The 111885-nt window shown below is 42.3% G+C and overlaps 5 protein-coding genes and 1 pseudogene across 7 annotated transcripts; 4 read left to right on the forward strand and 2 right to left on the reverse strand.

Annotated features, from left to right (window-relative positions):
- Positions 1-13236: 13236 nt before the first annotated feature.
- Positions 13237-20194, reverse strand: TRIM15 (tripartite motif containing 15). The gene is made up of 7 exons (XM_079148857.1): positions 19792-20194; positions 19342-19437; positions 17771-18001; positions 17016-17038; positions 15408-15523; positions 15023-15055; positions 13237-14020 (listed from the first exon to the last, which is right to left on the reverse strand). The coding sequence occupies exons 1-7, from the start codon at positions 20173-20175 to the stop codon at positions 13503-13505; spliced, it is 1401 nt and encodes a 466-aa protein (XP_079004983.1). The 5' UTR covers positions 20176-20194; the 3' UTR covers positions 13237-13502.
- Positions 20195-22489: 2295 nt separating this feature from the next.
- TRIM10 (tripartite motif containing 10) lies at positions 22490-30587 on the forward strand. Its single transcript, XM_079148236.1, has 7 exons — positions 22490-23342; positions 24781-24876; positions 25480-25710; positions 26503-26525; positions 27067-27182; positions 28344-28376; positions 29740-30587. The coding sequence occupies exons 1-7, from the start codon at positions 22914-22916 to the stop codon at positions 30255-30257; spliced, it is 1446 nt and encodes a 481-aa protein (XP_079004362.1). The 5' UTR covers positions 22490-22913; the 3' UTR covers positions 30258-30587.
- A 3883-nt stretch (positions 30588-34470) lies between these two features.
- On the reverse strand, positions 34471-48933 carry TRIM40 (tripartite motif containing 40). 2 transcript variants are annotated; one of them, XM_079149098.1, is made up of 5 exons: positions 48874-48933; positions 47704-48236; positions 36667-36762; positions 35897-36121; positions 34471-35587 (listed from the first exon to the last, which is right to left on the reverse strand). In XM_079149098.1, exons 2-5 carry the CDS (start codon positions 48046-48048, stop codon positions 35519-35521), a joined length of 735 nt encoding a protein of 244 aa, XP_079005224.1. In that variant the 5' UTR covers positions 48049-48236; positions 48874-48933; the 3' UTR covers positions 34471-35518. The 2 variants fall into 2 exon arrangements, with proteins under 2 accessions (XP_079005224.1, XP_079005225.1); XM_079149099.1 differs by having other exon boundaries at positions 47704-48115; positions 48874-48909.
- A 3405-nt stretch (positions 48934-52338) lies between these two features.
- LOC306666326 (histone-lysine N-methyltransferase SETD5-like) lies at positions 52339-58782 on the forward strand (annotated as a pseudogene). Its single transcript has 2 exons — positions 52339-52377; positions 54405-58782. The product of its transcript is annotated as a histone-lysine N-methyltransferase SETD5-like (transcript).
- A 6111-nt stretch (positions 58783-64893) lies between these two features.
- On the forward strand, positions 64894-83404 carry TRIM31 (tripartite motif containing 31; the record flags this gene model as incomplete). The annotated part of the gene is made up of 9 exons (XM_079147389.1): positions 64894-65031; positions 65503-65689; positions 73064-73182; positions 76566-77039; positions 77653-77748; positions 78506-78736; positions 80162-80184; positions 80685-80800; positions 82927-83404. The coding sequence occupies 9 exons, from the start codon at positions 64894-64896 to the stop codon at positions 83007-83009; spliced, it is 1467 nt and encodes a 488-aa protein (XP_079003515.1). The 3' UTR covers positions 83010-83404.
- Positions 83353-87736, forward strand: LOC306665773 (E3 ubiquitin-protein ligase TRIM31-like; the record flags this gene model as incomplete). The annotated part of the gene is made up of 3 exons (XM_079147390.1): positions 83353-83448; positions 84824-85121; positions 86126-87736. 3 exons carry the CDS (start codon positions 83353-83355, stop codon positions 86650-86652), a joined length of 921 nt encoding a protein of 306 aa, XP_079003516.1. The 3' UTR covers positions 86653-87736.
- Between the last annotated feature and the right edge of the window lie 24149 nt (positions 87737-111885).

A 111885-nucleotide genomic window follows, 5' to 3' on the forward strand; every position in this document is an offset into this window, starting at 1 on the left:
AAAGAGGCCAATAGTAAGGGAGTGACACCCAACAGAAGATGTTTAAAGGAGGGTGTGGTCAACTGTGTCTAGTGCTGCTGAGAAGTCATGGAGGTGACAGCAGGGAAGTGATGGCTTTGGAGAAGATGGAAGATGAAAGAACAATTATAACATTCAAAAAGTTTAGCAGAAAAGGAATGCTAATAATTGGAACCCTAGGTGGAGGGCCTGTGGCCTGTGTCAGATATGGTGCATTTGCCACACCAGGTGCCCTGTCCACCCTGCCCTGTCCCCTGCAAGGATGATCTCTGTGGAATGTATTAACAGGGTCTGTTGCCCTCTGTCTTCTACTTGGGCTTAGCTAATGCATGGTACCTGCAGGAGATCCAAGGGTAGGAGCAGAGAAGCTGGTGTTTGTTCCCCTCCCTGTCCTTTGCCAGGAATTGGCTAATGCCACTCTCCCCTACCGTAGGCCACAGCTCCTGTTGGAACCACAGGTCTCTCCAAGTTCCAGTGCTGTTCCTACTTCACCCATTCAGAGCTGGGATCAGTAAATGCACCTGCCCACCCAGGAATGCTTCACTGTTCCTTGGCTTGGAACATGCATTTTTTAAAATTGTTCCTCCATTAAACTCTCCTTAGTAACTCCTTTTGAGTAGTGGCCATGACAACAAATTAACTTTTGTATTGAGTGATTGTGGAACTAAGGAAACTGCTTGTGCAATACATTTTTTTTTTTTTTTTTTTTTTAGGAGAGTGGGCAAAGAAGGTCTCTTAAAGCCTGGCTTGTGTTTACATTATATTTAAAGGGTATGAGAATAAACATAAGATGTGATTATTCAGGTGATCGTCTCTGGGGTGTGATGAAGAGAATGGAGTGGAAAGCCAGTCTGGAGAGCATGCTTGGTTTGTAGAAGTGTTGGGCTGGTCCCCAATCTAGCTCATGGACTTCAGAGGACAGACAGTTCTTGAAGAATCTTCCTGATGGAGTCAGGAACACTTTTGAATAAAAGAAGATTGAATGATGAAATGATGACAAAAGTTGTGATAGACTTGTTCCTTCATCTCAACATTTATGCCTCTTATTTTTCTTTCTTTTGGTTTAATTACCTAGGACCTCCAGTGCAAGGTTGAACAGAAGTCATGATGTCATCCTCATCTTGGTTTTTAAGGGGATGCTTCTATTTTTAGTTGGAATTATTAAGTATGTTCAATTTGATGTTTGATATATAATTTTATAATATATTCTTTATAGTGTAAGAAAGTTTAATTCCTAATTTAAACATTTTCATTAAGAATGAATATTGAGTTATATCAAATGCCTTTCTGTTCAAATGATCATTTTTTCCCTTTATTAATGAATGGCATTAATGAATATGTTAAATCAATTTTCATTCCTGGGACAACAATCATTTAATTATTTTCTGATTCTATTTATTAATTTTATTTAGAATTTTTATATTCATAACTAAAATAAGCCTAAAGGTTTCTTTTCTCTACATAATTTTAGCATCACTTATATTAGGTTCATAAAACGATTTGGTAAGTATTTCCTGAGCTTTCTGTAATACTTCATTTCAGGCAGAAGTTATCTTCTTTTTTTCCCCAAAGTTTTCATAAAACTTGCTTACAAATGGACGTACATGGACCTGGTGTTTATTTTTGTTGGGGGTTGGGTTCAGGGAAGGAGGTCTTAAATGGTTTGTTTCTAATTTTACTTAATGAATGATTATAGATCTATTCGGGTTTTCAATGTCATCAGGAGTGAGTTTGGATAAGTTATATTTTATATGAAGTTGTCTGTTAAGTCCTTAGGTTCAAAGTCATTAATATAAATTTCTTAACAGTGTAGTTTGATCCTTTTTTTTTTTTTTAATTTCTAATACTGGTTTTTTGTATCTTTTTACTTCATCTTGGTCAGTTTTGCTAAAGATTTGCTATGTTAGTAATCTTTTCAAAAAATAAGCTTTCATTGTTGAATGTTTGGATCATTTCCTTTATTTCTATTTCTCTTATTTTTGTTCATCTCACCTTTTTTTAGGCTTATTCTATTCTTTTTAACTTAATGAGCTAGACATAGTTTAATTTCACGATTCCTTTTTTCTCCAACATGTGCATCTAAGACTGAATTCCTATCTAAGTAATGCTGTGGTGGACTTAAAGCTATGTCCACAAAATTCTTTGATTCTCTTTCTTCCTCCTTTGATATTCCTTCCACCTGTACTCAAGAGGGAGAGGGGCTGGAGGATAAGAATTTTATATTCTTTCTTTTCTCCCTCATACTTCACTCCTACCACTTTTACTTCTTCACTAATATGTTTTCCAATTTCCCATTCTACCAATGTAGCTGTATTTTAATTTTTGTTTATATCAATATTAGATGAATACTGTGTAAATTGAGAGATCCATGTACCAAATTTTCCTTTTCTGAATAATTTTCCCTTTTCCTCTGCCCCTTAAATAATTTTTGTCATTTTGTTCATCTGTGTACTCAGTTAATTGAAATAAATGTGTAAAAGTTGTGCAAAACAACAACAAACAAAAAACACAGAGATAGAGGGGCTGAGGACGTAGGCGAGTGGAAGAGCCTGCACTTAGCATGTGCAAGGCCCTGGGTTCAAGCCTCAGCACCAAAACAAACAAACAACAAAGTATAGAGCTTAGTTCTGCCTTCCTTGAGTTTTAGTTGGAGTTAGTGACTTACTCCTGACACATGGAATACCAATAGCAGTGATAGCATGTGAACTTGAAATTGGAAGGTCTAGCTTCAGATCACTTCAGATCCCACTGGTATGTTGACTGCAGCCTTCTGGCAGAACCAGAACCAAGACCACCTACCTAAGTTGCTTTCTGATTCCTGACCCACAGAAACTGTGAGATAATACTTAAGTTTTTCTTGACATAGATGCTAAAATTGGGGATAATTTGTTACTATGTAGTAATAAGTAAATAATGCAACTATTTTATCTACATTAAACTTGGTAAAGTTTCATTGTCTTTCAATTGTAATATTTTGAAATTTTTATTATGATTCTTTGGTCCATGAATAATACAGAAATTTTTAAAGTTTTATAAGTATGTAAGCTTTTAAACCATCTTTGATTTTTAATTTTATTACATTATGGTCAGAGAATTATCTACATTATTGACAAGATGAAAATCATATAGACATTGTTTTATTTTAAAAAAGAGACCTGTCAGTCATGACTTTATATGATAGGTACTTTCCAAAGTTCTAAGCAAGAAGTTTTGCAAGCATTTACATTGTTAGAAAATATGTTTATTCAAATATTATGACAAGAGCAATTATTATCAGACAAGAAAGTTGTTTAATGAAGCAGACATTTTAGATGAAAAATTTTACCTGATTCTATAGACCAAAATTGGTGTGTGGAATTGAGGACTCTGTAAATAATCTTTTGTTACAAATTAACATTTGCAAGAACAGTTTTAAGATAATGGGAAATAGAATTGGGTGGATTATAAGTTGACAAATTGCCACACAGCTCTCTACCCAGAGCTGTGATGCTCTGTTAATGCCTTTGGCTGGATACCTTATCAGAACATGAAGGAGGAAAGAACATCACTCCTCATTTCCTTCTGATACTCCTTTCAGCAGCAGCTGCTATTTAGGAGAGTCAACATTCCCAACACTAAGGATAGAAATTCTACTGGTTAATGGCTGGAGAAAAAGACAGGCTAGAAGCTTAAAAATGTAACACATGATAGAAAAAAAAATGGGGGAAAATTAGACAATATGGAGCATGTAATGTTTTACTTTGACTGTTTTGCTTCTACATCTAGGCATTGATCATTTTCTTCCCTAAATGTTCCATGAGACTCAAAAAGACTGTATTTACACTATTAAGTTCAGGGTTCTATATATGCCCATTAGATACATCTTTTTATGCAAATATGCCACATCATTATAGAATTATATTCAAATATTTTAGATCTTTAGTGATTTTTTTGTCTTTAAGTATCAGTTGTCAAGAAAGATTTGTTCAAAATCTGCTACTGTGATTGTTGATGTATCCAGTTCCCTTTGTGGAATTCTCTCAATCATTACATTCATTAGAGCTTAGAAGTGGTAGTTTCCAGATAAGTTGCTTCTTTTATCAGAATGTTGTATCCTCCTTTCTCTAACCTAATAATACTTCTTTCATTTTTTTTCTCTGATACCAATTTTATTACATCAGCTTTCCTTCGATTATTATAGGCTCATGTATCATTTTTAATCTTTCAGTGTCATTTTTTTGTTTTCTTAAAAATAACATAACTGGTTTTTGTTTGTTCATTTTTTTGTTTTGTCTCTGAAGCTTGGAGTCAGTCTTCTGGCAGATGTGAGTTTATTCTGTTTACATTTACTATGATTACTGATAGAGCAATTGTTTTATGATTTCACATTGTTTTTGATTTCTCTTTATTTTCCTCTCCCCACCTCTTTCTCCTACTTGTTGGATTGATTGAGGCTTCTTTATCCCACTATTTCTCTCCTACTGGTCTGGAATTTATATATTCTCTTTCCATTTACCCATAAAATTTTACATGCATACTTGAATTTAAAAAATAAAGTTTATCTGTGTTCCTTCCTCTGAAGCAATACACAACCTTGGAATGCTTTAACTTGGACCACCTCCTCATCTGATATGACATTATTACCACAGCAACTTAGTTCTACACTTGCGTTGCTTCCATTTTCTGTGACAACAATGCTGCTAAGACAGGTTTGTCATTCCTCTGAGTATGCCTGTGCCAGAGTTCCTCTAGGATGAAACTATGGGTCACAGGGTGACAACTTTACCAGGTAACACCAAGTAATTTTTTAAAGTAGTCACACCAATTCACACTTCCCCTGTGGGTCGAACCATCTTGTTCTTCATTTTTGGTAATGTCTGTCATGTGAACATCTGCCTGTCTGGTAGATAAGTATTAGAACACTGTTTAAAATTTTCATTGCCTGGGTTGGGGTTGTAGCAGCTCAGTGGTAGAGCGCTTGTCTAGTGCATGTGAGGTGCTGGGTTTGATCCTCAGTACCCCATAAAAAATAAATAAATAAAGGTAATGTGTTCATCTACACCTAAATTTTTTTTTTTAAATTTGCATTTTTTGCTAAGGAGAGTTATGTAGGTTCACTTTTGGGTTGTCTCTCATGGTACTGCCTGTGCAAATTTTTTATCCTTTTTCTCTCAGACTATCTTTTACATACTCATCTGCAGTCCTTGTACTCTTGATTCAACCCTTTTGTCAGTTGTGTTTATTACCAGTATCTTCCCCCGTTTGTGACTTATCTTTTCACTCTCCTTACTGTCTTGGTCATCAGAATTTCTTAACTTTAATGCTGGAGACTTTATCAATCTATACCTTTGTGGGAAGTGCTTTTTTATCTTACTTAAGAGATCCTTCTCTACTCCAAGATATCCTCCTGTGTTATCTGTTGGAAGAGAATATTTTACAGATTTATGGTTTATGTTACAGCATAAAATTTAAACAAAGTTACAGTTAAAGTTACAGTTGCACAGATAAAATTTTACTGGTTTTCCTTCAAATGTTGATTTAACCTTTCTTAAGGTGACCCTGAGCACACCAGGTTTTAGTGTTCCAAGACTCCAGTTAGCCACTGCTGCCACTGTTGTTCCATACAGTTAATGCTTCTTCATATTGACTCACATATTTACCAGCTTTTTTGTTCAATAATTAAGGTTCTTGGGGTTGTATTCTCCAGTTTTTGTCTCCTGATGGGAAAAGGGGCCATTTCTTCACGTGTGCATGTGTGTGTGTGTGTGCATGTGTGTTGTATATGTGTTCTATTGTTTGGTTGCATTTTGAAGGGAGGAAGCTAAGCAAGTGCTCTGCCACAGAGCTACAACCCCAGGCCCACTTGGTTTAAATTAAATTGTGAGCTCATCTTTAGGGGGGGGTGTCCTGAGGACATTCCATGTGCTGCTTCTGCCAATCAACCCACATGCAGTACTAGTTAGTACCAATTTTATGTTTATTTTTTGGCTTAGGGGGATCCTGTATCACAAACCAAAAATCTGTCTGTGTACCAGGCCAGGGTTTCTGTTTCTCAGAAGTCTTAGGAAAAACTCCCCTGCTTCTCTCTTCTCTGCCACAGGGTGGTCTTCCTTCAACCTGGCCTTTCTCTGAATGTGTGGTCCACACAGGGTCTAGGCCCAATGCCAGCCTCAGTTGTGACCCCGTGCTAGTTACTGAACCAACATTTCATATGCTGGATTGTCCAGGATGAGGCAGAGAGTCTGGTGCAAGGGAAGCATCACACCCCTGCCACTTATGCCATCTGGATTTTCACAGCTACTCAGGACTTTAAGGCTGAAATTCCTTCAGCAAGGCAGTGGTGCTCCCCCTATGTTCTTGTAAAACTGAAAAATAATCAACCACTTAACTCTGCCACTGGCAGAAACACTTTTTTTAACATTGGCTTCTAATGTGGTGAAGCTCAGGGTAAGTTATGTTCTTCAACTGTAAAGTTGGTTCAAGATACAAGTTTCAAAATCTCCCAAAGCAAATCCAAAGTGACTCTGAACTTGACCAAGAAGAGCTTAACAAGGAAGATCATGTGATCCTGGCACATGCTATGGTATGAAAGAGTGAGGCCTATGTGGAACAGTAGCTCCTTAAAAAATGAGATTGCCATTTCTCCCTAGGTCTCATTTACTGGAAGAAATAACCCATTTTCCTCATTACTTAAACTTTTTTATGTTGGTTGCCTTGTCCCTAAAACAGTCATTAGATGTCTACTTAAAGGGAGAAACCCGAATCTAAGCATTTTGGGGGAGATTAAGTAAATATCCTAAGGCTACATGACTAAAACATGAATTAGGATTAGAGTCAGGGTCTTCCTGCTTCCAAAGCCCATGCTTTTCACCACTGACACTAAGGTATGAGACCATTGCTTTTCCAAGAGGCCCAGAAGAAAATATATGAAATTGTCTCCCAGTCCTATGAGAAACAAAAAGAGGCTTAGAGGGTATAGCGTACAAGCAGCACTCTCCCTCCTTTGAATGAACCTCTCCTTCAGGGAAGAAGCCAAGTCACAGGTTCCCAGAGTTAGAAGGGATCCTAGATGCTCTTTAGGCCCTAGACAGTTTGATTTTTTTCCTAAAGTCAAAATCATTGGCAGAGCCAAGACTAGAAGAGGCCTACACTTCTCCAAGTGAGGCATCTTTGCATTTACTGCTAATTCTGCACAGTTCTTAGGGCTACTTGCCCTGTCTCGAAATCTCTTTATTATAAAGAGACCCCTGTAAAGGGATGATACTGGTGGCAATGGTTTATTGTCATCATGAGAATAAATAGCTATTGTATCTTCTTTCTAATGAGTGTAGGAGGGAGGAATTTACAGATAAGACTCACTATTCAAAGCCCCATACTCCTAGGTTACAGATAATTTGTTGAGCAATCCATTAGTTTCAATTTTTCTTTTTCTATGTATTGGAATACTGAACTTCTCTTTGAATTCAGATGACACCAACTAGAGGTGCAGAAAAAGCTGATGACCAGAGGACTTCCCTGTCTCCATTCCTTCCTTCCTCTGTATAAGTTCTCCTCAGTTATTATTGTTTTAGAGTGCTGGACTGGGCTTAATTCCAGATTTAGACTTTGACCATACACTTTTTGATCACACATGAAAAATAATGGATGAGTAAAGATTGTCTTACTCCTAAATAATTTCTATGGATACACATTCATGTAGTTCACACCACTTTCCTTCTGTGTCTGCAAACCAGTCATGGGAGACATCAATCACTGAGCCTCCTGCCATGATCTCAAGGAAATTTGCCCCAACTCCATCACCATGGCCAAACACCAACATTAACCTAAAGATCAAGCACAAGCACAGTGGCAAGCCCATTACATGTATTAATCAATTTAAGTCTCACAATAATGCCATAGGAAAGGTACTTTTATCTCTTTTTCACACAAGAAGACCAAGATTCAGAGGCATTAAGCAACTTGCGTAGGACTAGAGGTCAGAGTCAGTTACTAAGGAAGTTAAAGGACTACCACCTTTGTGCCAAGTACCACTGGCCTCACTGATTGACCCTGAGGTAGATCTTATCAAAGGTCATCCAGGTATAGGCCACACTTGCCCAAGATTTGCAGTCTGGCACACACACACACACACACAAAGGAACTGAGCCAATAAAAAGCCTTTCCCAGGAAATTGGACTTTGGAGATCTAGAGTAGAAGCAGAGTGTGAGAGCTGTGATACAGAGTCTTACTCAAAATGTGGTCCAGTCTCAACAGCACCAACATCATCCAAGAGCTTTTTAGAAAAGTAAAATCTCAGGTTCCTCTTTATAGCTTCTCAATCAGAAACTGTATTTTAATAACACTCCCAGATGACTTTTAAACACTGAAATTTGAGAAGGACTGATACAATGAAAGCATGGCCAAGAAGGTCCTAGGTAAGTGGAAGGATCTATGTATATTTACACAATACTTCAACAGTGAATTACTAAGAAATACTACCTTATCGTGTATAGCTTATCTCAGGAAGTAATAGTTTAATATCAGAAGATCTGCTAATGGATGACCACATCCATGGACAAATAGAGAAAAATTGTATAACTACCTTGAAACATTAAAAGAAGGGGGAGGTTATTAAAGTCCAAAACCTAGGGGTTATTTGAAATACTCTAAGAAAATTAGGAATAGAAAAACACTACTAGAGACTGATGTTTGTGTCCCTGAAATTCATGTTGAAACCCGATCCCCAGAGTGATGGTATTTGTAGGTGGAGCTTTTGAGAGGTGATTAGGTCATGAGTGCAGAGCCTTTGTGGCTAGATTAGTGCCTTTAGAGAGAACCCCTTCCACCATATAAGGTTATAGTGAAAAGACAGTTATGAACCAAGAAGTGGGTCCTTGCCAGGCACAGGATCTGCTTTAATCTTGGACTTCCCTGCCTCCAGAAGTGAAAGAACGTTTTGTTGTTTATAAGCCACCCAGTCTATGGTATTCTATTATAGCAGCTCAAAAAGACTTAAGATTCACTTTTTTGCCAGATAAAGGCTTACAAAAATCCACAATTATCAACCCTAATGAACTTACTTTCATGTTCATAAGAGACAGGGTGCCCTCTATCACAGCTACTGCTCAATACAATGTTGGAGGTCTTGGCCCACACAAAAGGATGAGAAAAATTAATTGACTCCAGGTTATAATTTTAAAAGATAATTTTGCATAATGGTACTTGTGCTTTTGAAATCCTTGTAGATACATGTAGCTGTGATTCATTCAAGTGTTGCAAAGTAGTGCATTTTATGAATATACTATTATTTATTCTGTAATTGAAACTGCTGTTTTTTTTTTTTTGGTACTGGAGATTGAACCCAGGGATGCTTTACTACTGAGTCATGTGCCACATCTCCAGCCCTTTTTATTTTTATTTTCAGCCAGGGTCTTACTCAGTTGCTGAGGGCCTCACTAAATTGCTGAGGCTGGCCTTAAACTTGCCATCCTCCTGCCTCAGCCTCCTTAGTCACTGGGATTTCAGGTATGCACCACCACACCAAGCCCAAACTATTTTAAATGCACCTCATTGTACACATGTGTGACTATTTCTCCAGAGGGAGAATTACTAGGTCAAAGGATATGCATATTATCAAATATTGCTAAATTGGTTCATAAAGCAAATTTCAAATTGCCATATTTTCAAAATTTTAAGTTCTTCATAATCAAGTTTCAAAATTAGAAGATACAAAGCATATCTAAACATCCAGAGAAAACATTTTTATGAATAGGATAACAATGTCAAAATTTTCCAAACTAATTTCCTCCAATTCTTCTCAAATTCAACAAAATTTCTATTAATGTCAATGTAACTTCAGTTAAAAGAGCAATATGATTTCTAAAAAAGAAACTGACAAATTGCTTATAAATTTACATGGAAGGATGAAGGCCTATAAATAGCCAAGATAAATTAAAAAAAAAAAGTAAAAAGAGCATTCTATTAGATATTAAGGTGGACTACAAAGTCACAGCAATACAAAACAAGACATCCTCATTCAGTAACAAAAAATAGATCAATGGAATAGAAAGCTTAGAAATAAATGTATTCATGGGAAATTGTTATATCAGAAGTGATCCCACCTGTCAATAGGAATAAGTTCTATTGTTTAAGGAGATGGAGTTGGAAGAACTGGCTTAATAAAGTTTTCTTCATATCAGATATAGACATTAATGTGGGCAATTGATTTATAAAACTAGTGGGAACACATAAACATGTATGTGAATATATAATCTTATGGTGAACAGACCTTAAAAACCAAACTACAAAGTGAAAAACTATGAAATTACTTCCCAAAATTTGTGATTTCGGTCTAATGAATAACATCATAGTCAATGTTAAAACTGGGAGGTATTTTCAAGTCTAAAACAATGAAGAGATTAACATCTATAATATGCAAGAAATTCTTGGAAATCAATGAAAGAAAGGAAACTGAAAATGGGTAAAAGATATAAATAGAAAATTCCAAAAGAGATGCTTAACCCCACAGGTAATCTGAAAAAAAAAGCAAAAATAAAATAACAGCATGATATCACTTGGTTATCAGATTGTTTGAAATCAAGTTTGATAGTATCAATTGGTATGTGTAGGGAAGCACGACTCTCCATGCCCCTCTGGTGGAAGAGTAATGGATAGATAGCCATTCTGGGGAGCAAACTGGTAGAACCTTCGAAAATTCCTGTACAAGTACAGTTACATATTCATGGGATTTATCTTAGGCTTTTACATAAGGGAAAGGTATGAGGTTGTTCATCACAGCATTGCTTACAGTCATTGGCAGATGGTGGCAACCTAAATGTTCTTTACCAAAAGAAGACAATAACTGTGGTGGATATGTACAATAGACTCTGTTAAACAACTGGAAGCTATAAACTAACTGTATTTATGGCAATATGACTAGATCTTAAAATCATGGTACAGGGTTTTAAAAAAGCACAAGATACAAAACTAGTACTGTTATATATTCAAGGATCTGTAGATATCCAAGGACATATGAAATGCTTTAAAGAAGTAGCTGTCTATGGGGGTGAGAATAGGAATGAAAAATGGGAAAAATATAACTAAAACAAGACCTCACAGGGACTAATGATGGCTATATACCAAGAAGTGCATGTAATTGAGTCCACTCTCTACACTGGAAGTCCAAGAAAAGAAAAGAACTGAAAAAGAGATGGAAAACGAAGGACATGAGTAAAGCCAGTGAGCCTGTTTCTAAACAGAAGACTGGTCCCACATGCAGAGCAAAGCAAGCGGAGCTGAGAGACAACCCATCTGCTGCAGCTCTAGTCCTCATTACATCCAGCTCATGGTAATTGCTGTTCTTGGGCTCTGGAGAGGTTCCTTTATGGATCCACCTTACATTAACCTTTCTGGTTCTCTGACACAACTCAAATGTGTGACTGCTCCTCACATAATCTATCATCCTGGCAGTTCTTTTGTGGGATTTATTTTTGCCTCCTTCCTAGTAGCAGATAAAACTCAGAGTTCTCTTGTCCTTCAGAAATTAGCTGCTCTTGTAAAAGCACTGGGAGTACCTTATATTGTGCTGAGGATTTAATGGGGAAAAAGAGGATGGTTTTATATCACAAATAGCAACACAGATATCCTGAGATTCTCCAGCTTAGGGGTAGGAAGGTGGGATATTTGTGCTCATTTGAGAAATAGCTAGAACCAGGAAGCAGGGGTGGTGAGGGACTTACACCCTTACCAGGGCTCTTATCTTGCTATTATGGTTTAGAAATGAGATGTCCCCCAAAAGCTCATGTATGAGAAAATGCAAGAATTTTCAGAAGCAAATGACTGGATTGTGAGGGCATTAACCTAATCAGTGAATTAATCCACTGATATGGATTAACTCGGCGTAACAATGGGCAGGTAGTTTGTGGCTAGAGGAGGTAGATCATTGGGGGTGTGACTTTGGGGTTTATATTTTGTCCCTAGTGCGCAGAGCTTTCATTCTGTTTCCTGTTGACATGTCCTGCGTGTTTTCCTCCACCATGACTTTCTGCCATGATGTTCTGCCTCATCTTGGACCCAGAGCTATGGAGTCAGCCATCTGTAGTCTGAGTCCTCTGAAACCATGAGCCCCAAATTGACTTTTCTTCTAAGGTTTTCTTGTGGGTTTTTTAGTCATAGCAACACACAACACTGACTAAAATGCTTGATTTACAAAGTTGTTTTAATGTGTGGTCTGTTTCAATGTCCAAATAATTGTAACAGGAATAATAATAAATATTTAGACGGTTGGTAAGATCTGAACAAAAGCCTCATTTTATTAGGGTCTGGTGATTGTCCCATTGTCAACAGTAAGATTTTGAGTAAAAGAAGAGACAGGATACTGTCTTGATCACAAGAAGGATCAGGCCCTCTGCACCTTCCCTTCCTCCCTTTATTTGTCAGCTTTTTTGAGATAATTAACTTAGAGAAAAAGTTCATTCAATTCATGATTCTGAAGGTTCAGTCCATGATTTAGTGACTCCATTTTGACTTCTGGCAAGGCAATACATCACGTGGAAGCATTTGGTAGAGCAAAACCATTCACCTCATGAGCCAAGAAACAAAATGAAAGAGGAAGAGACCAGAGTCCTAAAGTCCCCTTCCAGAGTACAGTCCAAATGACCTAAAGGCATTCCACTAGACCCACCTCCTAAAGGCTCTATCACCTCCCAACAGTGCCATGCTGAGGATCAAGTCTTTAAAACATAGATCTTTGGGGAACACTCACTATCCAAACTATGGCACCCCCCCCCCAGCCCCAAGTCACCATACACAGATTAGACACATGAAATACAAAAGTCTGTGGGTCACATACTTTATTAGAATCTTCTCTACAAGTCTAAAGAAATGACCCTGTTTCCATATAGATGGAGGCATCTCCTAGTGTGTATCAAAATAAAGTCAATGGTAAATGCAAGTCCAATGAAATCCTGCCCATGATGATTATTTTGAGCCTTTTAAACGTTTACTTAAGTCTGGCCAGATGCAGGGGTGCACACCTGTAATCCCAGTGACTGGGAAGGCTGAATCAGGAGGATCCAAGTTTGAGGCCAGCCTCAGCAACTTAGAAAGGCCCTAAGAAACTTAGTGAGACCCTGTCTCAAAATAAAAACACAAAAATGGGGGCTGGGAATGTGGCTCAGTCCTTAAGCATCCCTGGATTCAGTCACTGGAAAAGAAAAAAAAAAAAAAAAAAAAAAAAAAAGCCCATTTCTCTCCTCCCCAAAAATTCACTAGGCTCCCAGCTTCCCCTGGCATGTGCCTCTGGTTCTCTACTCCAAGGAGTACTGTGGGAGTAGGGGCCAGGAGTATCAGGTTAGGACGGGAGGGAGCTGAAAGCCATATAAATAAAATAAAAACAATCACTGTTCTAGACTCCAAGATCTCATGTTCACCTGCCTCACTTGAGTACTGGCCAGCCAGGGTCAGGGACAGAGCTGGGTCCTAGGGCATTCCTGTCTCTGCTACATGGTACTTTCTACGCTCCACCTCATCCTTTCAAAGTCAGGCAAGAACCTTTCTTCCAGACGGCAAAGAAAGGAAAGACTCTGCCAGAGAAAGAGGCAGTGAAGGTGAAGATGGGCACCTGGGTGTCTGCGTCTAGGAGGGTCACGCGCCCCGCCTCATAGTCCAGGGTGACGTCCACGCAGTGAGGGATGTCGCTCAGCGGCAGGTCGGTCCCCGGGGAAGTGCTGGCCCAGCACTGCTGGTGCGAGATGATCACGGCCCAGACGCCCTCCTGGGCGCTCAGACCCATCTCCCCTTTTCTTTTCACTTCTTCGGCGGCCACCCCCACTGTGCAGCCGCCTCCGTCGCCCAGCTGCACTTCCACCTGCCAGCGGTGGAGTCCCGAGCAGAAGCCCGGAGAGCCCAGCACCACCGGCAAACCATCGAAGCGCAGGGGGCTATCCGGCAGGTTCCGCTTCTTCCGCGTATACCTCACTGACTTTCTGTCCTCTGAGAGGACCAGGCTTGCACTGGCGGTCTGAGGGTCCAGAGTGACGTCCACTAGAGGAAGGAGAGCGCAGACATCAACAGAAATGGCAGCAACCAGAAAGGTCCCAAGAGCAGGAAACTGGCCTTGTGCAACCTGACATGGGTCTGCTTCTCTGAATCTCAGTTTCTGCTTCTGTTCCCTAAGGACAGACGATTGCAACTTCTTGATCTAAATGGCAAGCAGTGCTGGCTTCTCCAAGAGCAGTGACTTGGCCGGCAACAGCAGCATAGCCTGGGATTTGTCAGACACAGAATCTTGGGCCTAATCCCAGGCCAACTAAGCCAGAATCTGTTTTAACAAGATCCTTACCTGATTTTTCTACACATTAGAAAAACCACTGACATATTTCAGAATGACACAATGTTTGTGGAAATAATTTTTAAATTAAGCACCAACTTAAAAGTAAATGCTATAGCCAGGCATGGCAGTGCATGCCTGTAATCCCAGCAATATGGGAAGCTGGGGCAGAAGGATCACAAATTGGAGGCCAGCCTCAGCAACTTCGTGAGACCCTGTCTCAATAAATAAAACTAGGGGGCTGGGTATGTGACTCAGTAGAAGAGCACCCCGGATTCAATTCTATTGCTCCCCCCACCCACACCCACACAAAAGGAAGTGTTATCTTGTGAAAATTTGTACAATATTGTTCAAACCTATGGAGAATCTAGCACAATGCCAGGCAAAAATCAAGGACTTGTTAGGAATTTTGAATAAATAATATCCAAACAAGTAATTAACATTAACTGAACACTTATTATGTACCACGGATTATGTTTAGCTCTTTGAATGTATTAATTCATTTAATCCTCACAGCTCTTTATGGGGTAGACATTTTATAGAAGAACTGTAGGGTGAGGAGGCTTGATAATCTGCCCAGCACCTTACAGCTTGCAAGAGTCAGAATAGAAAACCCAAGCAATCAGGCTCCAGAATGCACGCATTTAATTGTTCTCTTTGCTGCCCAGGATGAAAGGATAAAAGAAGAATGGCTTCCCAACCCCTTAGCTGTTTACCTGAATCTGTCTCCAGATGATGCACCAAGTTTTCTGAGGGAAGCAGAAATAAAAGATCTGTGACTTAATGTTTCTTAAAGGCACTCCCAGAGCAGGCTGTCCTGGCCACAATGTCAGCATGGGGACCAGAGAAGGCTCTGCTTCTGCTGTGGTCTAATGAAAGAGAAGCAGCCTCACCTTCCTGGACTCCCAGCCCAGTGCCTGTCCTCAAGGAGAGGAGGAGATACTCTGGGGGATGACTCCTATGAATAGAGTGGGGTCACTATGGGAAGCTTTGGGAGGGAAAACACTTAAGACAGATTTTAAAGGTAGGAAAAAATAGAGATGGGTGGAAGGCAGAAGGGTAACTAATAGGAGTGGGGGAAGCTTCCCAACTTCCCTTTACCTGAAAATTTCTTCATCATCTCTGGGAGGGCAAGTATTTTCCTGTGAATGTCACGAATCTTCTTGACAAGATCAGAAGAAATGGCCTCTGGACTCACAAAAGTCTTCATCTCACACCTGCAGACAACTTGGTAACTGATTAGGTCCACATTCCAAAAATTGGATGACACTAACCAAATGGGACTACAATTGGACTAAAAAATGGTCTTAGTGACTGTAGTGGATAATTAGATTGAGTATAATTTCCTCTACCTTTGTTAGAGAAAAGTACAGTTACTAATGCAACAGGCCCTTCAGGTAGACTTTAAAGAAACTAATGGTTACTATGCTTTAAGAATTGGAGAGTTGGTCCTCTAGGAGACTGTTTGAAACAATCGGCCTCTAGAGGGCAGTGCAGTGCCTCTTGAAAACCAGCCTTAAATTATTCTTTCTTTTTTTTTAGTACCTGGGATTGAATCCAGGCACACTTAACCACTGAGCGACATCCCCAGCCCTTTTTATTTTTTTACAATGAGACAGAGTCTCATTAGGTTGTTTAGGGCCTTGCAAAGTTGCTGAGTCTGGCTTCAAATGTGATCCTCCTACTTCAGCCTCCCAAGCCACTGGGATTATAGTCATGCACCACCATGCCTGGTGTAAATTATTCTTTCTAGTTTGTGTGCTGATCTTTAAAACAGTGAAAGGGACTAGGAAGGAAAAATAAAGGAGATGAGGGCTGGGACTGTAGCTCAGCGGTAGAGCACTATACCTAGTATGCACTGAGGCCCTGGGATCAATTCCTAGTACCTAAAAAAAATAAAAAAGAAAAGAAATAAAGGAAATGAAAGAAAGTACATATTGCAGTAGAAAACCCCTGATTCTGGTCGTAGTGAAGCCCTTATTAGTCACTGGCTGTGTGACCTTGCACAAACATTTTAACTGCCGTGAGCCTCAGCTTCTGTATCAGACCAGAAGATCAATAGTGACCTTCGAGATCTCAGACTCTGACACTCTTTGAAAGCATGTTTAGAGACACTTCCAGATTCATGGACATGTGGATTTATCCCTGTCCCCCTGCCTGCCAAAGAATGGGTGCACATCATATGACAAGTGTTCCCTAGTCTTTGAGTCTTAGTGAGGATTGTTGATGTAGCAGCAGAGCGGAAAGGAAGGAACAAGCATTTACAATGACTTTCAGCACCTGGTGGCCGTCCCGTTTTGGTAGCACTGAAACACTGAAGGAAGCAGGAGACATGGATCTGGGAAAATTAAGGAATGAACAGGCTAGTCTCCCCAGCTTCCATGCTTATCGTAGCCTACAGAAAATACCTTCTCTTTGAGTACTACTAATAGTGTGGATTAAAGATGTTCCTAGATCAACCTAAAAACATGATTAGTATTTATAACTCCACTGCAAGGAGAAAAAATAGATTCCCAATACCAGCCCATCAGTTCAAAAGTGAACCTTTAGAAAACAAAACTTCGGGGAGTTTGAACTTGGTGTGTGAGTGAGTGGCCCTTTTGTCTGTCAGTGCTTTTGCCTTTCTGGGTGGTTATCCAGAGGGAGGACGTGGGTGGCAGTGTCTCAGGGATGCATATGAAGGAGCTGGGACTGGGGAGTCTACCCTACCTGCTCTGGTTGACTCTGACATCCTACAAAAAAAAAAAAAAAAAAAAAGACAAGAACATGCATTTAGTTATCACATATCATTCCCATCAAGGACTCTACCTCCTTTCTTCCTTAAAATATCAGCTCAAACACATTTCCCCCCATGAGTTGTGTCTACTTATTACCTACTCATTAAACTGTCCTGTTACCTCATTTTCCCTTGCTAATGTGGACTCTGCAGCCAGTATTTTGTTCTAATTTCTCTGTTTCAGTCTTACAGGGTAAGTTCTGCCTCCAAAGATAAGAGCTGGTGGAGAGCAGGGACCAGCCTTGAGTTCTCATCTGGACCTGATAGGAGACAGGATCATGATAATCACAATAGGCCCCATTTTTGGAATTCTCCCTGTGTATCAGGGCCCATGTAGAGTGTTTTACATGAAATTTTTCTTATAATGTTTGCAACAGTCCTACAAAGGAGGTGCTATTATTATTCCCATGCATAGAGGTTAAGAGACTCCTCTAGTGATACAACTAGAAGAGCCAACATTCAAACTCAGGGCTGTCTGAACCCATAGCTCTTGACAAGACTACAGTGTAGCCTTGGGCAAGTTGCTAGACTCTCTGGGCTAGAGGAACTAGATAAGCGTGTGTCCCTCCCATTAGAGATAATTTCCACTTCCCTTTTTGCCTCTCTCCACATGTTCCAGCTTACAACATGGTGCCCCCTTCCTGTGGAATCCCTCTGATCTCCCAAGAGGTGGTGGGGTGTCTCTCACTTGTAGAAGCTCACTTGCTGGCTGCTGACACTTCTCCTCCAGCTCCTTGACCTGGACTCCAAGCCGGGTAACCTCCTCAGAGACCTTTGTGACGTACTCATCTCTCTCCTTCCAGATCTGCTGCTCTAGCTCCCTCAGCCTGGCCAGCAGGAGATGCCGCTGGTCCTCCAGCTCCTGCTGTAGTCTCTTGAAAGTTGTTTCTACTTGTTGTTTCTTGTTTTCAATCTGAGTCTGTCAGGGAGAGAAAGATGGGCATGGTTAGGGAGGGGTTCACAGAGCCAGCTCCTGGAAGGATTATTGATGTACTTATTACTGAGAGGAAAAGGGAGTAAGGAGCTCTAAGATTCAGTACTCCAAATAAAACTAAGGTAAGTTCATAGGTGTCAGGATAAACTTACCAATGATGACAGCTATGCTGTTGTCGTAGCTAGAGATTCTAATAATGATGCCACATTGTGCTCTCAGAGCCACATGGAGCTTTTCAAAGGGCCTTCCACATCCACAATGCCATCTTAACTCTACTGCACTTTTTTTTAGAGTTAGGTGAAGATGATTATGGTAATTTCTTAGAGAATAATTGAGGCAAAAGGAAGTTGTGATTAGAGTCAACACAGGTTGGTGGAGGAGTATGTGACCCTGGTTTTAGCCACTGAATTCACCATCTACAGGGCATGCTTTGATGGGAGTCAAGATCTAGAGACATCTTTATTGGTCCATCTCCTTGGTCAAGGGACTAGCAATTCCCACACTGGATTTTCTCCTTGCTAACTTTGTAGCATGGATGAAGAGGTGTGAGGAAGCCAGATAGAGCCCCACCATTAGCTGACTGTCATCAGGGTCATTCTTGTGTCAGAACTAGAATCCAGACATACATCTTTGGATCCCAAGTCTCCCATCTGACGTTAGTGTTTTCAACCAGACACACTTCAGTCAAAGAGTAAAGGACTAAGAGTTAAGAGACTCAGGTTTTTGTCATTTCATCATGAACCTGGGCTTTGCCATGTAGCCTTGTGAGCATCACTTTTCTGGAACTTAGTTTTTCACTCTGTAAGAAATGGATAAAAATGGATCTTGGAGCTGGGTGCTGGCACATGCCTGGAATTCCAGCAATTCATGAGGCTGAGGCAGGAGGATTGCAAGTTCAAGATCAGCCTTGGCAACTTAGTTCTGACTAAGTCAAAATAAAAAAATATTCATATTTTTAAAAATATTTTTATATGTATATATTATGTGTATTCTATATACATATTATATTTATATATATTCACCTGTTTCAAAATAAAATGGTCTGGGGATGTAGCTTAGTGGTCGAGCACCTCTGGGTTCAATTCCAGTACCACACATATACATATAAAAAGGATTGCAGAGTTAGAGGATATCGGAACCACATCTAGCTCTGATGTTCTGAGATGTTCTGAGATTCCAAGTGCCTTTGTGTGTAGCAGCAGAAATGTAAATAAGAACAGTTTACCAGGTTCTTTCTGGCCAGGCAACAGATACCAGACAACAAACTTCCCAAGTCAGTTAAGAAAAGTCCCAGATGAAAAGGTGGCAAGTGGCTTAGGCTTTACCAGAAGCATGTGGAGCTTCTGATCTTCTCTACACTTTATGTCTTCAATCTTGTCCCTTTCTGTGCTCAGAGATTCCAGACGACTTTTGAGACGATCCTGTGGGAAGAAGAAAGGGCAGAGAGAGGTGGCTGCATTAATAATTCAACTCACAAATATTAATTGTCTATCACATTCTGGGCACAATGCAGAGTGCTGAGGGATATGAAGGTGATAAAGGTCCAGTTTTGTCTCTGAAAGGATCACCACCTAAGGCAGGATTTGGTTGCAAGTAATATGTAGACAGACAAATGTAGTAGTCAGGCATGCACATGGGGGGATGGGCACACAGAGGACAAGCTCTGCCTGTAGGTCTAAGGGAAGGCTTTAGAAAGCAGACCCCACCCCATTCCCTTCACCCAAAACAGGACACCCTCCTACCCAAACTGGCCAAGGTGAAGCCAGGCTTCTTACCCTGTAGGGCTGAATGGCCTCCTCCAGTACCCCCACAGTGTGGGCTTGGTGGGAGGGACCCTCCCGGCAGAACACACAGAGGAACTCTGAATCGTTCTTGCAGAAGAAGTAGATCTTCTCACCGTGCTCCTGGCAGTATGTCTCCCCCACAGGGCCCAGAGGCACAGGGTCCATGAAGGTCTCTGTCTGCTCCTCCTCCTCCTGGCACAGCGGGCAGAGCAGGACTCTGCCGGAGGGCTGGGCCCCCATTTGGGCACGCGCAGAGAGGCAGAGGCTGCAGAAGGTGTGTCCACAGGCGGCGGTCACTGCATCCTGAAGGGGCCCCGCACAGGCGGGACAGGTAGCCCCCTCATGGACCACCTGCAGGGAGGGGGTGGAAGGCATCACGGTGCCTTCCCCAGCCCGTCCACACTGGCCTCTGCCTCGAGTCACACAAATTTCCTTTACCTGAAATTGAGTCACTTTTAAATGCGTCACCAAAGGAAAGGAACACAAAGCTGACCGAGAAAGGCAGGAATGTCAGCACCGAGAAGCCACCTGACCCCGCCTCTGTGCTCCTCAAAACCCTTGGCCACCACCCATCAGCTAAATGGGTCCAAACTCCAGGGCATCTTGAACTATCGAGAGGTGGCCAGGTGAGCTGGAGAGTTCTCCACACCTCTGTCATGTTCTAGTTCCTGGACTGGGGAGAAGAGCTCCTCATGGTGTCACATCTGGGGTTTCCTGGAATCCCTTGATCACAGTGGGGTGGAACCCACAGTGGGGTGGAGAGAACTGGGGAGGAGCCACTTCCTGTCTGATTGGCAGGTGGGAGCCATAAACTTCTGACTGTGAGGTGTGTCTGCAGCATCAAAGTCCAGGTTGGAGTGGGAGGTGATTGACTTCTAGAGACTCTGGGGGACTCTGTTTAGAGGTTCTCCTCCTCTGCTCTTCTTTCTTTACCTCACCTCATTTGCCATGCTGATTTTTCCTATACTTATAAATCCCCCACTGCCGTGGACCACCATCTCCATTGGAGTTTGGTTAACCCTGGATTTTATTTTATGTTTTAACTGCAGGTAGAAAAAGACAAGAAACCATAAAGCAAATGATTTGTTGATAAAAAAAAAAAAAAAATAGAGGGCTGGGGAGATAGCTCAGTCGGTAGAGTGCTTGCCTTGCATGCACAAGGCCCTGGGTTTGATCCCCAGTACCCAAAAAAAAAAAAAAAAAAAAAAGAAAAAAAACGTAGAAAACTCAATTAGTCAAAGAGATAAACAGATTCCACTCTATTTATCTAGGGTTTACTATTTTCACATTATTAGACCCAATTCTAATAACCACCCTTTGGGGCAGATGTCATTACTTTCATTTTCAGAGAAGATGTAAACAGAAAGGTAAACTCACCTCTGAAGCTCACAGAACTTGACAGCCACTGGCTGGGGACAATCTAAGTCTCCAGGCCTCTTCTGTGCTTTTCCTGCACTTTAAGCCAAGACAAAGATCAAGAAGCCTGGAGTCTTTCTCTGCTCACCTGCATCTACAGATTAACCAGGCCCCCTTCCATTCTCGCCTGAATGATCAGCCCAGCACCTTGTTTCCCCCTTCTCCCTCCAGCTATTTTGTATATCACCCCCACCCTCCACCCCTATCAAGAGTGCAGTCCTGGAGCTACATTGTCAAATATGTGAGCTACAGGCCACACGTGGCCACTGAGCATTGAAATGTGTGCATAAAATGCATGCTGAATTTAAAAGACTTAGCATAAATAAAAGGAAATTAAAATATCTCATTAATAATGTTTTATGTAGCTGGGCATGGTGGTGCACACCTGTAATCAATTAGCTCAGGGAGCTGAGGTAGGAAGATCAAAGCCAGCTTCAGCAACTTGATGACACCCTAAGCAATTTAGAGAGACCCTGTCTCTAAATAAAACATTTAAAAAAGGGTTAGGGATGTGGCTCAGTGGTTAAGTGCCTTGGGTTCAATCCCTGGAACTACTATTACTACTGCTACTATTACTAATCATCATCATCATCATCATGTTTCATACAGATTACATGTTGAAGTCATAATATTTTGGAAATAGTGGGTCAAATAAAATATATCATTAAAATTACTTTTTTTTGTTTACCCTTTAAAAGGCTACTAGAACATTTTAAGTTGCATACGTGAACAAATAAAAAAATCATCTTTCATTATAGTAAATAAATAAATTGCATATGTGGCTTGTACTGTATTTTTATTGGACAATATTGCTCAGAAGACACACAGCTCTGCCTTCAAATCTTGGTCACTTCCTACTTGTTGACCTATGGCAAGCTGAGGGAACCTGGCTAAGCCTTGGTTTTCTAATTTACACAAAGGAAAGCCTAATAGTACCAGCGTTATAGAGCAGATAGGTGAACTAAATAAATGATGGGTTTAAAGTGCTTTTATCAGTGTAAGGTGTGTAGTCATGGTACAGAAAGGCTGGTCATGACTATTTTTCTTTCTCCTCCCCCATGCAGGATGCATTTTGAACTCATTTGAAACCTCTGGAAACCAGTTGGGACACCACCAAGTATACCCCAGCACAGGCCCTTATCTGAGTCCCCACACTCCCCTCCCTGCTGACTGTCAAGCCCTGGGATGGCCGATACCGCCAATCTCCCTGGAGGCAGTTGGTCATATTGCAGGGAGGCAGGGGTGGCATCATCACTCTGGTACCCAGTCTCCCTCTTGTCCCCAAAAGAAGACTGATTTCTTTCCGTAACTGACAGCTGAGATGCCAACATGCTCCTACTGCGAGGGTCTCTGGATTGACAGAAAGCAACGGCAAACCCCAGGTCATGATCATTGGTCCAGACAGTAACTGAGGCCATCTCTGGAATGCTGTGAGCCCTCTTCCTCCCCTCCTCTGCCATTTCTCCATTTCTTCTATTGGCAGGTGTGTGTCTGTTCCCAAGCAGGAAAAGGAACCCTGGCACCAGAGATGCAAGTGGGTGCCTTGTCTGAGTGTGCATGACTATGTCTGTGTCTGTTGTGTGCACATGTGAGTGTGTGAGTGTGCACCCTGTGACCTTGCTGCTCTCCCAGTCCCTCCAACCTAAACCAAGCAGAGAGAGTGACCTTGAGGAGTGCACAGGGCCAGCAGCACCAGCATGGCCTCAGCTGCCTCTGTGACCAGCCTGGTAGATGAGGTCAACTGCCCCATCTGCCAAGGCACTCTGAGGGAGCCTGTCACCATCGACTGTGGCCACAACTTCTGCCGGGGCTGCCTCACTCGCTACTGTGAGATCCCAGGCTCAGAATCCGAGGAGTCCCTCACCTGCCCACTCTGCAAAGAGCCTTTCCGTCCAGGGAGCTTCCGGCCTAACTGGCAGCTGGCCAATGTGGTGGAGAACATCGAGCGCCTCAAGCTGGTGGCCACGCTGGGTCCAGAGGAGGAGGATGTCTGCCAGGAGCATGGAGAGAAGGTCTACTTCTTCTGCGAGGATGATGAGGCGCAGTTGTGTGTGGTGTGCCGTGAAGCCGGGGAGCATGGGGCCCACACTGTACGCTTCTTGGAGGACGCTGCTGGTCCTTATCGGGTAGGAAAGGGGACCCAGAGTGGGCTCAAGTTGGACTGGATCATGAGAAGCAGAGCAGAGTTGTAGATTATTTGGACCACCCTGAATCCAAATTCTTTCTCCCTTCTTATATGGTCACCCAGGCAGTAAAACCAGGCACAGAACATCACAGGTTTATCATTTAGAGAGTATATTATATTGTTTATTTGTAGTCCACAGACCATAGGACCTCAGTAAGTTCTTATTGAATGAATGAGTGACCAAAATGTGAGTGTATGTGTCTCATGCTTGTATTTGAGGAAATGATCACACAGTGTGTGTGTGTGTACTAATGTTCACAAGGGGGAATAGTGTGTTTAGGTGTGGGTCTGAGTATGTATTCAAGTATGTAAGTGTAATTTTTTGTGTTTGTGAATAAATTAGTTTGTATATGTAGTTTGGATAGATATATGTGGTATATGATTTTATCTCTTAAACGAGTGTGTGCTGGTTTTCGTTGTTTATATAGTGTTTTAGTACAACTGAGTGTATGTGTGGCTACCTTAATTAGTTAATTAGCACTTGATGGTGAGAAATCTGTATGTATTTGTGAACATACATATATGGGCATTTATGTGTGTGTACCTGTTCTTAAGTCCATCCTAGAATAAGCAGTTTTAAAACAATTCATCAGTTACTTCTGCATTTACACGTTTCTTCTCCCTTCTGTAATCATACCTAGATAATTGATTCTAGTAAAAGAGAGCATTGTTATTTGCACATGTTCCCTTTGGGATATGTCAGAAAGTTGGGACAATTTCAGTGAATATCAGCTTCAAGTATATCAGAACAGATCCTAGAAAGCACTTACCAAGCTAAGCATGGTGGCACATGTCTGTAATCCCAGTGACTGGGGTGACTGAAGCAGGAAAATTACAAGTTTGAGGCCAGTGTGGGCAACTTAGCAAGACCCTATCTTAAGTAAAAAATAAAAAGGGCTTGGAGTGGCTGGGAGTATAGCTCAGTGGTAGACTGCCCCAGGGTTCAATCTTCAGTACAGAGGAAGCGGGAGAAAGAAGGAAAGAAAGAAAGAAAGAAAGAAAGGGAGGGAGGGAGGGAGGGAGAGAGAGAGAGAGAAAGAGAGAGAGAGAGAGAGAGAGAGAGAGAGAGAGAGAGACCACTTACCAGATGCAAAAGAAAGTGGATGTTTAACCAGAAGAAAAGGGAAAACCAACTCATAGCCTTTAATAGCACAGGAGGAAGGGGGAAAGTCCAAATCAAAATTCTTGGAACACAAAGCAAGAGGAACAAAACCCAAAGAGTGTAAGCCGTCAAGGTGATGATGACTCAGGCATTGTCAACCAAGAGACAGACTCCTTTCTTGGGGCACTTCATTCCCAGAGGCAGAGGATTGGATGAGATGACACCCTTTAATAAATCATTTTTTCCATATTAGCATTTTGTGCTCCTTCTCCCCCAGGAACAAATACAAAAGTGTCTTATGAATCTAAGAAAAGAGAGAGAGGAGATTCAAGAAATACAATCAAGAGAAAATAAAAGGATACAAGTCCTCCTGGTAAGTGATCACCCTTTCCCAGTTCCCTCCCCTTCCTCAGTGTCCAGAGTTTCCCTGAAATCAAGTATAGGGCTTTAAGGTCATTCTGAGTCTGAATCCTGGCACTGACAATTAACTGTATGAGTTCAAGCAACTCTCTACCTTCAGTTCACTTACCTGTAAAATAGAGATTTAAAATACCACCTCATTGAATTACTGCAAGGATAAGTGAGATCATGACTGTAAAATAGCTTAGTGTGTGCTTCCTACAAGACAAGAGGTCAGGTGTCCCCTCCACCTCCTCTGAGCCCCATCCCTTTTAGAAGCTCCTACAGATGGTGCTGAGGCAGTGCTGGACTGTCCAGCTCCCAGAAATGGAATGGCAGGTGGAAAGGAAACCATGCTGCAGTTCCCTCCAGATCTGTCTAGGGACCAGGGAGATGGCAGGGATGCTGAGGGCTATGATTTTACCACCAAACCTTGGAGGGCATGGATCTGGGCCAAGAGGGAGGTAGGACCAAGTAAGAAAAAGAAGAAAACAGATGAGGAGGAAAGGGAGGAGATGATGGAAGAGGTGATGTGAAGAAGAAAATGTCCAACTTGGCTCTTGTCCTGCCTCCTCAGACTCAGGTGGCCACCAAGAGACAACAGGTGATTTCTGAGTTTGCACATCTGAGCCAGTTCCTGGAGGAACAGCGGAGCATCCTCTTAGAGCAACTGGAGAGGCTAGATGGGGACATCTTGAAGCAACAGGAAGAGTTTGATTCTCTGGTTGCTGGAGAGATCTGCCGGTTTAGTGCCCTGATTGAAGAGCTGGAGGAGAAGAGCGAGAGACCGGCAAGGGAGCTCCTGACGGTGAGGCCTGGGCCCCACCCACCATGCTCTCTGTGACCCTGGTTTGCCTTGTCTCAGCCAGACTTCCTTCACTCAGGCATCTCTGCATCCCAGATGGAAAATGAGTCACAGGACTAGAGATCCTAATTATAGACTGTGCTTCACCAAGTGCTCCCTGGTCACTGTGCTCTCTGGTCTCTATCTCTCCATCCCATCATTCCTCAAAGAGCAAAGATACTACCTTTACCATATCACAGGGCTTCTGTGAGGATCCAACAGTAAAATGGAAGTGGAAATGGCACTCCAAAAAGTTCCAAATACTATGCAAACAAATGTCTGTTGTTATTTCTTTAAAACTTGAATTCCCCTTCCACCTGCCAGAAAATTCTTACTGGTCTATTTCACCATCTCAAACTGGAGGAGAGATATTGGGGACCCAACAAGGAATCATAAAGGTAGCATGATTTAGGGGGTTGCACTAGGGACTGAGAAACAGAAGGCCTGGGAATGGAATTTATTCACCTTTGCCTCTAAATATCAGGGACAGGTCCCCTCACCTGTATCGAGTATGTAAGTGTAATTTTTTGTGTTTGTGAATAAATTAGGTTGTATATGTCTATATAATACAGGGGTTGGGCTCTGAGCCTCAAAGCCTGGTGAATCCTAAAGCTCTGGAACTCTTTGGATCTGGTGTTCTTTTTCCTAATAGGTCTAGAAAAGGGTATTTTGTCTTTTGTGTTCATCAGAAAAGTAGTAAAGAAAAGCTGGAAACTAAATCCTTCTCCCCAACCCCCGCCTTTCTCTTTCCCCTAGGATATCAGAAGTACTCTAATAAGGTAAGCAATAGTTTCTCTTTCCTTTTTCCACATAAATACATACATATAGCTGGGTGTAGTGGTGCACACCTGTAATCCCAGCAACTCAGGAGCCTGAGGCAAGAGGATGGAAAATTCGAGGTCAGCCTGGGCAACTTTGCAACACCTTGTCTCAAAATAATAGAGCACTTGCCTGGCAGGTATGTGGCCCTCTGTTCAACACCCAGCACTGCAAATTAATTAATTAATTAAAGGACTGGAAATGTAACTCAGCGGTCAGGCACCCCTGGGTTAAATCCTCAGTGCCATAAATAAATAAATACACACACATACACCACACACCTAGTTGTCGCCATACAAAGATACAAAATTCTCACAGTAAGGGTGTACATTCACATGTAGGCTTCCACATGTCAAAATACATTCACATTTACAGCTGTAGAGGCACACCCTTGGATAGCAGTGCTGTCTGTCCTAGAGGATGTCTGTGGGAACTGGTGTCTCCAAGCCATGTTAGAAGATGCCCATCTGACTCCCAGACCCTGTCATTTCTGTGTCCTAGATGTGAAACCAGAAAGTGCCGGAAACCAGAGGCTGTGTCTCCTGAGCTGGGCCAGAGGATTCGGGACTTCCCTCAGCAGGCCCTCCCACTGCAGAAGGAGATGAAGAAGTTCCTGGGTAAGAGGGCCCCAGGCCGCCATACAGGTGGGCATGAAGCCTGGGTTCGGAATTGGTCTTCATGTTCCAGTGCCAAATGGTTGTGAATTTTGGTGAGGTTTATTCCCTTTCAGTGCCTTTATTTCCTTATTTGCAGATTTTTGATAAAATCTGCCTCTTGGGATGATGTAACAAGAAAGAGAGATAATAAAGGTGAAGATCTCTGGGAAAAAGTTTCAACTGATTTGAAAAATACTTTAACGAAACTAATCAGTTGGCATTAAGTAACATAAAAGAGAATGACAATCATCTATCATTCCCAATCATTTAAAAATTCACAGCAGCATTTGTAATAACATAAGTGTTGGATGATAAACATTGTTAATTTTTCATAACCTGTGACAGTGGTTATCTTTATTCTGTAGTTGCTGACTCACCCCTCCCTCCCTTTCACTTTCCTTCTGTTAATATAGTTCTCAGAGCTGGGCTGCCCCTAGGGCAACTGTGCCCCACCCTTTTCTGGAACAGGGAGTAGTGGTAGGAAAGGGTGAGGAGAGTTTGAGAGTCCGGAAGGAAATGTAGCTATCTGCACCACCCCCCATTATGACATCATAAATGATGACCCATCCACAAAAATGTCATCCTGGAAGAACTTTCCCTATAAATCTACTTCCTACAAGCATTCCTAGTGACCTGGCAGTAAAGGAAATTTTACTCTAACCAAGGTTGACCTTTCACTATTCCCAAATTTATTTCTAATCAGGACAGAAAATAAATCTACCTACTTATCTAGCAGATGTTTTTGAGCATTTTTTATGTGCTAGGCTCTGTGGATACAAAGTGAGCAAAGCAGATATAGCCCTTGCCCACTCAGACATAGGGCAGTGAGTCTCAAAGTCGGGCTCCTGGTCAACAGCAACAGTATCTTTATCCCCTTGGGAACTTGTTAGAAATACAATTTTGTAGCCTACACCAGAGCATGGGAATCTGAATCAGGTGTGTGTTAGCAAGTGCTCCAGGTAATTCCAATGCAAGCTCAAATTTAGAACCACTGGCCTCAAGGATTCTAAATTCTATTCTTCTCTTTGTCCCTTCCCTCTTTTGGACCTGTTTCCTCATCACTGGGTGTTCTGTGGTTTCAAAAATAATAAAATCTCATCTTGTTTTATTTCTTCTTTACAGAAAAACTCTGCTTTGAGTTGGATTATGAGCCAGGTAAGCAGTCTGCATCAGGTTGGAGATCCTGAAAAGGATGAATAATCTTGCAGGGTTCTATACTGAGCACTACAATAATCATATATGTAATCACATACATCATATATATATATATATATATATATATATATATATATATATATGCTTATGTATTCCTTATACATATTTGTGTGTATACACACACAGGGTCAGCCCTGCATATCTATGGGTTCTATATCCATTGATTCAACCAACCTCAGATGGAAATATTCAGAAAAAAATTACATTTGTACTAAATTTGGCCAGACTTTTCTTGTCATTATTCCCTAAAAATACAGTATAACATATTTACATAGCATTTACATCTTTTTGTGTATTATAAGTAATCTAGAAATGATTTAAAGCATATAGGAAGATATGTGTATGTAAACACTATACCATTCTATATAAGGAACTTAAGCATCTGAAGATTGGGGTCCCCATGGGGAGTTCTAGAACCAATATGTATATATATAATGGAAAGGATAGGGGCACATGTATTATTCATGAAGCTCACATTCCGATCTGCACATGTTGAGTGGATATAAAGATTAAATTGGAATAGGATAGGCCTATTAGGGAAGCCTTTTTGCATGAGGGGGACTTTGGTCTGGATTTATAATCACGTTCTCAGAGAGCTGCTCCCTCTCAGGTGTCATTTCATTGATGACAGTTTGAAAGAGGGCAGGGTTGTCCCCATCTATCAGCTAAAGACACTGTAGAGGAGGAGTCATGGAGTTGTTGGGATAGCTCCCTAACCCGTGGATAGATCTGAATTTATGGGGTTTCCTCAATGTATGGATACTAAAAATAAAAATTTGAAGGATTCTGCCAAAGTTTTTGATGTTAAAAAGTGGCCATCAGAGTCTGGCAGTTTGGAACAACTGAGGCAGGTGAATAACCCAAGGCTGACTCAGAGAGCCTGCTGGCAGCAAAAGCATGCAAAGGAGTCACCATGCCCTGGAGAGAGAGCAGGGGAGAAATCATGAAGCTGGGACCCAGGGGAGAAAAGTCTCTGCCTCTGAGATGGAGACAGGAGGAGGGGCAGCTGTGTGTATCAGCAGCAAAAAGTCCAGCAGGCAGGCCCTTCTTGCAGCCCAGCAGGACAGGAACCAAACAAGGCCTATAGCACCCTCTGAGGCTCCTCAGAGTAATCCCCTGGGCATGGTGTTAAGATGCAGACTCCCAGAGTCTATTTTTAACAAGTTCCCAGGTGATATGCAGGCTGCTGGTCCCTAGAGGTGTTATAACACTATAAAGTGGGTGCAAAGAGGAGTTTTCAGGCTGTCCTTGAAGGTCATAGCATGTTTTCTGATACCTTTTTCTTTTTTGGTTTTTCCCATAGCTCATATCTCTCTAGACCCCCAGACTTCCCACCCTAAGCTCCTCTTGTCTGAAGACTACAAACGGGCTCGGTTCTCCTACAAATGGCAGAATTCACCAGAAAGCCCCCAGCGTTTTGACCGGGCCACTTGTGTCCTGGCCCACAGTGGCTTCACAGGTGGGAGACACACGTGGGTGGTAAACGTGGACTTGGCCCATGGGGGCAGCTGCACCGTGGGTGTGGTGAGTGAGGACGTTCGGCGAAAGGGGGAGCTGCGGCTGCGTCCAGAAGAAGGTGTGTGGGCTCTGAGGCTGGCCTGGGGCTTTGTCTCTGCTCTGGCCTCCTTCCCCACAAGACTGGCCCTGGAGGAGCAGCTCCGGCAGGTGCGGGTATCTCTTGACTACGAGGTGGGCTGGGTGACCTTCGCCAATGCTGTCACCCATGAGCATATCTACACATTCACTGCCTCCTTCACTGGGAAGGTCTTTCCCTTCTTTGGGCTCTGGGGCCGAGGGTCCAGTTTCTCTCTGAGCTACTGAGAGAGTGAAGTTACCTTCCTCCAAAGACAAGACTCAAATCAAGCACATGTGAACTTGATCCCTGACTGGGTCATCTGAAAGAATTGGAATAGAAATGGCTTCTTTAGATGTGATGGAAAGAGACAATGGTAAGATGAACTTTAATACAGTGATCAAGGTTTTCCCCAAATGCCCAGCAGACGGTCTGGGTGTCTGGGAACTCCATTGCTACCAGCTCTCCTCACCACCATCAATCACAGAAATAGAGAAAGAGCACTGGATTTGGAGTCAGAAGACCTCGGTTCATGACCAAGCCTAGTAACCAACCAATTGTATAATTTCAAGCAGGACCCTCACCTCTCTCCATCTTGTCTTCTTAACAAAAAAAGTTAGAGTTCATTTATTCATATTTTCAAGGAACATTTATTGTGTGCCAACTATGAACTGAACAGTGTAGGTAGCCCTGGCTATTCAAAAATAAAAATTAAAAAAAAAACAAAAACAAACAAACAAACAAACAAAACCTCATCTTGGATCTGAAGGATCTCTGGGAAGACACAGAGACATAAAGAGTATATTTTGGCATAGTTTAGTGGCTTCTGTGACAGGGGTCCAACTTGGGCATCATGGAAGCTCAAAGGAGAATCAGGGATAGCTTTCTGAAAGGAGTGGGTGTAAAGGAGGCATGTGTTGAGTGAGGAACAAAGGGGAAGAAGCACCTTAGGAAATGGGGACAGCAAAGAACTGGGCGGATGGGCTGTGACCCAGGGGGTGCTGGTCATCTCCATGTCCTCATGAGCAGACATGCACCACCCCGACCCAACACCGTTCACCACCCACTCCTCCTGGTGGTGTCACTTTGAGTGAGACGAAGATACAGGGCCTTAGGGAAAAGATGACAGGGAGGCTTACCATAAGCCGTAACATGAAGACCACACTCATCCCCTGGGAGAAACCTTGTTCCTAATCAAGGTGAGGTCAAGAAATGAGATGATGGAAGAGAAAGAGTCACAAAGAGCTCAGCTGTGGGAGCAGAAATGGCACCATCTGCAAGCCTGTGTTAGATAAAAGAATCCCAGGCGAAGGTCAGAGGATGAACTGAGGGCCTAAGTCCCTCATCCAAGAGAGCTGAGGCTGCTCTAGGGATAGACAAAAAGTTACATATGAAGGATGGAGTGGAAGAGGGGAGATCAGGGATATGAAGATGAGCCGATTTGGAGTAGAGAGGTCTGTGGGAGACAGGAAGACAGGTGGAGGGGCTGTGATCATGCTGGGTCTGGTAAGCCCCTTTCTAGTACAGATATGGGCACCAACAAATGTCTGCCTAGAATTTGGAAAGTGATATCTGTCATCCCAAGGTGGGATTGATCCTATGCATCATGAAAATATTTTTTTAACTGCACTGAGTGATGATCATTTATTTTCTGATTCTTGGTGTGGCATTTTATTCTGCTCACACATGCCCTGTACTGACAGTCTCTTTAACATTATGTCTGTTTACCCTGCCCTTACATAAACTTTAGTTCCTTTCATCTTCTGATTTGGTCCTCCATGAGAAGGTGAACCACCAGGGTGCCACCGCAAAGGAAGAGGGCACCACAGTTAGGCCCAGTCTTAAAATTCCCCTGAGAAGTTCATCCTCTGAGGAGCAGGTAGAAAAGTCATGGTGATCAGGAGCCAGGGGTCTGAGGGGATCAAATGACTTTTTCTGAGAGCGTTCAGTATTTCACACCAAATGTTGTATATTCCCAAAATAACGACGTACCTATATAATGATAAAACATATCCACACCCCCAAGCCTGGCATTCCACTAGAAAGTGGATTGTATTTTTTTGTTTGTTTCTATTGGTTATTGCTGGACCTTTAAAAATGATAATGAAGCTGGGCGAAGTGGTACACGCCTGTAATCCCAGAGGCTTGGGAGGCTGAGGCAGGAGGATCACCTCAAAGCCAGCCTCAGCAACTCAGCAAGATCCTGTCTCTAAACAAAATATAAAAAAGGTCTGGGGATGTGACTCAATGGTTAAGAGTGCCCCTGGGTTCAATCCCTGTTATCAAAAATAAATAAATAAATAAAAATAAGATGAGTCTACTTTAGTATGTGTAAATGAAGATCCAAGCCTGCCAGAGGGCTTCACAACTATGTCACTTAATCTTGGTAACTCTGTGAGTTACCCCTTTTGAAGTTAAGAAACCAAGGTCTAGTGAGTTTTGGTTATTTGCTCGGCCAACATCATACAGCCAGGATTTTAACCTATATCTGATTCAAGAGCTCTTAACTACTAGGCTGCACTGCCTCATTCAAAAGTAGATGCCTGGGGATCCTGGTGAATATTTTAATGTTGGCTATGCTCCATACCTGGGTAACTTGGATTCGGGGGGGCGGGGAGGGGGGAAGGTTTTTATTTCTTAAACTGGGGAATAAAACTGCTGGTGAGTGAAAATACTCATGCTGACCTATCAGTACCTGCTCCTCCTATCAGTACTTGCTTTTGGAGGAAGTAGATAGATCCTAAAACACAATAACCTCACAATAAAGCAGTTCAATGAACTTCCATGCTCTTCTTGCTGGATTCAGACGCTGGGTTCCCTCCCCAGGACACCAGTGTCGACCACTTGACATTCACAGGTTTATCCCTGATTTTTTTTCACAGTTTGCAACACAGAAGCTCTTTCTATTGCAAAGAAAGAAGACCCACTCCAATTAGTTCAGATAACAGGAAAGTTTATTATAAGAACAGACATCAAAATAAGGAAAATGAGATTTTCCACCATTACTCAGGCCTCAAGAGAAACTACTGCAGGGGTCCGGGTATGGAGGACACTGCCAATTCTCATAGGAAGAAATAGAAATTTGAAAAATACTGATAAATAACAACAAACACAGCTCATTTTGGCCAGATGCCATAATAAATATTTTATATATTAACTCGTTTAATCCTCACATCGACTCTATGAGGTAGGTATTATTAGTAAGATCCTATTTTGTACAAGAGAGAACTGAGAGGTGGAGGCTGAGTATGGTCCCAAATCAACTGACAGTGAGCAGCAACCCAAGCATTGGAAATCAGGGGGTTTGGCTCCCAGGCCTGTGCTCCTGGCCATCATGTGATTATGTGTTATATGCCCAAGAAATGTTAGGAAAGAGGGTTCAGGTCCAAGGAAGTATAGAGACAGGACCATCCTGTGATCACTCAGCAACATGGGTTGTGCTCTCAGTATCTGCTGTGTGGTAGCTCTGCTGCTGTCTGCAGTGGTCTCCCTGCCAACTAATAATACTGTTATCACAGATGCCTTTTGAATTCCCAGGAGAACCTGATGGTTTCAGTTAATCACCACGGTCCCTCTTTGACAAATTTTTTCTCAACAGGCCACCCCATAGACTCAATTGGTCAACCACCTGCTGGACAGATACCCTTTCCTGGCCCAATCATCTATGGTCCCATTGGAACAGGGCAGAGGTCCTGGCAGGCACCTGCGCCGCTGACCTCTCTCTCTAGTTTCAGTCTCCTCCCACTCCTGGTGGGGATACTTCTAGACAGATTCTCTCTGTGACACTAACCCAATGGAGGATTCAGGGGTTGTTAGCTATCCCTTCAGGGGTCTTCTTTCCTTGACTGACATCTTGTTCTTAGATGTGGGGTCTCATGCTTCTCGAGGTCTACACCTTCCTGCCAAGTAACTACAGTCTGGTTTTCCTAAACATCTACACTAGGCTCTTCCTCTCCACTCCCTGCAACCCCCAACTCGCTGCCCAATTTATCTTGCACAAAGGATCCAGACTAGTCACTGCAAACACCACTTTCCTTTTCACTCCGAACTCAAAAACCATTGATGGCCCACTATATCTTGCTCTCATCCATCTCACACCTGTTTGACTTCTGGCCTCCCCAATTCCTGAGCATTCCAGATGAACATTCAGTTTCCTCCTGTGTCTACAGTTGTGTTATGACTTTTTTCTACCTCCATACTTTCATTCAAGCAGTATCCTGACCTGGAATATTTTCACCTTTCTCTCCAACCTGTCCAGTCCCCACCTCCTCCATGAAACCTACCCTGACTTGCCCAGCCTCACTTGTTTCTCTCTTCCAATTCTCAAAGCATTTAACATCTGTGACACTTAACCCAGTTACACACTCTCTTGAAGCTTCTGGATGAGGAAGTAGAATTTTTAAAAAGAGGTGGAATTATGAACAAGTAATTAATATGCAATTATATTAGTTATCCATTTTCCATTAATATTACCATAAGTTTACTGCCTTTAACAACCCATACTTATTGTCTTAGTTTTTTGTGAGTCAAAAATTTGGGCATAACTTAACAGGATGTTCTGTTTAGGGTCTCACAAGGCTGTCATCAAGGTGTCAACTGAATCAGGTTCTTATCTGGGGGCTCAACTGGAAAAGAATCTACTTCCGATCTTACTCAGGTATTGGCAGAATTCACATTCTTATAACCGGGAGACTAAGGGTCCTTGATTCCTATTGGCTAGAAGGTGGAGGCTGCTCTCAGATCCTCCCACTTCACAAGCCAGCAAAGAGAGTCTCTAGAGTGAGTCTGCTAGGAAGGAGGAGTCCTATGCAAAGTAACACAGTCACTGGAGTGACACTCCATCTGCTTTGCCATTTTTCATTGTTAAGAAGTCACGATTCCCAATCATACTCAGGGGAAGGAAGTCACACAAGGGCATGAGCACCACAAGATGAGGATTATGGGGCCCAACCTGGAGTCTGTCTACCATGACAATAATGAATAAGTGCCAGCTGGAGAGAGCAGGTCCTACTGAAGTTCAGAAGAAATATTCTTCCCACAGACCTGCTGGGGTTCATGTACTGAAGTAGAATCATCAGTTGTAAGCTCGTGCCACCCAGATGCCTGGGTACTTATTTTAATACCACTGGTTTGCAGGCAAAATGGTGGTCATTCAAGTTGTCCTGGATCTGACCTCCACAGTGGGAGCCATAGCATAAGCCTAGTTCAGGAAGGAGTCAGTGTCAGAGATCCAGGCATCAGATCATGGCTTTAGGGATGACGGAATAGGACATGTTCAAGAGGTGGCAGACCTGACGAGGTACCAGGCAGATTAACCGGGCACTGGGCCAGCTGGAGCAAGAAGAGAGAGGAGTCTAGGAGTATTCTTCTTTGGAGTACTCCTAGAAACAAAGAAATTCTTGATAAATTCATATATTCTGTAGAATCTTCCACTGACCATGTAGCATGAAAGTAAAAATGTTAACAGAGCAGTGAGTCTCCTTGAACTTGATGAAGTCCATGTGCACTTCTATGTCATGGGTCTGCCCATGTGGGGAGAGAGAGATGGCTCATGCCTTTCCAGCAAGTCACTGGCATTCTAAGAGAGAGAGAAAGAGAGTGAGAATCTCAATCAGTTCTCAGGTTCCTGTCACCTTCAAATTCCCTTCCAAATTTGCTCTTGAAGGTCACTCTGGGGGCCACCTTGGGAGCCTGTAGGGGATCATACCCTCCTTCTACACCTCACTGTGCTGCAGCAGCATGGTGTGACCTTGGACAAGTACCACCACTACTTGTCCCTATGTATCACATGAGTACCTTGTTTACAGTTCCCAGAGGGGTGCTGCAGGTGGGTTGCATGCTATTCAAAGAGAATCCCAGTGTTGGGGAGGTGCCTCAGGGTACACACCACCAGTGTGTTGGCGTCCAGCTCCTTGGCTGTACTCTCCAGATCAGCAACCAGGAGGCTGATCTGTGTTATTGCCTTGGAGAGGTCAAGGATTCTGGCCTCCTCTGCTGATGTGTCCTCCAGCTGGTCCAGATGCTGCTGAGGGAGAACATCCAGGTGTCCCTTGTCTTGATGCTGACTCACCAGCTCAGCCTCCAACTTGTGGTTTCCACAGTTTACCTGAAACTACAGAAAAGGGACTCCCTGAGCCTCAATGTCAGATGGCTCCCTCCTGGCCCTCCACCATCTGAATACCTGACTAGGAATGCTGATTCCTCAGTCCTTTCCCCTGGTGGACTGCCTCCCTATGTCACAGGAATCACAGAGGCAGCTGTGTTTCTCATAAAGGAAGACTAAACTTCCCTTCCCACCTAACATTTTTGGGAACATCTATAGATGTCAAGTCACAGCCAAGAAGAGAGGTCACCAAAATGAGCAAGAGAAATAAAGAGGTGGACTGTCAGGGACAGAAATGCAGCCCTCTGGTTTGTGTAGTAATTTTCATTTGCTGTAACTTAGGTCTCCTTTGATTGTCACCATGAGCCAGAGAGAGTAGGGTTGGTTTTCAGTTAATATGTCACATGAAGGTCAGTGGGCTAACATGCCCCAGGTCACTCCACTAGCCAGCCCTGAAGTCAAGCCCAACACCCAAGCATTCAGCCTCAGCGACCTTCCCACCCCATCAGGCTGCTCTGGGAACAGACAGACATCCAGAACAGGAAGAAACCCACCTGCAGAGCCTGCAGCTTCTCCTCCTCCTGAGCTTTGAGCCGCTGGAGTTCTCCAATGTCCTTTCTGAGCCTCCTGCATCTGCGGTTGAGTCGTTCCTGAAGAGACAGGCACAGCTGCTGATCAGACCAGTGGTAAGGGCGGCACCCACTGGGGGAACCCCGCAGAGCAAGGTGAGGTCCTGATCCCAGCATGAGGCTAATGTAAAATTCTGCCCCCCAAAAGTAGATACCTTTAAAGTAAGGAACTTGAGAGTTTAATTAATAGAAAATAATGGGAGAAAAGTAATTAGTAATTTTTTTAGTCTTAGATCCACACAGAAAGATAGTTACAGAACCATTTCCACTTGACTTTAGGGTGCTCCTCTCTCCACATATAAAAGTAAAAAAAAAAAATATATATATATATATATACATATATATATACACACACACTATATATATGTATATAGTATATGTTTACATATATACATATATTCACATATATTAAATTGATGCCTAAAATTATACATATTTATGGGATGCCATGCAATATTTCAATAAATATATTCATTGTGTAATGTTTAAATCTGGATAAGTATATAAGTATATTATATACTTAGAGATTTATCATTTTTGTGTGATAATAACACTAAAAATCCTTTCTTCTAGCTTTTTTCTTTCTTTTTCTTCTCTTTCTTTCTTTTTTTTTTTTTTAGTACTGGGGATTGAACCCAGAGGCACTTAACCACTGAGCCATATCCCCCATCCTTTTTATTTTTTATTTGAGACAGGGTCTCACTAAGTTACTGAGGCTGGTCCTGAACTTGCAATCCTCCTGTTTAGTCTCCCCAGTTGCTGGGATTAGAGGCATGTGCCACCCCACCTGACTACTTCTAGCTTTTTTTGGAAGCATACTGTACATTATCACTATCTACAGTCACCCTGCAGTATAACAGAACACCAGAACTTCTTTCTCCTCCCTAACTCTAACTTAGTACTCATTGACCAACTTTTCCCATAGTGGGTCTTCCAGTGCTTCTTACCATTTCACAGTAACAAGGGAACCAGCCTGGAGAGAACTGCCTTAAAGAGAAGATGGAGAGCTCTGGTGCCACTTCTTATTCCTACCACATCCTGTCCCAGGATGGACAGTAGAAGTCCTTTATTAGGTGCAAACCCATACCCTAGGCAGGCATGTGCTTCCTCTCTCAATCTTAAATCAGAATCTAGATGGGTCACTGCATCCCTGAAACTATGGATATAATAAATGATTTGAATTTTCTTTCCCTTTACTTTCTTTCTTTTTTTTTTTCTTATTTTTTAATTTTTTTTTTTATTTTCAGTACTGGGGATTGAACCCAAGGGCACTCTACTGCTGAGCTACATCATCAGTCCTTTAATTTTTTATTTTGAGACAGTGTCCCTCTAAATTGCCCAGGCAAGCCTTGAACTTGAGATCCTCCAGCCTCAATCTCCTGAGTTGCCAGGATGTACCACCACACCCAGATATGATTTAGGTCTCTAAAAAAAAAAAAAAAAAAAAATGCTTTTAGGTTTCTCATAACCCATGGAAAAAAAAATAAACAAAACTGGTTCAGATATCAATAGAGGCTGGTATTGAATTAAACAGAAGAAAGCAGGGGATTGTCAACTGAAGATTCTGGAAACATTCTTCTTGTAATCCCTTGTTCAAGTAGTATAGAATGCATTTGCCCTACCAAATTAAAAAAAATATTCACAACCATAGTAATAAAAACAGTACTGGTGCAAAAAGAAATTTAAAAATGAAAGAGAAGAGAGAGCTCAGGGACAGCCTATTCTTAGAGAAATTTTAAAAGAAAAAGCAGTGCACATATCAGCAGGAGTAGGAACAGAAGCTATAGAAGATGGTCCAGGGAAAACTGGCTTATGATAATGGAGAAATAAAACCAAGTCCCTATTTAAAAGACCTCAGTATGAAAAGTGAAAGTATAAAGTTAATAGAAAATAATATTATATATAAAGTTGTGACCTGAGGGGTAGAGAAATAATGCCATCAACAAACACCCCAAAGCAGGAGCCATTTGGAAAATGCTTGATTTGATCACATCAAAATTAATTATTTCTCTTTAATAACAGCACATGGACAAAATTAATAGAGAAATGACAGATTAGAGCGAGGTTTGGTGGCACACACCTGTAATCACATTGACTCAGGAGGTTGCTGCAGGAGGATTGCAAGTTCAAGGCCAGCCTCAGCAATTTAGCAAGGCACTGTCTCAAAAAGGACTGGGCTGTAGTTTAGTGATAAAGCACCCTGGGTTCAATCCCTAGTACTGAGAAAATGAAATGAAATACGATACAATACAATATGACATGATATGATACAATACAAACTATTCTAGCAACATTTGCAAGTGCACACAGGGCCCACCATCATATTTGTTAACTTGACCTAGACTGGCCTAGTTTCTCTCTCTGCCATCCTTCAAGACTAAAAGACATTTATCAGCCTCCATGACTGGAAACTCCAAACAATCCAAAGAATGAAATGAAGTGGCACGGAGAACCAGGAAGAATCTCCACCTATCGCCAGAAAGACATGAATAGTCCTCTCGTTTACTAGCCTATCCCACTCCCTCATTATTCCTATCCTATATCTGTAACCCCTCAGCCTCCTGCAGTTGAGCAGCTGATTCAGCTAAGCTCCCTCTTGGCCATTCTTTGATCACTGAACAAAGCCTTCCTTTCTCCCCAACACCGTCTCTTAGACATTAGTTTTTCTGTGAGATAAGCCTCTGAACCTGGGTTCTGTAACCCAGGGACAGTTGCCTGGTGAGAGGTCAGCTAGGGCATTCAGGCAAACCTGTCACTGGGTACTTCCTGTAGGCATTTCCCAACAGAGACAAAATTTTAAAACTTAAAGTAATAAGTGAGTGGCACTGTCACTCACTGGCCTTGCAGGGGAAGGTGACAAGCTGAGAAGGACTGTGGAATTTTCAGTGTGAGCACAAACGTACAGGTCTTAAAATTCTCAAACAGGCTTTGCCCGTCAATCTGCTCACTTTTGCCCCACAGTCAAATGTCTATGAGCAGTCTATCCTCGCCATTGTCCATCCTGATGGCCCCACACTCCTTGGCCATCTGCTTTGGTTTCTCATCCCACTCTTGAAACTCCTCTCTGCAGGGTGACCTGTGGTTTCCAGTGATGAAGTGAGGGGCCTTCATCGCAGCCCTTCCCTTCCTGGATGCAGTTCTCCCCTCATGTCCCACCCTGTCCTTCCCAGCCTTGTCCTTCCAACGGCTGCTTCTCTGTTTCTACGTTTCAAAATCCTGTAAAAAGAACCCCGATGAGAGGTTGGTTCCTTAACCCTTCCCATCTTAGACTATGTCCTTAATTTTCCCTTCTGGAGGCTTCAGATATTATCATAACTCTGAAACTAAATCTTTTTCCTAAAAGTTCATCTCATGTTTCCAATTGAGGTAAGTATCTCCTTTCCTGCTAGTTACTCAAAAAATCATTTGGAGAAATCAAGACTCATCACCGGCTTCCCTGACCTCTTCCACAACCCATTCCTCTTCCCCTTCGTATTTCTGTCATTGTACCCACTGTTCTGGCTGCCATTCTGTCACATTTCACTTTTTATCTGTGCTTCTCTTTCCTTCAAACTGGCTTCTCTTTGACAAAAACAAGCCCAAACTCCATCTGTCACCTGAGGCTCTTCTTTCTGTGACTTGAGTCCAGTTTACATTTCCAGGGCTTTCCCTCAGCTCCCTGCACACACTCTGCACTGGCCAACAGGATTGCTTGGGGTTTCCTGTACACACCCGTGAAGCCACACCTTCTTAGGGCTTATCTTTTACTTCCTCTTGACAAAAATACTGTCTTTTTCTGTGGGTCAGAACCCATTTTTCAATTCCAGTTTAAAAATTCAGAGTCTTATCTTCTGGCAGTTTAAAATTTAATAAAGGGTTTAAAGTCGACTTACTGACACTGTGTAAATGAGAAAAGAAAGCAGAGATAACAGCAATAAAGATAAATGCATGAAATGATGTAAGATTGCAGGTTATACAGATGTATCATTTACAATATCCAAAATGGGCAAGGTAGAGTTCTCTAAAAAAATGTTTTCATCCACTTTTGCATTAAAATAATATCGTGTGGGAGTATATCATGTAAAAATTTAAAAAGCAAAATTCTACGAACATTTACCTACCAAAAATACTCTTTAGGGGGGAAAAAGACAAATTGGAATATAGTGAATAATTTAATGCCTGTCTTGTCTTGAATGACTACTTTTCAAAGTTGGTGATTCTATAAGCTATCAGATAAAATGATTTCACAGTTAAAATTGGCAAACAAGAGTGTTAAGCAGTGATGGAACATGAAAAACTAACAACACTGAAATTTGTTCTGAAATAATTCACTAATAACATGTATAAAAGAAAATGCAGTTAACAGACAAAAAGCACCTGTTATGCTAAAAAAAAAACTATCTTTCAAAATGCATGTTTATACAGAATGATATCATCCACATGATCATGCTTTAGAAAAGTTCAGGAGATTAACATGAAAGGTTTATGAGTAAATATAGGAGTTCAACAAAGACTCTCATTTGAATCTGCAAGTATCAATGCCAAAAAATAAACCAACAACCAACATTATAAAATATAGATATAGCTAACTTCAATAGAGTCAGGGTACCTCAAGTTAAAGACAATTTAACTTCCAATTCAGAAACAGATAAAAACACATGGTGATACTTCCTGCTACTTGTCAAGACAACTAAATACACCCTCAAAAGTCATGATTCTTGAAGTAATCAAGAAATTTAATGCAATGACCTTTAAAATTCCAGGGCACACTCTAAAAAGCTTAGACACTGCCAGATATGGTGGCAAGCACCTGTAGTCTCAGCTACTCAGGAGGTGAAGCAGAAGGAATACTTGAATGCCAAGTTCAAGATCAGCCTGGACAGCATAGTGAGACCCCCATCTCAAACAAAACAAAAGCAAAAACTGAGAAAAAACATTCTTCTGACAGGACAGTCAAGTCACAAAAAATTTTCAATAGCAAAGATACTGCTAGATTTAAAAGTATACCATGAGACCAAAAGTATCAAAACTATGTAATAACATTAGAATTGAAACAATAATCAATGGAAAAGAGTGAAAGAAAAATCCATTCCATCATTATAAGAACTTATGTCAAATCAGAAATAACACATAAATGTGGAAAGGATTCCCTATTATAGAAATGTTTGCAGATGACTGGATACCAGAATAAAAAAAATTAACATGGATTTATCCTTCACAGCACACAATATATTAAATAAGCCTGAAATTAATAAATCTTTAAAAAAAAGAGCAGCATAATCATATTAGACAAATTTCCCAGTATTTGAGACAAGCAGATTTTATTTCTACGAGGAATATAAATGGTTTTAAATATAAAATTTCTTAAGTTTTTGACCACAAAATACAGGAAAAAGGAAAGGCAACAACAAAATGAAAAATATAGGCTAAACATAACTAATATAGTTTACTTTCCAAAAGTACTGTGAGGTGATGATATAGATCTTAAGTTCTGATTCTGTGGATAGGCAGTGACTCTTCATAGACAAAATAATCTCACCACCTGTTACATGAAGAATCAAAGTAAAACAACTGAAGTGGCTGTGGCACACTTATTAAACCAACAAAATACATGAAAGTGCTGTACACCATCATTGGTCAGTAAGGAAACAGGTATACAAAGAAGACTTGGTGGCATTACAAACCCTTCAGTCTTTCTGGAATACTGCATGATTCTTTTTCAAAGGATATTTATTTATGTCAGGCATGGTGATACATACCTGTAGTTCCAAAGAGTCTGGAGGAGGATGAGGCAGGAGGATGGCAAGTTTAAGGCCATCCTTAAACTTAGTGAGACATTGTCTCAAAAATTAAAAATGGGCTGGGATGTAGCTTAGTGGTAAGCCGCTGCTGAGTTCAATCCCTAGTACTGACAAAACAAAACAAAACCTGTTCTTTCAACGTTAACAGGTGCACACAGGGCCCACCATCATAATCTTCTACAGAAATAGCCTTAACTCTCTTGCCTCTTTCTCTACTTTTCAAGAAACTCCTTATCCTTTGGTAAACAGTTGTTTGTCCTCAAGCAGCCTCTTGGAACATCTCAGATCCCTGGTTTCAATCCGCAGATGGGTGCTCCCTCCTGCCTGCCAACTCTGTACAGGTTCTCTCATAGTTCACTTGCCTGAATCGTATCACCCAAACTGTCTTCTCTTTCCACACCTTTAGGGGGCTGGGGAGATAGCTCAGTTGGTAGAGTGCTTGCCTTGCATGCACAAGGCCATGGGTTTGATCCCCAGCACCACCAAAAAAAAAAAAAAAAACAAACAAACAAAAAAAAACCTTATCAAATTTGTGACTCAGTGCTAAGTAGCAAGTTATTTGCATAATAATTCTAAAGAAATTGCTTTGTTTCTTTCCACACCTTTTGCATCCCCACCTCTGCTTCATGTTATTGAGGAAATAAAAACTAGAACACCCAAGCCATCTCTAAAACTGCAAACTGCTTATACTTATAGATGACTTCTTTTGTCCCCTCTGGTATCATGGAAGAAGTGCAACTTCCCCCAGTCCAGGTTTCACTTCTCCACCCCCATCTGAAGGGCCTCTAGGCCTCATTCAATGCAACTTACCATCATGTCTTAAAAGGCTCTTCTCTCAGCATTGGAACACCATTTTCTTTGTCTTTCTCTGCCCTTCCGTGATACATTCTGTCTCCTTTTCTGGGATCTTCTCTACCCTACACCCTAATGATCACCTTTCCCATGACCTTCCCTGAAACTGATTTTGTCTCAAGACTCCCTCCTAAGAATATTGCATCAATTCCCTCGGATGTAAATATCATCTTCAAGCCAGGTGCAGTGGTGCGCACCTGTAATCCCAGCAACTTGCAAGCCTGAGGCAAGTGAATTGCAAGTTCAAGGCCAGCCTCAGCAACTTAGTGAAACCCTGTCTCAAAATACAAAGTAAGAAGAACTGGGGATGTAGCTCAGTGATAGCATGTCCCTGGGTTCAAGTTCCAGTACCATAACAAATAAACATCATCTTCATTCCTACTCTAGATTCTGAGAATATGACCCCAGACCCTCTTTGGAGATACAGAGTTGATATCCAACTGCATATCTAAGATCCCTACCATGATGTGTCTCAACTTGGACTCAATTTGTCCCAAGTGAAACTCTTGATGTTTCATTCAAACCTGTTCTCCCCAGTCCTTATCTGTCACATCATCCCTTCAGTTTCTCAAACCAGAAACTCATGAGGTTATCTTTGATTCTTTGATTTCCCTCACCCCACTTCTAACCTATCAGTAAATCCTGATAATTCAAACTCTGATTATAAATTCTTCACATATAATGAAACCTTCCAGACTTGAGCCTCTGCATATGTTCTCTTTCCCTCAGACTTTTCACTGGACCTTTTTTCTTCCTGTAGGTCTTACCTTCAATGTCACCTCCTCTGTGAGGCCCTGGCTGACCACACTAACATGGTCACTCATTACTCTCCATCTCAGGGTCTTGTTTGTTTTCTTCCTAGTTTATGAAATCATGTAGTTTGTTGATTTCTTATTTGTCTGTTTTCCGAAGTGCATTCTCATACTTCATCATACATACATTCAGAAAGAACTCACTGTGTTTTCCTTAAGTGAACAAATATTGTTGGTCTTTGTTTGTTCTACATTTCCTATCACTGTTTAAACATGAATTTGAAGACAACGATCATGAATCATCTTTGTACTTCCTACAACAGCTAGCATGACATTCTATACAAAGTGCAGACCTGGGTAAATCATTTAGTAGGTGAGTAGATATCTTCCTCTCATGCCTGTGGCTCATCTGTCAGCGGGAATCTCCTCCCTGTGCTCCTGAGGACACCAAACCTGGAGGGTGCAGAGCTCAAGAGCACTCTGCCTTTTCAATTTTCTGAACTATTTCTCTACTTTTCTGTAGTCACCCCCAAGCTGGAATATCTTCCTTCTCATTCATAACAATTGTTTCCAAAAATCAAGTGTCTAAAAGAAGACTTTGAAAACAGCCTTCGTCATTTGGATAGAAAGACATTCATGGTATACAAATACTGCTTGGATTGGGGCAAGCGAAGAGGTTGGTGAAAATAATTCTAGAGTAATTGACAAAATCAACATATATGAATATCCACAAAAATTCTGAAAAATAAGAGTATTGTGAGGATTTGAAGACCTATCTGTCATTTAAACATACTACCTGGTGGAACTGGGGAGTGGAAGCTCTTGATGCCCATGATGGCCATCATGCAGTTTCAGTTGCTTAAAGTTTATACCTTGCCTATAATCCCAGTGACTTGGGAGGTGAGATAAAAGGATCTCAAAGTTCCAGGACAGTCACAGCAACATAGAGAGACCCTGTCTCAATAAAAAATAAAATGGGCTGGGGATGCGACTCAGTGGTTAAGCTCCCCAGATTCAATCCCTGGTACCAAAAATAAAAATAACGTTTGCATCGGACTAGCAATAGTATACTTAGTCTTAAAGATTAATTAATATGCAGATCTGGCAGAGGACAGAAATTAGAGACCAAATAACTTTGTCAAACATGGATGATTATTTATTGGTTCCTAAGTAGACAGGAGTTGAAGGGTGGACTTCCCGGATTGAAGATGCACCTTAAGTGTAAAGACTGAAGGAGAGAATGGGAATGTGGCAACAACACAATGCCTTGGAACAACAGAACCTGTTTTAAGGATGTGACACCAACTATAAGCAAAACTCAGAAAATCATTAAGAAGAGAGAATTGTTCAATTTTGGTATTCCAGATGGTGACACAGATTTCTCTAGTAAATTAGCATCTACACCAAATATGCTTTTGCTTCATCAATATTCTGAATTAGGTGACTTAAATACCTGGCAAGAAAATACCATTACATGGCTAGGGGGCATAATTCAGTGGTAGAATGCTTGCCTAGCATGCTTGAGGCCCTGGGTTCCATCCCTAGCACTGAAAAAAATGAGAGAAAGGAGAAAGGAAGGGAGGGAGGAAGAGACCAATGCATGGGAAGAAGATGGAGCCTGGAAAGAAGTTCTGAGGCAGCAGAGAAAAGAAAGGAGCCAGACAACGAAGGGAGAAAATGGAAAAGGAAGCACAGTGGCTAACAAAGAAGGAAGAAGACAAAATTGGCAGGAAACTTTTATAACACGTGTTCTTCAAATGTCATGATACCTGTAGAAGAAATCTGAGCTCCACAAGTCAAGCAGTGTTTTATGGATTTGAGAGCATTTTCAGAATGTAAACACATTGCTTGATTTTAATTCACTCATCAAGCCACCCAGGACACCAGCGTTCTCCTCAAATACCTTGAATTCTTAGTGATTAAGACTCAAAAGAACAACAAAAATAAAACTTAGGAGACAATATTTTTTTAATGTTCTCTAGAGGTAAGACAATTATTTGCTATAGAGAAATTATTATGAATGAAATGTACTAGCACCTTTCAAGCTAGTTTTTGAGCTGAATAAGTGGGCATACATAATTTTATGGTATAAAAGAACTCCACTGTTTATTATACTTTCTTTAATGACCTAAATATAAAGTAAATGATTTTAATATTCTTTTGTTTCTACAAATACCTGACCCGAATTGAATAAATAGTAGTTGTCAGAAACTGGTACTGGCATATACGTCTTTAATTTGAATTGGTATTGTTTATGTTTGGTATGATATTAGAGTTGTTAATTTTGATTTTCCAGAAAATGACTTTAAGCACAGTAATTTCATTTATCATGAAAATTTTCTATATCACTATTTATTTTGGATGATGTTGTAATGTTATACATATTTATAATTTATAATGCATGCATAAACATTGAAAAGTAAAGAACAAATTTACAATATGTAAAATGGTTTGACACACAAGCAGGAATACACATAATAAAACTATAGAATCAAGAACATATGTAAGTAAATATATATTTATGGCATATTACAAAGTTGGCATTCAAATCAGTGGGAGAACTATATGGAATATTCAATAAATGGTGATAAGACAAATTGTAACTTGGAAAAAATACTTAAGATTACTAACTTACACTTTCACCAAAATATACCTTGGAGATTCCAAGTTCTCCAAAATATATATTGAAAGGTATTCTCACAACATTGTGTATAATCTCAAAACAAAACAATAACTTGGAAATAACACAATGTCTATTTATGTTACCTTCATAAAACTGAATACCATACAATTGTTGAAAAGATTTCAGAAGACCTGGATGTACTGATGGAAAATGGGAAAATATCCAAAATATATTTTTGAATGATAAAGATGAGCCATAGGGAAGAAAAAAAAAAGAATTGTGTGTGTGTGTGTGCATGTGTGTTTTCAAGAGTGCATTTGCACACACAATTTTCTGGAAGTATACACAAAAACCTAACAACGGTTACCTCTAGCACTGAGAATGCGGAAGGCAGGAAAATGATTTTTAGTTTTGATGGTATACCTTTTGCTGTTGTCTGAATTTACTACCAAGAGGTCGAAATTTTTCTGATAAAAAATTAAGTAAGATAAAAATAATCATGATAGGAATGAGAAAGGAAGGGGGAAGAAAAAGAGAGAATCAAATACTAATATCCAGGTTTCAATATACTTGCAGGATAATTGCAGCGTAGGTAAAACCTGATTTCACTTCTAGCCAAGTCTCTAGTACTATCAACCAGGGAGGTGTATTATCTGAGTACTGAACAGGCAGGCTTTACATCATCTGGTCCAACTTCATTCTACAGATGAGCAAACTGAGAGACTCATGCTTCCAGGAAATCTGCCATCCCAGTGACAGCATCACCTTTAAGCAGCCTCATATTAAAATTTGAAAGTCCAACATCAGTAGCAAAATATACACAGAAAAGCAAAGACAAAAATCCAAAATAGAATGAAGCAGAGGAAACAAAGGTATCAGTAATTGACCCTCTCTGTGAGGTGCCAGGCACAAAAGAGAATAGCTCAGGGAGTCAGGTGGGGGTGGTCAGCCTTACCTTGTAGTGACTGATAGCATTTTCAATGGTCGGCTCAGAATGAGACTGGTGTTCAGGGGACTCCAGGCATTCCACGCACAGGAGACATTTGCTCTTCTCACAGAACCTCTGAAACCTCTTCTGGTGCTTGTGGCAGATGTAAGGGTCCCCCAGTACTCCCTCAGAATAGGGCTTCCGGCAGAGGGGACAGCATAGAGCCTCAGAGGCCAAGGCCTTGTCCATGTGCTGGGCCAGGCACACTTGACAGAAGAGGTGTTTGCAATCCGTGCGCACAGCCTCCTTTGGATGTTCTTGGCAGATGGGGCAGACATCTTCCTCCTGGCTGTCCTCTTGTAAGGAGACCATGGTCTCCACCCTGTCCCACCAGCCTCCTCAGTGGGTCTTCTGAAGAATCCCGTGACACTTGACAGCTCTAAATGAGAGGACTCAGCTGGAAAGAAGCAGCCCTGGACAGGCCTTGAGAAAATGCTCCAACTCAGGCTCCAACTTCAGGCAATAGCCCCCTCTCCATCAAGGGAGACCACACAGACCACCTAAACCATGATTCTGCATGAGTTTCAGAGATACCTCATCAGCCTTGCCATGCGCCCTCTGGGTTCCCTATATTTGCTAAACTTGAAATCAGTATTTTCCATACAACTATAAGAAGCAGGTGATTCAAAAACTATTTTTCCCTGCTTTTCTCTTGAGAGTTTTCTGTGAATATTTATGCAATTCTAAGTTAAATGGACTGGATGTTATTGTCATGGCCAGAAGCAAAACCATCATAATTTACAAGTTGAAAGTCCTCTCTGATTTGCTTTTGGTTGCCGGAGTTTGGCAGGAGTTTGGATTGTTCTCACCCACAGTAACGCAATACTATTGATGGTTACAGCCAACCATGTATAGCACCACCTTGTTGGGAAGTCATTTTCCTAACCAGCATCTTTTGCAGGGTTGTAGATGCCACAATGACAGAGAAAGAGAAAGAAAACAGAACAGAAAGCAAAACAGAGACTTGTGTAATGTTTGAAGCTACCTTTTTCTTTCCTTTCAAACCATCTCCAAAGATGACCCAAAGGAAGTCCCGGCTACACCACTTCCCTTAAATGCAGTGTGTTCACTCTCATTGCCTCATCCTGCATTTCTTGGTCAATCTCCTTCCCTCCAAAAGCTCTTTTATAATCCTACCTCAATTTCTCCTTTTCGATTTCAGGTCATTTTCTCAGGCTCCAGATCTGAGGAGAAGGCTGGCAGGCGAATGGTTCTTTCTTAAACGATGCCAATTATATATGTTCGTGTGTCAGTAAAACTGGGGGAGAGGTTGAGCAACTCACCCTATCTTAGAAACACTGAATTACCAGGAAAATGAAAGTCCCCATGACCTAAGGTAACTGGAAGAAGAAGTGGACTTTGGTTGTTGCAGGGTGTGGCTTGCTTGCTCATGGGAAAGAGAAAAGTCTTGGTGCTTTTAATGCAAATCTTACAGAAACTGACAGTCAGCCCAGAATGGAGCTGACCAGAAGACCAGCTTGTGGAACTGTAGGATCCAGTTATCATGAAGCCTTGACACCTGTTGCTGGATGATGCTGAAACAGCAGCTGCCTACCCCACTGTCCTCCAATAACCTTTCAGTCAGGCTGGTCTCAGCATTGACCGTGGGAGAGACCCCAGAGGGTACCAGTAACAAGGACTATCACTTAAGGCTTTTAAGGATCTGAGATTCTTATTTGAAAACCTCACTTCATAGTCTCCTCCCTCAATCCTACTTTGCCACTGATTGCTGTGGAGTTGTGTGATATTATATAAGTATACTTTTGGTCTTCATCCCTGGTGCTGGCAGAGAACTCCTAAAACAATTGTAGTTTCCTGAGTAATAGAGGTGACTGGTGTGTCTTTTGCTATTCAGAATAGGACTCTTTCAACCACACCTGAGTGTGTCAGTTTATGCTAACTAGGTGGCTCTTAAAAGATGGGGCCAGTTGCTGGAAGAGCCAATCATAATTAGAGAGTTGGAACTTACAGTCCCATTCCCTACCTCGAGAATGGAGAGAGGGGCCTGGGAACTGGCCAATGATTTGATCAATTATACCTATATATTGAAATATTCCAGGATGGTAAACGTATTCACATGCTGGGAGGGTAGTGTACCCTAAACTTGGTGGGGACAGAAGCTCCTGTGCTCACTTCCCTTCCAGAGCTTACCCTATGTACCTCTTCACCTGGTTGTTGTTTGTACCTTCTTTGCACCAAATCAGCAATAGTAATTAAGGTGTTTCTGAGTTCCGTGCAACATTATAGTAAATTGTTAAAGGAAGGCATGGGAAATTCCAACTAATAGCCAAATCAGCCACAATTGTGGGTAACCTGGGGACCCACCTCACAGGTGAGGTGGGAAACTTCCTCATTCCATACATCCACATCCTGACCATTATTTCCCAGACTCAAAGTAAGAATACCTGTCTGCTGGATCTCTGGTTGTCTACTCTGGCTCTACCCTTCACACACCTCTCTCCCTTCATTGAGGACTTGGGTACAAGGATCGCAGGCTTTTCCCTACCCCATCTGGTGCCATTATCCTAGGTGGGAGACTGTGTAAATGGTTGTCCAACACTGAAGTCCCTCAGTTCCCTGCTCACATCTAATGACCTTCCTTTTTGCCACCTACCCTGTGACCACTCTGTACTTCATCAGAGTTTATATTTCACTACCTGAAATCACAAATCTAGGCATCAACCTCATCCTACCATTTCTGTAAGCTGCTCACTGCACACCTGTTCTTTAACCCTTAGTCCTTGACCCTCCTGCTTTGGACATTTCTGCTCTATTTTGTGGGATAATGTAAAAAAACAAAATGTAGAAAAATTAAATAAACTGTCCAAGGTAATTAAATTAAATAAACTGTCCAAGGGTAAACCTAGATCTTGGATTCAGATTTGGATGTCTGTCATCCCAGACCCAGGACTTCCTTCCCACAAAATGCCATCTCTCTCCATGCCTTTTCTTGCCCTTGATAAGTAAGTGGGTGAATGGGCAGATGGATAGAAAGACTGATAAGAGGATAAGTGGTCAGACACATGAAGAAAAATAGCATTTTATGCCAATGTGGAATACTAATCATATAGTAACTTTTACTATAATTATTTAGGTACTTGTCATGATTTTCCTACAGGTCTATTGAACAACTTAAAAGCAGGAACCCACTATTTTAGTAGTACTAGCATGTGTGTGTGTTGGGGACTGAACCTATGGCTTTATGCATATGCTTTACCAACTGAGCTAAATCCCCAACTCCCTGAGTAATATTAGCTTAGGAAAAAATAGTAAATAAGGCTGGAAATTTATGAAGTAAGGGTTTTTATACACAATTGCCTGGTGATAACTCAAAATACTCTGCAGACAACAAACTTACACAAAAAGTACTTCTATAAGGACATCTATTAAGCAATTATCTGTTTAACCTTGGACTGATGTTACTCAAGTTATTTACCATTGTGGCCAAGAAATAACATTTCAAAATATCTGACGTAATCCTAGTCTTTGACAACTTAAAAAACTTCCCCTTGTCTCCACCCCCTGGAATACACCCACAGTTTGCTATGGCATGGGTAACAATCCCTTTGCAGTGCTAGCGCAAATAAATATCAGTATTCTTGGGAACACATGGTTTTTAAAGTTTAGATTGACAATCCTAAACTTGAATCTCAGTGATATTTCCTCAATGTACATACAAACTGATGACTCTGAAACCTTAGTTCAGCAGTCCCCTCCTTGAAATTCTCTTTCCCTTGGCTATTGGTTCCCTCTCGCCTCATCTCTGTAATCATCCATAAAAGGTGGTCTGCTCCATCCTGGTGCCATGAGGTGTAGCTGCATGAACTTCCAAGGCAGAGGGCCAGGTCCACACCACCACTCTGCCTTCCCACCTGAGTGTCAGTGCCACTCAAATTCTTTTCATCCTGGTCTTGATCTCCTTGAGTTTAAATTCTTACACATCCTTGGATGTCCCATCACCGCTTCAATGGGCCTTCTAAATCATTCCTACCTGGATTTTACCTGCCACTCTGGCCAGAAGAGGATTAGAGTGGGTGCTTCAGCTGAATCTTTTGGCAGCTGACTCTGGGTGGACAGTCAGTGGCACTGTCTCTCAAGACAGGATATGTCTTCTTCCTTTCACCTCTGGAAGGCAGACTGCTGCTGCCTTGACTCCAGAGCACTAGGATATTTCTTTTAAAGATGGTGGCTTAAAATTTAGCAGTATAAATTACTCAGAGCAAAAAATACTTAGCCGCACATCAAGAATACAAATAATGATAAATGCTGGAGATTCCCCACCAGGAAATGCCGTGGTGCCATGTTGGGCCTAACTCGAGTCTTGCTGCCTCCTGGGAGTGCCGTGTGCCGCAGACCGGGCCCAAGCCCCGGCAGAGCCTGGGACAAGGTCTCCAGAACTACTGGCAGATAATTTTGGAGGACTTCATATTCAGAGGTCTATATAAAGGATTCCTCCTGTCCGTAACCTGTTGGCTGAGGCTCTGCAGCTCACCCCTACTCTCAGTGTGGTCAGTCTCCATTAATTGGATCCTGTGATTCCCATTCTCTGCTGTGTTGGATGTCAGGAGCATTGCAATCCCTCTGGGAGTCACCACACCAGATACATCCTACTCAGATATGACTGCTGGATCAGCAAAGGAGGTGGAAGTTCCCTACCTTTCAAGATGAAGTGGCACTAGGGTGTGAGAGTCCGGTGAAAGAGACCCAGGGGGCCTAGGGGGCAGCACATCCCCAGAAGCCAAGTCTATTCCAGGTAGTACCAGGGGTTAGGTTCTGGGCTAGAAAAATCCTGGTGTTTTGAATATGTTCAGGTCCAGTTCAGACTCTTTTTATTATTATTATTATTATTATTATTATTATTAGATTCATTGTACACAAATGGGGTACAACTTTTCATTTCTCTGGATGTTCACAAAGAAGAGTCACACAGTTTGAGTAATCATACATGTGCATAGGGTGATGATGTCTGTCCCATTCTATTATCTTTCCTTCCCTGGCCCCCTCCCCACCCCTCATTTCCCTCTACACATCCATCCTTCCTCCATTCTTCCCTTTCCCCTTCCCCCACCCTATGTGTCATCATCCAATTATCAGAGAAGTCATTCAGTCTTTGGTTTTTTGGGATTGACTTATTTCACTTTACATGATATTCTCCAACTCCATTCATTTACCTGCAAATACCATAATTTTATTCTTCTTTATGAATGAATCAGTTCAGACTCTTGATCCCACAGCCACTTCTTTATTTATTTGAATTTTTATTTTTACAGACTGCATTTTGATTCATTATACACAAATGGGGTACAACTTTTCATTTCTATGGTTGTACATAATGTAGATTCACACCATTCATGTAATCATAAATATACATAGGGTAATACTGTCTGTCTCATTCTACTATCTTTCCTTCCCCCACCCCCTCCCACCCCATTTTCCTCTACACCATCCAAAGTTCCTTCATTCTTCTCTCCTCCTGCCCCCACCCCATTATGTATCATCATCCACTTATCAGAGAAAACATTCAGCCTTTGATTTTTTGGGGCTTGGCCTATTTCACTTAGCATGGTATTCTCCAACTTCATCCATTTACCAGCAAATGCCAAAGTTTTATTCTTCTTTATGGCTGAGTAATATTTCATTGTGTATATATACCACAGTTTCTTTATCCATTCATCAATTGAAGGGCATCAAGGTTGGTTCCACAATGTAGCTATTGTGAATTGAGCAGCTATGAACATTGATGTGGCTGTGTCGCTGTAGTATGCTGATTTAAAGTCCTTTGGGTATAAACCGAGGAGTGGGATAGCTGGGTCAAATGGTGGGCCCATTCCAAGCTTTCTGAGGAATCTCAAATTGGCTGCACCAATTTGCAACTCCACCAGCAATGCATGAGCATGCCTTTTTCCCCACATCCTCTCCAACACTTATTATTGCTTGTGTTCTTGATAATAGGCATTCTAATTGGAGTTAGATGAAATCTTAGGGTGCTCTTAATTTGCATTTCTCTAATTACTAGAGATGATGAGCACTTTTTCATATATTTGTTGGTCACCTGTATATCTTCTTTTGTGAAGTGTTTGTCCATTTCCTTAGCCCATTTATTGATTGGGTTCTTTGTATTTTGGGCATAAAGTTTTTTAAGTTCTTTATAAACTTTGGAGATGAGTGCTCTGTCTGAAGTGTGTGTGGAAAAGATTTTCTCCCACTCTGTAGGCTCTCTTTTCACATTATTGATTGTTTCCTGTGCTGAGAAAAAGACTTTTTAGTTTGAGTCTATCCCATTTATTGATTCTTGCTTTATTTCTTGTGCTATGAGGGTCTTGTTAAGGAAGTCTGGTCCTAAGCCAACATGATGGATATTCAGGCCTACTTTTTCTTCTATTTGGTGAAGGGTCTTGGGTCTAATTCCTAGATCCTCGATCCATTTTGGAGATGAGTGCTCTGTCTGAAGTGCCACAGCCACTTCTTGAGTGAGGGTACCCGTCTTGGTAGTGAACGGAAGAGGGCCTGGTCCCAGGGCCAGTGCAGAAGGCACTTTCATCATCTCACTCACTGCAAATGTCATGTGAGGCTTCATGGAAGTATTAAGAGATCCAATTAAGAAGAATAGTTCTGAGTCTAAACCAGCCCAGAGTGGTTTCTTCAGGGGGAACTTCCCGCTCAGCTGTCCTGAATCTGTGGAGGCTAGTCCAGCAGTTAATGAGAAGTACGTGTATTCCACTCATAATTATGGGACCACTCAGAGGCATGGGTGTCCAGGACTGCCTTATGCTATGATCATCCCTCGTTCTGGCCTGAGTGACCTGCCATTGCCCATAGAGGAACGCTGTGGAGACAGTGTGAGCTCTGAAGGAGAGTGTTCCTACCTGGTGTCCTGGTGGTCTTTCTCAGGATGGCTTCCTTCTCAACTGTGACAAGTTCAGGGGCATGAGCAGGGGGAAGGTTATTAGACTTCATCAGCGGAAGCAGGACGACATATCAGGTGAGGATAGCAGTGCAACACAGAGTTGGGATGAGGAGCTTTCTCCTTCCACTGTGTTGTGCACAGCAACACTGCACACACCTACAAGCATCACCTTAACTGTTAGAAGAAGCAAACCCAAGAAGCATGAAAAGAATCCAGAAAGGGTCGTGCAGCACCAAAGACAAAGAAAACCAAGAATTCTTCCTCTGAAGCACAGAATTTAGATGAGAATACAACGTAGGACTGGGAAAATCAAATAAGACTATGGACTGCTCAGTATGAAGAAGCTTTCACTAATCAGTACAGTGCAGATGTACAGAACGCTCTTGAACAGCATCTGCATTCTAGCAAGGAATTTGTGGGCAAACCTGCTATTTTAGACACTATTAATAAGACTGAATTGGCCTGTAATAATACACCTATTGGGTTCTCAAATGCAGTTACAGCTGGGAAGAGTTAGTTGGGTTCAAAAGCACCATAAAATCCTGAGGGCTGCAAGGGATTTGGCTTTGGATACTGTTAGAGTACCGCAGGAAAGTCATGTGTGGTCAGCAACAATTTGAGGTCAATGGGCATGTCTTCAAAAAATCATATCCCTTTGTGCTCTTCTACTCAGAATTCAACGGTGTAGAGATGTGCGTGGATGCCCATACTTTCGGTAAGGATGCTCACTTCATCAGAAGATCTTGTACATCAAATGCAGAGGTGCGACACATGATTGCAGATGGGATGATTCACCTGTGTATCTATGCTGTTTCTGACATCACCAAGGATGCTGAAGTCACCATTGCATTTGATTATGAGTAGAGTAACTGTAATTATAAAGGGGACTGTGCATGTCACAAGGGGAACCGGAATTGCCCTATACAGAAAAGGGATTCAAATGCTGCAGAACTGCCACTCCCACCTCCTCCAACCCTACCTACCCTCAGGGCAGAGACTAGACGTAGAAAAGCACAAAGGAAAAGCTAGAGAAGGAGCAGCCGAATGAGGCTCCAGAGGAGAATAATGACCAGCAACCACAAGAAGCTCCAGAAAAAATAACTTCATCCAGTGATCATGAGGAAGTAGATAATCCAGAAGGAAAAACAACAACAACAACAACAAAAAAAAAAAAAGGAGAAAGAAGATGTTATAGATGACCAGGAGAAGGCAGCTCAGAGCAGAAGGTCCCAGGAGGATAGGAAGGTTGAAGCCATTATGAATGCTTTCAACAACTTAGAGAAAAGAAAGAAATGGTGAGATCAGCCCTTAGAATACAGCCCTTATATAAAGATTACTATCACCACCTCAAAGACTCCTGTTGGAGAAGAGACAAAAATAGAAGCATCTGAATCTGAAGTTAGGAACCCTGCTTCAAATGTTTCCATCCCAAGCATCCCACAGAGTATTGGTGTGAACACCTGGAGGTCTTCCCAAACAGTGGATGTTGCTGCAGAAAAACCAGTCCCCAAACGACTTCCAGCAAAGCCTTCCAGACCCTGACCAAAGAGTAGAATTTCTCCGTACCAGACCAATTAAGCCCAAAGACTAAAATGTCAGAAGCAGGCCAGTGCACAACAGGCGGAGTTGTCACAAGTTGCCTTGGAAGAGGGAGGAAATAACAGCTTAGTAACTCCCACTGAAGCTGGAAGTACAGACAGTTCAGGAGAAAAAGGGCAGTTAACAGGACCCGACCCGACTGTGGTATCACCTACTGGATCTCATGTCAACCGTGATACATCTAAGCACCCCAAACCCAGAAAGTATCTGGTTATACAATGACTGAATGACAAGGCAGAGAACCAAGAGTGCCCTGTTGAGTGCCCTTTATGTATCACCATGGACCAAACTGTACTGGCAACACTGCTGAACATGTTACTGGGACTTATTCATTCCCTGTTAATTTGCACAGTCCCCAAACACTACATTCACTTTGGCTTACCCTTTGTGCCTGAGAGGTGTCCTCCAAGGTCCCTTCTGCCTGATGTCACATTTGGCTCCTATAAGAAGCGCTGGATAAAGCAAGCCTTGGAAGAAGGGATGACTCAAACATCTCTACCCCAAGAGACTATACCAAAGTAAGGCAAATAGTAATTCTAGTGTCTGCAAAGACAAGGCAGACTTGAGCCCATTAAAGAAACGGAAGTCTCACTATCTGATGGAGCAGAATGCACCAAGTAACTTTGGCCTCTGTCTCCAGTCACACCACCCGCTTCCAGTTCAGGCTCAAAGAGTCCCCAGCTGACCACACCTGGCCAGACTCACCCAGGAGAAAAGGAGTGTCAAAATGGATACAGCCTCATGTTCTTGCCAATCGTGTCTCTTACTACTGCTAGTTGCTGCAACACTCCTCTGCAGTTTGAACTTTGTCACCAAAAAGACCTGGATTTGACAAAAGTAGGGTACCTTGATTCCAACACTAACAACTGTACTGACAGACCTTTCCTGCTCAACTCAGGGCATTCTCACCTGGCTCCTCATCCCTCCATCGGGCCCACCTCAGAGACTGGCTTCCTAAACAGAAGTGGAGATGGACATGAGACCCTCCTGAGAAACTCAGACCAGGCACTTCAGATAGAGTTCAATCTGATCTATGCCTACTCTCCTTTGAACACTATGCCTCAAGCAGATGGATTATGTAGAAGATCTTCCCTAGTGGGGGATAGGAAGCCTCTACATTTGGGTGGGGGATATTGTTCCCCAGCCGAAGGGTTCCCCAGCAGATATGAACATGGCTTTATGAAAGACCTCTCTTGAGGATCCACATCACCTGGTGGTGAAAGGACCTGTGAAGGGGTCCCATCTGCTCCCAGAACCTACCAAAGTGGAAAAGGTATCCCTGCTGGAGTACTGTAAATGGAAAGAAGAAGCCAAGGAAAATTCTGCTGATGGGGGAAGAGATTTTGCACAGAGCAAAAGCAAGTCTGCAGGAACTGGGCAAAGCAACAGTAATTCTGTTTCTGACACTGGTGTTCATGGTGTGCAGGGAACCTCATCCCCAACCCCATCATCCCCTCACAAAAATTTCTCCCAATCTCATTCCTCGATGTCACATTTGGAGGCGGTAAGCCCATTCGATTCCAGAGGCACTTCATCTCACTGCAGACCTCAAGGGAATATCAGTAGTAGGTGGATGGTTCCCACATCAGTAGAAAGACTTGGAGGAGGAAGAATCCTTAAGGTCCTCCAAAGCAGTGTGAGTGTGGCCCAAAAGGGAGAGCCCTCTCCCCTGTGGGAGAGTTACATCGCAGAGAAAGATTCAGAGTCTGCAGATGGAGAAGGCTCAGAGACATTGAGCTCAGCACTCTCTAAAGGAGCAACTGTTTACAGCCCTTCCCGATACAGCTACCAGCTCCTGCAGTGTGATAGTCCACGGACAGAATCACAAAGTCTTCAACAGAGTTCCCCTCCCTTTGGAGGACATCCCTTCCAATCTCCAGGATACAGTTATCAAACTACTGCACTGAGACCTGGAACTCCCACTTCTCACAGTTCTTCTGAATCATCCCTCTCTTCTGGATCCTATTCCAGCCCCAGCCACCCTAGGTCCACAGAATCGTTGGTCCCATTCACAGGGACACCAGGGTATTATAGCAGCCAGCCACATTCTAGAAACAGCACTGGCAGCAATCTTCCCAGGAGGAGCTGTCCTTCTAATGCTGCTAGCCCTACCCTACAGGGCCTCTCAGACTCGCCAACCTCAGACTTGGCTTCTTAGTCCAGCACAGGAACTCTGAGTTCCACCTCCTTTCCTCAGAACTCTAGATCGTCACATAATCAGACTTACAGGCTATCAGTCTGCCCAGTGCTGGGCAGTCCACTGCCAACCAGGCCTCCAAGGCATCTGCAGTTTCCAATTCACAGCACCACCCACACTGTGGGAGTGGGAAAGTACCGACTCCAGGCACTGCAGGGGTCAGGAGTCAAGACTCAGACAGGACTTTCCTAGGGCTTCTGGACATGGGCAAACAGAACTGAACAAGCCCACAGCTGCTTCCTTCCAGCTGCCTCTGGGACCTGGGCCGAGCATATTGCTAGAGGAGGGGTTACCGGATGCCAGAGGATCGGGTTTGATCGACAAGAAACAAGACTTGTGGTTGCAACTGAACTTGGAAAAAGATGTAAGTCTTATCTGAAGCAGACATTATAAAGAAGTTTCTCCCTGCTGTAGAGTACATTATTGACAAGCAAATGGTGTTTTGGTTAGTAACGGTTCTAAGTGCTATGAGTTGTGTTGAAGCCACCGTCTCCCATCCTTGCCTGTAGCCTGTAGTCACTTGTGCAGTGAGGACATCTTTTTAAATTAAAAAAAAAAAAAAAAAAAAACAAAAAAAAAAAACAGAAAAAAAAAAGTTTTTGTTTCACAGGGAAAAAAGTGAAAAGAGCCCCAAACCATCTGAACAATGTTAGGGTTTTATGAACTTAAGAATAAAGGTAGGTACGTTACTATTCACCCTAAGACAATGATTCCAAAGCAGACATCTGATCAAGATGTGTCCACCAAGTGTACTCCCTACCTTTGTCTTAAAATCACCAGGAAATAGACAGGGATAGTAAAGCGTGGATCTTCCTCTGACTGAGGGATGCTTGGCTCTCTGGAGACAAGCTGTGGTCAGCTCTTGATTTTGGGAGCAGACAATCTCTTACTCCTCCTTCCCAAGCTGTTACACAGTTTAGGAACTCATGGAGTAACTAAACAGAAGCGGAATGAGAAGTGAGATGGGCCAATTACATTGCTACTTAACAGCTTTGGGCAAGAGATTTGATTAGGAAGGAATCCAAGTGGTCTGGAATTTCTTTGAGTTTTATTTTTTTCTACTCCTGACTAGTCAGGAGTTGATGATCCCATGAGCAGCACCACCTCCATGATTGGAGAGCTCGCACTTGTGACTTGCAGGGTAAGAATGGGAAGATGGGTTTGTGGAGTGGCACCGACAGGACTGTGGCTGTGTGTGGGCCTGCCCCACGTCTCCTTGGGGGATGCTTATGTGAGAGTGGGCCAGTGTGGGAGTTAGCAAGCCACCACACCCCTAACACTGTTCTGGATGAGAGAAGAGAACAGACTGGCTTCTCCCCGTCAGTGCACTGTGCCTATTGCACACCTCTGGAGGAGCCCTGGAGCCAGCCCAGGTGGGGTGCACAATCTTAAAATTCCACATGGTTGCCAGCTTATTTCTTTCACTGTTTACTCTAATATCCGGAGTGTTTTTATTTATCTAATTTTGGGTTCAGTTGTAACCATGGTAGGGGTAGGGCGTATACGACAGGTGTGATTCCTGGTGCTACAGTGGACCTTACTTCTTTTCTTTTGGACAAGGTAATACTGTGAGTCCCCCTCCTTCCCTCTAATTTGTTCTCTTTTTTAACCAGCCTCTTGCATCCCTTTCTTTTCTGTCCTGTCCTACAACTATCATATGCAGTCTTCTCTGTGTGTGACTGTTACAAAGTTTCACTTTTCAAAATTGAAATGAGGTGTTTGCTCAAATAAGGGAAGATCTTTATTTCAATGCTGAAACCTCAGCAGAGTGCTTTCCCTTCTGTTGTTTCCCCCACAAACCCATCAGTCTGGGAGAGCTTCACAGTGGGAATCATGTTGCCTGGGAGGCAGGTCTCTTTGTATTTGTGTAGTATATAAAAGTATGTATAGTCTCTCCATTTGGGCTGGGGTTTGCATTCTCTCCTTGGCTTTTTTTTTTTTTTTTTTTTTGTGGGGGGGGGTGCTGGGGATGGAACCCAGGGCCTTGTGCTTACAAGGAGCACTCTACCGACTGAGCTATCTCCCTAGCCCCTCCCCTTGGCTATTAACCAAGGGGAGAGACCAGCCAGCAGGCAGCCCTCACCCTGCTTGGTACGCTCAGAGACCCTGGCCACTCTGTGTGGGGTGTGGGCTGTGTGTAGTCAAGACCAGACCTCTGGGGGAGTGGGGGTGTGGGGTGGGGGGAACTCTTGGAAGGGAAGAAGTTTCACTTCTTTTTCAAGTGGAGTGTTTACACCTTGCTGTAACATTTGAACTTTCATAAGAGATGTAATAATTTTGATAATAAAATTCTTAACCATAAAAAAATAAAGAAAGAAATGCTGGAAATCAGTATGGAAGTTCCTCAAAAGACTAAGAAGAGGATTACCATATGACTCAGCTATATCACTCCTTGGTATTTACCCAAAATAATTAAAGTCAGCACATTATAGTGACACATGCCTACCCATGTTTGTAGCAGCACAATTAATGATAGCCAAATTATGGGACCAGTCCAGTTATCTATCAATAGATGATGGATAAAGGATAATGGAGTTTTACTCAGCCATAAAGAAGAATGAAATTATGGCATTTGCAGGAAAATGGACAGAACTTGAGAGCATTCTTAAGCAATATTAGCCAAACTCAGAAAGTCAAGAGTTTTATGTTTTCTCTTGTATGTGGAAGCTAGAGAAGAAAACATGGTGGGGGGAATCTCAGAGAGACCAGTAGAATAGAAAAAGGGGACCGGGGGAGGGAGAAGAAGAAGGTAATGGGAAGTATTGAGAAATGAAATTCACCAAATTATATTGTTATATTGTGTGCATATTCAGATATGTAACAACAGATTCCACTATTATGTATAATTGCAATGCACAAACAAAAAGAAAAAGAAAAAACATCTGGATGTGTAAAATTAGTCATGAAATATGTAGACTGAGGGTGGAATTAGGGGAGAAAAAATGAAAAATTGTATGAGAGGAAGAGGGAGCCCGGAGAGAGGCAGAGCCTGTAGGGCAGCAGAAGGCAAGGGGGACTGTGGATGGTTTGCCAATGAGAAATGTCATGTGGGAGAAATGTCCAAAGAATGGAAAAGAATCCAAATGCCTAATACAAAATCTTACGTTATCTGCTCTGCAATTTTGTCCTTTGATGAAAACCATCATCTAAGCTGGAACTCAACACCATCTATCCTTGAATCTCCAGAAAACTGTAAGTTGACATGTTATACACAACTATTTGAGCAAGAAGCAACTTACAGAAATCACAGAAAAGGTGAAATGCTCTGTTCGATGATGTGGTTTCCAGAAAAATGAAGTGAGGTTCAGGACACATGCAGAACTCAGCAGAGACCTTGGGAACTGCCAGTAAAATCCCCAATTCCACCCAATAGCATGGAGGAAACAGCCCAAAATACCCCCACGATCTCATTCACTTATGAAGTATAAAAAATTGAATTCACAGAAGCAGAGAGTAAAATGGTGGTTACCAGCTGTTGGGAGAGGAGCAGGTCAGGGAGGTATTGATCAAAGGATACAAAATTTCATACAAGAGGAAAAGTTGAAGAGATCTATCTTACATCATGTTAACCACAGTTAGCAAAATTATGGTTTCTTGGAAATTGCTGAACGAAGACTTCAAATATTTTTGCCAAGAAACAAAATTAAGTAAACAAACCCCAATTAGCCTGAAATGTATTGAGGCAGTTAATCAACCATAGGTTGAGAAAAAAATCTTACAAACATCTGCTCTTAAGACCAGTCTGATGAACCATTGTGGACATTTTGCTTACAGAAGTTGTAGAGAGGGATGACTCTACCCCGAGTGGAATGTATATAAGTGGTTGACTTACTGTACTCATTAAGTTAGACACACCTATTTCAACAAAAGGATAGGCCCACACAATTAGACACTTCCTTATAATATGGGAATTTATGAGCTTCAAATTCTAAACTTACTGAGGCATGGAGAAAAATCAAAAGGAGTAAGCAAATGCAGAATGTGATAGTCGGTAAGGTTGAGAGTGAGAGTCAGCCATAAGTGGGACCTCAGGAGAGGAAACTTCAGATATAATCCTGATTCAAGTACTCAGGTGTGCAGAGAAATATGTACTGTCAAGTTAATCATTTGCACTGGATTTTCCCAGGGTCCTGGGATGGGCTGTAGCAATGTGTTCACATGGTCACACTATTTTGTAAATTTGCAAGAGTTATGTATTTTAACTGCAGTTGGTGTTGCTCTGTTTCCTGTCACAGTTTCCCTATTGTTAGTTGGCATTTGGGGATCCAGCTAAAGGGAAATTGAGTTGGGATTACATGGTTTGAGTTTACTAAGATATGTTGTTCATAAATACTTCCGTGTTTCATCAGGTTATTACTAAGTTTAGAAAAGGCTTCCAGGAACACCTCTGCCACTTGCTGAGACAACTCATCTGACAGCAAAGACTAAAGTGCAAGGTCACAGGAACTGTCACAGTAATACGTGTCCTATGACACGAGGCACCAGAAGTCTGTGGACAGCAGAGCCAATAAATCCTTCCAATGCCAGAAAATTATAAGTGGAGAATTCTGTCTCATCAATGTCTAGTCAAAATGGAAACTCTCGTCTTCAGGAATATATTTACAATGCAACACATACAATTGTACATTAGTCATGAAATAAAATTGTTTTTTACACATTTCTACATAAATTTAATTTTTTTGCAGTGTTGAGAATTGAGCCCAGGGGCTTGAGCACAGCAGGATAATGTGGTGCCACTTAGCTACATCCCAGTCCTCAATATAAATTCAACAGAAGTTATTCTGACATCAAAAAGTGAATTGTAGTCAGGCACAGTGGTGCACACCTATAATCCCAGTGTGTTGGGAGGCTGAGGCAGTAGAGTGGTAAGTTAAAAGACAGCCTCAGCAAAAGCGAGGCGCTAAGCAACTGAGTGAGACCCTGTCTCTAAATAAAATACAAAATACGGCTGCGGATGTGACTCAGTGAGCTCTATTCCCAGCACCCACTCCCCGCAAAAAAAGTGAATTATAAGAGCTGAGAACACTGGCACATGCCTGTAATCCCAGCAACTTGGGATACTGAGGAAGGAGGATGGTGGGTTCAAAGTCAACCTCAGAAACTTAGCAAGGCCCTAAGCAATTTAATGAGACCCTGCTTCAAAATGCAAAATATAAAAGGCTGGGAGTAATTGGTAAAGCATCCCAGGTGGAATTCCGAGAAAAAGAAAATAAGTGAATTGTAAGAATTCTTTTTCAGTTCCAACCCAAACCAGTAATTTACTGGAGAGAAAAGATGAATTTTAAGTAGAATTGGTGTCTAGATTTTTTTATAATATATTGTTGAAGAATGAACTGTATAAACATAGAAATAATAATTTTTTTGTTGATTCGGCATAAAATATCTACACAGACATTTTACCAGAAGGACTTGATCCGAAGGACTTAGCAATGAACAAGTCAATAACTGCTAGCAAAATCTTAGGATCACATAAGAAACACAGCATCCACAGCCTTCCAAATGAACACATTAAAAATTGAAATGCTGTTACCAAAAATGATTGTGAAATGGATATCAACTTTTCTATATTTTCAAAAGTAACAAATTTTTTTAAATTAACCACGCTAGAAGAGATACCAAATTATTTTCAACCAAGAAAATACATTTCAAAATGTTATCAAATGAAGAGTGAATCAAACTGCATAAAACTAAAAATATAGGGAAAATATAGCAGAGGTTCAGGCAGCTGAACCTGAAATATTTATCTGGATTTTTTGTGGTATTCGTCAGCTTTTTAAATTGTGTAATTTATTGTCACTGCTTTTCTCGTGCTAATTTAGTATTTACTTTGGTTCCTAATTTATTTTGGTTCCTTCTTGAAAAGGTCCTACACTGTGAGCCTCAAGCTGGGCGAACCTGGACGGTACCCCGTCCTGAGTTTTCAAGCTGTGAGGCTGTGCTGGAAGGCTTCCAGACCCGACGGTCTTCCATCAGGAAGCCCTTGAAAGAGTCGAAACAGAAAAAGACTGATGGCTTGGCAGGTGATGCCTGGATATTGGTGAGAAGCAGAGTTGCCGCCCATGGATCTATCTGTAGGTCCCGGGTGAAAGCTCTAGCCGCCGCCAGAGGCTGCAACTCCCTGAGCTCAAACAGCTTTTGGTTTCTGTCTTTGCAGCGACTTCTGAATTCCAGCGTCAAGGGCTGCACAATGCATTTTGCAGAAAATCTTCACCATCTGGGCCCGCAGCCTGGTAGCTTTCGTGAGCGAATATGTGCTTTAGGATTAAAAAACAAAAAGAGAACAAACAAAAATGAACCTCCCTCAACTGAAACTGGGGAAATATCAAGATTACTCCCAGACTGGTTGTTTTTCAAATAGGCTTTTTAAAACACCTTCAGCCATTCGAGTTGGTGGGGGGAGCCTAGTTTGTTCCCCAGCGCGCTCACCAAGAGTTCTGCCCCAACCCTCCTTAACATGCCGCAACCGCCACCAGAGCTGCACCGCTCCTTGCCCCGCCTTCGAGGGGAGAGGCTTCCTGTGCCGCCTCTCAGCTCACAAAGCCTGTCTCTCTGCAGCCAGGAGGCTAGACAGTCCTCTTCCCACCGCCAGCCGGTCCTTACTGGTCTTCGCGCCAACTTCTTCTGGCTTCTGGGACCTTGAGGACTTCAGGTCGTCAGCGCTCACCCGGGTCCGCGCACCTTGAATCGCTCCCAGAGTAGTGATCCTCAACCTACAAATGAGGAGACCGACACCCAGAACCTGGAAGACAATCCCCAGTGGCCACTGAGAGTGGTCACCAAAAACAAGTATTGTAAGTGACTCTGGGAAGATTTGCATTTGATTTCCTACAACAGAGGCAGCCTTTGAAAACCAACCTCCATAATTTTTCCCTGCGAACCCAATTCGCCCCATACCTATCCATTTAACAAAAGCTCTGGGAACAGTTCACCCTAAACCAATGGAATGAAAAAGCTCTGTTTAAAAGTGAAGCCTGCGGAAGAAGAAATCTTCGCGGGGGAATTACAGGTTTTTAATGCATCATTTAGCTTCTGTTTTCTGTTGGGCTTCTCTTTCTCCCTCTAGAGCTGGCTGCAGCTCCGATCTTGTCACATCCTGTTCTGCAAACTGAGACCTATCAGGGGCCTTAAAGCCAGGGCAGCTCCTCATGCTAGTGTTGCACTGAAGCGAAAATTCTCAAAGTCACAGCTGGGCACCTGCCTTCTTCAGGCCTCACCTGAATATTTGTATCAAGAGGCTGTTTCTGAATCTGGTAAGGAGGGCCTCTCTGACTTCAGCTCTCCTGGGATATTTGGTGTGAAGGATGCAGGGTTCTCTTCCAGCCCAGACCGCAGGTGAGGGAAGCAATGTGTGGTGTGTGCAAAAATCAATGTAGACTTTACTACTAAAGGACAAAAAAATAATAATAATAAAAAAAAATGTTTTGTAAAAAGCTCACATCCACAGAACAGCAAAGCACTAAAAAACTGAGGTCTGGATCAGAAGGATTTCTACTTTCATTAAGGACTGAGTAATTCAGACCAACCCAACAAATGAAGACAACTAAAAAAGCTGGATAAAATATTTCTAAATCATCTCCCCACCCCTCCCAAATTCAAAGGACTAGTAAAGAATGGCTGGGCCAAAACTTGGGAAAGGAAAGGTATCTGTGGAAATGAGCCTGGAACTTGGGGTTGCTTTTTTGGGGGGATGGGGGCATTTGTTGATTCTGAAGGGGGTTTGAGAATCCAAGTTGCATTTTGGCATCCTTTAAAGACTTAAGGCAACTGGAAATCCCACCAAAAAAGCTCAAGCATAGAACTTGTTTAAGGTGACTCTAAACTGCTAGTATCAAAAGCTAAAATCCTTTTGGGAGGAAGAGAACGTCATCCCAGACCTTGATTTATTTCTACAAATACTTCCTTGCAAATTATCAGAGATAACCAGGCACCAGAAAGAGGACAGTAAAGAAAAGAAGAAACAACACACAACAGGATTTTCACACCCTGGGATATTTGGACACAGATGTACAACAACTACATACATGCTATGTTCAAGGAGATAAAAAGCCATGTTGGGAAATTTGCCAGTGAACTCAAAATTCGAACAAGTGGCACAAAAGATTTGGGGGGAGAAAAATATTCTAGACTGAATCAATAATGGGCACTAGAGTTAAAAAATTGTGGAAACTCAAGTATAGTGGTCTCGGTCCATCTCTGAGTCCAGGAAAAAATAAAGATGAGACTCCATAACCTCAGAGAGAAATGGAGAAAGTAGTTTCCTATTTTTCCAGTTAGGCTTTTGGCCACCACAAAATAATAGAACCAAAAATAAATAATATAATTTTAACTATATTAATTTTAAAGGGTTATGCATTTATTTGGCCTAATAATATATAAAAAGGTGTGCCCAAGAAGATTTGCAACAGTCCTGACCCTGTTCACCTCTTCTGTCCCTACCCAATTTCTCTGCCCTACAGGTAAACACTTAGTAGTTTCCTACGTGTCCTTTCAATGTTCTTTGATGTAAATAGAAGTAAATACAAGTATGTATGTGTGTATATAATGTCATATTTTATGTGCATTCCTTTTATTAAGCAAAATTTCACTGGCTGATTACTGTTTTTTCACTTTGCAAAAAAGGATAAAGATTTTTGCCACATCAATACACATACAAAATGACTCAATTTAGGATGACAATGGAAAAATTATTTTGTACAAGGTACTACAGAAAGTGCAGAGGACACCAAGAAGGAAAATGATGGTGATCATGGTAAGAAGATTTATTTTCACAGTCTTAAATGGAAAATTAATCTAGAATTGGCTCTGGGAGTGTTACACAGCTGTTCCTGAGGGCTGCATCCCACTGTCTCCCTGGCTACCTGTGATGTGCACTCATGAGAACCCCTGGCCAATGTTAACAGTTTTGTGCATTGGTGGTGCTAGATGTAAGCCCCTGAATTTGGGGCAGCTTAGGCCCATCAGCTCTCCTGGGCCAACTCAGGGCCAGTGCGCAAGTTGTCTGCAGGAGACGGGAGCAACCATCCCTCTACCCTGTAGACTTAACAGAAACTTCATTTCAGATGTGAGTTGACCTTGTGCTAGGACCGTGTGTCTAACTCAGAGATCAGCTTTAAGCTGCTGTAAGATGTCTGTGGAAATAATGAATGGGATAAGGGCCATGGGAAGTCAAGGGGAGGCAGACAAATGGGGGAGTATCCTCATTTGAACAAAAACTGACCAATTGTTACAACCTCCTTAAATTATTCAATTTTTTTTTAAATTTAGAAAACAGGTTAAAAAACAATAAGGACATTTTATGTATATTAAAATAACTAAAACATTTAAATGTCTTGTAAAACTAAAATAGTTTTTCGGGAAGAACTGTGGACACCCATTTACCTGACGCCTACATTGAGATTCTTGGATAAAAGGTGCATTCATTATCTGCAGAAAAGTCCCAAGTCAGGTTGTTGCTAAAAGCTTGGTCCTTGTCCCTGATGCCAATTCAATGATGAGGACACAGATTTGAGAAAAAAGAAAAAGTAGGTTTATTGCTTTGCTAGCACATGAGAAACACGGGGACTCCTGTTCCAAAGGCTGTGATTCTGCCCATCAGCAGGAAACAAGGGGCTTTTATAAAGGTGATTCAAAGGCTAAATTCTCTGTTGGAGTTGTAATTCACTTGTTAATTTGGGAGACAGTCACTTCTGAGATCTTCTGGTGCCATGCCCAGAGTCTGGATTCTCGCTGTGTACAGCGAAAGAACAATTCACCAAATGCAGACCGTGAGCAAGCTTGAGAAAATAAAAGTCAAAAGAAATATTAAGAAAGACAAAAGACACGAAAATGGTTGAACAGTGGATAGTTGGGAGGACGATCCAGATCTGATGGAGACTGGATCTAGCAAAAAAGAAAAAACCGCCTTATTTTATAGGCAAAAACATCAAAGGGTTTCAGTGTGAAAAACTTCTGGAGGTAAACTTTAAGCTGAGAAAAACAACATGGTCAGGGCTTAGCAGGTTGCGCTAAGCTGCTGGGACTTGAAATCAAGGCTTTTTGAGCTAATGAATTCCATGATAAGCACGAATCTCCCCTATCAAGAGGGGTGATCTTGCAAATGGGCGTTGTTCCCCTGGCACCCTTGCACCGCAGGGTTCCCAAAGGCAGCACCTCCCCGACCAGGGTTTACATAATTCAAAGCAATGATTTAACTGCTCACAACACTGGATTACTTCATTCCTGTAGTGGGTGTGTACTCAAAGATAAATCTGCCTAAAATGGGGAAGAAAGGTAATCCTGTTTCCCCTGAGATTAAGGAGGGAGAGAGATTATGGAGGAGCAGGCAGAGGAAGAGAAAAGAAACCTCCATTTTAAAAATAAGTTTCAGTGGCAGAACAGCAAGGGCTATATTCAAAGCATAACTTAGACCATTGCTACAAGGTCAAGAAAGAACCCTTTAAGCCCGGCATGGTATAGCAGAGCCCACCTGAGATCCCAGCAACTCAGGAGGATCACAAATTCAAGGCCAATCTCGGCAATTTAGAATCTGTTTCCAAAAAGGGAGTTGAGGGTTGGGAATGTAGCTCAGTGGTAGAGTGCCCCTGGGTTCAATCCTCAGTGACTGAAAAAAATGAAAAAGGTCTTTTGAACTACATTCCCATTCCTACCCCAAGTATACTAAATATATATTTGTACATATTTGATACCGGGGATTGAACCTAAGGGCACTCAACCACTGAGCCACATCCCTAGCCCTTTCCGTTTTTTAAATTTTGAGACAGGGTCTCACTAGGTTGCTTATAGCCTCACTAAATTGCTGAGGCTGGCTTTGAACCTGCAATCATCCTGCCTCAGCCTCCTGAGCTGCTGGGATTACAGGTGTGCACCACCACATCCGGCCTACTTTTTTATACTGATAGAGGAGTTGATAGGTGTCTTTCATTCCCATTCACTCCTACTCCTCTTTCCCACCTTCTATTTTAACTGGAAGGATTTGAGAAGAGATGATGGTATTTCAACAGATAGGGAAGATCACTTCTAGTATTGCCAGATAGCAACATATAAAGCTCAGTTAAACTTGAATTTCAGATTGACAATTTTTAATTTGTCTCAAATATTGTATTACCTGAAATTCATATTTAACTGGGTGACCTGTACCTTTATATGCTGAATTTGGCAATTCTATTTGGCAAATCTGGATCACAGAGTATCGATTTGAGTGGAAAAGACACTCTTGAGGAACTAAAGGTAAGTTTAAATGGAAGGGAGGAGGAGTAGAAAATGGGGTCCAATTGAAGGTGTTTTCTAAAAAGTAGTATCTAATTGTTTCTAATCGTAAAAGCAAGGATATTAACTATAATATGTTTGGAAAGTACAGAAAAGTGTGAAAAAATAGCCATAACTGTACCAACCAGGAGTTACATCTGTGGACCTTTTGCTCTTACATACCTTCAAACCTGTTTTTATTGTTTGTTTTCTTGGGGAGTGTGCTGGGGATTGAACCTAGGGCCTTGTGTATGTGAGGCAAGTAGTGTACCAACTAAGCTATATGCCCAGCCCTCCTCAGGCCCATTTTGAACACCCTAGTGAAAACTGGAGCCTACTACCTTCTCCCCAAGCGCTTTCCTATTTTTTTCTTCCATAATTATTACTTTATAGTGTATGGTTCATTTGGTCAGCTCATCTCATGGTCTGGCTCTCTTCAGTGGAGGGCTTACGTGGGCTCTGTTCTGGATATCTGTCAGTGGCCATCTCCTTTTCCCACTGTGTCTTCACATGGTCCTTCCTCTGTGCAGCAGCATCTCTGGTGCCTCTGTGTTCTAAGCTCCTCTTATAAGGACACCAGGCAGATTGAATTAAGGTCTTATTTTAATTTAAACATTTCTTTAAAGGCCCTATTACCAAATCCTGTCACATTCTGAACTACTAGGAGTTCAAGGCTTCAGACAGAAGCTGAAGAGATAGCTCCTCTTGGAGAGTGCTCACCTAGCATGCACAAGGACCACAGTTCACATCCCCAGACCCTCAGATGGGGTGGGTACAAGAAAAGGCTTCATACATTACAAATTTGGGGGGATACTAGTAATCTGCATAGAAGCCTCGAAACCATGGGAAGGGGCATTTTCTCCTGGCATAAGGAGAGAGGCGAGACCACCATGGTATTTTTCTGTTTGCATTGCAGCCTTTAAAACTCTATCTGGATATCTTTTGATGGATCTCTCCAAGGAAGAAAAGGCATCTTGTATTTTGTTATTTTTTTTTTAATCCCATGAACAATCCTTTTGTTGAATAATTCAATAAAATTTAAAAGTAATATTTAATACTTTATTCATTTAGGTACTGGGGATTGAACCCAGGTGAGCTTAACCACTGATCCACATCCCCAGTCCTTTTTATTTTTTTTATTTTGAGACAGGGTCTCACTAAGTTGCTGAGGCTGGCTTTGAACCTGCAGTCCTCTTGCCTCAGCCTCCTGAGCTGCTGGGATTACAGGAGTGCACCACACACCCAGCCACATACATTTATTTTTATGTCACAAAAAAGAAAAAAAAAAGAGTTATGCCAGCAATCTTTATTTATATATGTCTCATTATCAGATTACAGACTATGCAACCACTATTCTTTGTACCCAGGAAAGTTACAGAAACTAGGACATCCTAATGTAGCTTCTCTGCAGATGCAATCCACAATTGCAAAGTGCAATGCTAGGAGCTTTGTGAAGCTCTCAGAAAGTCCATTGTTAAAAGTTACTATAAGGTAGGCAGGAATAGGAGAAGTGGAGCTGGTGAAACATTGTGGTTGTCTAGCATAAGAGTTCCTTCCTTCCCAGGAGTTATGTGCCTGAGATCAAGGTCAGAGCTGATAGGACTCTTGCACAGAGCCTCCTCATGCAGGGCACTGCCACAGCAGCTAAGCATCCTGTGCCCTTGCACAGAAACATTCCCAGGTACCGGGAATGCCACAGCCATGAGGTCATCAGAGACCCCCAATCTCAGTAACTGCTCTCCCATCCTCTGTCACTGCTCTCCACATTTATTTTTATTTTTACAGAATGCATTTTGATTCATTACACAAATAGAGTACAACTTTTCATTTCTATGGTTGTACATGCTGTAGATTCACTCCATTCATGTATTCATACATGTACATAGGGTAATGTAATTTGTCTCATTCCACTATATTTCCACCCCGTCCCCTCATTTCTCTCTATACAATACAATGCTCCTCCATTCTTTCCTTAACCCCCAATTATGTATAGGTATCCAATTATCAGAGAAAACATTTGGCCTTTGGTTTTTTGGGCTTGGCCTATTTCACTTGGCATGATATTCTCCAACTCCATCCACTTACCAGCAAATGCCATAGTTTTATTCTTCTTTATGGCTGAACAATATTACATTGTGTATATATACCACAGTTTCTTTATCCATTCATCTATTGAAGGGCATCTAGGTTGGTTCCACAATCTAGCTATTGTGAATTGAGCTGTTATGAACATTGATATGCTGATTTTAAGTCCTTTGGGTATAAACCGAGGAGTGGGATAGCTGGGTCAAATGGTGGGTCCATTTCAAGCTTTCTGAGGAATCTCCATACTGCTTTCCAGAGTGGCTGCACCAATTTGCAACTCCACCAGCAATGTACAAGTGTGCCTTTTTCCCCACATCCTCGCCAACACCTATTATTGCTTGTATTCTTGATAATAGCCATTCTAATTGAAGTGATATGAAATCTTAGGGTGCTTTTGATTTGCATTTCTCTAATTACTAGAGACGATGAGCACTTTTTCATATGTTTGTTGATCACCTGTATATCTTCTGTGAAGTGTCTGCCCGGTTCCTTAGCCCATTTATTGACCCGGTGCTTTGTATTTTTGGTGTAAAGTTTTTTAAGTTCTTCATAAATTTTGGAGATTAGTGCTCTACTTGAAGTGTGTGTGGAAAAGATTTTCTCCCACTCTATAGACTCTCTTTTTACAATATTGATTGTTTCCTTGCTGAGAAAAAGCTTTTTGGTTTGAATTTGTCCCATTTATTGATTCTTGCTTTCATTTCTTACATTCTAGGAGACTTATTAAGGAAGTCTGATCCTAAGTCAACATGAAACTTTGGGCTTACTTTTTCTTCTATTTGGTGCAGTCTCTGGTCTAATTCCTAGGTACTTGATCCATTTTGAGTTGAGTTTTGTGCAGGGAGAGAGATAGGAGTTTAATTTCATTTTGCTGCATTTGGATTTCCAATTTTCTCCACACCATTAGTTGAAGAGGCTATCTTTTTTCCATTGTATGTTTTTGACACCTTTGTCTAGTATGAGATAACTGTACTTATGTGGGCTTGTCTCTGTGTCTTCTATTCTGTACCATCCTGAATTTAATTTTAAGATGTTCACAAATAGGTGTGCTTTTAGTAGCAGGCTTTCAGTAGCAACCCCTTAGAGGTACTTTCATGTCTAAAGTTTAAAAACAGCTGCGCAAGGTGCCCAACACCTATAATCCCTGCTATTGGAGAAGCTGGGGGCAGGGGGAATGTAATTCCCAGGCCCGACTGAGCAACACAGGTGACCCACCTCAAAATAAATAAATAAATAAATAAATAAAGAGTTTTAAAAAACATGTCTGATTCTTTGCCTATCTTTAATCTCTGTAGGTTGGTTCCCCATCATGGACACTGTCAATATTCCACTTTCAACTTCCAGCTCCTGTAATTTTTCATGCAAGTGCTTCTTGGGGCCATCAGACTATTCTGCCTGGCAGTACAGGCTGCAAGTAATGGGAATCAAAACTTCTGAGAAGCAGCACCCAACCAACAACTGAAGGGAGTGGGGGCTCTCATCCCCTAGCTCCCACTCAGTCGCTGAGCTACCTCAGCTTCTCCCTTCCTTATCTTCATCTTCAAGCTGGAATCCTGATACAGGGGAGGCTGATGTAATGTTGTCAGATAGAACAGGGGATGTCCATTCACAGAAAAACCTCTGGCCCTCACTGACCTCTAAGGTATCTCATCCCATTAGTCTTGACAGGACCCCACTGAATCCATACCGTGTGAATCCACTGCTGTGTGACTTCTTGTCTGTTTTGGTTTGTTGTTGTTGTTGTTGTTTTGATAGCTCCCTGGGAAGCAGCACTATATGTCTTCTCTCTAGGGCTAGTTTTTATAAACTCTATGCTTGGATGTCTTTTCCCTCTGGAACTAACACATAATAGAATCTCTTTCAAGTCCTCAGTCCTAAGCCAGGCAAGGCAGTGCAGACCTGTAAACTCAGCACCTTGGGAGACTGAGGCAAGAGGATCACAAATTTCAGGCCAGCCTTGGCAACTTAGTGAGACCATGTCTCAAAATAAAAAACGAAGAGGGCTGGGGCTATAGCTCGGTGGAAAGCACCTCTGAGTTTGATTTGCAGTACTGAAAAAAGGAAATGAAGACCTCAGCCCTTGTAAATTGGAGGCGGTTTAGTTGCAGACTGCTGAACCTGCTTAGAGTTTTAAATATCCATTCTGTTGAGTCCAGGGGATGGATAGCCCAAGAATAACAATAATAATTCCAGGAGAGTAAAAATACGCTTGGACCACTACATAGTCAGTGGCAGGGGATTGTTTGTTTTATTGTTGTTGTTAGTGGTGGTACTAGGGATTGAACCCAGGGGTGTTACTTATTTATTGTTTTGCCCTTTTTATTTATTGTTTTGAGACAGGATCTCACTAAGTTCTGAAGTCTCAGAACTGCGATCCTCCTGCCTCAGCCTTCTTGGTTGCTGGATTACAGGCATGTGCCTTCACACCTAGCTTACTGTCTCCTCTTTTAGGTCTGTTTCCCCCACATGAAGCTGTCATGTCTATTTAGTGATAATTGTCTGAAATCTCTGATGTTGTTCCTATAAACGTTTTCCTTTTCTCTTTCTCTTCTGGCTTGCCCAAACTTGTTGGAATACCAATGTTCTTTGAAAAGATATGCTTGTCACTTTTGAAGACTGCTGGTTTTTTTTTTTTTTTTTTTTTGTGGTCCTGGGGATTGAACCAAGGACTTTGTGCTTGTGAGACAAGCACTCTACCAACTGAGCTATCTCCCCAGCCCTGCTGTTTGTTTTTATTAAGCTGCAAGGAAGAAAGAGCATTTAACATGGAACTGTGTCATTTGTTATCTGGAGTAGCTGGAGCAACTTGTGGTGTCTCTAAACCAGTGTTCCTCGGTAGGGCAGCATTGCACTTCCTGTGAATTTGTATAAAATGTAAACTATCAATTCCTCCCTGGACCTATTGAGACAGAAAGTCTCTGCTGGGACTCTGCAAATCTGTGTTTTAACAAGTCCTGTAAGTGATTCTGAAGCACACTTTGTTTCCTAGAGAATGGATAGTGATAATTTTTCGCAGGGAGATTTAAATAAGGTACGAAAAATAATTCACTACGTTAGAAAATGCCTTCAGGGGCTGGGGAGACAGGTTAAAGGGAGTGGTGGGTGAAATAGTCACCTTTGTAGAGAGACACTCAAATTAGCATTACTTTTTAAATCTCCTTACTGACCGAACAAAACCTATCTAAAAGTTGAATTCTGCAAGGAGTGAGAGGTAGGGAGGGAGGGGGAAATGCTTAGGAGTGATATTGACCAAATTATACAACAAATCCCATCAATAGATATAACTATTATAAGGCACCAATTTTTAAAATGTGGAAAATAAATAAATAAGAAATTTTTTAAAAAGTTAAATTCTGCTTCCAGAGACCAGCAGTTTAGGATGAATGTAAAATCTTAAACAAAATTTTAGCTGCTTTAATTTGACCTTAAAGCAAACAGACAGAGAAGCCTGGAGGTATAATATTCCTGAAAGTCTTTGGTTTCCAAACGTTGCTATAATTAGCAGAACCATATAATTTATTATCCAAACTGGAAAGCTTTGAGAATGAAAGGAAGTACTATTACTATTTATGCCAGGTTGGGGTGTAGCTCAGTGGTAAAGCACTTGCCTAGCATGCACAAGGCTCTCAGCTCAATCCCTAACATCTGGTGGAGAGGGGAGGGAAGGAAAGAAACTTTGTACCAGGACAAAGGTGAAACCAACACTATTCCAGGTAAAGCAAAATGTATAATTGCTCTAGCTATATAATCATAAAATTACCCACCATTCCTGCTTGACTTAAGATTTAGACCAGATAAGAATAAATGGTGTGCTTCTTGATGGGAATAGGTGCTAGACCCTGGAGAGAAGAGGAGGTAAAGGTAGAAATCAGTACCCAGAGAGATAGGAAGGGAGGAAGCACTCTTTCCCTTGAAATGGAGGGAAGGAGGAAAGTTTAAGACACAAATGTGTTGAGATACAGAAGGGAACATAGGTGACACTGGTTGGTATTTTCCTCATCATAGCAAAAGTCATAGGGCAAGGTAAGCCAGGGATCAGAGAAGCACCGAGAAGGAGGAAGAAACATACATGACACCAGAGTATTGAAGACAGGAAAAGAAACCAGCAGAGGACAGATGGCTACAGGTACAATGGGAAAGTGAAAGATTCACCAGGGTCAAGAATAACAGAAAAAAACAAGAATGACCCTGTAGAAAGAAACTTCCTCACTTCTCCCACTGATCTAGGAGTATCCCATAAGAGAAATAGCTGTTTCTCCTTGTGACTAAAAATTCCCCAGGGTGGGTGATAATGTCTTCCACATTTTCACATTCTTCAAACCTGAGATAGAGAATTATCTTATCCCCCTCCCTCCCACCCTCCTTTCCTTCCTTCTTTCTTTTCCACATGCTTTCCCCAAGTTTGAGCTCTGCTTACAAGGGATGCCCAAAGCATTGCTGATATCACTCAACCCCTCCACAGGTCCCTTCCCAGCTGATGGGAAGTACTTCCTGAGAGGACTTTGGTGCCCCAGTCCTTCTGATCTCAATCAACTGCCTTAGAAACGTATCTTTGATTAGTTCAAGGTTCAGGACAACTTATCTCATTTCATAAGAGTCTACCTACATTCACAATATCCATTTGTTCTTAAGGGGTAGCCAGGTAGGACTGCTCTGTTTTCCTCTCTTTATAATATTCCCTACATTTTTTTCTATCATTCATTTACTTTTCTCTCCCTGTTTGTTTCCTCCCTCCCCACCCTTTGAATTGGAAGACTCTTCGAACTCCATCTCCTCTCTTTCCTTCTCCGTTCCTAGAGCCAGTGTCCACAGCAGACTTCTGGAATTTCAGCACTTGAAGTAGCCTTCTTTTCACTCATGGCCAGCCAACAGTTTTCCGGCAATCTGAAGGAGGAAGTGATCTGCCCCATCTGCATGGACTTTCTGCAGGACCCTGCCACCACTGACTGTGGACACAATTTCTGCCACAAATGCATTGCACGGATTGCGGAAGATTCAGGCAGATTTCTCAAATGTCCCCTCTGCAACAGTTCTGTGAAAAAAACATTCAGGCCCAATTGGCTGTTGGTGAATCTGGTGAAGAAAATCCAAGCTATGGGTACTTCTGAGGAGCAACCAGAAGGGGAAGAGCTGAAATGTCAGAAGCATGGAGAGAAGTTCTATTACTTCTGTGAGCATGATGGGGATTTCCTCTGTGTGATGTGTCGTGAATCTGAGGACCATCGAATGCATAATGCCAGCTTGATAGAAGAAGCTGCCCAGAACTATCAGGTAGGCATATGGGGGCCCTTCTGTGCTCCCTCCATCAGAAGAGGAGTAGTGGGAATCTGGAAACTGTTACTTCCCTCCAGCTGGTTTGTACCACCCCATGTACTTGAGTGGACAGTTCAGTCAGCCATGGTGGGGGATGCTGCCCATTGCAATGCACCATGAAGACTGGACAGGACTTGAATTTTGGCTCAGAGGGTTTGGGCTCAAGTTCAAACTCCTGAGTTTATCTAAAACCTTCATCTCTTTACCTCTCCTAATCTCGGGTGCCTCACTTTTCAAATGGCCCAAACAAAACCTATATCTTAAAATTGTTGATAGAGCAAATGAGGGCGAGTTTGTGGGAGTTCTTTGATGATACCGAAGCACCCTGCAAATATTAATCCTAATTAGTCATAAATAACACTGCTCTCTCCTAGGTCATGAAGGCTCCAGATTCATCTTTTCCCATCACCCCACCCCTCCCCATAGCTGGAGGAAAAAAAGGGGGGTCTATTAATAATTACATTAGGACTCCCTGGAGAGTCAGTCATACCTGCTCCTCTGAGAGACCTGGAGGGCTTTAATGAAGAAGAGAATTCAGGCACAACCTACAAAAAGGACCCTTTCCCCACAGGCGCAGATTCAATGTCAGGTTGAGATCTTGCAGCAAATGGAGAAGGAGATAGTACAAACGAAGGAGCAAGGCGAATTGAAAATCAATGACTTTATGGTAAGAAACAAGTCCATCCCATGATCTCTGGAAGCAGAAACGTCTCTGTGGAAGCTCCTAGGCTCCTTTTATCATACTGATCCTCTGAAAAAGGCTCAGTGACAAAAACTGAGAGAGCCGGTGTATAGGAGGAGCAGACACCGGTGGGGATGGACAAAGAATGTGATGTGGGGGCTAGATGTGTTCCCGCCCTCCCTGCACCTCAGGACTCCCAGGGCTGCAGCAGCTGGGAAACCCACCTTGCTTTCACAGAGCAGAAGGGCAGCTTGCTTCCGACACTGGACCCACAGTGGGTGTCGGGAAAACCTGCACTGGTCTTAAAATCAGAAATACTGATTTGAAACCAAGCTCTGCCTCTCCCAGGCTGTGACTAACTAGAGACAGATTCTCGAAGTTTGAAATGAGAGACTATGATGTCACCCAAAAGCTTTAGGTGTTTTGTTCTGTTGGCATGTCCAAGGAAAAATTATATATGACAGCAGATTATAATCTGAAAGCCTTCTGAAAATGTGAGTTTTAGACACTGAGGTACTTGAAGGCAAAAATGATAAAACATAACTTAGCCTAAAACAGAGAACACAGGAAGTGCTTTTAAAGCTCATTCTTCTCACCTCTCCTTTCCTACAGGTCTGCCACAGCACACTGTTCTGCTCTGGTACTCAGTATAAACTTAATGCACTTAAAAATTGCATACAGTGGGCTAGACAGATCTTGGAGGCTACCCTCTCATTTCTGTGTCCCTTTCCCTTGCCACTAGAACCATGTAAAGTTTGAGAGGATAAAGATCCTGGGGGAATTCAGTCACCTGCAACAGGTCCTAGAAGAGGAGAAGAATTTCCTCCTGTCCCGGCTCCATTGGCTGGGGCAGGAGGGAGACCAGCAGAGGAAACTCTTCACTGCGTCAATGGAGTTGCAATGGACTGCCCTCAAGAAGCTCATTGATTCCCTGAAGGTCAAGCAGCAAATGCTGCCCAGCCAGCTGCTAGAGGTGAGACTCCCTTGGGGTCAAAACTGTAGGCAGGTAGCAGCCCATCCCTAGTCTCAAATCAGGGCATGGGCCAACTGGCAGAATACCAGAGATTGCCCCAATCATCTTTTCTTTTTAATTGGTGCATAATGGGGGGATTCGTTGTTACATATTCATGCATACACACAATATAACAACATAATTTGGCCAATATCATTCTCCAGTATTTCTCCTTCCCTCCCCTCTTCCCTTCCCCTGATCCCTTTTCAAAATTCTACTGTTCTCCCTTCAATTTTCATGAGATCCTCCCACACACAACCTTTCTTTTCCTTTTTCCTCTCTAGCTTCCACATGTGTGAGAAAACATATGATCCCTGGCTGCCATTCTAACTGGGGCAAGATAAAATCTCGGTGTAGTTTTGATTTTAATTTACCCCAATCTTATTACCTTTAGCACAGTGCTGTCCAATGGACATATGTGAGCCACATATACAATTGAGCATTACAATGTGGGTCATGTGTAATTTAAAATATAATGTGAACCATATAATGTGATTTAGAAAGACACATGTGTAATTCAAATTTTTCTAGTAACCACATTTAAAAAAGTAAAAAAAAAAAAACTAGTGAAATAAATTTTAAGAAAATATCTATTTAACTCAATATCTAAAACTTATTTGATCCTGTTCTCAGTATTTTTAAGATATTAATGAGATATTTTACATCCTGGATTTTTTCTTTTTTGGTACTGAGTTTTTAACTTCTAATATATATTTTGCACTTTTAGTACATCTCAGTTCAGAGGCTAAATTGGCAGTTGTTGAAATAAAACGTTATCCTACCAAATCAATAAAGTTGCGTTTCATGGAAAGAATTTTACCACTGCTTCAGTTTTTAATTTAAATTAGTGAAAATTCAATTAAGTTAAAAATTTGGTTTCCGTTGCACTAACCATGTTTCAAGTGTTAGTAGCCATATGTGGCTGAGGAGAGGCTACCATATTGGGCAGTATAGGTCTAGGTGATACACAAAATAAGCTGAGATGATCTCACCTGGAATCATCTCCTTTCCCCATCAGTTCAAGATTTTCTTTCTTTCAAAAAATCTTTCTTCTCTCTCTCTCTCTCTCTCTCTCTCTCTCTGTCTCTCTGCCCCCTGCCCACCACACACACAGAAAGGGAAAAGAAAGGAATATTATGCAAAGTCATTCCAGCCTCTCTCCTATCCCGGTTTGGTCTCAGAGACAAAATTAATTCTCAGAATCTCAAGTCTTTCTTCTCCTCATCTTCATTCAATCTAACCACATTCTTGTCTACCGACATATCAGATGCTTGGTGGGAAGGGAGAGGGAATTAGAAGGTCTTTCACCCCATCTCCAGCAGGGTGGGAAGCTTCTCCTTGGCCCTGTGGTTCAGTTACACACTAAAGCTGTGCTTTCTTTTCCAGGACATCAGAGCTACCCTGCACAGGTTTGATGGGCCATTCACATGCATCATCCATACAGTACTCGACATATATTCAAACACTCAACATTCTTCCCTCACAAATATCTCCATACTTTAATTTTGCAGTTGACTATTTAGGCTGTGGATGGGGAGCACCTAAACCTTAGCATAGGGGTTGGTTGGTTTAAAAAACAAAACAAAACTGTTTTGTCCAGCTTCCTGGTTCTTCAGCACATATTCTCCTATTTTCTGGCACCTTCTGTATGCCCCCTGGGTGACTGCTGGGCCCCCTACTGGATGCCCTCTCTCTTCTCTCCTCAGTCTCCAACTCCCATCTTTGTTTTCCTATCTCCTCAAGCCCCACCTCTCTCCAGCCCGGTAGCTCCAGCCCTGCCCCTGACTCCTAGCTCACTAACCTCTGACTCATACCAGCCAGGCCTTCATCTCCTTATATGCATGTCACTGGGTCCTTCTTCCCCACACCCCGTCCCCTGATCTCACCATCACCTGCCATGACTTCACAGGAGTGAAGAATTTCAGATTTTCAGTCCAACCCTGATTCCTCCACACCTGGAGAAAAAACTCAGTGTAGCAAAATCAAGACATGACTCCATCATAGAGAACATGAAGAAATTCAAAGGTAAGGAAGTGACTGTCACCTCCAGTCACCTGCCTCTGGGGATTCTCTCCCCATCACCCCCACAGAAACTGAACTGTAACTCATACATGCCAATGATAGTCAGTGGGCCCTTCAGATGCCAGGATCTGTGTTGGGCACTTTCAAAGCATCAGTATGTTTCCTTTCAGGCAATTCTTATTCTATCTTCATAATATGTTACTTTTTTGCCTCTCTGACTCATGACAGCCACAAGAGAGCTAGTCGCACTGTGTGACTAGCACAGTGACTATTACAAGTTGGTATTGAGTTTTTTGGGGGACCAGAGAGGAGACAGGGTCCTACTTTCCCAGACCTTCAAGCAAGGATTGTGTGATCAAATGGTAGCTCTTCCTGACTACAGAAGAAGTGAATCCTGATTAAAAGTCAATGACATTGTGGGAAAATCCCTCTTCCTCCCTCCCAAGGAAACAAAAATCAGCCAGAACACCAAGTGAACAACTTGAGCTTTAGACAGTTGGCCAGGTATTCTTCAAAACCTTGTCTGGGGGCTGGGGTTGTGCCTCAGTGGCAAAGCACTTGTCTCACATTCATGGGGCATTGGGTTTGGTCCTCAGCACCACATAAATAAATAAAATAAAAGTATCGTGTTCATCTACAACTAAAAGATTAAAAAATAAAAACTTGTCTGGGCAGGGCATAGTGGTACATGCCTTTAATCTCAGAACTCAGGAGATTGAGGCAGAAAGAGTGTAAGTTTGAGGCCAGTCTCAGGAATTTAGTGAGACCCTAAGCAACTTAGCAGGACCCTATCTCAAAATAAAAAAAATAAAAAATATTGGGGATGTGGCTCAGTGGTTAAGAGTCCCTGGGTCCAATCATCCCTGGTTAGAAAGTGGGGGGGGGGGGGGGCGGGGGGAGGGAAGGAAGGAAGGAAGGAGAGAAAGAAGGAGAGAAAGAAAGAAAGAAAGAAAGAAAGAAAGAAAGAAAGAAAGAAAGAAAGAAAGAAAGAAAGAAGAAAAGAAAAGAAAAAAGAAAGAAAACAACCTTGTCTGGGTTTGCAACAAGAAGCAGGTTTGGCATCTCTAAGGACTCCCTTCCTTGTGTAAGCTGGGAGTAAAGACACCTTGCTGCTTGTAGTCCTCTTCTTAGAACTATCACAGAAGTCCATATTCCCTCCACATGTCCTTCAGGATGTGTTGTTGGGCACTGAAATGTAGCTTGTCCAAATCTGTTACAGGTGAAGAATGCATACCATCACCTCAAGACTTGGTATGAAAATAGAATATAAGCTGGTACAAGGGTGCCTGCCTGTAATCCTAGCTAATCAGGAGGCCGAGACAGGAAGATCCAAGTTTGAGGTCAGTCTCAGCAACCAAGCAAGATTTTGTCTCAAAAAAAAAAAAAAAAAAAAAAAAAAAAAAAAAAATCTAGAATGTAGCAATATATTTTTTTAATTGAGACAGGTTCTCACTTTGTTGCTCACACTGGTTTCAAACTTTGGACTCAAATGATCCACCTACTTTGGCTTCCTGAACAGCTGGGACAACAAGTGTTCAGCTAGCAATACTTTTTTTTAAATTCTGTCAAAATGACAACATTTTGAAAATGTTGAGTTAAATATATATTAAACTAATTTCACATTTACTTTTTTAATGTGACTACTAGAAAATTTAAAATTAATTGATTCACATTTGTAGCTTCTATTGTGTTTCTACTGGGTAGTGCTGGGCTAGAGAGCCACTGCAGGGAAGCACAATGGACATCTCTGCATTTTGTACCTTCTTGGTTCACAAAGAATTTGAAAAACAAGCTGGGGGCAGTGCTACATGCCTGTAATCCAAGCAATTGGGGAGGGTGAGGCAGGAGGATCAAATTCAAGGTCAGCCCCAGCAATTTAGGGAGAACCAGTCACAAAATTAAATAAATAAATAAATAAATAAACAAAAGGGTCTGAAGATGTAGCTCAGACTTTGTGGCTTCAATTTTCAGGCAAAAAAATAATAATTAAAAATTTAAAAAACGGAATATGAGAGAGAAATCCATTTCCAGGCATTTCAAATTTCAAGTAAGTACCATGCTGTGTGGTTTTGGCTTCCTTGTTTCACCACCCTGGACTCTCTCCATTTCTTTCCATTCTCTACCCCTAGACAACCTCCAGGCCAGTGGGAAGAAAGATAAAAACAGATTCCTCGAAAGCATGAATGAAAAAGACAAGCAGAACTGTGAGTGATGGCTATTTCCTGTCATTTGGGGCAAGTGAGAAGTGCAAAGGAAAAGAATTCTCTCTGTTTGGGTCCAAAAAGGCCCATAGGGGTGAATGCTAATTGAACTAACTGAGAAGGACAGACTCATATGTTTTATTATTTTAAACTTAGTGACAATCCTAAATTTTAAAAGTATTCAAAAATAATAGAAATCTGTAAATTTATTCCTTCATTGCTCGGAGGCAGAGAAGAAAAAGTGGAACAAGGAAGCAGAGGAGGCGGCTCAATCTTTGTAGTATTAGCTGACCTACTGGGCGCTCCTACGTTTCTGGGCACATACTAGGGATGTGATGTCAGAACAGCTCAGGGATGGAGAATCACTGTCATAACAGCCTGCACAGAAATCAGCAGAAATGGTTCTGCCACCTGATGGTAACACTAGAAGTATCATTTCTTAAAGACCTGGTATGTTCTGAGCACCCCATTTCCAATATTTCAAAACCCCACAACTATCCCCCAAGGTAGATGTTATTACCTGGAATTTCCATGAGGCTCCCTGGAATTCCAGGGAAGAGAGGCATGTTTCCCAGGCCATGTGATTATTAAGTGAAATAGAATTAGAATTCATTTCTCCAGGACTGGGGATATAGCTCAGTTGGTAGAGTGCTTGCCTACCATGCACAAGACCCTGAGTTCGATCCCCAGCAGCACCACTTACAAAAAAAAAAAAAATTCACTGTTCATTCCAAAGTCAGCGGGATTTAGGGATTGTATTCCACCAGCATTTCCCCACAAGAGGAGATACTGACCTTTGAAGAGGATAAGTGTTAGTTGTGCTCCCTGACTTGTGCCCTGTTAAGTGTTCAGCATCCCAGGTCCCAGCATTATGGACCAGTAGGGAAGCTTCTGCCTCCTCCTGGTGTCATCTGCCTGGGTGTGGGATGGTGCTCACTGAGAGCCACTGAATGTTGTTGTGGTACTGGGGATTGAACCCAGGGGTGCTCTACTGCTGAGCTACATCCCCAGCCCTTTTTATTTTTTGTTTTGAGATGGAGGTCTCACTAAGTTGCCAGTCTTCAAACTTGCAATTCTGCCTCACCTTCCTTGGTTTCTGGGATTACTATAGATTTGCACCACTAACCCTACCTGACTATCGTTATTGATGGTGTTAGGGTATTTGTTTTTAATGTGCAGTTTCTGATTATCAAAACCAAATTTGGGACTGGGGATATAGCTCCGTGGTAGAGTGCTTGCCTGGCATGGCATGTGAAAATCCCTGGGTTCCATCCCTAGCGCCTCAATTTTGTGTGTGTTTTCTTTTTCTAATTCCTAGAATGTCTATTAGAGAAATATAATCCAAAGTAATCTTCTCCAGTAGGAGTCCTGCCCCCAAACACTGGAATTTTCCGATGGGGTAGTGAGAGGACCTCCAGGTCTACTGGAGGAAATGCTCTTTTCCACCCACTGTCCGGAATACACTGAAGTGACCCAGAATACACTGAACTTCCTAACATGCGGGTCACCCTCCCCAGTCAGAACTAGGTGGAATGATTGAGTGTTCTCAGTACTTACTTGAAATGGAAGGGAATAGGAAAACAGCAGTAAGAGGGGTTTAGAGACACCATAAAAGAGATTGGGGGACGGGGTGATGTGGAATCTATAGTTCTTGAAGATGCCAGGTGCCATAGATGGCATGGGCAGGTATAGATGGAGAGCAGGCATATCATCCATCTCTACTTCCCAAATTACAGGAAATACTGGGCCCCCGTATCTGCTTACCCCTAACCTGTTCAAAAAATATTTTCTTGAGTTTAACCTAGGTCCCTCCTGCTGTATGTAGAACTCAGCGGAACTATTGGCATTGGAGGTTCACTGCAGACGCTTACTGACCTCTTTTCTACTTTCCTCCTTCCTCTTCAAAAGGGACGAAACAATTAAGCCGGGGCTATCGAATCCCTACCCCCTAACTCCATCCCACGCCTTATTTGAGGCTTCCTTTCCTGGAGATGCCGCCCCTTCAGCATCACTTCTGGCTGGAAGTAGGGAGACCTACGTTGAAGTTCCTGTAAACCGAGCCAGCTCTGAGGACGCGGGGAGCTTTGGCTCTGAGAGTACTGAACGGTTCAAGGCGGTGCTGAGTAAGTGACTGAGGGCGATCATGGTCCCTGGTTGAGCGGAGTCGTGTCGAGGGCGTGGAGCGTCGGGGAGAGGCCTGGGCTACTGACAGGGAAGACACGGGTGGTGATGAAGGTGGGGGAGGGATGAACGCGTTCTTTAACAAAACGAAAGGAAAAGGCAACCGAGACCCTTGAAGCTTCCTCCCCATGCTTGGCTTCTCCTTATCGCTTTGGCTGTGGTGCCCCCTAGAGGACAAATATAGTCCCTACAACTGTCTCCCTCTGATTCCCTCCCCTACCCGGCCGCCGCCCCTCTTTTTAAACTATTTACGTGGCAGCAGTTCAGGCACAGGACCAAAGATGAGTAAGGCCTGCCTGGGCCATGACCCTAATCCATCCCCAAGAGCCTGACCTCTCTCGCTCTTATCTGCAGTCCCACATCCTCCATCTCTCCCAACAACCCACATGCGGCAATGGAAAATTAATATTGCAGCAAAGATTGAAAAAAATCAGCAAAAAGTTCACCACTACTAAAACTTTTGTGGAGGGTGGATGGGAAGCTTTCTAGCCTTGGAAAACTGTGACTCAATGCTTGAACACTCAATGTGGGGTCGGAGTCAGGAAATTCTGAATATTCCTTCTTCTGTGTTCCAAATATCCCCTTCATTCTTGTGTTTGAGGGACCCCACTTTGGAAAAATTACTTGAGGTCATAAAGTCTAAGCCTCAACATCTCATACTAGCCCCAATCAGGGACCACGGGAAATGAGGAAGAGATGATGGCTTATCTTTCAGTGTTGAAATGATCCCACCACCAGGAGCAGCAGGGAGCTCTCCTCTGCATCCACAGAACAGCACGTGAGGAAATTAGGGATGGACTTTAAGGAGGGGCTAGACCTAGGACTTCTCTTGTGACTGGGGTTGTGAGTGGGGAGAGGAAACCTACCTCCAGCTGCATCTAGGGAAACTCAGAAGTTGGGGGTGAACAACTTGACTCTGTCCCTTTTTCTCCTCATTTTCCCACAGCCCCTGTAACACTGGACGCGGCCTCGGCCCACCCATACCTCATCCTTTCTCAGGATCTAAAGACAGTAACGCTGCCTCTCCACCCTCAGCGCAGATCGGAAGAGCCCACAGACCAGGAGCGCTTCTACCCTTTCCCTTGCGTGCTGGGCTCTCCAGGCATTTCTTCTGGCTGCCAGGCCTGGGAGGCGGAGCTCCAAGGAGGAGAGCGCGGTGGCTGTCTGGTGGGTGTGGCCTCGGAGCTAGTATGCCGACGAGGTTGTCTGCTGGTGGAGCCTTTAGCAGGCTTCTGGACGCTGCGCATCACCAGCCTTGGGTGCGAGGCGCTCACCGATGGTGGCACCCGGGAGAATCTACCTATCCGTCCGAAGAAAGTGGGCATCTTCGTGGACCACGAACTCGGGGAGGTCGTCTTCTTCGACAGCACCACAAGCAACCACATCTACACCTTTCACGCCTCCTTCGCTGGGCAGATCTTCCCCTTTTTCCGGCTCCTGTATCCTGGCACACAAATCACCCTGAATCCCTAGAGTTGTCCCTTTCTCTCCGTCTTTTCCCTGCTAACTCCCCATTTTGGGACGAGCTGCAGCTGGTCCAGTTGAAACTAGGCTTCTGGAGCCCTTTCCAAAGGTTACGCCTGAGACAGGCCAGATGTTCTGATCCCATTTAATTTCCATCTTTCTTTCAGTTTCCCCTTCCCTTTCTATGTCTAAAGCAAGAAGAAAGACTCAAATACACGAAAAGACTATACACAAGGCTATTCGTTGGAGCACTGTTTGTAATAGAACAAGACTAAAAGCAACTCAAATGCCCATCAACAAGTGATGGCTGGGAAAGCTGAGATGAGAAAGCATGCAGCTACCCCCTAGTCGAGACTAAGATGCAGGAGACTGGACAACTGACCCTGAGCTGCTATCTTCTCTTCCTCCACCTCATTTTTCTGGCAGCACACACCCACACAAGTAATTCTAAATGTAGATTTTCCTCATCTGGACCTCACCCTTTCCTGAGGTCTGAAAACCATGACGCTGGGCTTTGCCTCTTCAGGAGACTTAGCCAGACCCACCTCAACACCACTTTCCAAATGAGGACTATTTATGTAATAATATGGATGGCCTCCAAGACACACTACTAAGTTAAAAACATTAAGTGGGTAACCATACACACAGTATGTTAAATGTACATAAGAAAAGGAGGAATATAAATATACATTTTCCTTACATTTCTTTTTTCTTTTTAAGTAGAAGGACAAATCAAAGCCTAATACATATTACCTATGGGAGGGGTAAAATTAGGTGAAAATGATGGAAATGAGTCTTTTCTAAATGTTTCAAACCCTGAGGTGCCACATCCCCAGCACAAGTGTATCTTGTTTTGTATATTTGACTTTGACATCATGTAAATATTTTACATCATTGTAAAAAAATTAGATGAGATGAAATGAGTTTAATTGTCTGTGTAGTTAGTAGTATTTCATAGCTGTGCCCATAAAGAAGACCTAAAACTATTCTGAAACCCATCAGATCAAAGATCTATTTGAGTAGCTTTAACAAGAGATGCAGGAGACACAGTCTGAAAGTTCCAATTTGGGAAAATTCACAGGAGAAAGAACAAGTTTTCACAGGAGAAAGAACAAGTTTTCTTCATTCAATAAATTGCTGAAAGGTGGGCACAGTGGCACATGCCTGTGATCCCACCAATTTGGGAGGCTGAGACAGGAAGACCAAGAGGTAGAGGTCAGTCACAGCAATGTAGTGACACCCCCTCTCAAAATAAAAAATAAAAACAGCTGGGGGTGTAGCTCAGTGGTAGAGCACCCCTGGATTCAATCCCCAATACCACAAAAAATAAAAATAAAAAAGTAATAACAAATTGCTGGGAAGGGAAGAAAAACATTCAGACTAAAAGAGACTAAAGGACATATCAACCACATGCATTGGTAGACTTGTTTGCATCTCTGTTTGAACAAATTAATTGTAATTTAATTTTTAAAACTGTGAGTCAATCCCCAGCACCGCAAAACAAACAAACGAACAAACAAAAAACTGTGAGAAAAAATATGAACATCAGTTGTACATTTGTATTAAAGAATTGTGCATCGTTAAGGTGAGATTATTATTTTCCTACTATTTTCTCTACTTTTATATAGGTTTAAGTTTTTTCCATAATAGAAAATTCAAACACACACACACAAACACACGCACGGAAGGATGGGGTTTGAGATCCTCTAAGCAAGGTCTCCCAGAGTCAATATTTAGGAATGAATTTGACTCAGGACCCAAACATCCATCCCTTCAGAGATGAAAAGTTTCTGATTATCACTAGGGACCGGTTTTAATTTGGAGGGGCAAAGGATTCCTTTTCAAAAACAAATCCATCCTGCTTTTCCCGGCCTTCATACTGAGAAACCAAAATTAACCCAAGACTCTGTGCATCTTCCTCTCAAACTCTCACCATCGCAACAAAAATCTGTATCATTTCTAGTTTTGCCAGGAATTGACGTTAAACTCAATGGACTGCCGATGTTTCCTGGGTGATACTGAAAAAGTAAAAAGGACGAAGAGTTTGGAAACACAGAAACAACGGGACAAGATGACATAAGGAGAGCAGGACCCACGATTTGTGCTGGAGTTCAAAATTGTCTTGGGTTTCTTCCTCTTGGACGCCCTTCAGCCAGCCGTGGGGCGGGGTTGGCAGATGGGGCGGGCATCCCGAGGTTTTTACAGTCGCGCGGTTGGGATTAGGAAGTGGCAGGTTTGCAGCCGAAGTGCGCAGTCGCCGGCTGACCGCGGGGCTGCTGGGCGCGTGTCTCTGCGGAAGGAGGGCGGGCCCAGGTGTCAAGGCGGGAGCGAGCCAACGCCCCGAGCGCGGATTCCAGGAGCGCGCTGTCAGCCCTGGCCGGGCTCCTCCATCCTGTTCCCCCGGTCGCCCGCGAGGCGCCGCTGATTGCATAAGCAGCCTTAGCTCGCCTGCCAAGGGGACAACCTAGGACTGGTGACAAAAAGGCCAAAACCGACCAGCAACTCCCGTCCTGACGTTCATTCAGAATTACCAAATTCCGTTTCCCATATTCAAACGTCGTAGTATGGGCTTCACACATTTTACTCAGTTTACTTTAATTGTATGCAGATTTAGCTTCCTTGCCATAAACAGAAATCTCTGACCGTATTACATTAATTACCTACTTCTTCCCATCTCCCAACCCCTGACATAGCACAGACTGTAGAATGGAATAGTTGATTAATATTTACTAAGTAGAAACATACCCTAATTATTCTTTCCCGCAAAGGACTGATATCTTGGAAATTCAATTTTCATGGACCAGCTCCACCTCACCTCCTCCAAGAAGTCTTCCCCAGGCAGGGTGCCTGACTCTTCCGTAGGAAGTGTGCATACTGTCAAAGCTATGATAGGACCAGTTAATAGATGAAAACTCCTTAAGACAGAAGCAGCCTCTTACTCATATTTTACTCTCTCCTATTCCAGGCACAGTGCAGGGTCTGGTTCAGAGTGAACGGAGGCATACTTCATGACCAGGTTTAAATTTGGGGAGGTCTCCCAACCTGGATCTTAACCCATCCCTTTCTTTACCCCTGGGGAAAGAGGGGCTTCTCTTTCTGAGCCTTTTGAAGCCTATATCCCTGAGGAGTGTTCTAAGCAGGTACTGAGTCCTTATCAAGGGCCTTAACCAGGGTTTTTTTCTGCTCCTCCACAGGTTATAATAGTACAAATAACAACTTGTTTAGCAGTTTACTAAATGGTTTCAGAGATGTTATTCCATTTACTGCTCATAATCTCTTGAAGATTTATGTATCATGACACTCCCACACTCCAGATAGGTCATGGATGCTCAAACTTAAATCTTTAAATCTAAAGCACATGCAAAAAGCATTTTGAAAAGATAAAATCCCATTTAAAAAGTGACAGAATGGTTGTAACAAATAATAATCTTTTTGGTATCGCTCCCTCCTTGACACCCTACACTCCTTTGTTAGTTTCCTAGGACCGTCATAACACATTAACACAGACTGAGTGACTTGAAACAACAGAAACTTATTCCTTCATAGTTCTGGAAGCTAGATGTCTGAAATCAGGATGCCAGCAGGGCCCTGCTCCTTCTGAAGGGTCTAGGGAAGGCTCCTTCCTTACCTCTGCTAGCTTCTGTAATCCTGCAATCCTGGGCATTCCTTGGCTTGAAGATGCATTCCTCTGGTCTCTTCATCTGCCCTCTCTCCTATATTTCTTTCTCTTTTGTTATACAAGGGATTGAATACCCAGGGGTGCTTAACCACTGAGCAGACATCCCCAGCACTTTTTACTCCAAATTGCTGACTTTGAACTTGAGATCCTCCCACTTCAACCTCCTGACCTGCTAGGATTATAAGTGTGCACGACCGTACCCAGTTCTCCCCTGAATTTCTGTGTCCAAATTTCCCTTTTCTTATAAGGACACCAGTCACAGTGGATTAGTGCCCACTGTAATCCAGTTGACTTCATCTGAACTTGATTTCGTCTGAAAAAAAAAAAAAATCCTATTTTTAAACAAAGTCACCTTCGCAGGTATCTGGAGCTAGGGCTTCAACTATATCTTCCTGGCAGACACAGTTCAGCCTTACTATTCCTTCTATCACATGCTGAAAATCGAGGATATATAAAAGAGAAATGATGGTAAGGAAATGGTTCTTCAGAGCCATGGAAGCTTTAGAAAGACTCTGAAAGAAGAAACTGAGAGGGGGATGGTCATTATTCTAGGTTACTAGAAAAGCCAAAGCCAAAACCTGAAGGAAGCCAAGATGAGAAGAAAGGAAGACAAGGTAGTGGGACAGAGGATATATTCTCCAGGGAGAGTCAGGTTCGAGCAACTGGGCTGGAGGACCAGGGAGGTGGCAAGGTAGAAGAGAAAACTGTGCAGTGGAAGTGCAGAGCGCATGAGGGGTGCAGAGGAACAGCTCTCTAGCAAGGGAGAGTAAGCAAGAGTCACCCAGTTTTCCATGAAAACTAAGGTCAGTGTCAAAAGAAGGAGGCCTTCCACCCACCCCTTGAGAAGCAAAGGGTCTGCTAACTCCTGAAGCCTAGTCTAGATACTTGTAGACCATCAAATCATCTTGCCCTCCTTCCCAGATCTGTTCCTGCGGCCCTGTTCTCTACTCATTTTTTGCCACCATCCTCCACCTACTCACCTTCACGTAGGTGTTTTCCTCATGTCCTGCTTCTTCCTGGCTCTCATGGTCCTTCAGGGCCCAACCCTGTGATTCTGCCTCAGAAATCCATCCTCTCTCCTCTGCTCTCCTTGCCACTGCCTAGATCAGGCCATTGGCCCCCATCTGCATTACCATGACCACTGCCTCCCTCAACTCCCTGCCTCCAGACCTATTTTGCCCAATCTATCCTCTATGACCCAGGAAAAAAGAATTGTTTCCCGTTTTTTTTTGTTTGTTTGTTTTCAGTTCTGGGAATTGAATGTAGGGGAGCTCTACCACTTAGCTACAACCCCCAATGCTTTTTATTTTGAGAAAGGATCTCACTCAATTGCCAAGTCTGGCCTCAAACCTGCTTGTGATCCTTCAGTCTCAGCTTCCCAAGTTGCTGGGATTACAGGTATACCTCACTGTGTCTAACTATTTCCCAAAATTTTATCGTGAGTATTCTTCAACAAGCAGAAGAGGGGCTTGGGACATGGCTCTGTGGTAAAACACTCGTCTAGCATGCGTGAGGTCCTGGATTTGATCTCCAGCACCACCAAAGAAAACACACACAGAAAAGTTGAAAAGGATTTTGCAATGAATACCCAAAAACCCACTACCTAGATTCTGTCATTAGCATTTGACTATACTTGCTTTAGCAAATATGTTTCTATCTACCCATCCCTTTACCATCAGTCCATCTTGTAATTTTATGAATTTTAAAGTACAGTACATTGCACACATTCAAACGATTTTTTAAAATAGAATCTGACCATATCAGGATTAGCTGGACTTTCCATGATTCACTTTCTCTGAAGGATAAGGACTGAAATCCACATTGTGATCTTGTAAGCGCCTCTAGTCTAATCCCTCTTCTTGCCTGCTTCCCATTTTTCATTCTAGTAAAACCAAACTGTGTAAGGTTGCCACCCACCACACTACCTACCATCTCACTGACTTACTTTTGTTCCTTCTTATGAGCTTGTCCTCAGCTTCTAGAGCCTCAAATACTCACTCCCAGAAAGACTTTCTTGATTTCCCTCTTCTTCTCCCACACTGGTTTGGATGCACCTCCTCTATAAGCATAGAATAGCCCCCAGGGCATATCCCAATTATTGGACTTATTTCCACAAATCAATTATCTGTTGTGTCTCTCCCACCCTCATCTCAACTAAGAGCTTCCTGAAAAGTCAGGGGTCTTGTTCTATTTGCCTATTGTCCTTGGCACCTAGAACAATCTGTGGCATATGTGGGTGCTCCATAAATATTTGCTGAGTGAATGCATGACTGGTCTGTCCCTTCTGACGGCACCTCCTGCCTTTGTAATAGCTTCTTCCTCACAGCATGGATCCAGTTCTTCAGTGTGCATCCCAGAGGATAAGAATGAAGCTGGACATGGTGGCCATGCCTATAATCTCTGCCACTTGGGAGACTGAAATAAGGAGGATCACAGGTTTGAGGCCAGCTGGGCAAATGACTGAGACTCTGTCTCAAAATAAAAATGAAAAGGACTGGGGATGTAGCTCAGTGATAGAGGGCCCCTGGTTCAATCCTCAGAAACACACACATACACATACACACACACACACACAAAGGAAGAAGAAGAAGAAATTTTTGAAAAGGAAAAGAAAGAATGAAAAAACAAAAAAGAGAGAACACTGCTATCAATGTTCTCCACCAAAAGACCCCTGGGAACACACTTAAAGTTGAACAAGTTGAATTTATTATTCCTTGTAGGGAGGGAAAACACACTCCATACAAAATTATGGGCATTTCAAACAGTGTATTAGGAAAAAAAAAAAAAACAAAACAAAACAAAAAAAAACACCTATTGTAGGATTTGTGGGAGAGGAGACTAGAATGAGAATAGAAACTGTAATTGGCTAAAAAGAAAAAAGGGAGCCAGACATAGTGATGCATGCCTGTCATCCTGGTCACTCAAGAGTCTGAGGCAGGAGAATCACAAGCTTGAGGCTAGCCTCAGCATCTCAGTGAGATCTTATCTCAAAATAAAAATAATAAAAGATCGGAGGTGTAGCTTAGTGGTATAGTGCCCCTGTGTTAAATCACCAGTAACACACACACACACACACACACACACACACACACACACACACACACACACAGAGCAGTCATTTCACAAATTGGTTAAAAAAGCATCTTCCCTTTTAGCAGTAGTGTTTGGTATTTTGTGGATGGCACTGTTACCATGATTTTTTTGGTCTGTGCTCAGACAAAATTATCTTGCTTTGTCTCGCTGTATCATGGTTTTAGGGTAATTTTGTCTGAGGTTGGTATTCTCTAGGGCAGTTTATACCTAGGAGGAGAATAAAAGGGTTTGGGGTGAGTGTCAGGCCACCTTCTGAATGGCAGAGGCTGCTCTGTTTTCCTGTCTGAGTGCTTAGGTGGGGAATTAGGGACTAGATGAATTTGTGTGGTTGGGGAATGAATGCTTATGTGTTTAGGGTCCAGTTCAAAGCAAAATTCTTCAAACAGGACAAGTCTTGAGTTTATCTCCAAGGTATCCAACCCCTAAACCTAGTCATAAAATCCCCCCTTTCATAGTCATGAAAGGTGACAGTTAACCTAGGCCCTGGTGAAGCTGACTAGTCATTAGGGAGCAGCCTCTGGTAGCCTCATACAGCCCTCTCCTGTTTGGAGGTCCCTTGTTCTCCCAGGGCAGACACTATGTAGCTTATTGTCCTGGCTGGGCTGTTTTTGTTTGTCATCCTGCCTTGTATCACAGTCTCACAGTGACTCCCATACCTACTCATTTGAGCCCTGAGGAAAAACCTATTAGATATGAATTCTTTTGTTGGTTTTGTGATAGTGGCCTCTGACCAGACGGGTTCAGCTCCCTGGACCCCAAGGGCCTCCTTGCCTCTGCTCTTCGCCTTTTGGGGTGATGATCTCACCCAGGCCGTCAGTTTCAGGGATCCAGTGACTCACTGTGGGATAAATCAACAACCTGCCAGATGCCTGGCTCCTGAGTTCTCTGGGGACGCTCTCTAAGGATGTGGGGCCATGACCTTTCATCCTCAATCCAGTGCTTCTGTGTATTAGTGACTCCCTTTTCCTGGTAGGGCCCTTAACATTTCCTTCAAGTCAGACATCTCTGATATTAATGCCTCCTGCCTTCATTTCCCCTTTCTGACAAAGGCAGACTGTCCTGTTCTTAAAGGTTCTTTATCAACCTCCTAACCCACCATCACACACACACACACACACAATTCCTGACTTTCTTTTTTACATCCTTATATCCTGCCCTTCTTTTCCTCTAGGTTCAAATCTGCTTTTTTGCCAGAGGTGTTTGATTGCTGTAAGACCTTGGACAAATTACTTAACTCTCTGGGCTTTAGTTTTTGCATCTGTCAACTGTGGGTCATGATAATTGCCTTTTAGTATTGTTGTATGGATTATTCTTAAAAACCATTTAAGTAATTAACGTAAACATTCATTTGCAAAGAATTTAAATGATACAGGCCAAACGAAAGTCTCATTTAACTATTGTCTCCCTAAATCCTAACTTGATGTAGTCCTTCAGGACATTTTTCTGAGTATTTATATACATACTTATGTACACATAGAACTATATATGTGAAGGTACATGTATGTATGTTTGTGTTTTTGAAATAGCTATTAAGTAATGATAATGGAGATGGGAGGGAGGATATTTGTGTGAGGACCAAGTGAGATTGTGGTTTAAATAAAGAGTTGTATCTTTCATAAATCAATAGCTAATGCCTAAAATTAAAAGAGCATGTAGATGTTAATATAATTCTGTAGATATTAATATAATTAATATAATTCTGGCACATAGAAATGAACGCCAAAAATAAATGGGCTGAGTTGAAAGCAGAGAGATAGGGGTGAGGGCTAATATTTTTTCTAATTAACTCATCTAATTATTTGACTTTTTATGTGCATGTATAACTTCAATTAAAATTCTGGAAATAATCTTATTATGTTCTGTGCTTTTTTATTTTTTTTTTTCCCACCAGCCACATCAAGCTGCGCTGCCCACGCACTCCCTCACACTCCTCACACTTCCTCCCCGTCTCTATTCCTGCAGTCCAGCCTTCTGCAGCCTTTCTGGTCTTTTACATTTTTTCCAATCCACGCTACCTGCTGCCTGAATGATCTCAGTAACATGTTCAGAGTGCATTCCTTCCCCACTTAAGAACTCTCTGAAATTTGCCCAGGATGAAGGATTGATGCTAAGTGCTTGGCAAGGCAAGCTCCAAGTCCCTCTTGGCTTCAGCCCCAGGCAGAATGCGATGCTCCATCACTGCCACACACTGTGAGCTGTGCCTGCCCTTCTCCAGACAACTTGTCTCTCTGGCTGTCCTTGCTCTGTTTTCTCTGTTCCCCCTGCCAAAATCCTTACCTTGTGTGTGTTTCTAAAAAATGAATCAAAACTCATAGTACTCAATATTCTTCCCTCTTTTTCTTTTAACCATGGATCTTAGAGATTGTCTCATGTTAACCCAAACAAGTTTTCCTCATTCTTCATTTTGTGTTGGTGCTAGGGATTGAACCCAGGGCTTCACGAATGCGAAGCATGCTCTACCACTGAGCTACACCCCCTGTCCTTCCTCATTCTTGTTAAATACTGCTACATGGATTAAATTACCTAATGTACCTGAAAGCACTTTGGATGTCATCGGGCACATAGGTATGCTATGAATATTTCTATTTCACTTAAGTTTCTATTGCCCCAACATAATGGAGAAACACTTCAACCCATAACACTATAGTTGTACAATCCCTCCTAACCCTCACAACAGCCAGGTGATGGTTTTAAGTGGATCATGAATTTAATGCCACTATCCTCCCCATCATTTCTTTAGCTTCTCCATCCAGTTCTCTCCATATCCCTCCTTTGTTCTCTTTCATACACCCACTCTCCCACGCACTATATGCAAGCTGGCTTTTGCCTGAAAGGCCCTCTTCCACCCTCTCCCACCATCCACTGGAGAAAAGTTTTCCCTCTTCCCAGACATCCCCTGTGAAAGCTTCCCCAAGCTGCCCTCCTCCACAGGAGCCCTCGGGCCTTGGGCCACACCCCTGTCTTGCTCACACAGCTCACATCTCTCCTGAACTGGAAGCTCAGTCTTTTGAAAGCAGACTGTCTTAATTCCTTTAGTGCTTAGCATATCACTTGGCACAGAAAAAGTGGCCCATAAATATTTGTGAGATGAAAATCCTTAACCTCCTAAAAGTCTAATCTCTTTCTTCTATTTAACATGCCACCTACAGAAACTGCCGCTGCTATGATATAAAGGAGAAAGTAGAGATTTTTCTGTTCTTACTAGCTGTGTGATTTGAGGCAATTCGTTTCACCTCTTGAGCCTCAGTTTCTTTATCTATAAAATGGGAGTAATGATATTTATGATAAACGAATGCTGAAATAAAAATACATAATGGTGCTCCAAAATGCAAAAGGTTTGATTATCTCTTCTCCAATTTAATTTCCAACTTTATGTAGTCCTGATGAAATCTTCTCACCACATCCAGATTCTTCTATCAGATTCCTGCCTCCTCCAGTTTGCTCCTCATTCATTTTTGATGCTGTTGTTCACCACCCCATTCCCTAAGGCAGGGTCCTGCTCTGCCTTAATTCCTGCTTAGTGTCCACTGCACTAGCCTCCACCTTTCTCCTCCCAGGAATAAATCTGTCTTCAAAGCCTCCTCACAGCCATCCCAAGAGCTTTTGTGGGCTCCTTTTCTTCTGCTTCCTTGAAGTCCCTCCCTGCCCTTCCTGTCCCATATGCCAACCTGGAGGCAGGGGAGCCAGGCATGGGTGTGGGTACCTCTACCAAGTCCTGGTTTCAAGGACGCTCACAAAGGTGCTCAGAGATGGCAGATAAAAGGGTGCGAGAGGCCACGCTCTGCTCAGGGAGCGGCTTGACGAGGGGAGCCCCAGAGTCCAAGGCAGGTCCCCGGGCCAGTTTTCCTCCCGGAGATGCAGGGTGGGGCAGGGCAGGGCTGGAGGGGTGAGTTGGGGGGCACCTCTGAGGCTCTGGAGGAAGTCAGAGGGAAGGGCTGCTGCTTTAATTGGCAGGCTGGATGCCAGCAGCATGCCTGTGATATTTTGGCAACAGGTCACCAGGGAAGAGGAAGGAAGGGAGGGAGGGAGAATCTGTCATGTGGGCCAAATCCCAGAGGCACACAGGGCTGGCTCTCAGCTCTTGAGGTTTTTCTAGGTCAGTCTGTGTTGCTGTCTCCCTCACTGGGTCTCCCTGCTGCGCATCACGCTTCCTTTCATGTTTCTGACTTGGTGTCTCTGACTCATAGTCCATGTCTCTGATACTCCTTGTGTCTCTGTGTCCCTGGGAGTCAGGAGTCAGGGTTCTAACACTGTGCTGGGAGAAGATGAACTTGAGCCTTGATTCTGCCCCCAGGCAGACTTTGATCTTGAGAAAATAGGCCACTTACTCTGCCTGGCCCCCAGTTTCCTCTCTGTAACTGGAAAACTACACATTCTCCCTGCGAAGGAAAGAGAGACTGGTGAAAAAAATTTTTTAAAGCTTTGAAAATTATAATTTGCTAATATTAATATGAGATGCTTGTTCTTTTGGGTTCTGCCACTACTCATAATGTCATGTGCTGACCAAGGGCTGCACAGTTCACAACAGGCAGCTGAAGCTTCACATGGCCAGCATTTGATTCCTAATCTTCCCACCCCAACCACGGGCAGTCCCAGCCTCTCAGTGCTGGGGCCAAATCCCCTAGAGTATCCTGACTCCTCTTTTGCTGTCATGACTTATATCCAATCCAGCAGCAAACTGTCAACACATGTCCAGAATCAGTGCCTTCCTAGCATCTCCATCCCCTACCAGGCTCACCTTACTTGGAACTAAAGAAAGTGCTTACCACAACCTCAAGCCCTGCACAACCTGGTCACCTCTCTCACTTCCTACTCCTCCCTCTGCTCCAGCCACATGGCCTTCATGCTAAAATTTTTTTCTTTTTCTGTTTTTTTGTCTTCCTTATCCACGAACCTCAAGTATTTCATTTTCGTTATGTATTTGAGTGTGTGAGTTGAGTGCGTGTTGTTGGTCTTCTTTAGTCTTTGAGGCGAGGGAGTGAGGAGTGGAGGGAGTATGTTTCTCTCGTTTTATAGTTATCGGTTATTCTAGATAGGATATGTATCTCATGTCTATATCTTTCTTTATTTTCTCGCTTCCCTCCCTCCTTCCCTTCCTTCCTTCCTTCTTCGGATTCAGCCCCGGAACACTTTTACCACTGACCCACATTTCCAGTTCCCCCTGCCCCCTGCTTTTTCTCCCTCCCCTCCCCTCCCCTCCCATCCCCTCCCCTCCCCTCCCCTCCCTTCCCTCCCCTCCCCTTCCCTTCCCTCTAGACAGGGTCTCACTAACTTGAGATCCTCCTCAGTGACTGGGATTACAGGCATGCACCACTATGCCCAGCCATGCTAAATCTTAAACACACCAGCAGCTTCTGCTTCAGAGGGTTTGCACCTGTCTTTCCCTCCAGTTGGAACAACTTCCTCCAAATAAGCACTCGAGTAATTCTCTCACCTTCTTTAAATCTTTGCTCAAATATAACCTATTGAAATTGTAAACCTGCCCATTCCATTCAGCATTCCCTATCCTCCTTCCTGACTTTAAATAGATTTATGGTACAACTTGAGCATTCCTAATCCAAAAATCTGTAATTGAAAATGTCCCCAAATTTGAAATTTTTGAGTGCCTAAATAACTTTATAAGTGGAAAATTCCATACCTGACTCCCTGTAACAGATCACAGTCAAAATGCAGATAATACTCAAAATATTGTATTGCTGGATGTGGTGGCATATACACCTATACTCCCAGTAACTAGGGAGGTTGTGGGAGGAGGAACACAAGATTGAAGCTAGCCTCAGCAACTTGGTGAGGGCCTCAGCAATTTAGCAAGATCCTGTCTCAAAACAAAAATGAAAAGGTCTGGGGATGTGTCTCAGTGGTGCAGTTACTGCTGGGCTCAATTCCCAGTAGCACTAGATTAACAAACAAATATTTTAAAAATTAAAATATTGTATAAAATTACTTTTACTTTTAGATTATGTTTATAAGGTACATATGAAACAAAACTAAATTTTGTGTTTAGATTCAGATCCTATTGCCAAGATATATCATTATGTAAAATATTCCAAAATCTGAAAAATTCTCAAACCATTTCAGTCAGGTCCCAAGCATTTTGGATAAGAGCCACTAATTGGTACCAACCACATGTCACTTATTTATTTGTTAATGATCTGTTTTCCCTAGGAGAGCAGGTTCCTATGTGCTTTAATCTGTGCCCAATCCCCAGCTCCCAACACTGTTTCTGGTACATAGTAGGTGCTTAATAAATATTTGTTGAATGAATGAATATAAATTATTTCCTTGGATCCTTAAAACAACTCTTTGATGTAATACAGGTAATATTTTTACTCTATAGTCACAAAGGAAGCAAGAGTTAAGTTGAATCTTGACATGCCACTACTTCCAAGCTGTGTGTATACCTCCATACTGCACAATTTCTTACTTAATTTAACCAGAAAGGTGAAAACATGAGTTATTTCAGTGTGCATTTTGTTTGTTTGTTTGTTTGTTTGTTTTGGGTACTGAAGCTTAAACCCAGGGATGCTTTGTCACTGAAACTCCATCCCAGCCCTTTTTATTTTTTAGATAGGGTTTCACTAAGTTGCTAAGGCTGGCCATGAGCTGGAGATCTTCCTGCCTCAGCCCTTGAGTTGCTGGGATTACAGGTATGTACCACTGCACCCAGCAATTATTTCAATTATTTCAGCTTTTAAATGAGGAGTTTTGAGCCTGGTGTGATGGCACACATCTTAATCTCAGTACCTAGGGAGGCTGAGACAGAAAGATCCCAAGTTCAAGGCCAGCCTTATCAACTTATTGAGGCCCTGTCTCCAAATATTTAATAAATAAATAAACAAATAAAAAAAGAACTGGTAATGTAGCTCAGTGGTACCAGCCACCTTGGTTGGTAGTACCTACCCACCCGCCCCCAAATTTAAACAACAAAATAAATGAAAGCATTTGGACAGGTGGATTTTCCATCTGCTAAAAGATGATGCCTGCTCCTTCCTCCAGGGTCTCCTCAACTGCTTCAGTCCATGTTCTTCTCCCTCCTCCCTACTTCAACACTTCCTGAGGCCCAGGGAAGTGAGGCTAAGTGGTTTATCAGGTCTCTTGGGAGCCTGTGAATCACAGAATCATGGGAAACATTTCTGTTTTTAGCTTCCTACACTTCTTGCTGGCTTAGACTCTTATTCTGTCCAGGAAGTAGGATGACAACAAATCAAAAACAAAGAAGAGAGAAGGGGAACATGTTGTGGAGAAGGCAGAGAGGGAGGTGAGAGGAAGAGAACAGACAGGGAAGAACAAGTTTGGAAATATTCTGCAGAGGGGAGAGGCAGTCCTTGTGCAGGGTTGTCTAACTGAACCAGAAAGTCTCATCACTCGGTCTTTATCTCCTCTCTTGTGATCCCATCTCAACAGCCAAAGCTCATTAGGAGAGCTTTTCCCATTTCAGTCATTGCATCTTGCACTGACCCGGTTGTTCACTCAAGGAATTAGAAACTCATCCTTTATTTTCCTTGCTCTCATCCCATAAAGACCTCTTCAACGCTTTTGTCAGTTCTGTCTACAAAATAGATTTCAAATTGGCCTGCTCACTACAGCTCTGCTGAATCCCACAAACCCAAGCCAACAACATCTCTTGCCTAAACTAGTGGGAGGTTTTTCTCTCCACAGGATGACAGCCTTATAGAGATCTGGGGGATGTTATTAGTATGTAGTAGCCCAGGGTCTTCCCTATTAGTCTCTTTTCTTATTTCACTACTCAAAACGGAACACTACTTGATTTAGTACCTGCTTATGTCTTCATCATTATCTGTTCTCTCTCCCTCAAATGCTTTTCCTTCCTCTCTGTGCATGATGAACTCCTCATCTCTCAGGTTTACCCTTAAATGTCACCTCCTTGGAGAGGCCCTTCTCATCAAAATTAAGGACCCAGACCCTTAGTATCTGTGCTGGTTATTTGTAAAGTTGTTAGATTTAGCAAATAAAAATAAAGGATGCCCATTTAAATGTGCATTTTAGATAAATAATGAATAATTATTTAGTATAAATATATCCCATTCAATATTTTGGAATACTTTACACTTAAAAATTCATTGTTCAGGAAATTCAAATATAAGTGGGAACCTTGTATTTTCTCTGACAACCCTAGATATGTGAATTGATTTCATTCTCCTTCTATTTGGAGATGTTAGAAAATAAAAAACTCCATTTCTCAGAAATTCTTGTGGACATAAATTAATTTCTACTAAAATTGTGGACATAAATTAATTTCTTCCAGTTAGATGTATTTGGATGATATTTGAAAGGTAGAAGGGAGGTGGAGGCCATTGTCCTGCAGAAAAGGGTGAACAAGCCCCAGTAGACATAAGAAGTCCCTGTGGTTAGGACAGTGGAGTAGGGCTGTTATGCTAATAGTAAGCTGCAGCATTTCTAAACTATGATGATTGACTTTGAGGCCAAGAGTCCAGTTAAGACCTCCTGATTTAATTCTCCAGCCATTTTAATGATTTTCTTATCATCTAGTTCCCTGAATCAAATACCTTGTTGCCTAAAATACCTACTATAGCTTCTGCTTCCTGCCCTGAGGTCAATCTGATATAGTTGTCATCACTTTGCACCTTCCTTCATTTCACAGGTTGTATACACTGTGTGCTTGTTCAGTATCCCCCTTGCCTACAGACTGAGAATACCATTCAACTCCTGGGTTATTGTGCACGGAACTCTCATTTTTTCCTTCTATTCCTTGTGAAGCTGGGTCTAAACTCTAGACATATTATGAATGCTTGGTTAATATCTTTTTAATTGAAATATTTGCCTAAGATAAAGAAAATAACCTACTCTTGCACACTCCCACAGGATGAGATCAGCAAGGTTCTTCCATTTACATATCAGCTGTCTTGGACAAACTAGGTCACTTCTCTGGGCCTCAATTACTTATCTATAATATAAGTATTAGGACTTGGATGGCTGAAGCAGGAGTATCACAACATAGAGGCCAACCTCAACCTCAGCAATTTAGCAAGGACCTAAGCAACTTCACAAGATCCTCTACCACTGAGCTATGAAAAATAAGGGAGATCCAAGATGGCAGACTAGAGGGAGGCTGCGCTCCTTGTCACTTCATAACTCGAGTTTCAAGCAGAGGATATCTGTTTCTCGGTGAGGCAGTTTTTGCTGTTTATCAATTCCATTTTTCTACTGCGATCACCTGCAGTCTGCAAGCATATCAACTACTTTTTGAGTGCAGACTGCTCTCTGACTGGCACCTATCATCCACCATTTGCTTACCTCTTGCCTGCCCATGGCCTGCCTTTCACCTACCCATCACCCACTGCCAGAGGTTCACCTGCCGATAGTCCGACAGCAGACAACTGACTGACTGCAGACCACCAGTGGAGCACCAGCTGCCTGCTGTTGCCTGGAAGTTCACTGTCACAGTACCTGCAGGTTTGGTTACACGTGGCTGCCTCCATTTTGAGACAACAGCCGGGACCTGTATAATGTAAGTATTAGACCACATGTGGTTAATGTCCCTTTACACTCTAATATTCTACTAACATATGATTTTTTTAACTCTCTAATACAGAAACTACAATCAAATTAGCTAAATTTGGTGCACTTGGAAATTCTTGTACATGTTAAAAAATAACACTTGGAAGACACATTCTCCCTGATGAAGAAGTGGACATGGAAGTGAGATGCTCATCTTGAGTGTAAATAATGTGAGGGGAGAAAATGAGAGTTAGAAAAGGAAATGGAAGCCAGTCAAGGTGGCACACACCTGAAATCCCAGCAACTCGGAAGGCTAAGGCAAAAGGATGCAAGTTCAAGGCCAGCCTCAGTTACTTAATGATACCCTGTCTCAAATAAATTAATTAATGAAAAGAACTGGGGATGTAGCTCAGTGGTAAAGTTTCCCTGGGGTCAATCCCCAGTTTAAAAAAGAATAAGAGTCAGGTGTGGTGGCATACACTTCTGATCCCAGTGGCTTGGGAGGTTAAGGCAGGAGGATCACAAGTTCAAAGTCAGCCTTAGCAAAAGCAAGGAGCTAAGCAACTCAGTGGGACCCTGTCTCTAAATAAGATACAAAATAAGGCTGGGGATGTGGCTCAGTGGTTGAGTGTCCCTGAGTTAAATCCCCATTTGATGAAGAAGAAGGAGGAGGAGGAAGGAGAGGAGGAGGAAGGAAGGAAGGAAGGAAGGAAGGAAGGAAGGAAGGAAGGAAGGAAGGAAGGAAGGAAGGAAGGAAGGAAGGAAGAAAAGAACAGAAAATGGAAAGAAAAGAAGAGACTACTCGGACAAAATGAGCTTCTGAATGTATAGATTGGCCACCATATGACCCAGATATACCACTCCTCGGTATTTATTCTAAAGAATTAAAGTGATACATGCATACCCATGTTTATAGCAGCACAATTCACAATAGCCAAACCATGGAAATAGCCTAGGTATCTCTCAATGGATGAATGGATAAAGAAAATGTGGTATACATACACAGTGGAGTTTTATTCAGCTATGAAGAAGAATGAAATTATATCATTTGCAGGAAGATGGATGAAACTTGAGATCATTATGTTGATCATAATAAGCCATTCAGAAAGTCAAGGGTTGTATGTTTTCTCTCACATGTGGAAGCTAGAGAAGAAAAAGGAAGAGAAATGGAAGGGCGATCAATAGAAGAGGAAAGGGACCAGAGGGAGGGAGGAGGGGAGGGAAAGGGGAAATACAAGAGAATGATGCTTGTCAAGTTACATGTTATATTCTGTGCACATATGAGTATTTAATAATAAATCTCAGTACTATGTACAACTATAATGCACCAAAAATGGAAAAATCTAAATAAAATAAATGTTAAAATACATATAAATTGGACCATATAAACTCTAATTTAAAATTTAGAAGAAAGCCCAGCTCCTTATCCTGATCCCTAAGTCCTGCACAGCCTGGCTCTTGGTATTGCTCCAATCCCAACTCAAACCATTCTCATCTCACGCTTCATAGTTCATCGAGATTGTTCCCACTTCAAGGCCTTTGCACCTGATTCTGCCACTGCCTAGAGGGCTCTCCCCCAATTCTAACCACTGGATCCCTCTCATCCACAAGGCTCTGCTCTGTCACCTCCTCAGAGAAGTTTTTCCTAACTCCCTATTAAGAGTAGTGCACGCCTCCTCTGGTTAACTCTTCTTACATTACCCACTTTATATTCCTCAAAGCATTTTCATAATCTATAATTAGCTTCTTAATTTGTTTGCTTGCTTATTGTTAATGTCTCCCAATAGAATTTAAACTGCCAGAGGACAAGGGACTGTGTCTGACTTGTTCTCCACAGTTTCCTTAACTCTTAGAACAGTGGTAGGCACATAGTAGGTGCTCAGTAAATAGTCATTGAATGAGGACTGCTGCTAACAGATTGGGGGACAAAAAGGCCAGGGAGCATCGCAAGAGAAGTAATAGTGGATATTTAAGGGGGAATTTAAAAAGTGAATAAATAAATATCACTTAGTGAGACCCTATCTCAAAACTTATAAAAAAAAAAATTGTTGGGTGTGGTAGCTCGTGCCTGTAATCTCAGCAGCTCAGGAGACTAAGGCAGGAAGATGGCAAATTCGAAGCCAGCCTTGTCAGTTTAGCAAGACCCTAAGCAACTTAGTGAGACTCTGTGTCAAAATAAAAATAAAAAGAGATGAGGATATGGCTCAGTGGTTAAGCGCCCCTGGGTTCAATCCCAGAGAGAGAGAGAGAGAGAGAGAGAGAGAGAGAGAGAGAGAGAGAGAGAGAGAGAGAGAGAGAGAGAGAAAGAGAGAGAGAGAGAGATTCATCAGTGTTATGGACAAGGGGATTGTTAGAAGAGAGAGAACAAATGAGCATCCAGGATGAACTTGAAGAAGGCACAACATCTCAGAGAAATGGTTATCCCTAAACAGGTGTTTAAAGGGAGAGAGAAGAAAAAGTTTTTTCAGAAGGGGTAGAAAATACAAAGTAAAGTCTCAAAAGAAAGGAAGTAATTCTTAAGAAAATGAGCACAGAATTTGAAACCAATTCAATAGATTGAATTTCAGCCCTGGGTCTCCCTTCCCAGCTGATTGTGCCTACTCAAATCCTGGACCATGCCAGTCTCAGTGACCGCTCTAAAATGACTGGATGTGGCCCACAGTTCTTACTGGATTAAATAGGAGGGTAAACTGTGAAGGTGACATTCCTGTGACATTGGTTATGTTGCTGAGCATCAGGATTGATTGGATTGATCTGGCTGAATCTTCTACCTTAATTCTACCCCATTCTGAAGCTGTCCTTGCATCAGAGGATGTTTTACCCAGAGTCCTTGGAGCACCAGTTTAGTAAAACTGCCCTATGTAAGAGAACTTTCAGTTATATTAAAGCACATTGTAAACTGTGGAGTCTTTAAAAAAACAGGTAAATATAGAAGCAATAAAAATTTAATAAACTCTTTGCAAATGACTTAGCGAGCGGGAATCGAAAAAGAATCGTGGTCTCCTTCATTTGTGCTGATTACCTCCTAAGTCTTCTTTCCCACTTGAAGTTTTCTCCCCTTAAAATGCTTCCCATTCTTTGTCCAGGTTTCTTTCATGTTTCTCCCACTCAGCTCAATCAACTCTCCTTTGATTTTGTAGGTCACCTCCTCTAGGACACCCTTCTGAAATCACTCCCACTCATCCTCCATCCTGTCAACAGAATTCTCCATCCTCCCCTCTCAGTGCCCTCAATGATGAATGCAGCTTATCTGCCTTATTCCACTCCCTAATTTAGTAATGACAGATTTTAGTTGATGATGGCTACACTTTACCTGTCTTATCATACTTCCTCAGGGCAGGGACCATGACTGTTCTGACATCTGTCTCCCAAACACTTCCTCATACCCCTCCCCATTTTTTTCTATGTCTCCCTCTTGAAGGCTTAAAGACTCGGGCAGGGATGTTACTGATAATGGAGCAGAGATGACTGGAGAGTAAATGAAAGGAGAGAAGAGAACAGAAGGAGAGAAGAAAACAAAAGGAAGAGTAGAAAAAAAAAAGAAAGAGAGAGGGGGCTAAGGCCTGTCCCACCTCTGATGTTCCCCAGTGTCATGAGTAGGCATTGTGTTATAACACCACACAAGTAGGCATCCTGGAGGTGGTGGAAAAGGGTGGAAATGGCTATGTGGGAGGCAGCCACATTAGAGCACATTAAGGAAGGAGATGTGTGTGCTAACAGAGAGGCAGGACTCAGTCTCAGCCAGAGCGAGCAAAGCCAAGCAACATAGGTGAAATCACCACCACCCTTCTTGCTCTCTGCAGAAAGAACGAACTCAAGCGGGCATGAAAGGATCAAGTGCAGAGTTGTTAGGGAGTCTGGAGAGGGAGGGAGAGGGTTTTGAGAAGTGAGATACTTCCTGGCAGTCTGTCTCCAAATGCCATTTCCCTTACCAGTGTCCTAGAACCATTAGGTATGAACTCATGATAACCAGGGTGTAGAATCCTCATCATCTAGTTATAGAAAGGAAATGACAACTAGTCATGAGCTTCTTCAGCCAGACTGAGCACCATGTCTCATATCACATGAGTATTCCCTAAGCACCATGCCTGGCTCTGGCCAGTAAAGTAGGATTTTTTGTTTTGTTTTGTTTTTGTACTGGGGATTAAATTCAGGGGTGCTTCACCACTGAGCCACGACTCTAGTCCATTGTATTTTTTTTTTTTAGTATATATATATATTTTTTTATTGTAGACAAATGGGATACATGTTGTTTCTCTGTTTGTACATGGCGTAAAGGCATACCATTTGTGTAATCATAAATTTACATAGAGTAATGTTGTTTGATTCATTCTGTTATTTTTCCCTTCCCCCACCCCTCCCACCCCTCTTTTCCCTCTATACAGTAGTTCCTTCCTCCATACTTGCCCCCCTCCCTAACCCTAACGCTAACCCTAACACTAACCCTTCCCTCCCCCCTTTATGTGTCATCCTCCACTTATTAGCGATATCATTCGTCCTTTGGCTTTTTGAGATTGGCTTATCTCACTTAGCATGATATTCTCCAATTTCATCCATTTGCCTGCAACTGCCATAATTTTATCATTCTTTATGGCTGAGTAATATTCCATTGTATATATATACCACAGTTTCTTTATCCACTCATCAATTGAAGGGCATCTAGGTTGGTTCCACAGTCTGGCTATTGTGAATTGAGCAGCTATGAACATTGATGTGGCTGTATCTCTGTAGTATGCTGATTTTAAGTCCTTTGGGTATAGGCCAAGGAGTGGGATAGCTGGGTCAAATGGAGGGTCCATTCCAAGTTTTCTAAGGAATCTCCACACTGCTTTCCAGAGTGGCTGCACTAATTTGCAGCCCCACCAGCAATGTATGAGTGTACCTTTCTCCCCACATCCTCGCCAACACCTGTTGTTGCTCGTATTCTTGATAATCGCCATTCTAATTGGGGTGAGATGGAATCTTAGGGTGATTTTGATTTGCATTTCTCTTATTACTAGAGATGTTGAGCATTTTTCCATATGTTTGTTGATTGCTTGTAGATCTTCTTCTGTGAAGTGTCTATTCATTTCCTTAGCCCATTTGTCGACTGAATTATTTGAATTCTTGGAGAAGAGTTTTTTGAGTTCTTTATAGATTCTGGAGATTAGTGCTCTATCTGAAGTATGATTGGCAAAGATATTCTCCCACTCTGTAGGCTCTTTCTTCGCATTGCTGATAGTTTCCTTTGCTGAGAGAAAGCTTTTTAGTTTGAATCTATCCCAGTGGTTGATTCTAGCTTTTATTTCTTGTGCTATGGGAGTCCTGTTAAGGAAGTCTGATCCTAGACCAACAAGGTGAAGATTTGGACCTACTTTTTCTTCTATAATCTGCAGGGTCTCTGGTCTGATTCCGAGGTCCTTAATCCATTTTGAGTTTAGTTTCATGCATGGTGAGAGATATGGGTTTAGTTTCATTCTGTTGCATATGGATTTCCAATTCTCCCAGCACCATTTATTGAAGAGGCTATCTTTTCTCCATTGCATATTTTTGGCACCTTTGTCTAGTATGAGAAAATTGCATTTATTTGGGTTTGTGTCTGTGTCCTCTATTCTGTACCATTGATCTACCTTTCTATTTTGGTACCAATACCATGCCATTTTTGTTACTATTGCTTTGTAGTAGAGTTGAAGATCTGGTATTGCAATACCCCCTGTTTCACTCTTCCTGCTAAGGATTGCTTTAGCTATTCTGGGTTTCTTATTCTTCCAGATGAATTTCATAATTGCTTGCTCTATTTCTGTAAGGTACGTCATTGGGATTTTAATTGGAATTGCATTGAATCTGTATAGCACTTTAGGTAGTATGGCCATTTTGACAATATTAATTCTTCCTATCCAAGAACCATTGTATTTTGAGACAGGTTCTTGCTAAGTTTCTTAGAGCCTTGAGAAGTTGTTGAATCTGGCCTCCAATTTTCAATCCTCCTGCCTCAGCCTCCCAAGTCACTGGGATTACAGGTTTGTGCAACCACACCCAATGAGGAAAGACTATTGACTGTAAAAGATAAGACAGTCCTTGTCTGGAATTTAGAGGGTGTAAACAGAGTCAAAGGATCCTCTCACTTTGCCCAATCAGTGATGAGTAATTCAACAACTAAGAATAGGTTTAGCAGGACACCATGCCAGGCACTGTTCCCTGTGCATGTCAAACAGCAGAGAACGTGAACGTTAGGTTCCTGTTCCTATGTTGCGTACCATCTGCTGGATAGAAATAATAAATAGATCATCACAGACACTCACAAAGATGGTGAAGACAATAAGTCTCAGGAAAGAGATTGTGAATGCCTTTGAGGAAAATTACTTGAGATATAAGTTGTAAAGGAGTCCTCTCAGGGGGCTGAGAGTAAGAGTTAGTGGTAGAGGGCTCAGTTAAGAAGCAAAAGGCCCTGGTTCAAAACCCCAGCCCTGAAAAAAAAAGTTCTCTCGTGAATATGCTACCTTTAGATTGAGACTAGAATGAGAAGATAAACAGCCAGATGAAGCTCTGGAGGAGGAGGGGCCCAAGTAGAAAGAAGGCAAAGGCTGTGCTATGAGATCAGCCTTGGCATGCTCAAGGAACAGAAAATATAAGGCACTATAGCTAGAGCAGAAAGAATGAGATGGGAGGGGCAGGGCCACCTACACACCCCATCATGCAATACAATGGTTTCCCCTTGGCTAAACACTGGAACCACCTGGAGAGCTTTAAAACTACCTAGGCCTGGAACCCACCACAGGAGGTTCTGTTTAATTGGTCTGGGTTACCACCTGGACATTAGGAATTTAAAAGTTTCTCTGATGATTCTAAGGTGCCACCAAAGTGTTGAACCACTGACAAGACTTTGAGGGCTATGGCACGGCACTTGGATTGGTGATAGTAGAAAGGAGTTTTCTGAAGAGGCATTTTCCCAGTGTCCAGGCCCAGATCCAGAAAGAATTCATTGTCTAAGAGGCTTTGAAGGTGGGGATGGAGCCAGGAAAATGAAGTAATCCAAAGAAAAAGAGACTAAAGGGGACTGACAAAAAGGCCAAGAGAAACTGCAAAATCTAGAAACAGGACATATTTGAAGGCATGAAAATAGACAGGTACAGACAGACCCAGAAAGGCCAGAGGCTGAGAGAGAAATGGCAAATTTGTATTAGTTTCCCAATGCTGCTATAACAAATTACCACAAACATTGACTTGACACGACATACATTTATTATCTTATAATTCTGCAGTTCACAAATCTAGAAAGGGTCTTACCTGGGTAAAATCAAGGTGTCAGCAGGACTCGGTTCCTTTGGGATGCTCTAGTGCAGAAGCCATTTCCCTTGGCTACTGCAGCTTCTAAAGGCCACCCACTTCCTTAGCTCTTGGCTCCCTTCCTCAATCTTAAAAGTTAGCAATGTCAGGCCAAGTACTTTAAAAAAAAAATTGTGTGTGGTTGTTGATGCCTTTATTTAATTTATCTGTCTTTATGTGGTGCCAGTACCTCACATGTGCTAGGCAAGAGCTCTGCCACTGAGCTACAGCCTAGCCCTGGCCAAGTACATCTCATGCTGCTATCTCTCTGGGCCTTCTTTCTGTTTCCATCCTCCACTTTTAAGGACTTTTATGATTACCTCTGACCCACCTGGATATTCTGAAAATAGTCTCCCTACTTTAAGTTCAACTGATTATCAAACACAATCCCATCTGCAAATGAATTCTCCTTTGCCCCTTAAGGTAACATTCACAGTTTCCAGGAATTAGGACATGGCATCTTTGGAGGGCCATTTTTCTATTGTAGCTTAGCAATGTATCTTTTACAAAACAGATTTCAATCATATCTGTAGTCTTTTGCTGGAGTTTTGTCTATGTGTTGTATGAGCGTTGAGCTAGGAGAATTATTCCACAATGAATGTGCATGTGTTTGTTTGTGTAGGTTTGTTTATCATGGTGTCATATTTGAGTATCTCCCTAATAGGTATGGGGGAGGAGGAAGAAGGGTGCCTGGAGGGGGTACCTAATAAAGTGCTGCTGCTCCACAAAGACTTGCTGCTGTTGTATTGTTGTTATTATTGACTATAAAACTAATGACAGTGTCTCTTTGCATGTTTTGTTTGAGTATGCCCCTCTGTCTCTAAATAATCCTGGGTGTCCAACCTAGTGATATTTAATGTATATCTGTGATGTTTGGACTATACATGAGCCTGTGTCTATAAGTTTGTGCACATTTGGGTATATGAATGTCAATGAATGCACACCCATGTTGTACCACAGTGCATGATCACAGATGTGTGCATCTAGATATTTACTCATTCACAAACCTCCAGGGTATCCAGACAGAAAGACCTTGCATGAGAGAGTCAGAGAAGCCAGGAAGAGGAGAGAGCAGGGAGGAAAAGAGAGGAGGAAGGAGGAAAGGGAAGAAAGAAGAGAGAGCTAAAGGTGAGGGAAGAAGGCACAAGAAAAGATCATGGGGAGAACAAATCAGAAAGCAGGAGGGAATTCCAGGGATCTGCAGTTAGTTTAAAGAAAAAAAAAAAAAAAAAAAAAAGGAGAAGATCTGGGGGCTCCACTTCTGGTCTTCTTGCTGTGTAAATTTGGCTATCCCAACTCTCTAGATCTCAGTGAAATAGATAATCCTTGAATCGGTTCCAAAGGAGGGAAAGAGAAAAATGGAAATAAGAACGTATAGGGAAAAGTAGGGAAAAAAACAGGAGAGACAGAGAGAGATATAAGGAGAGATCCTGGAAGTCAGACTAGAACTGAGACAGCACCATACAGACTCCTAGAGGCACAAGTGTGGGCACCTGCTCCCACCCCTTATCCCAGGGCTTCAGTGTTCTTAAGCCCTTAATAGGCAAGGTAGGACGATACAGGGAATGGCAGTCACAGACCAACACTGAGAGGCTTCCTAAAGCCACACAAACCAGGATCCCAGCTTCCGGCCCCCAGCCCCCAGATGTAGGTGTGCCAGCCACCTGGAATGACTCACACCCTGG

The sequence above is a fragment of the Sciurus vulgaris genome (genome assembly GCF_902686455.1).
Source record: "Sciurus vulgaris genome assembly, chromosome: 7".
In the NCBI taxonomy this organism is placed as follows: Eukaryota; Metazoa; Chordata; class Mammalia; order Rodentia; family Sciuridae; genus Sciurus; species Sciurus vulgaris.

What these genes read in the sequence shown, in the direction of transcription:
- TRIM40 (XM_079149098.1), bottom strand. Translation starts at nt 48,048, where the DNA reads ATGGTCTCCTTACAAGAGGACAGCCAGGAGGAAGATGTCTGCCCCATC. An exon ending in ATGCTATCAGTCACTACAAG is followed by an intron (nt 36,763 to 47,703) that starts GTAAGGCTGACC and finishes CTGTCTCTTCAG; the next exon opens with GAACGACTCAACCGCAGATG. An exon ending in TGGACGCCAACACACTGGTG is followed by an intron (nt 35,588 to 35,896) that starts GTGTGTACCCTG and finishes TCTCTCTCTTAG; the next exon opens with AATGCCAGTGACTTGCTGGA.
- TRIM10 (XM_079148236.1), top strand. Translation starts at nt 22,914, where the DNA reads ATGGCCTCAGCTGCCTCTGTGACCAGCCTGGTAGATGAGGTCAACTGC. An exon ending in CGGCAAGGGAGCTCCTGACG is followed by an intron (nt 25,711 to 26,502) that starts GTGAGGCCTGGG and finishes TCTTTCCCCTAG; the next exon opens with GATATCAGAAGTACTCTAAT. An exon ending in GGAGATGAAGAAGTTCCTGG is followed by an intron (nt 27,183 to 28,343) that starts GTAAGAGGGCCC and finishes TCTTCTTTACAG; the next exon opens with AAAAACTCTGCTTTGAGTTG.
- TRIM15 (XM_079148857.1), bottom strand. Translation starts at nt 20,175, where the DNA reads ATGCCTTCCACCCCCTCCCTGCAGGTGGTCCATGAGGGGGCTACCTGT. An exon ending in AGGCCATTCAGCCCTACAGG is followed by an intron (nt 19,438 to 19,791) that starts GTAAGAAGCCTG and finishes TTCTTCCCACAG; the next exon opens with GATCGTCTCAAAAGTCGTCT. An exon ending in GATGATGAAGAAATTTTCAG is followed by an intron (nt 15,056 to 15,407) that starts GTAAAGGGAAGT and finishes TGCTTCCCTCAG; the next exon opens with AAAACTTGGTGCATCATCTG.